Source organism: Danio rerio, chromosome 14 (genome assembly GCF_052040795.2).
Source record: "Danio rerio strain M-AB ecotype USA chromosome 14, GRCz13ab, whole genome shotgun sequence".
NCBI classification, from domain to species: Eukaryota; Metazoa; Chordata; class Actinopteri; order Cypriniformes; family Danionidae; genus Danio; species Danio rerio.
In genome coordinates this window covers 43,117,355-43,230,000 of record NC_141034.1, presented here as the reverse complement: position 1 = coordinate 43,230,000, position 112,646 = coordinate 43,117,355, and the positions used below count along the sequence as shown (strand labels likewise).

The 112,646-nt window shown below is 36.5% G+C and overlaps 8 protein-coding genes and 4 long non-coding RNA genes across 22 annotated transcripts in view; 5 read left to right on the top strand and 7 right to left on the bottom strand.

Annotated features, from left to right (window-relative positions):
• Nucleotides 1–4,528, bottom strand: part of LOC147834015 (uncharacterized) — a 262,202-nt gene extending 257,674 nt beyond the window's left edge. Inside the window, exons 1-2 of the long non-coding RNA XR_015507945.1 lie at nt 4,224–4,528; nt 3,394–3,438 (exon numbers count right to left, since the gene is read on the bottom strand). This is a non-coding gene — a long non-coding RNA (uncharacterized LOC147834015). The remainder of the gene's footprint in view (nt 1–3,393; nt 3,439–4,223) is intronic.
• Nucleotides 4,529–4,564: 36 nt separating this feature from the next.
• Nucleotides 4,565–21,674, top strand: gla (galactosidase, alpha). Its single transcript, NM_001006103.2, is given in 8 exon segments — nt 4,565–4,747; nt 4,749–4,795; nt 8,547–8,721; nt 10,687–10,864; nt 11,252–11,343; nt 14,893–15,054; nt 15,149–15,346; nt 21,243–21,674. Coding segments are annotated over 8 exon segments (1,227 nt in total). The 5' UTR covers nt 4,565–4,636; the 3' UTR covers nt 21,507–21,674.
• LOC147834014 (uncharacterized) lies at nt 6,840–10,754 on the bottom strand. The gene is made up of 2 exons (XR_015508096.1): nt 7,743–10,754; nt 6,840–7,418 (listed from the first exon to the last, which is right to left on the bottom strand). It is a non-coding gene; the product is annotated as an uncharacterized LOC147834014 (long non-coding RNA).
• Nucleotides 21,675–24,198: 2,524 nt separating the features above from the next.
• btk (Bruton tyrosine kinase) lies at nt 24,199–64,552 on the top strand. Of its 4 annotated transcripts, none has more exons than XR_015507832.1 (18): nt 24,199–24,253; nt 41,785–41,937; nt 42,620–42,724; nt 44,127–44,208; nt 44,382–44,510; nt 46,952–47,016; nt 47,103–47,290; nt 47,538–47,600; nt 48,824–48,878; nt 51,430–51,512; nt 51,966–52,093; nt 54,803–54,877; nt 56,582–56,753; nt 59,676–59,892; nt 59,979–61,088; nt 62,078–63,520; nt 63,603–63,760; nt 63,865–64,552. XR_015507832.1 is itself a non-coding variant. In XM_087281850.1 (18 exons), exons 2-18 carry the CDS (start codon nt 41,797–41,799, stop codon nt 63,940–63,942), a joined length of 1,923 nt encoding a protein of 640 aa, XP_087137976.1. In that variant the 5' UTR covers nt 24,199–24,253; nt 41,785–41,796; the 3' UTR covers nt 63,943–64,552. The 4 variants fall into 4 exon arrangements, 3 of the variants coding, with proteins under 3 accessions (XP_087137976.1, XP_087137977.1, XP_087137978.1); XM_087281850.1 differs by having other exon boundaries at nt 59,979–60,043; nt 63,402–63,520; XM_087281851.1 differs by lacking the exon at nt 24,199–24,253 and adding an exon at nt 35,185–35,593 and having other exon boundaries at nt 59,979–60,043; nt 63,402–63,520.
• Nucleotides 28,356–34,998, bottom strand: LOC147840877 (uncharacterized). The gene is made up of 5 exons (XR_015507835.1): nt 34,090–34,998; nt 33,153–33,959; nt 32,062–32,663; nt 28,830–29,555; nt 28,356–28,787 (listed from the first exon to the last, which is right to left on the bottom strand). It is a non-coding gene; the product is annotated as an uncharacterized LOC147840877 (long non-coding RNA).
• Nucleotides 62,480–66,808, bottom strand: LOC141377570 (uncharacterized). Its single transcript, XR_015507836.1, has 3 exons — nt 66,380–66,808; nt 65,572–65,706; nt 62,480–63,553 (listed from the first exon to the last, which is right to left on the bottom strand). It is a non-coding gene; the product is annotated as an uncharacterized LOC141377570 (long non-coding RNA).
• zgc:101583 lies at nt 66,454–74,212 on the top strand. Of its 4 annotated transcripts, none has more exons than XM_087280437.1 (7): nt 66,454–66,524; nt 66,857–66,909; nt 66,992–67,127; nt 67,220–67,276; nt 67,479–67,569; nt 68,062–68,222; nt 70,488–74,212. In XM_087280437.1, the coding sequence occupies exons 3-7, from the start codon at nt 66,992–66,994 to the stop codon at nt 71,117–71,119; spliced, it is 1,077 nt and encodes a 358-aa protein (XP_087136563.1). In that variant the 5' UTR covers nt 66,454–66,524; nt 66,857–66,909; the 3' UTR covers nt 71,120–74,212.
• An 865-nt stretch (nt 74,213–75,077) lies between these two features.
• On the bottom strand, nt 75,078–78,508 carry timm8a (translocase of inner mitochondrial membrane 8 homolog A (yeast)). Its single transcript, NM_001003637.3, is given in 2 exon segments — nt 75,078–75,901; nt 78,268–78,508. Coding segments are annotated over 2 exon segments (273 nt in total). The 5' UTR covers nt 78,379–78,508; the 3' UTR covers nt 75,078–75,739.
• A 16-nt stretch (nt 78,509–78,524) lies between these two features.
• Nucleotides 78,525–82,245, top strand: uqcrq (ubiquinol-cytochrome c reductase, complex III subunit VII). The gene is given in 3 exon segments (NM_001002495.3): nt 78,525–78,621; nt 81,439–81,610; nt 82,078–82,245. Coding segments are annotated over 2 exon segments (249 nt in total). The 5' UTR covers nt 78,525–78,621; nt 81,439–81,456; the 3' UTR covers nt 82,173–82,245.
• Nucleotides 82,246–84,401: 2,156 nt separating this feature from the next.
• gsr (glutathione reductase) lies at nt 84,402–104,465 on the top strand. Of its 2 annotated transcripts, XM_087280503.1 has the most exons (14): nt 84,402–84,564; nt 84,838–85,110; nt 86,628–86,654; nt 87,537–87,625; nt 88,597–88,666; nt 90,857–91,004; nt 91,139–91,193; nt 91,266–91,365; nt 91,453–91,539; nt 94,413–94,580; nt 96,360–96,471; nt 100,019–100,150; nt 103,576–103,709; nt 103,816–104,371. In XM_087280503.1, the coding sequence occupies exons 2-14, from the start codon at nt 84,880–84,882 to the stop codon at nt 103,963–103,965; spliced, it is 1,503 nt and encodes a 500-aa protein (XP_087136629.1). In that variant the 5' UTR covers nt 84,402–84,564; nt 84,838–84,879; the 3' UTR covers nt 103,966–104,371.
• Nucleotides 104,466–106,555: 2,090 nt separating this feature from the next.
• Nucleotides 106,556–107,989, bottom strand: hnrnpa0l (heterogeneous nuclear ribonucleoprotein A0, like). Its single transcript, NM_001281721.1, is given in 1 exon segment — nt 106,556–107,989. A coding segment is annotated over 1 exon segment (909 nt). The 5' UTR covers nt 107,930–107,989; the 3' UTR covers nt 106,556–107,020.
• Nucleotides 106,556–111,765, bottom strand: hnrnpa0b (heterogeneous nuclear ribonucleoprotein A0b). 4 transcript variants are annotated; one of them, XM_087280207.1, is made up of 3 exons: nt 110,641–111,752; nt 109,749–109,822; nt 109,327–109,484 (listed from the first exon to the last, which is right to left on the bottom strand). In XM_087280207.1, exon 1 carries the CDS (start codon nt 111,719–111,721, stop codon nt 110,777–110,779), a length of 945 nt encoding a protein of 314 aa, XP_087136333.1. In that variant the 5' UTR covers nt 111,722–111,752; the 3' UTR covers nt 109,327–109,484; nt 109,749–109,822; nt 110,641–110,776.
• Between the last annotated feature and the right edge of the window lie 881 nt (nt 111,766–112,646).

Here is a 112,646-nt window from a genome sequence, read left to right as displayed (position 1 = left end):
GCATCACACAGTTTCTGCAGATTTGTCGGCTGCACATTTATGATGAGTATTTGAGTTTCATCACATCACAAAGGTGCTTTATTGGACTGAGATCTGGTGACTGTGGAGGTCATTTGAGTACAGTGAACTCGTTGTGCTCACGAAACCAAACTCAGGTAGGCTGAGGCATTCACACGATGCTCAATTGGTACTAATAGGCCCAAAGTGTGCTAAGAAAACATCCCCCACATTATTACACAACCACCAGCAGCAGCCTGAATCGTTAATATAAGACAGAATGTATCCATGCTTTCATGTTGTTGACACCAAATTCTGACCCGACCATCTGAATGTCGCAGCAGAAATCGAGACTCGTCAGACCAGGCAACATTTTTCCAATCTTCTATTGTCCAATTTTGGTGAGCCTGTGTGAATTGTAGCCTCAGTTTCCTGTTCTTAGCTGAAAGAAATGGCACCCGGTAAGGCCTTCTGCTGCTGTAGCCCATCTGCCTCAAGGTTGGATGTGTTGTGCATTCAGAGATGTTCTTCTTCATACCTCGATTGTAACGAGTGGTTATTTAAGTTACTGTTGCCTTTCTATTAGCTCGAACCAGTTTGGCCCGTCTTTTCCAACTTCTGGCATCAACAAGACCAGGGGTGGCCAACCCTGTTCCTGGAGAGCCACCTTCCTGCAGATTTTAGTTGCTATCCATATCAAACACACCTGAAACAATGAATTAGGACCTGAACACCATGTGATAATTACAGGCAGGTTTGTTTGATATGGGTTCCAACTGAAATCTGCAGGAAGATGGCTCTCCAGGAACAGGGTTGGCCACCCCTAAACAAGACATTTGCGGCCACAGAACTGCGCTCACTGGATATTTTCTCTTTTTCAGACCATTTTCTCTAAACCCTAGAGATGGTTGTGTGTGAAAATCCCAAAAGATCAGCAGTTTCTGAAATAATTAGACCAGCCTGTCTGGCCCCAACAACCATGCCACATTCAAAGTCACTTAAATAACCTTTCTTCCCCATTCTGATGCTCGGTTTGAACTGCAGCAGATCGTCTTGACCATGTCTACATGCCTAAATGCATTGAGTTGCTGCCATGTGATTGGCTGATTAGAAACTTGCGTTAACCAACAGTTGGACAGGTGTACCTAATAAAGTGGCCGCTGAGTGTATCTATGAAATGAAAGATGATGCATATTTATAAATGTTCCTCATATCCAGCGCTACTTTTTTAACTTAAGTGCACAGGGTTACAATAAATATATTGTTATTGTTTGCTGGTGTGGATGTAAACATAGTTATCATTATATATCTATATTATTATCGCTCTATAGCTTTAAACAGGCCTTTAAATACTGTATGTTAAAAACCAACAGACTCACTGGGAGCCCCCCAACCTATTCCTCCTGTTTTCCCTGCCTCCTTTCCATTTTTATCGGTTTTATCATAACATGTCTATACATATGCCAGAGGTGACAACCCGTTCAATTAAATGGCAGTGGCAAAATGGAAAGTGATGGATAGGCATTTGGGCCCCAGGGAGAAATGAGTGGGCTGTCGGCCTCCACAATCTATCCTTTGAAAAACACATCTGAGGTGGAGATAGCCAGTTCCTTCCCTGCAATGAAACAAACATCAAAAAAATTGGAGAATCTATCACTGCTGCAGAGCCAGATCCTGTCACGCTGCTGAAACCAGTTTTGTTACCAGACCCACTGACTGGTCCATCCATCAAGCGAGACAAGAAAATTTGAACTCTGACATTTGGAAGCCCCTGCACCGCTGCTTTGGCTTTGATAGAAATTACTGCAAGTGAAAATTTGTTTTTATCATGCCTGCCACCCTTGGTACAACATTTAGGGTTAGCCAAAACTCTTGACATTTAGCAAAAGGTCAGAGTTTGTTTCCCGTTAATAGTCATTTTTTAAAGCACGGACAGCAAGGAAATGCAGAATTTCATGTTTCAGTAATGGAGGATTATGGATTGTGTGATAAATCCTGCAAATATGCTCTGCCAAGTGCTTTTGCAAGAATTTTTTCTTGTCCTCCGTGTTGTTTACAGTGGATCAATCCAAGTAAATCAATAGTAAGGAAATAAATTAGCAAAAATGAAGAGTGTTCAGCAAACACCCCCTTCTGCTGTTGCTGTTATACAATGATAACAGTCAATTTTGTCTTTCTGACAATCTTTTCAATGCACCCAGGAAGTGTAAGGCCTAAAATGTAAGACTGAATGAATCTGAGATGAATAGCATTCCGATCTATATTTTGTAGACTGTAGACTATGACTGAAAAGAAATAGCTGGTGCAGAACATAGGGTTCAGGCCTGTAGCCAAGGGGGGTTCGGGCGGTTCGAAAGACCCACCCCTCACTGACAAAGGTCCAGAATTTGTCCTATACATGAGCTCATTTGTCCTACTTTGACTGCTATGCCATCATAAATTCTGAAAATAACCCATCGAAAAAGGCTTTAAGACCAAGCGGAATCCTCTGTTTGCTGTCGTGACTTTAGCTAATCAGATTTGACCAACGCAAGCAATTGTTTTTCATGAGCCAAAATACAATCTGAAATACGCAAAGTTATTTTTCGCTACTGACCTTCTGTACTGTTGTTGAAAACTGCTGTTGAAGTAACATTTATTCTAAATCTTGGTCCTCTTTCATGAAACATTAAACAGCCAATAAAAGGGTGCGAGGACCAAAAAGCCCAAATGAAAATAAATTTGCAAGCTAATTAGGCTATTGTTGTTATCCATGATTATAATTTTTATGTTTTTGTTTTGTTTTTTATTCAAATGGCCAAATTCTGACTGAGGACATGTGGATGCGCTGGCTAGTTTGTTTTTTGCAAATGACAGTAGGTTACAATTTTTAATTTACAGATTTCTGAACAGATTCCTATTTTTCTAACAATATATGATGCAATAAAATTTTATTTAAAAAATTATGAATTTCTTTATTCTAAATCTTTAGGAAATATTTTTGGTACATCAAAAAGTGTGGTTATAATGACCATCTAACAAACTAATCCAGCAAAAAATAGTGCTTAAAATATCCCAAAAATGCAGTATTTAAATCTCATATTTAAATTCTAGGTCCACTTTTGGAGAAGAAAAGAACCACCCCTTTCACCAGGCTGCATACGGGCCTGGGGTTGTAACATCTTCATCTTAACCAATTACAAATGAGCCACATGGAGTTAGCATAAACATACGTGAACATCCGCAGTACAATGCACTCAGACCTATGATCTTTTATGTTTAAAATGTCATTAACAATTGTTAAACTCTCAAAAAAAAGTGTTCCAAGTACCAAGTCTACATACAATGCAAAAGAAAATGTCTTTTAAAAGAAAGTTCTCCTTTAATTTGATTTGAAACATTAAAAACATGACTGACCTTACTCGCCAATGTACCTCTACTGGAACAACATGGTAGGCCTACCTACAATAAGGGGGAAATAATTACCACAAAAACATTAACTTGATTGTTTTAGCAATATTATTAAGTACAGGTTAATACTTGACACTACTATCGTAGGCTACTTGACATTAATTTACAGTTTGTGTCTAGTAAATTTCTAAAAAAAAAACTCAATATGTAGTAAATGGGACATATGCACAGCTAGTGTTTTTCGGCAATGATGAACTTCCAGTGAAAGCTTAATGTGACTATTTTCAATTTTATAAGGTATCCTTTTACAGCATCAATGTTGTAATGTAATTCAAATATAATCATTCTAACAGACTTAAGCATCCCTTAGGTTAATAAAGCGTAAAATAAGATGAAAGACGGATTAAAAGCAGGCGCCATCATTAGCAGCAGGCTAGCGCAGAAATTCTATTGAAAATACTGGGGTAATATTATTTCCAGACTTTAAAGACATGGCACAGAAACATATAATTTAATGCAGTGCTTGTTGTTTGGTCTGATACCCACTTCATATCGTATCTTAGTCAGGTAGTGAAGATCTTGTATGGGATGACAATTTAACAAATTTTGTATGGGATGATAATTAACCGGAAGCCCTGGGGCTGGCTGACTGAAATTAAAAGTCTGTGTGCATATACCCATTAGGGTCATATAAATAAATGAAACACACAAATAAAAACAGTTTAATAAAGACAAGTGTCTGAGTGACTGATTAACACTCTGGCAAATATATTGCACATGTGTATAAATAGGTTCTCCAAAACCCATTAAAAATCCAAGAAATCAAACATACATACGTTTTTTTTCTTCCCTTTCTTCAATTGGTGAAGTTTGTTCCTCGCCTCTGTCGCCACTGCTTACTTGGTTTGGGACTTCGCATCGTTGAATTTGCTCTTCAGTGTTTGGACTTTCAGCAGTGAAAATTAAACCACACTGAACTGAACTAAACAGAACTTCAACTCTGAAACCTGGACTGACACAGTTTCAACTTACTAGAACTTCTATGTTAAGCGGCTTTGACTCAATGTACATCGTTAAAGCGCAAAGAAATAAACATGAATTGAATTAGGATGCATTTTAAGGGGAGCGCGCGTGTGACGTCACGACTTGACGTGCGCGCACGCTTGCACCTGACTGACGCTGTAAACACGGAAGTAAAACAACCTGTTACATTCATATCATATTCAGTCATTCATCTTCACAAACCGACATGCGTGCCTCAATTATAGTCGTTATCGGACTTGTATGTTTATTAGTCCCAGCCGCGGCGCTAGACAACGGCCTGGCTTTAACTCCCACCATGGGCTGGCTGCACTGGGAGATTCATGTGCAACACAGACTGTGATGCGGATCCTCAAAACTGCATTAGGTGAGCTTGTTTGCATGTTCTCCCCGTGTTCGCGTGGGTTTCCTCCGTGTGCTGCGGGTGGGTTTCCCCCACAGTCCAAAGACATGTGATATACAGTAGGTGAATTGGGTAGGCTAAATTGTCCGTAGTGTATGTGTGTGTATAACGTTAGATGTTTCCCAGTGATTGGTTGTAGCTGGAAAGGGTATCTGCTGCGTAAAACATATGCTGGATGAGTTGGCGGTTCATTCCACTGTGGCGACATCAGATTAATAAAGGGACTAAGCCGAAAAGAAAATGAATGAATATGTCTGTGTAATGTAATGTAATGTCTGTAATGTGATTTAATGTCTGCAATACGCAACCCATCAGATTTTGCTAGCTACCAATGTCAATTTTAATGTGGAGTTGTGTGATATGAAGCTAACCTACCCCAATCCCAAACCCCAACCTCAGAACCATTCAAATATAGTGTTGGTAACATAATCTGATGGGTAGGATAATGCCAGGACACCTGTTCATACGCTGCAAATGCTTATCACAGGACACCATAAAAAAGCCCATGTACATTTTGTCTAAAGTGTATGGGTCACAAAGTGTCTGTAGCCTATTACAGGTTTATACGTGAGATTGAGGTAAAGTTGGTTTACGTTCCCACCTTAATTCAGCGACAACTTGACACACTCCCTATGTTGTTAACCATGGTATTTTGAATATTCTGTTTGAAATCACCAAGATATTTTCTAAAAATCTAATTATTAAGGACAATTTCAGAATGTGTAAATGTAAAACCAACTTTACCTCAATATAAGTTAATGGAGTGAACTGAAGTGTCCTATTATAATGATATTAATTAGTAATATTAGCTTTTTGGGCATGTGTGTTAGAGAAAAATATATAAAGTATAGCTACAAATAAAACAATCACCAGGTATGTAACATTTGTTCATGGATTTTTACAGTTTTAAAATAAATTTTATGAATGTATAAGAAAAGGGCCTTCAACTAACCACCAACTCCTGGAAAATAATTCAAATCATAATTGTTACTAGTTTATCTGAACTGTCAGAGTTGGTAGATTTAATTTATGTAGCTACTTGGAAAGCTACATTATATTCATTTTAATGTCTGTGGCCATGACAGCAGTGTTAGCTGATCATAGATATTTACATTAAATGTCGCTTGCGCTATCATCTATCGAAAGGAATTCATCAATATAGCAGCCATTTTAGTACAGGATAGCACTCCTTTGAAATTAATGTGGGACCAAAGTGCAGTGGAGGACATATACATATATATATAATCTGGAGTTTTCCCAGTGGTCAGTATGCAAATATTTTTTTTAAATTGCAGATTTATGATATTTTGGAACTGTAAACATGTCAGGCTAAAATAATTCTAAAGAATCCTTGACTTCTGCTGTCTTCATTTGTTTTAAAAACACAGATTTCTCTGTGAATATTTTTTTTTCTGTTGGAAATACTGTTGTCCTAAAAAAAAAAAAAAATGTAAATATAAAAAATCCTACTTATTAGGAACGGTATTACAGAAACTTTTGGCGGTTTTTAAAACCTTGAATTTTCCAAACCGTGGTATACCTTGAAAACGCTTATAGTCCCATGCCTAGTTAGCTGATATTAAGATGAAAACTCTACTTGTTCCAAGTCAGTGTGAGTTTATTTATCATGGTGAAGATATATTCAAGAATGTCGATAACCGTTGGTCCCTATTTACTTCCAAAGTGTTTTTGTTCTCTATCAGGAAAGCACATATTGGTTGCCAAAAATATGTTCTTTTGTAATAAAAAATAATAATAATAATAATAATAATTCCTTACATTTATATAGCGCTTTTCTGGGCACTCAAAGCGCTTTACACAATAGGGTGGGGGGGGGGTCTCTTCATCCACCACCAGTGTGCAGCATCCACCTGGATGACAAGACGGCAGCCGTTTTGCGCCAGGCCGCACACCACACACCAGCTGATTGGTGGAGAGGACACAGAGTGATGAAGCCAATTATGATATGGGGAAGGTTAGGAGGCCATGATGGACAAAGGCCAGTGGGCAGATTTGGCCAGGATTTGTATTTATTAAAAGCATAAAAAAAGCATTAAAAAAAGCAACTCAAACAAGGTTGGAACAGCTTCAAGTAAATAGTACTCTCAGTTTTTTCCTATGCAGTCTATCAATTTCCTATGCAGTCTATCAATACTTGTGTGGGGTTGCTTCTCATGCAAGGTAGTAGGCTCACTCACAATTTTGCCCAAAAACACAGCCATAAATAAAGAATGGTACCAAAACACCCTCCAACAGCAACTTCTTCCAACAATCCAACAACAGTTTGGTTAAGAACAATGCATTTTCCAGCATGATGGAGCCGTGATGGAGCACCGTGTCATAAGGCAAAAGTGATATCTAAGTGGCTCGGGACCAAAACGTTGAAATTTGGGGTCCATGGCCTGGAAACTCCCCAGATCTTAATCCCATTGAGAATTTGTGGTCAATCCTCAAGAGGCAGATGAACTATCAAAAACCCACTAATTCTGACAAACTCCAAGAACTGATTATGAAAGAATGGATTGCTATCAGTCAGGATTTGGCCCAGAAGTTGATTGAGAGCATGTCCAGTCGAATTGCAGAGATCCTGAAAAAGAAGGGCCAACACTGCAAATACTGACTCTTTCCATAAATGTCATGTAATTGTTGATAAAAGCCTTTGAAACATATGAATTGCTTGTAATTATATGTCAGTACATCATAAAAACAACTGAAACAAAGATCTAAAAGCAGTTTAGCAGCAAACTTTGTGAAAACTAATATTTGTGTCATTCTCAAAACTTTTGGCCACGACTGTAGTTGATATATTGTTAATTAGGGCGTCACAGTGGCACAGTGGGTAGCATGATCGCCTTACAGCAAGAAGGTCAATGGTTCGAGCCTCGGGTGGGTGGAGTTTGCATGTTCTCACCGTGTTCGTGTGGGTTTCCTCCGGGTGCTCTGGTTTCCCCCACAAGTCCAAAGACATGAGCTATAGGTGAATTGGGAGTGTATGGGTGTTTCCCAGTGATAGGTTGCAGCTGGAAGAGCATCTGCTGCGTAAAACATGTGCTGGAAAAGCTGGCGGTTAATTCCGCTGTGGCGACACCCTGATTAATAAAGGGACTAAGCTGAAAAGAAAATGAATGAATGAATATTGTTAATTCTAGTCACCAGAATATTAATGAAGTGCCGCCTTTTTTTAAATGCTTCTCATAAAAGTTGTATAGATATGAATCAAAAAGCTTGGTATTTGATGGAGTCACATTTCCAAGAGAACCAATTTATAGCAACACAATACTGATTTTTAACAGTATTCGCAGTTAGATAAGTTCTCAGATGTGTGTATAGGTTTACATTTTTTTATTTGTATGTTATGTTCTATTGCTGTATGCTTATATTTGTTTAATTATGATCCTGCGAGACCATAACATTTCATTCTACTGTATGTCCTCAAATGCAGGGCAATAAAACTAGACTTGATTATTTCATACATAAAATGTTAACGATAGAGAAAGTGGAGAGCCGTATACCTGGAAACTGCTGTCACATGAATGTCACACTGCTACTAAAGCATGTGATGTATGATTTCCTTATTATTTAAGCTCTTGCATCCTGCTCTTGGGGGCAAATGCCATTCCTGGGTACTTAAAATCTTTTTTAGAGCAGATGCAGATTTGAACATGCAGATGTTGGGCCATGATGTCCTCCTTCTAATGTCTTTGTGTGCTGGCAGAGAGGAGCTCTTCATGCAGATGGCAGATGTGATGGTGAAGGAGGGATGGAAGGATGCTGGATATGAGTTTGTGTGCATTGATGATTGCTGGCCTTCGCAACAAAGGGACTCACAGGGGCGCCTGCAGGCAGACCCCAAAAGGTTTCCCAGTGGCATCAAAAAACTGGCAGATTATGTGAGTATGAGGCTGGAAGAGGTTGCATGGGTCTGGAGCATATGTAGAATGGGAAAGGATGATCATGTCATCATTGACTTGCCCTCATCTCACTTAAACCTAACAATATTCAGTACAAAATACAGTATTTAATGTATTATCAAAACAAAGCTGTCAAGTTACTCTCAACCTATATAATGAATAAATGTTATGTAACCTGACCTATATAATAAATTAAATGTTATAAAATAAATTATCTAACAAATATTAGAGACTACTTAAATGTCACTTGAAGTGCTTTGAAATGTGCAGTTTTCTATTTGATGTTTGATGAAATCTCAACTGAAAAATTAAGAGAGGGTGGGATATGAATTAGCTCCTCCCCTTTAAAAGAACAGCCAATAGCATTTTGCATTTATCACAGCTCTGCCAGTGAGACTGATTTCAAATGAAAAGCAAATGAAAGCTTCTTGAGGGTGGCGGGGCATGTCAGATACTAGAGAGCATTTGATTGGTCAAGATTTAAAGAGAAACTGCTGACTTGACAAAAAATCGTTGATCCATTTAGGCAGAAATGACAAATTTCAAGCTTTGGATGTTTATATTTTCTAAATATGAATTTTGTCACTTTTTTGTAGCACACAAGCTAATAAACTTAAAACTAACAGACTGATCTTAATTTCATGGACCTTTAAAAATACTTGACTTTTTTATTTTTAAGTGTGGACTTTTTAGTCAAATGTTTTTAAAAATATGTATATTCCATTCACTGCAAAAAATGCTTTTCTCACTTAATTTTATGACTTGTTACAAGTAAAAAATGTCTTAAAATTCTTAAATCAAGAAGCATTTTCTTGACAGGCAAAACATATTGCCTTGTTTTAAGAAGTAATTTTATCAAGATGTCAGAGTTTTTCTTTTTTAACAAGTAAAATAATCTGCCAACGGGGTTAGCACAATATCCTCATAAGATTATTTTGCTTACCCCTATGGCAGATTATTTTGGTTGTTTTAAGGAAAAAACTCACTTCATTTTGGTATATTATTTCTTAAAACAAGACAGTATTTTTTCTTGTCTAGAAAATGCTTCTTGATTTAAGGATTTTTAGATATTTAGATTAGAAACCAGTCAAAAATTCTAAGTGAGAAGCATTTTTTCAGTGTAAACCACTGATAACATTTCTTACAAATTTCAAATAAAACATTGTCATTTAGAGCTTTTTTGACAACTGGTCAGAATAAAAAAAAAAAATCATTGTTTTTAATTGACTGATATCCCACCAAATATCGGTTCTGTTAAATATTGTAAAACATTAATATTGTGTAATAATTTTTATAAACATGTTTATTATTAGTGTTATTTAATGCAAATAACTTGGATTAAATGCCATAAGTAGTTTACAGATTAAGATTATTTTATCAAATATCAATCAAATCAAATAACTCCAATTTTCAAGTGGTCTTCTCATTTTTTCCTTAAATATTAATTTCAGCAATTGTAGTAATAATGTAATTACTATAAATTAATATATCAGATATGTATTAAATCATTAATTTTCATTCAGCTTAGTTTTTATTTCAGAAGTCATCGTGTCACCGTGCTGCCTGTAGATATGAGTCACTTTATATAATAATAATAACATTAATAATTTTTGTGTGTTCATTGGCAGGAAACAAACATAACTACTATAGATAAAAGTCAGTTTTATCCCTTGAAGTGTCTTCATGTCCACATAAATGTAAACTGAAAGGACAATTATTAAAATTCCATTAGGTAATTACAATAAAAAAATGTTTCAAAATGATTTTTAAAAAATATTTTTACTCCACGTAAAAAGCAAAAGGCCGTAACTTTATCAATCTAAAGCTTAAAGTCAGGTACACATCCCCCCCTAGTGTTGTTTTGCTGATATCACAATCAAAGTAATTCTGACTTGAATGTTATCATTTGTAAGCTGAAGTAATATTAAAGTGTTGTCTTCTCAGGTCCATTCTAAAGGACTGAAGCTGGGAATATATGCAGATGTGGGCACAAAAACTTGCGCAGGTTACCCTGGGAGTTTGGGCTATTATGACATCGATGCAAAAACCTTTGCGGACTGGGGTGTGGATCTGTTAAAATTTGACGGGTGTTTCATGCCTGACTGGCATCAGCTGGGAGAAGGTGAGTGGATATTCAAGTCTCATCAACATTTTTAAAAAGGTACCACCAGGAAGAATCTGAAATTATTTTTCAAAAATTGAACTGAAAAATCATATTTAACTTTGAATATATTTTTGTGTGAATTTAATTTATTTCTATCCTATATATTTGTCCATGTAATATTTTACTGTAATACGAATTTGTTTTATCATGTAATATTTTATGTATATCCATTTTGCCATGAAATGGCCCTAAGTTGCTGATGTGGCAATAAATAATGAACAAATAAATATTCAAGTCTCATTTGCTTGTATCTGCATCTGCTTGGATATTCAAGTCTCATCTGTATCCTAATAGATTTTGGAGTTTTACTAAGAAATGGCTTTGTTGTGTTACACTTTTTTCCAGGTTATATAAATATGTCAAGTGCACTAAACCAGACTGGCAGAAGTATTGTTTACTCTTGTGAATGGCCGTTATATGAGTGGCAGCACCAACAGGTGAGATGCTTGAAAATGTTTTAATTAAAGATGCAGTAAGTTACTGTATTTTCACAACACTTTGTTCACCCCTAAAAAAGTTATGTAATAATTTCCTCACCCTTTACTTATCCCAAACCTCATTTTTTCTGTCAAACAAAAAATTGATTTTGAAGAAAGCTAAAAAAACTATTAACTTTTAGGGTTTCTTTTTTTATTCCATGCATGGAAGGAAACGGTTTGCAATTTTTCTCAAAATATCTTCTTTAGTGTTCAACAAAAGAAAGAAAGTCAAATCGGTTTGGAGCCACCTGAGGGAGAGTAAACAATGAGTACATTTATTTTTGGGTGAACTATCCCTTAAAACGGAAAGTTCACCCAAAAATTTAAATCATTCAATTTAATTTACCCCTAAGTTGTTCCAAACCTGAATGCATTACTTCATTCTTTCACAATGCAGATAAAATATATTTATAGGATGTTGATAAGTTTTGGTTCCCATTGACTTCCTTTTTTGTTTGTTCATACAATAGTAGTCATTGTGAACTGAAACTATTTGTGTACAAACAATCTTCAAGGTATGTTCTTTTAGGTTCAGTTTTAGGACTTATGAACTCACTCAAGGAGATATTTAGCAAAGTGTTACAAGGATTTTTAAAAAACATTTTTATCATGTATTCACGTTAAAAATGTATTTAATTTATGTATTATTTTAATTGTATATTTATTAATGATTTTTGCTATGAAAATAATCTCTGCTCACATGGTATTAAATAAAATGTATATACTGTATGTATATATATATATATATATATATATATATATATATATAAATATATATATATATATATAAATATATATATATATATATATATATATATATATATATATATATATATATATATATATGTATATATATATATATATATATATATATATATATATATATATATATATATATATATATATATATATATATATATATATATATATAGACATGAGGGTAGAAATGACATGATACTTTTGAGTATACTTATTGTACATTAAAAAAAAAGAAGATTAGGTGTAATTACATTCAAGTTTAAACTTTTAGTGAGTACACCTACACTAAACTTTTTAGACAAGAAACTAAAGGCTTTATGAGCTTCACAATGCACATTTTTAGTACAAAATAATAATTGGCCCAGGGCAGTGGTTCCCAACCTTTTTTTGCCCGAGACCCCTTTTCCCCCGGAAAATATTGCAAGGCCCCCCTCCACATTTAATGATATTATCGCTCATATCAGTTTGCAGTCGGTATGACAAAAAAAATGGTGTTTACAAACAAACTGTATGTTTATAACTATATCTAGATATGCACAAATAATAGCCTGATGTAAAGCAAAACATCAGTAGGCCATTTGTGCTGGGTATCGGGGAGTCATCTGCAAATGTCTTATTAATTTGGACAACCTCATGCATTCGTTAACAAGAACCTCGTCAGGTTATATCAGGTAACTGTCTTGGGATTTCCTGCATTTTGTGTTTCCAGTACTGCTAGTGTTGGGAGCAAATTTGTCAATTTTTTGGTCAGCCAGGGGATAAAATTAACAAAGGCAAGATGATTGTTTTCCTAATTGCTAAACTTTTTTTCTAATATGTCAGAACTTACTGAGGCCCCCTTGTGGGCCGATGTTCTGACGATCTGTGCCACCTTCTCAGAATGTGCCACCAGTAGCTTAATCTGTCACATTTCATCTGAAAAAAAACAGAGTTTGCACAACTTGTCAGCTTCAAATGTCTATCAGAATGAACTACAATATTAAATAGGGATGTAAAAACCGGAGTAGCACATTTTGTCAGCTTAAATATTTATTGAAATAAACCACTACTCTATTGAACAATGAAGACATAGATAAAAGGCATAGCAGCTTCAAATGTCTATCAGAGTAAACTACTGCCTTAATTTTTTTCTGTCAGTTTTATATTTAATTTGTTTATTAGAGTGGTAGTTCAAGGCGAGGCAGTAGCACAGTAGATAGTGCTGTCGCCTCACAGCAAGAAGGTCGTTGGTTCGAACCTCAGCTCAGTTGGCGTTTCTGTGTGGAGATTGCATGTTCTCCCTGCCTTCGTGTGGGTTTCCTCCAGGTGCTCCGGTTTCCCCCACAGTCCAAAGACACATGGTACAGGTGAATTGGGTAGGCTAAATTGTCCGTAGTCTATGAGTGTGTGTGTGAATGTGTGTGTGGATGTTTCCCAGAGATGGGTTTCGGCTGGAAGGGCATCCGCTGCGTAAAAACTTGCTGGATAAGTTGTGGCGACCACGGATTAATAAAGGGACTAAGCCAACAAGAAAATTAATTAATGAATGAGAGTGGTAGTTCATTCTGATTGACATTTGAAGCTGACAAAATGTGCTACCCCTGTTTTTACACCCTTCTTTATGGAGGTCGTTCTTTCTGATAGATATTTGAAGCTGACAAGATGTGCTATTCCTGTTTTTTCAGAGAAAATATGACAGATTAGGCTACCGGTTGCACATTCTGAGGAGGTAGCACAGATCGTCAGAACACCGGGACTCCCCTGGGAACCGCTGACCCAGGGTATATACGGAGTACAAAAATGTATCAAAAATATGGTTTGTAAAGTTATCTTTAAAGTTATTTGAGTCAAAACAAAACCTTCGCATATAGCAACTCCCATATATTTTGGAACTTGGAAAACCTTTTTATTTTTGTAATTAAAAAAAAAACCTAAATGAAAATATACAATTTTTACAATCCGATAGAAAAATACTTTTAGCAGCTATTACCCCATATAGAGTATATCCCCCATCCCCCCACCCCTTTATATGCACAACAGGAAACACAGAATTACTGTAGTTTAGACCAAGCCATTAGATAAATTACATTAAATTGGACATTCGTAGTTTCAGATGAGGGTTAAGTGTCCAAGATTGCTTAGACATCGCATATATAGACTTTCCATACCATCAGAATGTCCAGTTTAGCATGGTTGATCCGTGCTGATGACAGTTCCAGAGACAGGATTTCCAATAGTGAATGCAACCAGTGCTTAATAGAGCGATCATGAAGGGGTTTCCACCTCTGTACCAACATTTTCTTTGTAGCAGTTGAAGCAACTAACCAAAATGTACAAACTTGGGACACCTGTCAACAAACCATAGCAGCATTTAAAAGTATATTAAGAATGTCAATTTCATTGATTCATTCATTCATTCATTCTTTCTTTCATTCATTCATTCATTTTCTTTTCGGCTTAGTCCCTTTTTTAATCAGGGGTTGCCACAGCGGAATGAACTGCCAACTTATTAAGCATATGTTTTACACAGAAAATGTCCTTCCAGCTGCAACCCATCACTGGGAAACACCCAAACACTCATATTTACACACATTTGTGCTACCCACTGCACCACCATGACACCCTTAAAGGATTTATGTTATGGTTTATTTACAATATAGTTCACTATGTTAAGTTTCCTCTCCATATTAGGTTTTTCTAAATAAAATACCAGTTCTTTTGTTTCAAATGTTGGTTTACTGTGTCTTCTCTCTCTCTCTTGCATTTCAGCCTGACTATGAGGCAATTCGCAAGACCTGTAACCACTGGCGTAATTATGGAGATGTGTATGACCAGTGGACCAGTGTGAAGAGCATCCTGGACTGGACAGCAGAAAAGCAGAAGATCGTCGTCCCAGTGGCAGGACCAGGAGGATGGAATGACCCTGACATGGTATAAAGCGTCTCGTCTGATGGTGTTCCTATCAAATCACAATCACCATTTTCAGCCTTCAATCATAGCACATGTGTGGTCGTGGTTTCTCCAGCTGATCATTGGAAACTTCGGCTTGAGTCGCGATCAGCAGCAGACTCAGATGGCATTGTGGGCAATCATGGCGGCTCCGCTTCTAATGTCTAACGACCTGCGAGACATCTGTCCCAAAGCCAAAGAACTACTGCAGAACAAGCAGATCATCGCCATCAACCAGGACCCTCTGGGCAAACAGGGCTATCGGATATTGAAGGTAAAGTACATTGTATCAACCCAAATTACAACCTTTTATCAACGCTTACATTTTAAACAAGTGGCAAAAGGAATGGGATGCATTAGACAATAATAGATTACATGAAATCCAACCTGAAATCTCACACAGAATTTTAAGACATTTTAAGAATCGATTTGATTAAGTAGTTTTTACCAGATGTCGTATTGGGCATACGAGAATAACACATGGCTTTTTGCTCCAAGGTGAAAACCTTACTCAGTGTTTGTGCTGCAAAACTCCTCTTACTATAAAACACATTTTACTGGACTGTCCTGCTTTTAATGATTTCAGAAGACTTTTTTATGAAATGAACTCTTTTAAGGACATTTTTTACAAAGTGAAACCAGAAAATATTTTAGAATTTTTATCATGTATTAACACAAAAAATCTGATTTAATTTATGTTTTTTTTTGTTTGTTTGTTTTTTTTAAATTGTATATTTATTGTTGAAAGATTCCTGCCATGAAAATAGCCTTGGTTGCTGACATGGCATTAAATAAAAAATACATTACATTAGCAAATTACAATCTTAAAGGGACAGTTCACCCAAAATGGAAAATTCTGTCATTATTTGCTCACCCTGCACTTGATCAAAACTTGTTTGAGTTTCTTTCTTCTGTTGAAGAAAACAAAAGAAGATATTTTGAAAAATGTCAGAAACCTTTAACCATTGACTTCTATAGTGTTTTTTTCATACCTAGGAAATCAATGGTTACTGGTTGCTAAAATTCATCAAGTAAAAGTCATATAGGTAATTGCAAACACTTAAGTGTGAGGAAATGATAAGTAAATTTTCATCTCTTTAGCTAGGTTTGCCCTTATCCAATATCAAATAATATCAGTCAATCAAGGAATGTTATCGGCTGTTTAAAAAAATATATTTACTGTATTGCAAATATGCACATCATATATTTCTGCACAGCATCATGAGCTGCACAGCATCACAGCTGATGTGATCCACTCTCAGTTCCCCAATGTTTATTTTCGGCTCATTTCTTTTAGTAAATATCATCATAAATGTTACCTAAGCAACCTCTAGGTGGGAACGCCCACTCGCCATCCAGGGTGAAGGGCAGCTACAAAGTCATTTATGTTAATGAAGCTTTACAGACACTTTCCTTTTCATTTTAAAGGTGCAGTAGGTGATCTTCCACAATGCTAACTGGTTAGCATAACTCTCTGTACTACAATTCCTTCCCTGCTGTCCAGAGCCACGCCTCCTGAAACACGAGCGCGCGCACTTTAAAGATGACAGAAGAACCCTGTCTCATGTGTTGAGCTATGGCGACTACTGCTTGTTCTGCAGCATGCAGGAATTACATGTATTACTAAGTCATACTTGCATGCTGTTTCAGACCAAATATTCAGAGTAGCATGGTCAGGCCCGGATTGGCTAATCGGGAGGACCGGGAGAATTCCCGGTGGGCCGGTCGGTTTTTTGGCCGCGAGGGCCGGTGTCCCTAGCTCCAGAATCTGTTGCTCTCAGCAGTCACACTTTTTAAATTTATTTATTTACTTGACCAAAGCCTTTTTGTTCATTATTTTATCGCAACTCTTCTTTTTATCTATTTTAATGATAATAAAACTTAAATGTGTCTCCACTACATTCACAGCTGTTGTGGTCCAGTGGTTAGCACGTTCGGTTAAGACTCCGCGGACCCGGGTTTGATCCTCGTTAGAGTAATTTATTGTTTTCATTTTTATTGTTAAGATATATAATACTGTTAGGGTTGTTGAACATTTGAAGTTCTGAAGCAGCTGTTTTCTCAAAAAAAAAGACGTGATAGTGTAATTAGCAACTGAATTGGAAATGAGCTTATTTTAATATAGTCAGTCGTGAACCGAGGTGGGCCGGTCTGAGGCTTGAAACTCCAGGGCTGAAAAGGAGTCCCACTCCGGCCCTGAGCATGGTAAACAATATAGGGAGCGCTTCACAGGGTGTCATTGTTCAAAAATGGACCAATGTGAATATAAAACCAAGTTCACCTCAGTAAAGCAGGCTAGGCGAAATAGCGCTATTTACTGATGTTTTGATGTTAAACTAAATACAAATCTACAATGCTGTAAAAGGTCCCTTATGAAACTGACTGCAGTAGCTGAACAACACTTCTGTGCATATATGACCCATTTGTAACAACAACAACATCTACATAAGCTTTGCGTGAAGCTAAAATAGTCTTAACAGATCATTCATTTTCTTTTCGGCTTAGTCCCTTTATTAATCTGGGGGCGCCACAGCGGAATGAACCACCAACTTATCCAGCACATGTTTTATGCAGCGGATGCCCTTCCGCCCGCAACCCATTTCTGGGAAACATCCACACACACTCATTCACACTCATACCCTACGGACAATTTAGCCTACCCAATTCACCTGTACTGCATGTCTTTGGACTGTGGGGAAAACCAGAGCACCCAGAGGAAACTCATGCGGAAACGCCAACTGATCCAGCCGAGGCTCGAACCAGCGATCTTCTTCAGGGCTCGAAATTGCGACCATTTTGGTCGCATATGCGCCCGAAAATTAATCGATGCGACCTCATAATATATTTGGGCGCATTAGTGCGACCTGTTTTGATTTTTTTTTAAACGTGCTGAATCGCTCTTCCCTGCCGCTATATTGGTTCATATTAGCTGTCAATCACTCAAGGCTTTCCACTGTTAGATGACAGGGAGGGAGCTTTTATGTCCACGGGAAATGCAAACGGCTAAAGTGTGAAAACTTAAAGCACACAGGTTTGCAAAGTGCAAACCCCACCTAAAGTTGAGGCGCAGATGAGAGCGATCATGACACGTCACGTGGTGAATATTGATCCGCCAGCTGAGATCAATCGAGTACGCGCTTCTTGGAGAAGGCGCCCGAATCTCCATGCGTTGCATTCACTGGGTGTTCAGTGCAAATGTCCGCTAAAAGTCAAATGTAATACTGTATCATCGCCAAAGAAGCTCGCCTTTACCAAGTTTACACTGAAACTGCGTCTCATAACAAACAGCGGTATTGCGCCGGTGCTTAACCTGCTCATAAATTGGGTCGGCTGACTCGCCTGCTTTTCCACAAACACAGAAAAATGAAAATCAGCTCAGACGGAACATTTAAATTGACACAAACTGAAACCAAATCTTTTAAAGAGTAATAGAAGTGAGACTTTACTTACTTTCTTTTGCCTATTCTTTCTTGAGGTGTATATATATATATTTTTTTTTTTATTAAGTTACTGATGACTGTTTTGCAGCTTTCAGCCTTGAATTTAATATTTTATTATAATCTTTTGTTTGTTTTGCAGCAGAAATATTATTTATTAAACTGACATGCATATATATGCTGTTTAGCAGTACAAAATAAATATTTCTTACTGCAATGCTTCATTTTTGTTTGATGCAAACTATACATTTATTTTTCATAAAGTAACAGACTTTTTATAGCAGATAACTTGCATTCAAACACATTCAAGGCAGCATGATGATGAGAAATGTAATTCATTGTTACTATTATTGTCATTTTCATCATCATTAATATTCTAGAACTATTAGACACACATTTTGGAATTATTGCACACAAATATCAATGTAATCTCAGCATTAGTTATAGTTGTTTCTGGTTTTTGTTAGTCCTAATTGATGTTGTTTTAAAATACAATAAGTCCCTTAAAATACAATTTGCAGCGGTGCTCAGTCATTTTCGGTGGGTGCTCCTAAATTTTTTCTGGTGCTCCTAAATTTTTGAAGTTGGGAGCACCGGTGCTACCAAGTAAAAAAGTTAATTTCGAGCCCTGTTCTTGCTTTGAGGCGACTACCTACTGCACGACTGCATCACCTTAAAACAGAACATTACCTGTCTAAAAAAATCCTTCAGCCATGGTGTCATCCTTCCTCCAGTGTGCAAAAGTAACTCCAATATTAATTCAGGTTTTTAAAAAGTTTTGATTCAGCATTTGCTTTTACCTCTCGTGCTCTTTCACTCTCTATCTAATGAACGCGCAGCGCGTGTACACACAAAGGGTGAGCCTACATATAAACAAGTGCGCAGTAGCTCAAATCTGAATTTGCTTACAGACAGTTTGAGCTTCTTATCGGAATTATGGGAGATGAATGAAAATACATATTAACACATTTAGATTATTTACTTAAATCAGTACTATTAGAAATTTGGAATGTAAAGAGACTTTTAACCAGCACAACAAAAAATGTTTCTGAAGACAATCACATACTGCACCTTTCATTTTTGTGATTATTTTGGCCGTGTTAATCCAAACAGTGTAAGTTTTGGCAAAAGTATGTATTTTTATCTCTATTTTTATAGTTCATTGTCATTTCCTTTTATAAATCTGTTTAACACTACATGGGTACAACAGAAATTTTCCTTTCAAGACGTTTAGGTCCAAAATGGTGCCATTGAAACCCATTTATGCAAGAAGCCGTTCATTTTTTGTTTATAGTGTGCCATTTTGAAGATGAACCCTTAATCAGAAAATTAAATAAATAAAACGTACATTTGAAATGGAATAATAGTGCATTAAAATAAATGTTGTTTCTGACCTTTGCCTTCTCTAAGACTGTAATAACTAGGGGTGTCAAAATTAATTGTTTCTTCGGTGCACCGCGATGCAGACGCGGACAATTCGGTATCGATTCAGTAATAACCATAACCGGTTATTATGTAGTGACGTCATTTATCTCCTATGCGCTCTGTCGCGAGGGAGGTGAGCGCCGTTATTTACAACACTCAGCCAACTCAGTGCCGGCCCGTGGCATAGGCACCATAGGCAAATGCTTAGGGCGCTGTATATCCAGTGGGGCGCCAGAAATGAGCGCGCTTCAGTTGGTTTTGTTTTCGATTTTCCTGACACACTTTCAGTTATAGACGGCAATAACTCAAAAAACGCTTACCCTAAAAAGATCTAAAGTGTGTTTCCTACAGAAAGACAAAGCTGGTTATGTTTCACAGTTGTCTTTCTTTTTTTCGCTCGACATTACGTGCACTGCTCCGTTTAAGCCCTCGCAGTCTGCGTTTACTTTAGCCGGCAGAGCTCGGGCTGAGAGGAGCTCTCTGTAAGGGACCGTCGGAAAAGTGCTTATTTTTTTTTGTTTTTTTTTTTCGTTTTTCTGCTCCGCTCAGCGCGAGCTCTCCCTGTTGCAAGGGCTTAAGTTTGTTTGTTTGTGTGTGTGCGTGTGTGTGTTTGTTTGTTTGATGCTGTCTATGTTTGTGAATGTGTTTGAATGAGAGACAGTGTGTTGCTGTGTGTCTGTGTGTTTATACAGACAGCATTTTATAGCCTCCCTCCTAAAATATAACACTATATATGGAAAGCATCGTCAATGCACCGTGATGCACCAAGATATCGAATTGAACCGAACCGAACCGTGAGACCAGTATAGGTTCACACCTCTAGTAATAACCCAAAGGGTTTTTGTAATAACTCTGTAATATCTACTGATGCTTTAGTACATGGATAGATGTTAGATGTTTTTCATTATAGTAGATGTCAATTCATTCATTAAAACAGCAACAATGGCATTATATAACACCAGCACAATCTGTCATCTTAAAGAGTTATAATGTGTATATATTAATTTAATAGAAAGTTTGATATACATTTTGACCTCTGTGTAGCTTAGACAAACCTGGCACACTGTGGTTCAAAATAAGCTGAAATTAATGTAAACAGATGGATTCATCAAAAGCACATATAATCGATTAAGAACAACAAGCTTGCCTTTAAAAGTGTATCAGTTACTCCTGAAAATCACTTTCATGTCAAGTAAACCTTTATAGACAGACCTGTTGTGAACTGTTGAGTTTGTTGATCAATTCTATATGCTTTTGTTTTTGAATCTGTCTACCACTTCTGAGATTTGTTTTACAATCCCCTCACAGGCTGACAGTTTTGAGCTGTGGGAAAGGCCCTTGTCAGGCAACAGGCTGGCCGTGGCAGTGATGAACAGACAGGAGATTGGAGGTCCGCGCAGATTTACTATTTCAGTGGCAATAATGCCTAGCTGGAAGCTTTGTAACCCGAAATGCAACGTAACCCAGATCCTGCCCACTTACAAGGAAATGGGCGTCCAAAATCTCTTGTCAGAGGTGGTGGTCCAAGTCAACCCTACAGGCACAACACTACTCACCGTCAACCCACTGTGAACTAGAGCCAAGACAAAGAAATGGGACTAATACTGTTGAATTACATGACTTGAAGTCTTTCTTTTTGAATACTGCTTTTGAATCTATTTGAATTTTTTAAGTGAACTTAGAGCAATCAAAAGATTACAATTGTAGCTGTGGATCATTTTATTAAACAAAAAACACTGACAAAGCACTTTAACTCTGGGAAATGCACTGTATGCTTTGCAGATCTATATTAACCAATGTTTCGTTTACTGAAGATTCTGCTTATAGTAATGTATATATCATCACATTTCAACACATCATCACATTAATTCATGATCTGCTCTGCTTTCCACTGCCAAAATGTCTTTTTATTTTAACAGGCATGAAGGAAAGCTCAGGGATTTTACAAATCATGTGAAAGCTCAGGTCTTGTTCACACAATAATGTGATGCACCTGATATTAAATAAAAAATAAGCATTTCTGTGAGTTTCATTGGTACTTTTCAAATAAAGTGTTGTCAAAGCATCCTTTTTGGCACCATTTAAAGAAATATTCAATGAAAAGTTCTTAAAAGAGCAAATTTTAAGATACAAATAATCACTTTTTCTGCTATAAAGATATTTTAGGGCAATTCCTATCCCATTCATTCATTTTTTTTCAGCTTAGTCCCTTTATTCATCAGGGGTCGCCACAGCTGAATGAACCGCCAACTTATCTGGCATTTTTTGCAGAGTGGATGGCCTTCCAGCTGGGAAACATCCATACACACTAATTCACAAACAATCACTACGGCCGATTTAATTTATTCAGTCCACTTATAGTGCATGTCTTTGGACTGTTGGGGAAACCGGAGCACTCGAAGAACAAAAAAAAAATCTTTTTACATATGTATATATATTTATAAGTTTTCAATTCAAAGTGCTTTTACAGTGCAGATTGTGTCAAATCAGCTACACATAAAAGATCATAGTAAATTGAAACAGTGTAGTTCAGTTTTCAGTTTAAGTTCAGTTCAGTTTAGCTAATTTCATTGTGAGGTAATTCAGTCCAAACACTGAAGAGCAAATCCATTGATGCACAGCTCTACAGATCCTGAACCATGCAAGCCGGTGGCGCCAGCGGCAAGGAAAAAACTTCACCAATTGGCAAAGTAAAGAAAAAACAAACCTCGAGAGAAACCAGGCTCAGATGGGCACGACCATTTCTCTGCTGGCCAAACGTCTTGTGTAGAGCTGCAGTTAAGGCGCCGGAGGCTGGAAGCTGGACCTCAGCGAAGACTCGCCAGTCCCTGGAGCGTCACAGGAATCAGTATCATGCTCTCCACTCCTCAATGACCACCTCAGCAGCTGCTCACGATACGGCCTGGTCCAGGATATGGAAACCTTGGGATCATCTCGCCGCTGGTCTTGGATCGAAAAAGTCAGAATTAATAGCCCCCTTTGATTTATTTTCCTCTTTTTTTCTTTTTTTCAATATTTCCTAAATGATGTTTAACAGAGCAAGGACTTTTTCACAGTATGTCTGATAATATTTCTCCTTCTGGAGAAAATCTTATTTTTTTTGTTTATTCTATATTAAAAGCAGTTTTTATTTTAAACATTTTAGGGTCAATTTTGTTTATATGATTTATTCACAACACAGTTTGTAAAGTAATATTTTCTGTCTTTTAGTAGAGATATTATATAAGAGATTTGCTTTGTTTACCAATTGAATCTATGTGGATTTGAATTGTAAATATTAAACAAAAGTATATAAAGTAATAAATAAACATTTCATATATTAGGTTTTTAGTTATGATACTCCTACAATCAATCCGCATAAATCCACAGATATTTTTTTTTTTTTACAAAATTCTCCGCAAGAAATAGCAAAAAACGTCTGCAAATCTGTCTGGCCCTATTAATAGCTAATAATCGTTAATGCATCATACATAAACATAATTATGCTCATACTTTAGTTAAAAAAAAACTACATTAAATCTAATATTGACATTTTAATGGCATTGAAATGTTGTTAGCAAAATGCCCGAAAAATATTTTCTTATAATATAAAAAAACAAATAAAAGAAGAAATATAACTAATAAATAAATGCATAATTTTTTTTATATAGAGAAATGATTACATTATGAAATAGCACCACCGTGTGTTTTGAAGGCACATGCTTTTTTTTTTTCTTTTTGCAAAATGGGTCAGTAGGTTCATTCTTGACCACACATGAATAGTAATTTCCCCATATGATTAAAAAAAAACTACTTCCAGAACTTTAGCTAAATGATTGCTTTATTTACATATGTTGGCCTAAATGTTTGCTATGAGTGCAAAACTCAAGTGTCTAATAAAAACAAGCCTTCACATTTCATTAAATGATTTTTTATCAGTATTACCACAGATCACACCCAATTCATATACAATATCTATTTTATTAATATATTAAATGAATAAATAGTGCTATATGCGAGTTGCAAAACTAGTAGTTAGTTTTACCTAAAAAGTAAAGCAAGCTTTGGTTAGACAGAATCTGCCAGTATTAGGTCACTTCCATGCAGCATGTGTGAGTATCAGCATTTTGTGTGAAACTGTTAACACTTACAGCAGCCCTGCATGCGCGACGGTATGAAAATGAGCAGGAAGCAAAAGGGGAACTGAGTAACTAAAGGCCTGCGGTTGGGTGGAGTTTGGTCCACTGTCGATCACATTCACCGTCCACCTTGATATCCTGCATTCAGTCTGACTTGCTTTCATCCTGCTGCCAGATCACAGAGGAGAAAACGGAGAGCAGGTAGGATTTTCTAGACCTTTCTTTCATAGCCAAATAACTAAGAGCTCCTCTGTTAATGGGGTTGTGTAATTTGTCATGGGCTATGACTGGTTAGACGTTAATGTTGTTACCTAAGAGGATGGAAGACGACTAACCAAAGATATTTACCAGATAGGAACTTGCTTTATGTAGATTTTGAGCAACGTAATGGAGAGAGAGAGTTTCAAGTCAAAGTGGTTTAACCAGTCCATTTTTAGCTCCTATTTTTTATCTGTGCAAGTCTTAATACTGTTTAACAATGCTATATTTTGGTCAAATATTAGTAAATCAACATTTATTTATTATATTAATAAATGATCTAAAATATGTGTGCACTATTAATGCACACAATAACGAACATTTACTTGAACTCTAAGTTGAACTAAAAGCTATATGATAATAATAATATAAGTAAATAAGCTCTATATGGAAAACAATAATCCACAAGCAAATAATAATATAAGAAAACTATTGATTTTTGTCTGTAATCAGTCCAGTACCTGCTATTGTTTATAAAATCAGTATATTAAAAAATAATATTAGGCATTTACCATTATTTAACAGCTTATGCTCATAAATAATTCCTGTGCTAAGTTACAATGGAGAAATAAGAGGCTTGTTTTGAAAATTGTATTACAGGATAGCTGAATATGCATTAATATGAAACTGCTCAAGTATATTTCATAATTTATTTTGCTGAAATGTTATTGTAGTATGCAGCGACAGATCCAGACAGAGACTATATTATATTGTTGGCCTGAAGACAAGTCTGTGTGTTTGATATAATGATTACTGACGGTCAATTGAATTGAAGTAACCAAATATGGAAGGAACAGAGTAGGGCTGGTGGTTTTCATACTGGATATTCTGCAATGCTTTCAACTATTTAAGCTAGAATGTGCAAGTGTTTTAGGAAGGATGTAACCAAACATGGAATTTATGAGGGTACTTAATGTAAATGTTCCTGAATTTGTCATTAAAAACCCTTTTTTATTTATAAGTAGGGTACGCTTTATTTTGAAGGTCTATTTGAGTATTAGTAGACTGTCTGCTTAATATCTGTTGATACTGCTGCTTTAACAGACATTCAACTGACTATAAGAAACTTTGCAAGTTCATGTCAACTTACACTAACCCCAACTCTAACAGTCTACTTAATCTAATGAGAATTCATTGTAGATGCAATGTAACTTAAATTCAACAAACAGACCATCAAAATAAGTGTGACCAAATAAATTGACAGGATGTCTTAATGTTTATAGCAGGGGCTCCCAAACTTTTCAGCCCGTGACCCCCAAAATAACAATGTCAGTGACTTGCGACCCGCATTTTTCTCGAAGGTGGTTATAAATATACTAACGTTGCACAGGCAACTATAGGCATATATAAACATGAGCATACTGACAACAAAAAATGCAACAGTCTAATAACTATGTATTTTTATAGTCATTTATTAATTGAATTTAATATTAATATTGAAAAAAATTCAAAGACTGATGGATTTTTATTTGTATGTTTTCGTTGTTGTTTCTTTAGCGTAACTATTAATTATCTTTTGTGGGTTTTGAATAAAATATGGTAGTTCTAATAGTTTAATAAAATTTATTTAAGTTTTTGAAATCCCCAAGCGACCCCTCATCATTGTTCCGCGACCCCCACTTTGGGAACCAATGCACTGTAAAACCCAACAGTCAACTTCATCAAATGAAATGAGTGTAGTTAACTCAAAATTGACTGAAAGTTAATTCTACTTATTTGAAAAAAGTTTTGAACTCAGTGTTGAAGGAAACGGGTTAATGAAATACCCCATTACTTCAACTTAAATGGAGTAAGTTCACAGTACTCATATAGATACGTTTTTAACTCAAATGGTTTGTAGCAATCGGTTTCCTCAAATGGTTTGAGTTGCCTAAACTTATTGGTTTTTACAGTATCAGTTGGTTTGAGTTCTCTTCATTTATGGGGTTTTACTGTGCTCAAATTGCTTCATTTACTAAAATGGAGTAATTCAAAGTACTCATTAGGATTAGTTTTTAACCCAAATGGTTTAAGTTACCTTTTTTGGGTTTTACAGTGTGGTTTATAGTATATTCATAGTTTTGTTTTAGCATTGTAACTAGCATAAAAACATTTAAACAAATGCTGCACTCCTCCTAGTCTGGCTAAATGCATGACAAGATACAATCAGAAATATCTCACATCTATGCTTTGCATTTGCACATCACAAAATGAAAAGAGTCCATTTGGTGGACATCAGTGATGCACCCAGATGCAAATTCCAATTCCAGTGAATAACACTTAAGGTCATATTCTAATGTGATTCATTTAGCTGTCTGACTTAAGATTCCTTTGTTTGAAAACTTGTAAACAGTTCACATAATATGTGATACTTTTATGTATGCGGACACTGGCCACTTTATTAGGTGCATCTGCTTATTAAAACAAACAATGAATCCATCAAGCAGCTCAATGCACTGATGCATGTAGAGGTTGTCAAGTTGTTCTGCTGGAATTCAAACTGGGCATCAGAATGGAAAAAGAAAGGCAATTAGATTAGTTTGAATGTGCCATGATTGAGGATGCCAAATGGCCTTGTCTGAATATTTCAATAAAGTCGGATGTGCTGGGGTTTTCATGCACAAACATCTAGGCTAGCAACTCAAGGACTTACAGAGAGCAGTCCAAAAAGGGTTAATGTTCATCAAGCAGCTGTTCTGTTGCTGAAAATGCGTTGTTGATTGCAGAGGTCATAAAATGGCCAGACTGGTTTAAGCTGATAAAAAGGCAACAGCGGCTCAAATGACCTCTTGTTACGACAAGAGGAAGCATCTCTAAATACACAACACATCCAAACTTGAAGATCCACTAACACTCCTCTACAAACAACCGAGGTTATAATCAGACAATAAACGCTGCAATATTCAGATAGGGACAGAATTGGATGTAAACAACATGAAAGCATGAATCTATCCTGCTTTGTATCAATGGTTCAGGTTGGTGGTTGTGTAATGCCATTGGGGATATTTTCTTGTCAATCTTTAGACCATTTAGTACCAACTAAGCGTAGTTTAAACCCCAAAGCTTACCTTTTGCTCACCATGTTCATCTCTTTGGGCCTGTTTACACCTGGTCACTTCATGTGTTTTCTCTGATCAGATAGCTGTCAAATTTGTTAAAGGGTTCCATTTATATTTGCCACATGCTACATGGATATAAATCCAATCTTCAGATCCGCTTTATACAAATTTAGATAGATTACATGGATTATAAAGTTAGATACACTGCATTTTATTTTTTCATTTTTTTTTACAGAAACATAAGCTACATATATTATTCACTCATTAATTTTCCTTTAGCTTAGCCCCTTTATTCATCAGGGGTCACCACAGCAGAATGAACCACCAACTATTCCGGCGTTTGTTTTACACAGCAGATGCCCTTCCAGCTGTAACCCAGTACTGGGAAACACCCATACACTCTCACATTCACACACATACACTACAGACAATCTATTTCATTCAATTCACCTATAGCGCATGTCTAAGGACTGTGGGGGAAACCGGAACACCCAGAGGAAACCCACGCAAACACAGGGAGAATATGCAAACTCCACACAAAAATGCCCACTGGTCCAGCCGGGACTCGATCCAGCGAACTTCTTGCTGTGAGGCGACAGTGCTAACAACTGAGCCACCGTGTCGCCTACATATATTATTTTTCATAGACATTATTTCACATATACAGTAAGATATAGGAGGCTTTGCACAGTACTTCACTTCTGTACTTCACCATCACAGAGAGCAGGCTCCTGTCATTACCTCTGCGATTACTGTCATTATAGGCTAAATGATACTCAAAAATAGATAAATTATATCCATTTTTTGTCATACAGGTACAAGCAAGACATCAAAAACTGTATAGGGCTTATGTTCATTTGTGCTCACATTCACAGTGGCACCACAGCTATGAGATGCATTTTTAAAGCCATTTGATATGCATTTACTATTTAAATTATAACATTTAACAGTTAGTGACTGGTCAAAAATAGTATGAAAAGAAAAAATAAAATAAAAAGATAGAAAACATCCTTAACTGTGGTGTTGCTGTACGGTCATTACTCCATACCAGGGGTGTCCAAACTCGGTCCTGGAGGGCCGGTGTCCTAGAGAGTTTAGCTCCAAGTCTAATCAAACACTAATTAGCTAATTAAGGTCTTAACAAATATACTAGAAACGTCCAGGCTGGTGTGTTGAAACAAGTTGGAGCTACACTATACTCGGTAACACTTTACAATAAGGTTCATTAGTTAATGTTAATTAATGCATTTACTAACATGAACAAACAATGAACAATACATTTACTACTGTATTTATTCATGTTAGTAAACATTAGTTAATGAAAATACAGTTGTTCATTGTTAGTTCATGTTAACTCACAGTGCATCAACTAATGTTAACAAGCATGGACTTGGATGTTAATAATGCATTAGTAAATGTTCAATTATGATTAATAAATGCTGTACAAGTGTAGTTCATGATTAGTTCATGTTAGTAAATGCATTAACTAATGAACCTTATTGTAAAGTGTTACCCTATACTCAAGCCCTCCAGGATTGAGTTTGGACACCGCTGCTCTATACAATGCTTTTTTGTTTATTGTTTTTTATTTTGGTAGGAGTAAAATTTGCATATTTGGCTTCAACAACCATTGGTTGCAAAACAGGCTTATTCTGAAAATGTAACCCTATATACATTTCTGGAGATTGCAAATTATGTAGCCAGAAGTACGTATGGTTAAATTTTGTCTTTAACATGAACGCTACGGAGGGGTATAATGTCGTTCCTTTTCGTGCTTAACAGCTGACCGTATACCTCCATATGGACAGGTTTCCGGCTGTTATCAGTTTGTCCAGTAGCTCGCTATGTACAGTACGTCAGAAGACTTGAGTAGCAGAGAGGAGTCTACCACGACGACAGGGTTTGAGTCTGGCGAAGAGCAGTTCTAGGAAGTAGGTAAGACTAAACTAAAGCCAAAAAATAAAATAAAGAAGTAAATAACAAGGGGAGCATGTGGTAAAATCTGAAAACGTGTTAAAAATCAGAGCTCTTTTCTTTTCTGGATTGCTTTTTAAAGTCGGTTGCGTTTAGAGAAGTGGGTGGGCACTCAGTGCTTTTGAAAACACTATTGGTTGGGTTTAGGGAAGGAAAAGGGTGGGTCAGTTGATTAGTCAGTCAGTCAGTTATTCAGTCATTAAACAGGAGCCTCTAGTGGGTTTATGCGAGAACTGCAGTCGCGAATGGCACTCGCGAGAGAATTTTGAGATCTGAAAAAGCATACACAGCGGTCCCAGGCAGATTCGCAAAAACAAAACTGCAAAAAAAGTAGCTCCTGGGACGTATTTGGCACTCTCCAGAAATGTATATAGCAGTAGGTTTTCCCAGACCTCCTCCTAAAGTGGGTTGAGCAATCGGATTTATAAATGTCTCAAATGTGTTTCAGAGGGCATTTATACTTGCCCTTTTTATGAATGGATAATTATGAAGTGACCCGTATCAAAGTTACTAGGTGTATACAGCTCCTTTATAAAGTCATTTATTAAAATCAGTACTCATCTTGTCTACTTCCAGTTGGATAATGCGCCATTTCCCAAAGCATAAATCCTCTTACACTGGTTTCTTGAACATGAAAGTTTGTTCACTATACTTAAATGGCCTCTGGTTACCAGATCTCAATCCAACAGAGCACCACTGGTATGAGCTAGAACAGGAGAATCACATCCTAAAAGTGCAGCCAACAAATCTACTGCATAATTTGGACCAAAATCTCTCTTTCGAATCTATGACATGAAGAATGAACTCAGATCTAAAGGCAACTTGCAGTACTTACCTAATAATGTGGCTTGTGCTGTTAATTTTTAAATGAAGTTACCAAATGAATATGTAAACTGTGATGCATTGGTAAAGAACCACTGATGTGTGGATAACTTGTGGTTTAATGTGGCTTTTGCCAGTTTCCTTTCACCTAACATGAGTGATACTTACAAACTTATCGTTTAGGAACATTGCTGACACAGGATACTCTAAAATGTTCCTGTTGCTTAAAGAGAGAGTTCACCCAAAAATGCAAATACACAACTTTTATGCATTTCTTTCTTCTGTTGAACACAAAACAAGATATCCTGAAGAATGCTGAAACCAACAGACATTAGCCATGTCTCCATCCACCTATTTTTATGCACATTTTGGAAAACAGCATAAAAAATGCATATTGGAAATTACAATATGCATATACATTTTAAAAATGTGCAAAAAAAAGAAAAAGCATACACAGCGGTCCCAGGCAGATTCGCAAAAACAAAACTGCAAAAAAAGTAGCTCCTGGGACGTATTTGGCACTCTCCAGAAATGTATATAGCAGTAGGTTTTCCCAGACCTCCTCCTAAAGTGGGTTGAGCAATCGGATTTATAAATGTCTCAAATGTGTTTCAGAGGGCATTTATACTTGCCCTTTTTATGAATGGATAATTATGAAGTGACCCGTATCAAAGTTACTAGGTGTATACAGCTCCTTTATAAAGTCATTTATTAAAATCAGTACTCATCTTGTCTACTTCCAGTTGGATAATGCGCCATTTCCCAAAGCATAAATCCTCTTACACTGGTTTCTTGAACATGAAAGTTTGTTCACTATACTTAAATGGCCTCTGGTTACCAGATCTCAATCCAACAGAGCACCACTGGTATGAGCTAGAACAGGAGAATCACATCCTAAAAGTGCAGCCAACAAATCTACTGCATAATTTGGACCAAAATCTCTCTTTCGAATCTATGACATGAAGAATGAACTCAGATCTAAAGGCAACTTGCAGTACTTACCTAATAATGTGGCTTGTGCTGTTAATTTTTAAATGAAGTTACCAAATGAATATGTAAACTGTGATGCATTGGTAAAGAACCACTGATGTGTGGATAACTTGTGGTTTAATGTGGCTTTTGCCAGTTTCCTTTCACCTAACATGAGTGATACTTACAAACTTATCGTTTAGGAACATTGCTGACACAGGATACTCTAAAATGTTCCTGTTGCTTAAAGAGAGAGTTCACCCAAAAATGCAAATACACAACTTTTATGCATTTCTTTCTTCTGTTGAACACAAAACAAGATATCCTGAAGAATGCTGAAACCAACAGACATTAGCCATGTCTCCATCCACCTATTTTTATGCACATTTTGGAAAACAGCATAAAAAATGCATATTGGAAATTACAATATGCATATACATTTTAAAAATGTGCAAAAAAAAAACATGCACACAACTGAGTAGGATAAACAAATGGGCATAAACTATCTGGAAATGATTTACCAAATAAATTTCACAAAAAAAATTATGTGTTTTTAACAGATTATGTGTTAACAAAAATAAGCAGAATGAGACAGCTATAACGGACAAATCAGCTGACCAACCACATCTAAAAGATTTTTTTTTTTGGTCATTCTAAAAGCTCCTTTCACACAGTCACACCAGTAAATATTCTGAAAATTACCGGAACGACTTTACCAGTAAATGCAGAAAAGCTGTTCACACAGGCAAGGGCATTCTGTAATTTTTCCGCAAAGGACTGTTCACACATCCATTCCAAAATACCCAGCCCAGGCTCATTCTGAAAGCGTAGTCGCATTGACGTTTCTGGAGACCGCAAAATACATACATATTAAACACGCAGTTTTTGTTTTTGCGAATCCGCGAGAGGCCGGTGTGCGTGCTTTTTCGCATTTTAAATGTCTCTCGCGAGTGCCGTTCACGGCGTGCTGTTCTCGCGTCAACCCACCGGAGGCCGCTGTTGAACGACCGACTGTCAGACTGGATGAATGATTGACTGGGCGACCCTCCTCCTTTCCTAAAACCAACCAATTTTACCGATTGACCCGCCCGCCCGCTTACTTCCCTAAACCCAACCAACAATTTACCAAAGCCATCCAGTAAAAGAAAAGCCCTCATCTTATTTTTACCGCGTTTTCAGATTTTACCACATTCTCACCCTGTTATTCACTTGATCACTTTATTTTTTGGATTCTGTTTTTGTCTTACCTGATTTCGTCATGATGGTCAGCTCCTCTCTGCGTCTCAACTCCGCCGACGTACACGACGAGCTAACTGGACAAACTGGTTGCGGCAGGAAAGCCCTCCACACGAAGGTAAGCACTCAGCCGGTAAGTGCCGAAAGTAGCGGCGTCGTACCGCGCCGTAGCGTTTGCTTAAAAATATCATCGCAGCCAAATGTACCTCCGGCTACATAATTCGCAGTCTTCAGAAACGTCCGCGGGACTACGTTTTCAGAATGAGCCTGGGTTGAAAATACCTGATTCTGACATCATTAACCAGAAATGGCCTCTAAACGGCTGCGCTTGTATTTGTAAACATTTGACTACATTACTAACTCTGTGGATGGATAAGTATTGTAAACAACTTTAATGAAAACATATAGAGGAACATGTCGAGATGTACATGTGTACATGTGTGTGTGCTGGCGCTCACCGGCTGCTTCACGTGCACATCTGTGGCGTAAAGCAACTAAAGCAGAGCTTGAAGGTAAACAAACAGCGGGTTATCATAAGCATTTTATGGATAATTTTTGACATCGTTGCCGTTAAGAAGGAACATAAAAACATTATCTGACTAACAGCAGCTAAATATCACTGGAAAAATATTCAAAGGCTTTTATTTTCATAAACAGCACGGATGTGAATGCGTCTGAATGTTCTGATTGGCTGGAGTACACGTCTCAGGTCAGCCTGTTCTAAGCGTGAACGTGCTCTTTCCGGCTATTTTCCTTCTGCATTCGCACAGTGCAGAATTCCGGCAAATTACTGGTAATGTCACAACTTCTCTTTTTGGAAAATTGCTGACAAAAAATGTACCAGTATTTTCAAAAAGTGTTCACACATACAGACCTTTCCGAAATATCAGTTGCGTCGCTTCACTCTCATTCATGAATTCTCTCGCCGTGCACCATGGAATAGCATAGCATCCATCCAATTGGCATACTTTTTCCAATTCTAAAAAATTGGACATACTACCCAGTTTGCATCCTGTTTGTAACGTACTTTATATTATGGAAGTACGTGATTTCGGCCACAGCTATTTTCTTTTTTAAATATTCTTCACAATTTTTTCTTGTATTTAACAAAATAAAGGTTTGTAGCAGGTAGAGGTTACACTTTACAATAACAGTTCATGACTAATGACGTACTAATATGTAAACTAAATGTTACTTCATTATGAACTAATGATGAGTTAAGGCATGCGCTAATCAAGAACGTTAACTTCAACATGAGTTCATGTGTGAACAATGGCCACCTTAAAGATACATTAACACATAAAGATACATTAACACGTCATTTAGCTAAAACTGAAGTGTTTACATAACAAACATAAGCTAAGAAGTATTTTATATAATATAACCATTATCCACACACTGTAAAAAAAAATGCTGGGTTCCACACAATTTGTGTTGTCCCAATACAAATCTATAAAGGTAGCTGAATTATTTTTTTACAAATTTACGTGGACTGAACACAAAATAATTAAGTTGACCCCCCCAAAAAATTAAGAATTGGGTTGTTTCAACTCATTTCGGTAACATTTTAGTTCAGGTCAAAATTCATCCTATTAACTACTGGCTTATTACTAGGGCCAGACGGAATCTGCGGACGTTTTTTGCTATTTCTGCTGAGAATTTTGGTAAAAATCTGCTGATTTCTGCGGAATTATTTTGGGAGTTTCCAGCAGAGTATCATAATTAAAATCAACTTATTACCTGCCTATAAATAAAATATGAACTGTTTATTAGTAGTTATAAAGTATGATCTCATTCTGCAATCCTAATCCTAACCTAAACCCACCTTCAACCTTACCAGCTGTTAATGAACAGCTAATCAGTAGTTTATTAAGCTAGTACTGTTAGTTAGTGGTATGCTAATACACTGAATTGTGACCTAAAGTGTTTCCCTTATTTTAAATAAGTAGTTTGAACAAGCAGCAAAACTCTTGTTTTGAGTGCATGAACTCTCGTGACTCATGTTGTTAAAGTCAGCTCATGATTAGCGCATGCCCTTAACTCATCATTAATTCATAATGAAGTAACTTTTAATTTACATATTCAACACAGGCTCATTGTAAATACATACCCCCGTATACATTTCTGGAGAGCACAAATTATGTTTTTGAAAACACTATCGGTTGGGTTTAGGCAAGGAGTGGGTGAGGGGATTGGTTGGCCAGTCAGTCAGTTGACAGCAGCCTCTGGTGGATTTACAGGAGAAGAGCAAACACGAATGGCACGGAAAAAGTGTACACAGCGGTCACTAGTGGATTCACAAAAACTGCAAAAAACATACCTCCTGGGATGTACTTGGCGCTCTCCAGAAATGTATTCAGGGGTACATATCAATAATGAGCCTGGGTTGTACATATTAGTACAAGTATCCAAGCGGAGCCCGAGTAGATGATGACAGCATTTAAATTATATCCGTTTAACACTACTTTCAACAAAAAGAGAGTCAAATGAGCGAGTATTTAAACATCTACCCTGGAGGAGCATTGCAAAAACATGCATTTTTTTATAACATTGTACCTCTATTTGCTCTGCCACTACAGAGAGTTCTTGAGAACTACAGGTGAAATCAACAAAATAGTTACTGGGAACTTTTGTGCAACATCTGCTTAGAAAAAGACAAAAAAAAAAAAAAACACTGATGTGAAACAGAGACAAGCTTAACAGTAATTATCTGACTCAAACTGCTTACTGATGCTGATACAAACTGTGTTTCCCCTTCCTCTGTATCACAGAGCAACATTGATGCAACTTCCTTGTGTCAAGTCTCATAAGTCATTGCCCTTTATAAAAGCTGCTGTTCACATAGTAAACAAGGTCGCTAAACATGAGCACTCCGACCCTGACATGCCAAAACCATTGTTTAAACCCACAGCATATCATCCAACTCTAAAGTGTGTTTAATACTAGTATGCTGTCTTTTTTGAAGCCAACTGTTAACGTCTAGCGTCAGATAAAATATAAAGTGGCGGATGTGTACATGTGTGCCAAACAGACTACAAAACATTTTGATGACAAATTTGAAGGTGTTAAAAAGCGGTGTTGGTGGCAATAAAGAAACCAGGAAATGCTCACATGGTGTTTAAAATAGGCAGTTCAGTTTCTCTACCACAGACGACTCAGCATTAAAGTACTTTGTGAGAGGAGCTTACTGCGGAGGCACTGCGAGTAATGAGGAACAGCACTTTAAAAGGACACTGAGACACAGGTAACTCTGACTGAAAGGCACTTGTGTATATTTTAATCAGAATATATGAAATAAATTGTTTAATTCCAGCTGTCACTATTGAGTTTGTGACTTTTTATTGTTTCTGGAAACTCTAAAGGGGTTGTCGTTGGTTTAGGACTATATAATCCATATGTTTTGATTAAAATATTTCAATGTCACATGACTAGATAAGATTAAATCCTTTAAAAGGAAAATATTTTGCTAAGAATGTTTGTCTTGTATACATTTCAAAGCAAAAGTATGATTATTTTACATACCCCATTGGCAGATAATTTAGCTTGTTTTGAGGAAAATTCTTAATTTTTACATTTCTTCTGAAGGTGAAAACAAATAAATATTTTTACTTGATCTAAGAATTTGAGATATTTTGACTAGAAACAAGACGAAGTAAGAAAAAGCTGTTTTTGCATTGTGATTTATTCAATTCTATCTCAATACTTTTAGACTTCACAGAAAACTGTCAAATAGAGCTATTCAAACCATCTTGTGAAACTGTATTCATAATGCAATATTTATTGCACAACCTTGCAACCCAAGAATGGTTATTCACTGAAGCTAAGCAGGGCTGAGCCTGGTCAGTACCTGCTCGGGAGACCACATGGAAAAACTAGGTTGCTGTTGGAAGTGATGTTAGTGATGCCAGCAGGGGGCGCTCAACCTGCAGTCCAACCTGTGTGAGTCCTAATGCTCCAGTATAGTGAAGGGTACACTATATTGTCAGTGAGCGCCGTGTTTCGGATGACACGTTAAACTGAGGCCTGACTCTCTGTGGTCATTCAAAAATCCCATGGCACTTATCGTAAAGAGTAGGGGGGTAACCCCGGTGTCCTGTTCAAATTCCCTCCATCGGCCATTACCCATCATGGTTTTTCAATCATCTCTATTCACCGAATTGGCTGTATCACTGTCTATCCACTTCACCAATAGCTGGTGTGTGGTAAGCGCACTGATGCCATTGTCCAAGTGGATGCTGCACACTGGCGGTAGTGTTAAGAGACCCCCTCATGCTTGTGAGCACTTTGGGTGTATGGCCACACACGATAAATGCGCTATGTAAATACACATTACATTACATTATTACGGAAATTATTGTGCAGCCTAAGTAAGCATTTGTTTTGTACTTTCTACATATTGTTTGTTTCTACATATTTTTTTACATACATTTTATATCTATTTATTTTATATAATTTATTTATATATAAAATATATATTATAATATACAAATATTTTCTCCTTTTTTTCAAGATCTGACAACAATTTTTCCAAAAAAAAATGTAAATAAAGTTATTGTTTTTTAGAGCTATTTTAAAAAAAAAGAATGAAGAAAAAACAAAAGTCAGAATGAACGAATGAATGAAAGAACGAATGAAAGAAAAATGAAAGAACGAATGAAAGAAAACAGAAAGAAAGAACAAAAGAAATAAAGAACAAAAGTAATGAAGTAAGTGAATGAAAACGAATGAAAGAACGTAAAAACAAATTAACAAACAAAAAACTAACAAAAGAATGGACGAAAGAAAGACAAAATGAGAGAACGAAAGACAGAAAGAAAGAAACAAGTGAAAACTAATGAAAAAAGGAACAAAAGAAAGAAGGTAATAAACAAAAGAAAAAAATTAAAAAAGCAAAAAAAGAAAGAAGAAAGAATGAACAAACAAGGGAACGAATGAGCGAACATAAGAAAAAATAAAGAACGAGCGAAAGAAATTAAAAACAAATGAACGAACAAAAAACAAACAACAGAAAAGACGAAAGAAAGTAAGAACGAATGAATGAACAAAAGAAAGAAAGAACGAACAAACAAACAAAAGAAAGAATGAACGAACGAACAAATGAAAAAAGAAATGAAGAAAGAATAAGCGAAAGAAATAAAGAATGAACAAAAGAAAAAAGAAGAAACAAACAAATGAAATAAATAATGAACGAAAGAAAGAAAAAGGAAGAAAGAAAGAACAAATGAACAAAAGAAATAAAGAACGAACAAACAAAAGAAAGTAAAAACAATAAACAAATAAAAAACAAAAGAAAGAGAATTTCCACCAAATTCAATTCAAATATCAATTCTCTTCAATATCTGCAGATCGAATAGGGGTCTTGTGTTGTCTTAAAACGAAATTTTATGTGTCTGAAAGCATGCTTTTTTGCTATTTTATGAAAAAAATAATAGTTTTTTATTGTATTTGCATTTTGAATATGGAAAGAAAGTCATTTACAGAACGTAAAATATCTGTACTGAGACTATCATTTCTGAGACCTCTAGCTGTCGCATTAAACTAAAGCACAGGCGTTTAGGAGGGAAGGATGTGAACGTTGACTTCTGGTTTGTAGATAGTGATGAGAACGTGGCGAGATGCTGATACGCAGTGAAAAGTTCTCACAAAAGTGTGATTGTGGGTTCACAGCTTAGAGCAGAGCAGGAAGAAGTGTTCAAAGGAAACGGATGATCTACAGGAGGAAACATTGGCAACAAAGGATCTCATTGACTCTGACAGGAGGGATCATGCAAACCATTTCCAATCTGCCTGCGTCCAACTTTAAACCAGCCCAATTGCTTGTGCAGGCCTGTGGGAGAATTGCATAATACTGTAATCACATACTAATTTTTCAGAATTTCACTCTTAAAAGAAGAGAGGTTAGACTATGTGAAGGGTGTCTGTTCCTTAGTTTACATTAGCGAAATTTTCACAGAAAGGTCTATTTACTATTATCAGTATAGTGTGAAGTACAACTAGCACAGAAGTCAAACCACACAGCCTTTTTTTAGTTGACGTGTCAAATGCACGTTTAATTTACTCTTATGACCAGGTTACTTGCTCAGACTTCATAAGTTAATGTTAGTTAATATACTAACTACTATTCACTAAGTTCATTTACTAACATGAACTAATAATAATAAAGGCTTGCGTTTTCTCGTGAGATCAGGCTGGTTTTATTCCGAGATTCTTTGTTCTGACGTGTCGTGTATACATGGCACCTCAATTCGGTGGGCGGGGAAAACTGCACTCCTCCGTCACATTGCGGTGGGCCTCAGAATCACTGGGATTTGGATCCTATTTTAATGTCAGTAAATAAAAATAAAAAAAGCCTTATTTGCTTTATATCCCTCCAATATGCCTGTGGACACACTATACCCACACACAGCTCTGTCCAAACAGCTTACAAAAGATGATGTTGGTCATAGGTGCCCTTTAATGTACTATAAACTAATAACGAGAAAACATTTCCTAATGAGTTATTAAAATCCAAATTCATGCTTGTTATCATTGGTTATGGTTAATGCATTGTAAGTTAACATGAACTAACAATGAAAATTAACTCAACTAACACAGATAATCCAACACAATCTCACGGCAATTCGTAACTTTTTCATTTAGTGGCTAATTCGTATGAATTTGTACAATCTAATTCGTACAATTTAGTACGATTTGCTTATCCCCCAATGCTGGTTGGGTTTAGGGGTGGGGTCAGGTGCCACACCTCCTTTTTAAAATCGTACCATTTCGTACGACTGAACTCGTACGAATTTGTACGAATTAGCCACTAAACAAGCAAAAAGTAAAATACTTACGCTTTCTCGTGAGATAAGGCTGGATAATCAAATGCTGTGAACGTTCATTGTTCATGCTGGTAAATGCATTAGCTAATACAACTTTATTGTAAAGTGTTTCTGGTTACAAGTGTTTCCTGTTTATTTATGGTGGTGAATTGCATTATGGAACCTTGATCTCTGGTCTGTCCACTTTTGATTTTAAAAAATTCAAGTCTGCAGTTAAACAAAGGGACTTTTATTATGGAGAAATAAGTCTGTAAAGTAACAGAAAATGTACTGGCAGCTTATTACAAGGTTTTTGTAGCATAATATACAACCAACCCCAACCCAGATAATATATCATTTTAAACTACTAAAAATGTTAATAAAAGTCCCTTTTTCAAAATTTTCAAAGTTAAAAGTTGTTGGAAGAAGATCAAGGGACCCTAATGCAATTTAAACGTATACATAAATAGGGGGAAATACAAAATATGAATCACAAAATACAGAAAACTGCTCATTTATGGATATTTTAGTGTAGTTAAGCCTCTGAACTAATCCCTAAAATATATATCTCACACTGCTCACTATTTACCCAGAGTTAACAATTAATCATGGCTATTTACAAACTGCCGTTCTCACTTTACATTCCTACATTCCTGAATTTAAAGGCATAGTTCACCCCAAAATGAAAATTCTGTCATTATTTACACACCTTTGACTTCACTTGAGTTTCGTCTGTTGAACACAAAACAAGTTTTTCCCAATGGCTTTTGGGGGAAAACAGCCATTAATGTCTAGTATTTTCTGTTTCTTTAAATGCTAATGGCTGCCTTAGAACCGTTTAGAACTACTTGGGTGAGAGTAAATGATGAGGACATTTGGATATTTGGGTGAATTATGCCTTTAAATATTTGTAGTGCTAGAGTATGACTGGATTTATGTAGGTTGCAAAAAAACTTTGCCATAATTATTTTTTCTGCAACATTTTTTGTAATACAAATACAATTTTGCCAGATTTGCACATTTTAGATTTACTAAATATGTTTTATTTTAGAATAATTACGGTGGTTTTGTGGAGGTGTGCTATTTCATAAAATATTATAAACAAATTACAAGCAAAGATATAAGCAAAAGAACAAATATGCTAATGAAAACTTTGTTTTTTTTTTTTTTTGGGGGGGGGTCTTAAATAAATTTAATAATCAAATAAAAATCTAACATTACATAATCTGCACTGTATAAATTAAATACAATTCATTTTTGTTTCAGCTTTATGTGCAGGAATACTTTGATCCTGCTTGAAGTGTTTCATTCCATTTGCATTACTGTAAAATTGTCAATTTGAGTACTTGAACATCGACAGGTTTTCTTTAAGGCCAAAGTTTCTGAGTTTAGGTCATGTCAAAAAATCATGTCCAATACAATAAATGAAATAAAACTGAATTATTATTTTTGACATTTACAATAAATCTATGCTGAGCCTACAAATATGATATTTTTGTGCAGTTATGATAGAATAAATGACAATTCAGTCCTAAATCACTTAAAAATCCCTTCTGCACATTGATTATTAACTGCTTTGTAGGTTAATGGTTTTAAAGAGCCCATATTTTGCTTTAATAAAGGTCATATTTTGGTTTTGGGGGTCTCCAACAACAGGTTGATATGCATGCAAGTTCAAAAAAACCCTTTCATTGTCTTAAAATATGCATTTCTTTTACCTGATTATCCCAACTACTCCCATATGATTCGTTCGTGCTTATCAACATTGTTGAAGTAGTCAGACAGTATGTCTGAGCCCAATGCAGGAGTGCATGAAAACAATGCAGCTAAACAGCAGCATATTGCTCATCATTGCTCATATTTTAACCACACTTACTTGAACTTGTGAAATGGAGGAAGAAACTGATCCATGACCTGTGTACTCATAAAGTTTCTGTCAAACTCTGACAAAGTCCCATACATCAATAGTCTTTTCTAATCCTTCCTTTAACAAATGACAGACGAATGCCCCATTGCAGGGTAGATTACTGCTTTAATCACCAGAACGTTCATTTATTAATGTTCACTCATCTTAATTCACTCAATCCCACACACACCCATACTCCGTTAGTGTTTGAAAAGAAAGGCACGTTCACGTTTTACCAGTTTCGGCACTTCATATTTAGTATTGTTTCGTGTCAACGTCAATAGGAACAAGCAAAAGATCCAAATGAACAACAAATCGTTTAAAAGGACAAATTTTTAATCAAAAAACTTTTATTTTTAAACATGGGGCATTTTTTAAGCTTTAACCCTCAGCTGGATTTTTTCATTGACTTAAGGCTTTGTTACACACAGCATGGAAGAGGTCATTTTCACAAACCCATAATAGGGGCTCTTTAAAAAAAACATCTTGGTCCAACAGATATGACTTGAACACACCCGACTTGACATCATAACTACAACTCACCAACTTGTAAATACAAACTTCCAAGAGGGTGTAAACTCTATGATAAAAATGTGTTAAACCTATTTCTAAACTATTCCCCTTCTAAACATGAAGAGGAAATACACATTTAATAACAAAACCACTCACTATTCAACAAGCATGTTTAAAAGCAAACATAACAGTAAGTTGCTGTTGCTGTATTTCCAGATTTAAATAGACATGGCAGACAGAGTTCTGGAGGAGGTTTTCATAAAGCGGTCCCAGCAGAAGAAGAAGACCTCGCCTTTAAACTTTAAAGAACGGCTGTTTGTACTCACACATGATAAGATCTCCTACTATGACTATGATGCTGAAAAAGCGGTATGTATGTATTTGACATTACATGTTTACAAAAGATTTTTTGATTATTAAGTAGTTTTCCATTCATATTCCTTCAGCTTAGTCTTTTGTTTATCAGAGGCTGTCACAGTGAAATGAACTGCCAACTATTCTAGCATATGTTTTACGCAGCAGATGCCCTTCCAGCCGCAACTTAGTACTGGGAAACCATCATATAGACTCACATTCATGCACACACTCATACCCTATGGGCAATTTATTTTATTCAATTCACCTATACCGCATGTCTTTGGACTTAAGGGGTAAACCAGAGCACCCGGAGGAAACCCACACCAACATGGGGAGAACATGCAAACTCCACACAGAAATGCCAACTTTCCCAGCGGAGGCTCGAACCAGCGACCTTCTTACAGTGAGGTGGCGGTGCTAAACACTGAGCCATCGTACTGCTCTCAAGCAGCATATTTTTAAAACAAATCATCATCTACCCTGTCTTTAAGCTCTGGTTCTATCAAACTGTCATTCAGATCAGCTATTGAATTTACCATTCAGAATAAAGGGTTTTCATTTTTTCACAAGTCTGTTTGATTACTTGCGATGTTTGTCAGATGCTACGATTTAAAGATGTCACTATTTTAAACCACTGCTTTCAATATTCTGTGGCACAATATTTGACAACACAATCCTCCTATTGTCTGTTTAGAAAAGGAAAAGCCTGAAAGGTTATGTGGACATTGAAAAGATCAGATGTGTGGAGGTTGTTTTACCAGAAGACAGTGCACCTCCTGACCGGCACTACCCATTTCAGGTGGGTGTCCGCCAAAAATAAAAGAAGCTCAACACCACACACACACACACACACACACAGTTCTCCTCAGCCTTGCAATATTTTTATGGTGCATTATATGTGCATTTAGTGCAATCACATCACTTCCACTTTCCACATAAATATTAGTCATCATGTCCTAAAAGTTTTTAAATGAGGAATCTGATCTAGGTTTCTAGTAATAGATCCTTCAGGTTAGTATTAATAGTATACTTCATTGGGCTATAACGAAGAAATCGTACACACAGTTTCAGCTAGCAGATGTGAAACCTTTTTTCTTCAAAATCCCAAATCAGAGGAACTACGTGAATTAACAGGTGATGAGTCTGAGATGCAAAAGCAGAGTATGTTCAGCACAAAAAAGCACCAAAAAGTATGATTTCCATCATCTGATGGCAATAAGAAAGGGGAGACAGGAAACTCATGTGTCATTCTTGTGGTTTTGAACTTCTCAAATAGCAACACTTTGACCTACACATATTTTTATACCTTCATATTATATTAAGCAATAAAAGCATTTAAAAGAAACTATAAATATCAAGGTTGTTAAGAAAGAGGAAACATTTGGTTGTAACATTTGGTAGACTATGTTGAAATGCAACAGTTGATTAGTCGATAGCGAAGATGCACAATGTAGGGCCAAAGTTGGCTCATCATAACCTTTCATTTGGCTCACCATCTCATCTGACGTAAACTTATTGGTGAGCTACAAAATAGCTAACTAAAATTAAATGTTTCAATAAATGTAAATAAATTTGGTCTATAAAATGTAAAAACTGTCCCTTAACAGATAAAGGACTATGCAGAAGACACTGGCAAGCAAATCAAGGCAAAAACCAGTGTAATGCTGTTATAAATGAGATTGTTTTTGTTTTTACTGTAATAAGTTTGTCATAAAATGTAATAAATTATACTGTAAGTTAATATAAAGCAATGTTTACAAGTCATTTTTCAATATTAATAAGTAAATTAGGAAATTACCCATGGCAACTATATTTACCTTCAGCCCACTAGCCTCAATCAAGTTTGGTTTTTGGCCCTTCATAAGTAAAAGTGGTAACACTTTAGTTTAGGTCACAAGTAATGCTATTAACTACTGGCTTGTTACCTGCCTATCATTAAGTTATGAACTGTCATTAGTAGTTATAAAGTATGATCTTTTTCTGCATCTCAAATCCTACCCAAAATCTAAACCCAACTTCTACCTTACTAACTAATAATAAACGGCTAATTAGTCATTTATTAAGCTAGGAATGTTAGTTACTGGTTTGTTAATACTGTGATATGTGACCTTAATTAAAGTGTTGCCGAAAAAGTATGGGCACCCCTTATCTATAGTCATATATAACTTTGTATAGTCATGCATGTTTTATCTCTTTGACAGATTGTCTATGATGAAGGCCCTCTTTATGTATTTGCGAAGTCAGATCAAATCCGAAAGCACTGGATACATGAACTTAAAAATGGTTAGTATGCTTTTGTTTTTTATCACAGAGTACATTCAAATCGGCCAGCCACCTTTATGTGGGCTATATTATGAAAGATAAGGTGAAAGTGATGATGAACACGGCATTCAAGTCCTATGCAAAACTTGGTGTTGATTCAATGTAAATGACTTCCAATGTGCCTCGTCTTGAAGTGGTGCGGTTCAACAAGGACCTGATGCAGAAGTACCACCCTTGTTTTTGGGAAGACGGCGTGTGGAAGTGTTGCCTTCAGGAGGTCAAGCAGGCTATGGGATGCAGGGTGCTGGAGACCAAAAATGGAGGTCTGTAAAAATAAAGCGCACAGATATATGAGGATTTTTTATTTATTTATTTTTTAAATTGGTTTCACACCTTTATCTGCTAGTGAAAGGAATACATATTTGTAAAGGCAAAATAATAATGCTAATGCTACTAACACTTTGCTAATGTTCAACACATTTAGCACTACTCAATCTACAGTGCAAAACTGAGCAGTTTAGACAGGCTGAAAATCACAGTATGGTGCGTTCAAATAGAATGAGTCCGCAGTGTTGGGCAAGCTACTTGAAAAATGTAGTGAGCTAAGCTATTAGCTACTCTACGTAAAATGTAGCTTGACTACACTAAAAGCTATCTTCTGGGAAATGTAGCAAGCTAAGCTAAAAGCTACTTGGCAAAAGTAACTTAGCCACATCTAAGCTATTTCTGCAATTTTTATTTTTTTAATCAAAGAATCTAAAATCCAAGTCAATCATATCTGAGTGATCAAGTAAACTGTCAGTCAAACATATTTCTGTTTGTTTTGACTATCCTTGATCAAAGATTCACATTAGTCACATCTTGGGTCTGCTGAGGGGTTTAGACGCTTCCTTTGCAAATAATACATAGAACATCAAGTTTTCATTTGTTATTGTTTATTGCAGAGGTAGATGAACAAAAAAACTGATATGAAATATACAAAATCAAACAATTTTGGCCATCAAACACTGAAGGTCTAAAGACCATGTGCTCCCAGCAGGCCCTTCTCCAGTAGGCCACACCCAGGCCTTTTAAGCTTCCTCTGGCCTGCAGGGGGTGCAAATTTCCAACATAAAAGAAATCAAGATTAACAACACAAACCCTAAAATAAAATAAACAAATGGCTCCTACACTGTTTGAGGCAGAATTGTTCAGTTCAGTTATTTAGCTACTACAAATAATATGATGTACTGTGTTCAGAAACAAATTTTAGTATATAACAGCAAAAGCATTCTGGTGACACAGTGGTGCAGTAGGTAGTGCTGTTGCCTCACAGCAAGAAGGTTGCTGGTTTAAGCCTCGGCTGATTCAGTTGGCGTTTCTGTGTGGAGTTTGCATGTTCTCTCCGCGTCCGCGTGGGTTTCCTTCGGGTGCTCCGGTTTACCCCACGGTCCAAAAACATGTGGTACAGGTGAATTGGGTAGGCTAAATTGTTCGTAGTGTATGAGTGTGTATGGTTGTTTCCCAGAGATGGGTTGCAGCTGGAAGGGCATCCGCTGTGTAAAAACATATCCTGGAAAAGTTGGGGGTCTGTGATGACCCCAGATTAATAAAGGGACTAAGCCAAAAAGAAAATGAATGAATGAACAGCAAAAACAAAAATCACATGTAAAATACTATAGTTGTTTATTGTAAAGGGAAATATTTATTTAAATTCTGGCCCAGATTTGGCATTAATCTGGCAAAGCAGGGATTCATCCGGCACTGGCATACAGCATGTGGGCCAAACATGGCCCTGGTTTATCTGAGGTGGCAGCTTCTTTAAGGCTGCACACAATATTTGGGCCCGATGTAAAATGTAGTATTTGGTCCAGATGTTAATAATTGATGTAAGTCTTGACCCACATTTAAAAAAACATTTTTATTATTTTCAAATTTGAAAAAACTAATTCTACCAATAAGGTCGCTTTGAGAAAAAGCATGCCTAAAGCGTAATGATTTATTAATGCGATCAATGATTAATTTCATTCCAGTCGTAAACACCAACATATCTGGCCCAGTTCAGGCTCAGTTATTGGTTATTAACTTGGTCCAGATATGGTCCATGTTTGGCTCTTGTCTGGAAGCCAGACTTGGTCCAGTCATTTACCATAATTTACTTAGGCACGTGGCCCAAGCAAAAGCTGATTGTGTTGAGATGGGCCAGAGATATTTTATAGTGGGAAGCATTATATTGTATATATAAATATTTACAACTCCTCATTAATGAATAACACAACATAATGTAGTATCATTAGTAACTTTCATGAGCTAAAAGTAATTACCATAGTATACTTTAGCATTTACTACAAGAAACCTAATTTGAGTACTTCACTATTGTGTGGTTCAAAAACATTATAGTATTTGCTATAACTTACTAAAGTAATTTTTGAGCACAGCATCACATTAACGTTATTGCATCTTAACATGCACTTGCCTCAGAAATATCTTCTCTCCCTTAGTCAACTTTCCATCAAGAAAGTTTCTTTTATTAGCCTAATTGGTTGGTGATATCACCGACCAGAGCAAGAGGTGGCAGTAAGTGGATACAAACCCATTTAAATTGTTATAAATGTGTTGAAATTATTTCATCATTTGGCAATGAGATCCATTTAGACATGTATTCCCTAATTAAATGTTCAATATCAATTTCCATTAAATGCAACAAGGCAGCAATGAGTATAATGTAATAGTGAATAGTTTAATGAATTAAAGAGCATTAGTACATGTTTTATCATTCCACCAGGGGTTTTCAAAAGAGGATCTAAGAACCGCGATTCCAGGAAGCCTCTTCCACCAACACCTGAGGAGGTCAGTTACTAATCCATCTAGCCAGAGACAATACACACCATCATATTTACCTTTGGGAACTGATCTGTGTTACTTTCCTGATTTAGGAAAAGCCAGCCAGGCCTTTGCCCCCCGAGCCGCCCATGCCTCCAGCCTTCAGCATAGGCATGACCGTTATAGCTGAATACGAATACGCACCAATGACTACCAATGACTTAGAGCTGAGAAAGGATGAGGAGTACACACTTTTGGAAATCTCTGATCCCAATTGGTTTAAAGCTAAAGATAAATACGGGTAAGAGACTGCATAGTTATGAAAAATATTACTAGTTTGGCAAAATCTATGAGTTGTAGACATCAATGATTGTGTAATAATGCTAATGAAAGGCTGTATTTGATAAAAATATGGACTCTTGTCAAATTATTTGCATATCTGGGGAAACTTTTACAGGCTATTGATGTAAGGTAGTCTGGTGGAACTTGCTGTGCAATCAGGGCTGGGTTTTTGTTGATATGAAAAGTGTTATTGATCTCCTTTACAGAAAGGAAGGCTACATACCGAGTAACTACATCGTTCAGGCTTTGAATGGATTGGAGAAATATGAGTAAGTATACAGTCGAAGTCAGTCAGATTTTTTTCAACACATTTCTACTCATAACAATTTTAATAACTCATTTCTAATAACTGAACTTTTGTCTTTGCCATGATGATAGTACATAATATTTTACTAGATATATTTCGAGGTAGTATTTAGCTTAAAGTACAGTTTAAAGGCTTGGTTAGTTAGGTTAAATAGACAAGTTAGAATAATTGAGCAAGTCATTCTATAACAGTGGTTTGTTCTCTAGTCCAGGGGTTCCCAAACTTTTCAGCCCGTGACTCCAAAAATAGCGATGCCAGTGACTCATGACCCCCTATATTCTCTGAGGTGGTTATAAGTATATAAACCTTGCACACAACGGTGCACACAATAGGCCCAAGTCTATTTTTCGTTTAGTTTTGGAGAACACCATTTGGAGATCATCCTCCATGTTCAGCTGTGGTCTGTATTTATTTTTATTGTTCATGAGTGCCGTAAAGGAGTCAGAAAGTTTAACATGGTGCCATAAAATTAATCCGCTGCATCAGATGCTACTGCTGTGTCTTTAATGTAACGTTATAACCCCTGGAGTCGCAAAGAAAAATTGAAATGCTCAAAATTGATGGCTTTTTATTTTCATGTTGTTTTTTAAAATGTAACCATTACCGACATTTTTTTCTTTTGTAGGTTATGGTAAAAACATGGTAACCCAACCACCCCCACCCCCCATTGTGGCAACCACTGCTGTAGACAATCAAAAAATAACAATAATGCTTAAAAGAGCTAATAATATTGACCTCAAATTGTTTTTTTCCAAATTAAAATTTGCTTTTTTTCCAGCCGAAATAAAACAAATAAGACTTTCTCCAGAAGAAAAAATATTATAGGAATTACTGTGAAAATTTCCTTGCTCGGTTGAACATCATTTGGGAAATATTCATTCATTCATTTTCTTTTCGACTTAGTCCCTTTATTAATCTGGGGTCACCACAGCAGAATGAATCGCCAAATTATCCAGCATATGTTTTAAGCATAGACTGTTTTTAGCAGCGGATGCCCTTCTAGCTTCAACCCATTTCTGGGAAACATCCATACACACTCATTCACACTCATACACTACGGCCAATTTAGCCTAAAGAAAACAAAAATTGATAGGAGGGCTAATAATTATGACTTCAACTGTCCATTCAGCAACATTTTGAACCTTTCAAACTTTTTTAATCATGAATTTTCTCTCAATCTCACAGTTGGTACTGCAAGAACATCAACCGCAGTCAGGCAGAAAATTTACTAAAAACAGAAGTAAGTATGGAGCCGTGGTGGCACAATGACATGATTGGTTTATTAATGTGTCTGTAACTTTTACATTGTAATGATTATTTAAATGTGGGACAACCAGGAGAGTAATTTCGTCTGGAGACTTCAAAATCCCCCCTGTATTAGGCTTAGACAATCATATAGTTTGTTTTAATATTATTATTAACATATGAAGAGTTTAGATGCAAAAACCTATAAGTGCCGTCTGAAATGTCCATCAAAAGTGAGTATTTTTTGTCAGCCTCCTTTGTTTATGTTGAGATATTTCACTTTAAAGACCATAAAAAGGAATTACTGTTTGCCATAAAAGTGATACTACTAAACCCACACACAGGAGCCTGATCAAAACGCCCACTCTAAAAGAAAATTTCAGACGGCATTTAGAGGTTTTTGCATCTGAACCCTTCATATTATTATATTTTACAGAATATACCTGATTATGTTAGTCTAATGGTTTGTGCTGCACAGAAAATGATCATAAAGGGGGTTTATGCATGAAAGACATTTAATAATGATCAATATTTTCATATCATTTGCCTACATATTAAGTTTGCTGCTGAGATATGCTTTGCATATCTTCTATATTATATTAGTAATTGATATTACAAAATAGTTCATAATTTATTTACATGTAATTTTAAATTAAATTTGTTTAATCTGCCTAATTGTTTCCTGGGTTTTTTATCACCATGTTCCATAAATGTTTGTTAATACAGAAAATGACATTTGATTTAAAAACATATCCCCCATTTTGTGTGTCCCCCATCCTCTTCCATCCTCTTCCAAAAACCAAAATAGGGTATATGCACAGCTAGATTAGATACTCTTCCGGTGAACAGTTAATGTGACCTTTTTCAATTCATATGGTCCCTATTACAGAATCGATGTTGTAATCCAAATAAAATACACTCACCAGCCACTTTATTAGGGACACCTGTCCAACTGCTTGTTATCGCACATTTTGAATCAGCCAATCACATGGCAGCAACTCAATGCATTTAGGCATGTAGACATGGTCAAGACGATCTGCTGTAGTTCAAACCGAGCATCAGAATGGGGAAGACAGGGGATTTAAGTAACTTTGAACATGGCATAGTTGTTTGTGCCAGATGGGCTGGTCTGAGTATTTCAGAACCTGCTGATCTACTGGTATTTTCACATACAACCATCTCTAGGGTTTACAGAGAATGGTCTGAAAAAGAAGAAAATATCCAGTGAGCGCAGTTCTGTGGGCACAAATGTCTTGTTGATGCCAGAGATCAGAGGAGAATGGCCAGACTGGTTCGAGCTGATAGAAAGGTAACAACAAAGGTAACAACAGTAACTCAAATAACCACTTGTTACAACCGAGGTATACAGAAGAGCATCTCTAAATGCACAACACATCCAACCTTGACGCGGATGGGCTACAGCAGCAGCCACTCCGATCAGCTAAGAACAGGAAACTGAGGCTACAATTCACACAGGTTCACCAAAACTGGACAATAGAAGATTTGAGAAATGTCACCTGCTCTGATGAGTCTCGATTTCTGTTGCCACATTCGGATGGTCAGAATTTGGCCTCAACAACATGAAAGCATGGGTCCATCCTGCCTTGTATCAGTGGTTCAGGCTGCTGGTGGTGGTGTAATGGTCTGGGGTAGATTTTCTTGGCACACTTTGGGTTTATTAGTACCAATTGAGCATGGTGTGTGAGTATTGTTGCTGACCATGCCTATCCCTTTATGAGCATGAGTGTCTCCATCTTCTGATGGCTACTTCCAGCAGGATAACACATCATGTCATAAAGCACCAATCATCTCAGACTGGGTTCTTGAACATGACAATGAGTTCACTGTACTCAAATGGCCTCCACAGTCACCAGAGCTCAATCCAATAGGGCACCTTTGGGATATGGTGGAAAGAGAGATTTGCATCATGGATGTGCAGCTGACAAATATTTCAATATTGACCAACATCTCTGAGGAATATTTTCAGTACCTTGTTGAATCTATGCCACGAAGGATTAAGGCAGTTCTGAAGGCAAAAAAGGGGTCCAACCCAGTACTAGAAAGGTGTACCTAATAAAGTGGCCGTTGAGTGTATAATTAGTTAAATAGACTTCAGCATTCAAGCTTAAAACGAGATGAAAAGCTGTTTACACGCACATGCCCATCAGGATCAGATCAGCATTAGCAGGCGAGCGCAGAAACTCCGTTAAAATATACTGAGGTAAAATACATTTTCATATTTTAAAGACATGGCGTGGGAAAATGTCATTTAATGCAGTGCTTCCTGTTCAATCTAAGACCGACTTTATATCGTATACCAATCAGGCAATGAAGATCGTTGATTTTTAAAGAAAACAGACCTTAAACTCGCAAATTTTGTAACCACACACAGTTCTTCGGAAACGTCTGACCCACCCAAGTTACTGAAAAATTTTAAGTCCTTTTGCATACTTCTGCATTTACCCTATTAAACCATTGTGTGAAATCAACTTGAATTCACCATATATGTTTGTTTACTATGCAACATTTTTTTTAAATCAACATAGAACAAAGATGGCGGTTTCTTGGTGAGAGACTCTGGCAAATTCACTGGAAAATACACTGTTTCTGTGTTCACCAAGGCTGGAGGGTGAGTTTGATCAAGTTACACATTTGTTTCACTGTTAACTTATCGAAATGAAAGTGGAAAACTGACCCAGCCGGAACAAAGATATCAATCCCTCCATGCAAAGTAGGAAAAGTCACGCTGTGTAAATTGTCACGAGATTGTTGTTGTCGCTCTCTCAATTGCCCTTTGTAAGATCAACGGTGACCTGAGTTGATCATGTGGGTATGAATTTACAATAAGACCATACATTTATAATGCACAAACAGTATTTATTCATCTTTGTTAAGTCAGTTAATGGGAGATAAAGTTGATCACTGTTAGCTCACGGTGCATTAATGTGGATTATAATAATGCATAAGTAAGAGTTTAACTATGATTAATATGCTGTACAGGTGTTGTTCATTAATAGTTCATGTTAGTAAATATATTTAATAAGTTTACTGTAAAGTGTGAACTTCATTTCTGGTCTTGCAGGGAGACTTCTGGCAGCTGCAGACACTACAACATACTGCTCACTGCAGACGGCCAGTTCTATCTAGCGGAGAAGCACAACTTTACCAATATCCCAGAGCTTATTAATTACCATCAGCACAATGCCGCAGGTAAATATCACCTCAGTCTTGGGTAGCCACACTCAGAGGGGCCATTTTTCAATAGGCAAGGCAGGTAAGGCCTTGACAATGACAGTCCCTAAAGCCCCGTTCAGACTGCATGATTTTTATTGTTAGCTACAGTCACTGTGTCAGATTTTGACTAGATAAAATCTTGACGTTTGGTGGGTACCAAATATGCAAATGACTTCGCAATCAATCACCGTGTGACCACTGCGACACGCATGCTGTTATCAAGAAGCTGCATGAATAACAAATCATAGCACATTCGAATGCTAAATGCTAATGATTTTTCCCTTGTGTGTGTTTTCTGAAGAAAACAGTAGATAAGTAGTTCATTCTGTGCCAGTAAACAGCAAAACAGTTTCCCATCATCGATTGTTAACAATGCAGGGTTTTTTCAGTTTTAAGAAAAATACAATAAACTATAGTGACAAATAACTTAATTATTTGTGTTTTCCTTGTGCTGCATTCAACTGTTCTGCTTTATTATTATTATTATTATTATTATTATTTAGCTTTTTGGAATTCTACTTCTATAAAAAGTAAAAGTTCATAAAAAGTTTTTAATGTCGTATTTTTAAAATACACTGGACATCTTTGAAATATTTGAAAAAATAATTACATCTCATATTATTTTGTTAGTGTCATATTGTTTATTCTGATGCATGCTGGTTGGTTGTATTTTTGCCTAGAATAACCTATGGCCATACTTTTAGACTCACAGTTAAAGGTCTTGACACTTTCAGCCCAGAAACTCTTTAGACATTATTTTAACGATCTAGGCGCAAAGTCTAAAGCGCATGGCACAAAAGCAATAAGGGCATGTCTGAATCCCTTTTGCTATTTTAAGGATGGAAAAATACACTTTGCGCCTTGGCACATGGTCAAACAGGGTTGTGCTTATTCTCTTAATGAGTTATGGATGTGTTTTGAGCATAACGTGCATTAAACCAATCAGAGTCAGTTGCGTCGCACCATAGTGCATTTGCTATTTACATGGTGGATTTTGTAAGTGGAAAAACTGAACACTTCACAAGCGAGAAAACATTTAAAAAGCAACCCGGGCTCATTGTGGAAACGTAGTCCCGCGGGCGTTTCTGGAGACCGCGGAATACGTTCCGGCGGGTACGTACGGCTGCAGTTTTTGTTTTTACGAATCCGCGAGAGGCCGCTGTCGTGCGCTTTTTCACATCTCAGACGCCTCTCGCGAGTGCGGTTCGCGCCCGCGCTGTTCTCGCGTGAACCCGCCAGAGGCCGCTGTCTGACTGACCGGATGATTGACTGTGCGACCGGCCAATCGGCTGACCCGCCCTCCTCCTTCCCTGAACCCAACCAATTTTACCGATCGACCCACCCACCCGCTCGCTTCCCTAAACCCGAGCAACAGTTTACGAAAAGCCGTCCAAAAAATAAAAGCCCTGATTTTTTTTTTCTACCACGTTTTCGGATTTCACCGCGTTCTCACCCTGTTACGAAACTCGTTCACTTAATTTTTGGGATTCTGTTTTTGTCTTACCTGATTGCTGGAACCGCTCTTCCCCGGACTCGAAACCGATCGCCGTGGTCGACTCCTCTCTGCATCTCGAGCCTGCCGACGTACACGGTGAGCTGAGTGGACAAACGGGTTGCAGCAGGGAAGCCCTCCACAAGGAGGTAAGCGGTCGGCCAGCGCAATAGGGAACAGCGTCACACCGCCCCGCAGCATTCGCTTGAAAAAAATAAACGCGGCCTTACGTTTACTTTACTCCTTTACTTTCGTGGATAAGGAAACGGTTGAATCTCATTCCACTGAAGACATCCATTAGCCTACATATTTAATTTCGTTTGTTAATCGCACAGATTTGTTTCAAAACTATTTTGAAGTTCAGTTTTAATTTCCAGCAAACTAATAAATATACAATAATCACGAAGTTTGGTAAAAAAAGTGAGGTTTTCTTTAAAACAAGCAAAATAATCTGCCAATGGGGTGAGCTAAATAATTTAGTTTTTCCTTTTGACATAAGATAATTTTTCTTACCCTATCGGCAGATTGATTTGCTTGTTTTAAAGAAAACCTTACTTCGTTTTGGTATATTATTCCTTAAAACAAGACAATAGGTTTTGCTTGTCTAGAAATGCTTTTTGATTTAAGAATTTTTAGATATTTGGACTGGAAACAAGACAAAAAAATTTTTGCATAAGATTTTTTGCAGTGTAGTGCAAATGGATTTAATATATAAACAACGTGGTGCAAAACATAATAATTACTGTTCTTGTCATGTCTTGCGCCTTATTCCGCCTGGTGAATGATAGGGCCCTTTCACTAGCATGTAAATCACCCAATAACAGTTTGTTTTGTTCAACACCATGAAAATGGAATGTTAATGTTCCCACACTAACAGACAGACATGCAAAACTCTTGGAAATATTTTAAAGGATCTATGATGTAAATGACACATGCTTTCGAGAACCCAGCATTTGCTGATTAAGATAAGCTTTAACTGCTTTTCTATGACTAGAAATGATGGTTTTAAGCAAATTATTGAAGAACACAATATACTCTCATGAAAATCCTGAATGCGTCCAAGTGCGTGATGACATTTTTGTGTTCCATAGACATCAAATGTTCAGTCATTTCAAACTCTTCCTTGTAAAAACACACACAGGGTAAAAAATACTAGTGCATAAGACATTTAATCAAAGCAAATCTGTTTACAGGTCTCGTGAGCAGACTAAAGTACATTGTGTCTAATCGGGCTCAGAATGCTCCCTGCACTGCTGGTCTGGGTTATGGTGAGTATACATTTGCTAGAGGAATCAACTACCATCGCAAAAGTAATCCCAGGAGGCACATCATATGCATACCTGTCAACATTGGGATGTGAAAATAAGGGATATGCCATTATTATATTAATAATAATAATTAATATTATTATTAATTATGTGTATATCTGTTTAAACACATACCCAAAACCCAGACTTTTGCTCCACTTCAAATCGCGAGTACAGAACTCTTTTAGGAAACAGCATCTATTTATCTCTTTGGAACGGGTCAGCTGACAGTCATGTCAATTTGACTGTTTTGAGGGTTGCAAATGAGGAGACGGCACCCGTAATAAATAGGAAAGGTAATCCCGTCGTTTTTATTTTTATTTCAAAGTGTTTTCATGCCTAAACAAAGCGAAAGCACAGAACAGACTCATATTTAAGAGCAAGGGGAGGCCCCTGGTGGTTCGGTGGTATGGGTTGAGTATACGGAGCTCGGCTCTTTAATGTTTATTGCCACCCTTCAGAGAAAAACTAAAAATACGGGAAAATACCTATATGGGATGACAGTAGGATAGAACTGTAAAATACAGGAGAATCCCAGGAAAAACAGGAGGGTTGACAGGTATGCATATGACGTTGATCTTTAATTCTATTTCGGTTGCGATGTCACGTGACAAAAATGTAATGTCAGTTTGCAGTATTTGTCTAATTCCTACTATCTGCTGACATCTAACACTGATGTAATCTGGCATTGATATTTGGATGATTTTAGGCTGTGGCCATAACTAACTAAAATCCAATTTAATTTTAAGGTCATGAAATGACATCCATACAACGTCAAAGTCGGTAGTCGTTGGTAGACGTTTATCTTTGGTTGGTTTTATGTTGTGTCATGAACTAACTAAAATTCAACGCCAATTTAATGTCATAATGTGACGTCCATACAATGTCAAAAGCTAACATCATTAGTTTTTGATCTTTGGTTGATTTTATGTTGTGCTGTGAACAAACTAAAATTCATCTTGACCTCAATATGACATTGGGTTCTGGCATCAACCCAATTTTCATATACAACCAAAATTTAGCCGATTCAAATGTTATCACTTGATTGAATAGGCATTATCAGTGGTTATCAGCTGATAGATATGGGTCAGAAGGGGCCTTCTGTGCCTGCTGGCAGGCTCAGAAGGCTGTTATCATCCATCCACATTGATTAATGAGCTATAGATTACATACGGCTGTGGCCGGAAGTTAAAGAGAATTATTTATATTATCTATTAAATTTCCTATTAATTGTATTTTATTAATATCTACTCCAACCCTAAACCCAACCGCCACAGTAATGTAAAAGCAGATCTAGATTTGGAGTTTTCTCTATTATATAGCTGATTAACCATGTAGATGGATGATAACAGCCTTCTGAGTCTACCAGTAGGCGCAGAATGCTCCTACTGGCCCATATCTATCAGCTGATAACCACTGATAATGGCCATTCAGTCGGGTGATAACATTCAAAGCGGGTGCAAAATTCAAAGATAGTCTGATGTTGGAGTCCAACGTCAATTTTACGTCTGTGTGACATCTGGTGGCTGCTGGGATTTGTTCATTCTCCAAGAAGTGCATGTATCGTATATGTATAGCAAATGCATTACTTGACTGTTTATATTTCTAACTGAATCATGTTAGATTAAAACAGTATGCTAACGGTTTCTCCTGCCGTTGTTTCAGGATCTTGGGAGATCGATCCACGCCAGCTTACATTTATCAGAGAACTTGGAAATGGTCAGTTCGGTGTGGTAAAGTATGGGAAATGGCAAGGCCGTCACGACGTGGCCATTAAAATGGTCAAAGAGGGCTCGATGTCTGAGGACGACTTCATTGAAGAGGCCAAGGTCATGATGTAAGCATAACCGTTGGAGTCTGGATTGTTTCACACAATTGCTATTGAACGAGGTGGCATGGTGGCTCAGTGGTTAGCACTGTCACCTCACAGCATGAAGATTGCTGGTTCAAATCCTAGCTGGACCAGTTTCTGTGTGGAGCCTGCATGTTCTCCCCGTGTTAGCGTGAGTTTCCTCTGAGTGCTCCAGTTTCCCCCACAGTCCAAAGACATGCGATTAAGGTGAATTGAATAAACTAAATTGGCCGTAGTGAGTGTGTAAATGTGAATCTGTGTTTCCCAGTGCTGGGTTGCAGCTGGAAAGGCATCCGCTGTGCAAAACAAAAGCTAGATAAGTTGGCGGTTCATTCCGCTATACATTAATAAGTCTTGTTTTTAGCGTTGATAATTGTAAGAAACGTTAGTTCAGCACCAAATAATCAAATAAGAATGTTTAAAATAAAATTAAAATTTATAGTTATATTATATTGTAATATTACCATTTTACTGGATAAAAAATACAGCTTTCTTGAACATTTGACACTTAACTCAAACCTTTAAATGGTAACATAATTGTGATTATAATTAGGGACATAATTAAACAGCACGACTGTTTTTTTTGTGTTGAAACTTATAAGAAACATTATTTAAATAGCAATAAAGCTTATCAGATTATGTAAAATAGGAAACAGTTACATTAAATTGTAATAAGATTTTATTAAATTTAAGTTTTAATGTAAATTTTATAAAAAATACAACTTTAGCAATTGACTTTTTTTTTTAAACTTTTACATTGGAACATATCTGGGATTATAAGAAGTCCATTTACTGGATGATTCAGTACATATTTAATAATTTTGGTACAAACCACAACTAATCTTGACAAACTATATATCATATTTTTTTATCATATATTATTTATTGGTGTGACGGTTAAAGGGATAGTTTACCCAAAAATGACAATTTAATTGATATTTACTCGCCCTCAAGTGGTTTCAATCCTTTATTCATTTAAAGGGGTGGTCCACTACGATATTATATTTTAAACTTCAGTTGATGTGTAATGTAGCTGTGTGAACATAAACAGCATCTCTGAATGTAAAATATTCAAAGTTTAATGCAAAGGGAGACCTTGATTTGTACAGAGTTAGCTTAGCAACGCCTACAATTAACGAATTTTGGGGACTACAAAAAATACTTCCGCCCCCTGTGAGATCACAAAAGTTCGTTATTGCGCATCCCACACTGCGCAGGTAAAGGCCGTGGCCAGAGGCGCTGTAACGTTACTGCAGAGAGAGAAATGCCATCCTGCTGTTTCCACAGAGCTGTTCTGTTTCTGTTGTTGGGCTTCCAAATGACACGACCCAAACACAGAAGTGCTTACAGTTCAATATTAATTATGTTCCAGAGAACTATAAAATACATAGCAAGCATGATTTGACAAAACACAGCTTCCAGAATCTCTCCCAGTTCAGTGCTGGATTCAGTTAAAATCTCCTCAAAGATGGAGCAAGGAGACGCTGTGAACTCTGAGTCATGACCTGTAAGTGTTTTTATTTGTTAAAATTGATCATGACATGTACAGTGTCTAACTTTAACGGTGTGTTGTAGCAAAGATGTAAACAACGGGAAATTATGGTAACCGCTAACGACTTAGCTAACGTTACAAATCCATATTTATCAAACGGCTGTAAACGCACACACACACATACACATACACGCACTCTTGGCCAGCACCTGCGTCTCTCTGTGTGAGACGGCAGAATTTCTCTCTATAGGCAGCTATGCTATGCGTTTTACAACTCGGACAATAAAGTCGCAAAAGATATGTGAACGATTCATGTTACTTACACGGGCATATTCCGCATATGCATGAAAGACGTCCTGTAACGCATTGATTTAAAAAAAATACAGCAATGATTTCCCAACTGGAGTGTAACATCAAAAACAAATCAATCCAGGCTCACAAAGGTCTCATCTCACATCTTGTGCTTTATTCTGTCACCACAGAAAATAACTTAATCCGAGCATGAGAGAAAAAGAACAATAAAAATCTCTCCAGCGCACATGCGCTTCTCGTGTTACAAATACTTCATCGTATACACGCATAAACACACTAAAAGGCACAGAAACAGTTAAAGGAGCCGCATCCCATTTTCACTCGTTACAGACACGTGTTGACTGACTGACTGACTGACTGACTGTTTACACAAAACGCGCGTGCTTGTCAGGGCGTGACGTGAAGCCAATCGGCGTATCACAGCATATTATGATGATGACCAATCAGAGTCACTTGAGGGTGGGCCTTTTAGAGGAACTAGGAAATATGACAGTCGTTTTCATGTTAGCTGAGTAGCTGTGTATAATCAAAGTGAGATTTATGAAAAAATAACACGATTTCCTTCAAGTTAAACATGAGCACACATTGCTTTGCATCTTATTAACACAACCAAGCCTTAAAAATAACATTCTGGACCACCCCTTTAATCATTTTCCAAAATCTCTATTCTAGAGGACGTCACTGCGATATGAACCACCAACTATTCCAGCATATCTTTTACACAGCAGATGCCCTTCCAGCTACAATCCAGTTCCGTGAAACACCCATACACTATTCAAACATACACTACGGCCAATTTAGTTTATTCAATGTACCTGCAGCTCATGTCTTTGGACTGTGGGGGAAACTGGAGCAACCAGAGGAAACCCATACGAACACGAGGAGAACATGCAAACTCCCCACAGAAATGCCAACTGGTCCAGCCGAGATTTGAACCAGCAACCTTCTTGCTGTGAGATGACAGTGCTAACCACTGATCTACAGTGCTGCCCCAGAGTTTAATTTGTTGGCAAAAATGACTGCATCTTATAAACATTATTATATCTTATTTTCATTCATGTTTTTATCAGTAATATATAATTTCTTTTGCTGTAAACCTCTAGGAAACTCTGTCACGGAAACCTGGTACAGCTCTATGGTGTGTGCACGAAACAAAGACCCATCTACATAGTCACAGAATATCTCGCAAATGGATGTCTGCTGAATTACTTGCAAGAGCGTCTCTCAAACCCCACGAGTATTGTGCTTCTTGAGATGTGCAAAGATGTCAGCGAGGGCATGAAATACTTAGAGGCCAATCAGTTCATCCATAGAGACCTGGTTTGTATAATATTCACTGCCAATCGGAAGAGACGTTTTACCATCAACATTTCTAAAATCCTTTGTTTTTGTTTTTGTCCTGCCAGGCTGCAAGGAACTGTTTAGTGGACTCAAATGGAACAATTAAAGTGACTGATTTTGGATTGTCAAGGTAATTGGATGAAAAGTATTTAAAGAGACCATGTGATCATATGATATAATTTGTCATGTTCCCTTTACTTAATGTGTAATGAATCTGCGCGTGTATGAATGTGTGTGTGCGTGTGTGTGTGTGTGTGTGTGTGTGTGTGTGTGTGTGTGTGTGTGTGTGTGTGTGTGTGTGTGTGTGTGTGAAAACACTTATAAAAATAAGGGTTCTATATTATTGCCATTGATGGCTCCATGAGGAACCTTTAAAAATGATGGAACCTTTTCATTCCATCTATGGTTCTTTAGTTTGGTCTTTGTGAAATCAAAATGTAGACTGTTTATTTTGCTAGCTCACATATTTTAAGGTGTATTAATAATCCATGTTGATTTTCCAGGTTGAATTTTTTCTTTTTTTGTTTTGGTAATCAATCAAATCAAATCAAAAACTGGATCTTCTTTGTGTTGACCTCAACTTGACTTACACAGCAACTGCATAGTAATATTCTTAACCCCGCCCCTCTTACTGTTAGTTTTCTTTGAGAGAATAATGTGAAAAAGAAAGCTCCGCCCCCTACTCAATATTCTGTTTCAGTTGAAAGTATAACAAACTGAAATAAAAGTCTCCAGTTTGAATTAATTTTAAGATTGTAGTATCCCAAAAACTATTACTTACCACTTATCACTTATTTTCTCTAATGCCAAGTTCAGACTGCATGGTTTTCAAAGTAGTCGTGTCACGGATGTTTTCACACTGCATGACTGTCTGGGACAGCGTTTTTGTTGGTGGTGTGTTTACACTGCAAGATGGATCGGCGACAAAGGGTTTCAAACTGCATGACTTTACAATAGGAAGAATCGCCGACAACTTTGTCTAAACTACGTTTCACAAACAAACACAGACGAGTAGTGACATGGAAACACGAGGTCACGTAATAGCCTATATATTTTATTATTAACTACATAATGAGAAAGAAGACTTTAGTGGGGTAGAAAATCTACTTATTTTACTCACATGACTTTAAAGGGAACTAACATTAGCAATTTCTCTCAAACTTTTTTTTTTCGACGTGGTTTAGGTTGCCCGGTTGCTCAGACCAAATTTCCACTCGTTTTTCCTCCATTTCTTGTGTCCAAATAGACTGAAAAGCACTTTTAACTTCTCCCCCATCCTCCCGATGGCCTGCAGGTATCCACCAATGACTGTAAAAGGTATCCACAGTTGTGGACGCTGTTCTCTCATTGGCTGTAGGTAATCAGTCATACATACATTTTCTTTTCGGCTTAGCCCCTTTATTAATCTGGGGTCACCACAGCGGAATGAACACTATATTGCCAACATATCCAGCATGTTTTACACAGCAGATGCTCTTCCAGCTGCAACCCATCATTGGGAAACAACCATACACACTCATTCACACACATACACTACAGACAATTTAGCTTATTCAATTCACCTATACTGCATTTCTTTGGACCTGTGTGGAGGAAACCCAACTGAGGCTCGATCCAGCGACCTTCTTGCTGTGAGACGACAGCACTACCTACTGCACCACCGCGTTGCCCAGCTGTAGGTAATCGGCGATGTTATTTTAGATCAGAACCCATTTCACACGGCATGATTTGAATCGCAGACAGCTCCAGATATTTAGCATTTAGGGTGTCAGCGACTCATCTGCAATTCTCTCAGATCACGTCTTTGATGGTTAACACTGTGTGATTGTTACTCATATGAACGAGCACCGATTCGCCTGTAATTTCAGGCATTTGTCAGCAATTTCTCAAAGCCTGTCGCAGAGTCAAAATCGGGGCTAAAATCATGCAGTCTGAAGCATAACAGAGAGCATGATCCAGACCTGATTAAAACTATATATTAGCTTAATGTAAAGGGATACCCAAATAAAAAAAAAAAGTGTGATGGCGTCTGTTTCAAGAGATTTACAAAGAAGGTTTTGTCAGAATCTCTTTTTGTTTAGTTTTTTTAATTTTCTCTAAAAGCCTTGGAAAAGGAAACTAGCAGTCTAGGTAAGGAGTGCTGCATTTCTGACAAATGGTTTAGGTGTTTGGTCAATCAGAGTTGACCATACTGGGCTTTTCAGGAGGCTCGTTGTAAAAACCAGAACCCAATCAGACAGAGTTTTAGACTGGGAATAAATTTGTTGCAATAAAGTACAACATGTGACAAAAAAATAAATTAAACTAAAACATGAAAGCATATTGACGCTTGTGAAAATTATGACCTTATAAAATATCAACATATTTCCTTTTTAAGCTAAATTATTTACATATATATATACAGTTGAACAGACCTTTTAATTTATTAGCCCACCTGTAAATTGTCTCTGTATCTTAATAATATTAATATTAATAGGGGGTGTTGTGGAAAAAAGATTCTGGTCTGCAAAAATATTAATCTTTAAGTCAAACTTTTCAAAAAATGACAAAGTCTGAGATCTTCGAAGTCTTTAGACGAAGCAGTTTATTGTTACAGCATCAGTAACAACAGAGACAGGTCGTTCGAGTGTCTGCATACAGTTTAAATACATCTCTGTGTCTTAATACTCCACCCTAATTTACACATTACACACCTCCATCAGCTTCTCTGCTAATGGGATCTTAACTCTCTTAGGTGCCCGCCACCAATAAAGTCTCAGGGTCTTTTAGGGGTCTTACCCATGTCCAGTTAAGGTCTTTCCTTCCTGCTTCAAAAGCGATGACTCAGCCAAAAAACAATGCTCAACAATACATCTTGTTCACTGAACTGTCAACTGTAAGTTCAGCTGAAGTTCATAAGTGCTCATAATTCTTTAGATGTCAGTACAAGTGTGTGGGCACACTTGCAGGTGTGCTTTATCATGAGTTACAGAACAGAACACAGGTGTCCTTATGGCCTTGCTTCCATAAATCAACCATCATTGTGACATTAATGCTGCTCTTCTAATTTATCTTCTCATCTCTGACTGCATTTACACAGAATTACTTTTTTATTTACCAAAGCACACATACCTGATAATAATGCCACAGGTATGGGTAATACTATAATAGATAATAATACTGAAATCACTCAAATAAGCATATAAATGAGAGTAATACATTCATCAGAAATTCATCAAGACACAATGAAATCCCCAACAGGGGTTAATAATATTAACCTTAAAAGTGATTAAAAAAAATTTAAAAACTGCTTTTTATTCTAGCCAAAAAAAAAAACAAATAAGACTTTCTACAGAAGAAAAAAATATTATAGGAAATGCTGTGAAAAAGTCCTTGCTCTGTTAAACATCATTTGGAAAATATTTTAAAAAAGAAAAAACTAAATCACAGGAGGGCTTATAACTTTGACTTCAGCTGATTATTACTACTAACTGTTGCTGTCCTTGCAGATATGTTCTGGATGATGAATACACCAGCTCTGTCGGATCAAAGTTTCCAGTGCGCTGGTCACCTCCTGAAGTCCTCCTTTACTGCAAGTTCAGCAGCAAGTCAGACATCTGGGCATTTGGTGTGTCACAGCTACATTTTCAGCATAGATTACCTTCAGTCAATAAAACAGTGCTAATTATTGTTTATTATCTCTCTGACAGGCGTTTTGATGTGGGAGATTTACACTCAGGGCAGAATGCCGTACGATCGGTGGAACAACACAGAGATTGTGGAGAAGATTTCTGCAGGTCACCGGCTTTATCGTCCACAAATGGCCAATGAAAATGTCTTTGCCATTATGAACAGCTGTTGGCATGAGGTATATATAGCTGTGTGTGTATACTGCACATTTTTTGAATCTAATATCTTATCTGATAATTCAAATGTGATATGACAAACTAAAGAGTTTGCCCTTTTTTGCAGAGACCCGATGAGAGGCCCACGTTCCAGGAACTTGTTGAGGTCATCAAGGATTTGCTTTTCAGTATGCAAGAGATATAGCTACTGTGCATCTGTAGACATGTAGGATACAGTCCACCTAATGCAATCAAGAATCGTTATGAAAGCTGTCTTGAATAACCTTCTCAGTTCATTTCTTTTACCTGAGAAACCCAGTAATGTGAACGATGAGTTACATACTTTTTCATATATTAGTGTAAGTTTGAAACATTGCAAAAACAGGAGATTGAAATGTGATTTCTCATTAGATATTTCACCCCCCCCCCCTCCTCTTCCTGCATTTTCCTCAAAGCTCTGCTGTATTTATAAAATTTCTTTCAGTTTCATCTAAAAATAAAATGTACTTTTTAATATCACAATTATAATAACAAGCAACATTAACAGTAAAAACTATGCATGCGTATGCATAATGCCTGTGTGTTGATTTTTGTTGATTTGGCTGTGTATTGATATACTAAATATATAAGTTTAACTTAGTACAATGTAAAACAAAGTGTGATCTAGAATAAATCTAGTGTAAATATATCTGTGTATATTTTATTAAAAACACATTCTCTCCTGTGAATGAAATCTGAGGGGTATTTAATTAAAGACTACACTTCATCTTCTTCATTTAGCTGTGTACTGAATAAAATAAGAGCAGTTTCCAGTATTTGACTGGCTTTTTATCACATTTCTATCACTTTATTCCATTAAAATTGCATTATGACAGCAAACACATGTTTGAGATTGTTTTACACGGCAGCATAATTTGATAAACATTATCCTACATTACATAAAAACTAACTAACTGTAAAATGGCCTCAAAAATAATCCATTCTATCCATGTTACACACGTTTATTTTATATCAACTGACTTGTATAATGGGCGAGGTATTGGCGCAGTAGGTAGTGCTGTCGCCTCACAGCAAGAAGGTCGCTGGTTTGAACCTTTGGCTCAGTTGGCGTTTCTGTGTGGAGTTTGCATGTTCTCCCTTCCTTCGCGTGGGTTTCCTCCGGGTGTTCCGGTTTCCCCCACAGTCCAAAGACATGCAGTACAGGTGAATTGGGTAGGCTAAATTGTCCGTAGTGTATAAATGTTTGTGTGGATGTTTCCCAGAGATGGGTTGCGGCTGGATGGGCATCCGCTGCGTAAAAACTTGCTGGATAAGTTGGCGGTTCATTCCGCTGTGGCGACCCCGGATTAATAAAGGGACCAAGCTGACAAGAAAAGGAATGAATGAATGACTTGTACCATATTGATTTTACATTCATTCATTCATTTTCTTTTTGGCTTAGTGCCTTTATTAATCATGCCACAGCGGAATGAACCTCCAACTTATCCTGCATGCGTTTTACGTAGCAGATACCCTTCCAGCCAAAACCCAACACTGGAAAACACTCAAACACTTTTGCATTCACACCCACACATACACTATAGCCAATTTAGCTTATTCAATTCACATATAACGCATTTCTTTGGACTGTGGGGGAAACCAGAGCATGCGGAGGAAACCCACACCAACACGGGGAGAACATGCAAACTCCACACAGAAATGCCAACAGGTCCAGCCAGGGCTCGAACGAGTGACCAACCTGCTGTGAGTTGACAGTGCTAACCACTGAGCCACCTTGCCACCCTGTTTAACAGCATTTGTGTGAAACAATACAGACTCCAATGTTTATACTTACATCATGACCTTGGCCTCTTCAATAAAGTCATCATGTCATGACCGCCTTGCCATTTCCCATACTTTACCACACCAAACTGTCCATTTTCAAGTTCTCTGATAAATGTAAGCTGGCGTGGATCGATCTCCCAAGATCCTAAAATGACAACAGGAGGAGAAGAGCAACCATTACCGCACAAATTTTCATTAAAAAATATAAAAGTCAAGTAAATGCTTTTTGTAAACATATACATGTAGTTCTTGGGGATTTAACCAATCCCAGCAGCCACCGGACATCACACAGACATAAAATTGACGTTAGACTCCAAAATCAGACTAACTTTGGATTTTGGTTGTAGCCTATATGAAAACATCAGCTTGAGATCAAACTTCAACGTCAAGATACACAACACAAAATCAATCAAAGGTCAATGGCTAATGATGTTCATGCCACCTCTAGCAAGATGCCGCCCATGCAATTGCCCATGCCCAAATCTGCCACTGTATGTGTTTGACTGCTTACTCCTTCACATATAGTTTAGCTTGCGTTTAAACTCAAGAAAGCAGCAGAGGGGTTTCACAAAAGATAAAGTAAACAACTGTACAATGTAAAAACGTCTATCCATGTTGCACAATTGCATTTTATATCAATTATTGTTTAAAATGTTAATAGCAATTTTAAAAGGTATAAAGTCATTTAAACATTTGATATTAATTTTTATTGTGCAGACTTAGACTGCTTACTGCCTCTACATATAGTTTAGGTTGTGTTTAAACTCAAGAAAGTAGCACAGGGGTTTAACGAACAAACTAGAAAATTCCCCACCCACCCAAAAACGCGTTGAAAATGCACAGAGGATTTGACAGCTCAGAGGTTAAACAGCAATATCTGGCAACATGCTTCACATTCACTTCTTCCAGGAAGTTTATTCACACAAGACTTAAAACGCCACCGATGGACGAAACGAAGGCAAGGTTGGTTGATTTAAGACTACAGTAACATGTATTTCTTTTAAAGGTTTTAATAGTACAGCTTTGAATGTGATTATAAATAAGCGACGTAACGTAAAACAACAACGTCAGTTAAGTAAATCCCATTAAGCTTATTTCGCAAAAAAATCTACCTTAAAAAGCGTTCTCGCTTATAAATATTAGTGATTAAAGCATTCAATGCAGTTATAAAAGTTTAATGGAGATGGACAAAATTGGTTTGAAGAACTAACGACGAGAAAAGCAGCAGTGAGTCACATGATTTGCTTTCTTTTTATCCTGTCAGTGTTTTAAATCGTGATATGTTCCCTACATAGACATCACTGAGACGCGTTCTATCGTTTCATATGATGGTCGAAATGCTACCTAGGTAGGCAGCTCGCTAGGTTTTTAGACAGATTTCATCGATATAACTTTAATATCTTACGGGATTTTATTCTAACTGCATTTAGATGGATGTTGCAAACCGCTCGGACTTTTACATTGGTCTGGCGCTTGCTGTAAGCTCCACTATCTTCATCGGTGGCAGTTTTATATTGAAAAAGAAGGGGCTCCTACGTCTGGCAACAAAGGGCTCCACTAGAGCAGGTGGGTATAATGCATGTTTCCCTTACATATACAATACTTGTATATATGAAATGCATTGATTTTTGTTTTGTTTTTGTCTGTTTCACTTTAAGGTCAAGGAGGATATGCATACCTGAAAGAATGGTTGTGGTGGGCAGGACTAATATCAAGTATGATATAATTGCTCTATGTTTTTATTTACCATTAGTGAAGATGAATTATAATGTTTAAACAGAATATGTTTTGAATCAGACGTTGCATGTGTCCGTGATTGGGGATTTCAAAAATGTGATATTGGTATCTATGCATTAATATATTATTATGGACACCACAGAAACTTTTTGTTTGTGTGTGTGCGCATTTCATTTTCAGTGGGAATTGGCGAGGCTGCAAATTTTGCAGCATATGCATTTGCACCTGCTACATTAGTAACACCACTGGGAGCACTGAGTGTATTGGTCAGGTAAATATCTTGATTTATAATATTTCCAAATATTTAATGCTTTCTGTTTTGATCAATTTTACAGTTTAATTTTACAGTAATTTATTTCTGCGTTAGAAAAGATTAATCTTTTGTGTCGCACAATTCTTCAAAAATCATTGCAATTGATCACAATAGTTGGTTTTTGGAAGTTAAAACCTCCTTCATATCCTCCAGAGGGAAACTATTTAAATTAACTGTTCATTCTTTAAAGAAATACCAACCATGAATTAAAAAAATCTATGCTACCAGCTATGTAAAATACTATTTGTTTTGTTTTGTTTTTTCAGGATTTTTCACTAAATAGAAAGCAAATACTCTATTTGTTATTAATCGCAATATTTTTCCAAACTCTGTCTATCAGTAAAATGCATGCTTGCAGGTTAAATGCAATAACAATCATTTTTATAATTCTTGGACAATCTCAAACAACATTTCATTTATTATTATTTTATTTAATAATTTTTTTGTCAGTGCGGTGCTCTCATCATATTTCCTGAGTGAACGACTGAATATCCATGGCAAGATTGGCTGTTTGCTGTGCATCTTCGGCTCTACGGTTATGGTGCTCCATGCTCCACAAGAGGAAGAAGTTGCTTCTTTATCTGCAATGGCAGAGAAACTCAAAGATCCAGGTAATGTCCAGTTGAATGTAACCCTTTACAGTGCAGCATGTATAAGTACACCCCTCACAAATCTATCTTTTAAATTCATATTTTTAATAGTAGCTATACAATATTATATTTGTGCAAATACATTAGATTAGTCAGTACTGAAGCCAAATCTGGAGCTTATCTAACAAATAGCTTGCAATAACGGTCCAAAAACTAGTACACCCACATTTATATGTTAGAAAGACATCAAGAGAAGCAAAAAAATAGGTTGTAATTTTTTTTTGTGCAATATTTTGCTTGAATTTTTTTCTTTCAACCTTTAAATTTCTAAATATGTATGGTGACTAAAATACTGTTTAAATAAAAATATCTGTTTTATAAATTAGTTTTGTTTAAATGCACCGACATGGGGCGACGCAGTAGCGCAGTAGGTAGTGCTGTCGCCTCACAGCAAGAAGGTCACTGGGTTGCTGGTTCGAACCTCTGCTCAGTTGGCGTTTCTGTGTGGAGTTTGCAATTGGGAAGGCTAAATTGTCCTTAGTGTGTGTGTGTGTGTGTTGATGTTTCCCAGAGATGGGTTGCGGCTGGAAGGGCATCCGCTGCATAAAAACGTGCTGGATAAGTTTTCGGTTCATTCCGCTGTGGCGACCCCGGATTAATAAAGGGACTAAGCCAGCAAGAAAATGAATGAATCAATAAATGCACCAAAATACGCTACATTGCATATTAGGGATGCAACGATTATACATTTTGGTTGTACTATTATATATTAAGAAATAATCACGGTTTCACGGTTATCACTGTCTCTCCACTCCCCTAATAGCTGGTGTGTGGTAAGTGCAATGGCGCTGTTGTCCTGTGGCTGCCATCACATCATCCAAGTGGATGTTGCACATTGGTGGTGGTGTGGAGAGAACAGATACATTTATTCGCACTTGGTCACCATATCTGGACAATATAAACCTTGCTTTATGTGACAATTTGAAACTGGGAATGACATAATGTACGTATAGACATTCATTCATATGTATTCTGTTTTCATCAAACTTTTAACTCTTCCTGCCATATTGTAATATTTGTAACATAATAGCTTATGGCTTTGTCCATATGTATGTTTTAGTAAATGCAGTTATGTTTTGTGTCAGGCATTTTATGTTGTGTTTGTATTTTTGTTTTGTGTATGTCTTAAAAGAAAAAGAAAAAAAAACATGTTAAAAAAAAAACACAGTAACAAAAGATGACTTCCCTCACATTAGATTGTATGTTTTCTTGCACAACTAGATGTTGAACTCATGAAAAATAATTGTGTGCATTGGCCAAAACTGATTAGCTGAGGTCACACCGAAGCGACAGCCAACAGAGGATTCCTCTTGGTCTTAAAATCTTTTTTGATGAGTTATTTTCACAATTTATGATTGCAAAGCAATCAAAATAGGACAAATGAGCTCATGTATGGGACGAATTCTGGACTTTTGTCTGTAGCTATGTTTCCATCCACCTATTTTATGCGCATTTTGTAAATGCGCTTAAAAAAACAGTTGATGGAAACGCCATGATGCGCATAAATTCTGAAAATGCGCATAAAAAACTTATGCGCCCAACTGGGTAGGATAAACTTTTTATTCGATAAGAAAAGATGCGCATAAACTGCGATGGAAACACTTTTACAGCACAAACTCAAGCATGCGCATTAAAAAAGGTCATGTGATTTTGTTGAAAGAGATCATGTGATGCTTAAAATGTGTGTGAATGGATAAAATGTCAGGCTGAGCACATTATAAAACATCTGAAATGTTGTTTTGGTCATTATAATACGTAACCATTTCAGTATTAATGTTATTATATTATTAATGACCTCCAGAATCACGAGCGCCTGTGCTCCGCGTCTGACACCTTCAAACGCCACTGCGCGCTCAATGTTTGTCAGGATTGTCTTCTGAGGCGCATTCATTTAGAAAAGATTGATGCAGCTTCTCCTATTACAGCAAATGCAGTTTTTACTGTTGATATTTGGCACGAGTTAATCAGGAAGTGACGATTTTGTTCGCTTTGACTCGTTGGATGGAAACGATGCTTCATTCGCACAACTTTTATGCGATAATCGAGTTTTGCGCATAAAGTTTATTCGCATTTTTGGATGGAAACATAGCTACTGAGGGGTGGGTCTTTCGAACCATCCGAAGGGCCCTGGCTACGGGCCTGAGTTATCATATCGGCCAAATTACCACTACAGTATGCTTCTGTTTCTAATTCTAGTCATTTCTTTTTTTCTCTCATGACCCTCAGGATTTATTGCGTTTGCTGTCTGCATCGTCGTGAGCAGCCTGGTCCTGATTATCTTCGTCGCTCCTCGCTATGGTCAGAAGAATGTTCTGGTCTACATCCTCATCTGCTCTGTCATTGGTTCATTATCAGTGTCTTGCGTGAAAGGCCTCGGCATCGGCATCAAAGAGCTGTTTGGTGGCACGGCAGTACTCAAAGATCCACTCTTCTGGGCTTTGCTCATATGCCTCGTGGTCTGCATCAGCATCCAGATCAGCTATCTAAATAAAGCCTTGGACATCTTTAACACCTCGATAGTCACACCTATTTATTACGTCTTCTTCACCACATCTGTCATGGCCTGTTCAGCCATTTTGTTTAAAGAGTGGCTTCGGATGTCCACCGATGGGGCTGCTGGGACTGTCAGTGGCTTTCTTACCATCATCATTGGTATTTTTCTTCTGCACGCGTTTAAAGATATTAACTTTAGCTTAGATTCTCTTCCTTTGTATCTGCATCATGGACTTCGAGGCCAGGCGTATGTCGCTTTGCCCACCGATGAGAGAATTGATGAAAGCAGTCTGACTAAAGAAAGAAGTGCAACGTTTTTTCCTGAGAGTTCAGATAAGAGGAGCAATGGCACCTTTATTGCCTAGTTAATAATGCTTGATGCTAGTGACTGCACTGTGCAGCTTATTTTGCAAACCATTCACACTGTGAGGGTGCTTTAATTAGGCTTTTATTATGTATTTTGGGGTACTTTTACATGATAAAAATTGACTTAAAATATTAAAAGTTTTAATAATCCATTAGATTAACATATTAGTTAAGGGTTCCACTTCTATTATTTATAAATTAATAATAAAACAGACATCTTCCGCCATAAATAACATTAAGAAAGCCTGGGAGGAGGACTCTCAGATGATATGTGGAATGGCATTCTCAGTCAGGTTCACTCATTATCCATTTGTGCTCGACATTCTCTTCCTCAGTTTAAAATAGTACATAGAGCTCGTATATCTAAAGTTAAATTAGCTCAAATGTTTTCTGGTCTACTTTAATGCAGTGGTTCCCAACCTTCTTTTGCCGGAGACCCACTTTTCCCCTGTAAAATGTTATAAGGCCCCCCTCAACATTTAATGATATTATCGCTCATATAAGTTTGCAGTAAGGATGACAAAAGAATGTTGCTTTCAAACAAATGTTATGCTCATTACTATATCTGGATTTGTTTATGCACAATTTATAGCCTAATGTAAACAAAGGCTTTTTAATTGAAAAATATAAGCCTTTGGCCTTTAAATTGGCCACATATATTAGTTGCAAATTTTTTAAAAGTTTCTTGTCAGTAGCTGTGACGTCCCTTATCTTATTTTGGGTGTGCCAATTCTTTTGCCTTGCGCTCAAAAAATGCTCTGAGCTTGTCACAGTGCTAGGGATGGATCAGTCGTCTGCAAATATCTTATTAATTTGGACGGTCTCATGCATTCGTTAGCAAAAACTCTGATGCAGATAATACACTGTGGCTGGGTCAGGAACTCTTTGCTTAGAGAAAATGGAATTAATCCAGTTCAGCTAACTATCTTGGTATTTCCTGCATTTCATGTTTCCAATATTGCTCGTGCTGCGATCCGAAATGCTTAGAGCTTCCTCGCCTGGGTCCAGTATGCTTGGGTTATTACTAATAGCTGCTGAAGGGGAATCAGTGAGATCTTTTTTGTGGAAAACAAATTTGTCCATTTTTTGGTCAGCCAGGGGATAAAATGAACCAAAACAACATGATCATACACACATGATCGTGCACACATTTTGGATTTTCCCTAAGTTTGAAAACTTTTGGAGATCAATATTCAGTACCTCTTCTGATGTGCGTCAATATAGATTAGAGCAAGAACCACTGACTTGTGGCAATATTTGGAATCGTCCCAGAAGACTCATGTTTACCTGCTTAAAAGAGTAAGATTCTTTCCTCCTCTGGAAAGAGACCCCTTCCGCCCACCGTTATTTAATGGATCAGAGACATTATGTCTTGTCTTTACCTTGAAAAAATTAGATGCTCTTTAAGAAGATCAGGTAAATAATTCTATAAGATATGGCAGCCTTTTATTAATTATGTTGACTATATTAATTAATGCCCGACAAATATAAATGTATATATTTTTTCTGTTTTGTTTTGTTTTTTACATTTACATTTAGTCATTTAGCAGATGCTTTTATCCAAAGTGACTTACAAATGAGGACAAGGAAGCAATTTACACAACTATAAGAGCAACAATGAGTAAGTGCTACAGGCAAGTTTCAGGTGTGTAAAGAAAGTGTAAGAAGCACAATATTAGTAAGTTTTTTTTTTGTTTTTGTTTTTAGTTAGTGGAGGAGTCAGAGAGGGAATTGCATTTTAGTAAGGAAAGTGGAGACTAAATAGGTATTATTATCATTATAAACATTGCTGTGGGGGCGACTCAGTGGTGCAATTTAAGTCATTTATTATTTCTGAGTTTGCATGTTCAATTCAATTCACCTTTATTTGTACAGCGCTTTTACAATGTAGATTGTGTCAAGCAGCTTCACATAAAAGATCATGGTAAAAAGAACAGTGTAGTTCAGTTTTCAGAGTTTAAGTTCAATTCAGCATGTTCTCCCAGTGTTCGTGTTTCCTCCGGATTCGGTATAGATGAATTGGGTAAGCTAAATTGTCCGTGGTGTATGTATGTGAATGATTGTGTATGGAGGTTTCCCAGTACTGGGTTGCAGCTGGAAGGGCATCGGCTGCGTAAAAACATATGCTTGATAAGTTGGCGGTTCATTCCACTGTGGCAAACCCTCAATACTAAAGCGACTTAGCAGAAAAAAAAATGAATGAATGAACATTGCTATGCTTCTCCAGATACTTGTAAATTTGGACTGATGTAATTGACGGCTATGTTTTGTTCTATTCTTGGTCAGGGTTATAGAGTTTGTGAGTGGATAAATTTGAAAATTCATAAAAATATTCTAACAAAAAAATTAAAGTTTTTAGTTTGACGTAAAAGTTGACAATGTTGTCAAAATCACCAAAATGAACACTTTACAATTTGTAGAAACACCATGTATATCTGCACACATACTGTACAGTCCTGTAATCTGATATGTTTTGTTTTGTTTTGGTCTATTGACCTTATTTTTCATGAACGTTTTCTGCTGTTTATTATTCCTAGTCATTCTCCTATAGGCAACTGAATCGGTTCAAAAATGAGCTCACGTCCACATTGCAGAATAAGGTCTATAGAATGAACATGTTACACAAATCCATGTCATCATTTTCACAAATTTGCATTTTTAAAGTTTACATGATGATGATGATGATGTGTTTTATTACCATTAGAAAAGTTTTAGCCCACCAAAATGCTGTGATCATGTAAATAAATAGCTTTAATGTATAAAGTTGTCAATCTTTGCTAGTCGTGTAAATGTACCCCTGGTATACAAGGTACCTGCTTTACATATATTCCACCTCTAATATTTATACTTTTATCTTGATGTTTTAGATTTACAAACTGTTGATATTTTCAGAGAAAGTATGAAGTGACAAGTCATGGCCGCATAGTGTTTGAAAGTTCTGCTGTTCAAAATCTTATTACAGTTTATCATTATTTATTGTTTGACCACACTGCCTTTGTTTATAATATGCATAGAATTTAATTCATAGGAAGTTTTTTGTGTTTATCATTTGATGCCTCCTCTGTTCAATAAAAGCATGATGGTTTAATGTACTTCTGTACTGCTTCAATTATTCATAAATTTGCAGCTGATGTGTAACCCACCTGTCCTACTGCACCTGCCCGCTTTGAGCTTGGATCAAACCAGCAATTCTTTGTATGGGAGTCGGTTCTTCAAACAAGGAGGCTAAAGACCATGGCCTCTATCGCTAGAGCACCTTTAGAGGTCAGCGGAGTGAGGTTTACCTGCATATCACTTCGCTAACTGACCTCCGTTACACTTACCCCTCTAAACCTCCTATCTTGGGAGAACCCCTGTGTGCAACCCACCGGTCCTACTGCACCCAACACGATCTAAGCTGTGATCGAACCAGTGATTCTTTGCATGGACATCAGTTTCTCTAACAAAGAGGCTAAAGACCATGGCCTCTTGTGTGTTGCCAGAGAACTTTTAGAGGTTGTCAGAATGAGGTTTACCTGCATATCACTTCGTTAGCTGACCTCTGTTACACTCACTCCCCTAAACCTCACTCCCATCCCGAAGGAGCCCCCACATGTAACCCACCGATCCTACCGCACCCAGCCCGGTTTGTGCTAGGATTGAACCGGCAATTCTTTGCATGGGAGTCGGTTGCTCTAACAAGGAGGCTTGTTGATCATGGCCTCTAGTATCTGTCACTGGAGCACCTTTAAAGGTCAGATGAGTGAGGTTTACCTGCATAGCACTTCACTAACTGGACACATATACATATTTTGTATACCAACACTGCATTCAGATGATTTAAAATGCAATAAAAAAATAATAACATTATGAAAAAACATTACCATGCTATTGTTTTAATATATTTTAAAACACAATCCTTTGATATTAAAGCTGAGTTTTCAGCCTCAAGTGTTTTCAGAAATCATAAATGCCTAATTTGATGCTCAAGCAACATTTATTATTATTATCAGTGCTGAACACAATTGTCATGCCTACTTTCTAAAGAAAAAAAACTCTGAATGCTCAGAACACTCATGTTTATACTTGGAAAAGGTGAGCAACAACTCAAACTCTGCGGTGGCTTTCGATTATATATATCTGCAGCCCCTGCTATGCCTGTTTTTAAAAATAACGCTCTGAAACCTCTTAGAGGTTTTATTAGCATTGAAGGAGCTTATATTAATAACTGCAAGGGCTTTTTTGTCTTTATTTTAAGTCCACATTTCAACACACTGAATAAGCCACCTATCTTGATCATGACATTAAGCACACTGTAGACTTTGTATATAGCTTGAAGACAATGAAAACAAAGCCTCCTCTTCAATTCCTTTCTTTCAGATGATGTTTATTTGACTTGACACCAAAGTCTTACACTGCCAAATGTCAATACGGTGGTGAAAAACAGGTCTTGCTGTGGAACTGTATGTGCATCCATTTCATATTAGAATATATATATTGCCTTCAAAATAATAACAAAGAGAGCAGACTGAGGCACTTTGTCTTTGAGTATTGAACTGAATCCTGTCGCCTCTCAGTTCTTACACTGGCATGTCAAAGCCTTGATAAATGGCTGATGTAAGTTCCGCATTGGCTGAAGGCTAGTCTGTCATGGTCTCCGAAAAGGCTCCTCTACTCCTCTGAGTTTGCTCTAGTCTGTTGAGGATGAACTGGCTTGTGTCGATGAATCGCTCCACACAGTTTACAAAACACACCTCTGTCCTGGAGTCCAGCTTGGGACCAGGTTTATCCATGCACTTCTCCTGCAAACACAAACACACAGTGAGATCCAAGGAAACTCTTGTATGTAATTTCATCAAACCACACAAATAAGTTTTGTATTGGAGTAGACAACTTACAACTATGATGATGAAGAATTGCACTAATTCATTATTAATATAATAACAATGTGTAATATATACTTATGTTAACATTTTATTTCCAATATATATTTGTTTATTTTTGGATACATGTAAAATGCAATAAAATATTTGTTTCACTAAAGTACATTTTTTTAAAATACCATCTATTTGTCTATCTTTGACATGGACATATATATGTACTATGAAAATAATATAAATATACAGACAAATATTGTAAATCTGTACACTACAAATAGTCAATAAATTGTAAACCTTTTAGTCAACAATGTTTTTATTTTATGTCTTTATTGTTTGGAGCAGTATATCTAGGAAGATGAAATTGTATTAATCACTTCATCTGATGATATATTAAATGACTTAAGGAACGCAATTCAACCCCAAAATACTAGTTAACTGTAATTTTTAATCTTACTTTCCTGCGATTCTACAAGCCATTACATTTCACCTACTTGTCGGTAAGATTGTTTTAATAATATGAAACAAAACTTCTATTTAAGTCTGTTGTTAGCATGTAATTTTGAGCTGTCATCACTAATATTGAATAAATAAAAATAAAGAAATTCTACACTGTTAACTATATCCAGTATTGCAGGCACAAAACAATCGCTCTAAACAGTGAAATAATTTAACACTAAATCATATAGTTCTGAGGATTCAGGCGACATTGAAGATGAAATAAAAATTAAACTTTAGCTGTCATATTAATATAGAAAAAAAAATAATAATATATATATATATATATATATATATATATATATATATATATATATATATATATATATATATATATGTCTAATCAGGCAATCACATGGCAGCAACTCAATGCATTTATGCACGTAGACATGGATCTGCTGCTGTTCAAACCAAGCATCAGAATGAGGAAGAAAGGTGATTTAAGTGACTTTGAATGTGGCATGGTTGTTGGTGTCAGACGGGCTGGTCTGAGTATTTCAGAAACTGCTGATCTACTGGGATTTTTAGGCTCAACCTAGAGATGGATGTAGAGATGGGTTTATAGACAAAGGTCCGAAAAAGGAAAATATCCAGTGAGCGCAGTTCTGTGGGCGCAAATCTCTTGTTGATGCCAGAGGTCAGAGGAGAATGGCCAGACTGGTTCCAGCTGATAAAAAGGCAACAGTAACTCAAATAACCACTCGTTACAACCAAAGTATGCAGAAGAGCATCTCTGAAAACACAACACGTCCAACCTTGAAGTGGATGGGCTACAGCAGCAGAAGACCACACCGGGTGCCACTCCTGTCAGCTAAAAACAGGAAACTGAGGCTACAATTTGCTCAGGCTCACCAAAATTGGACAATAGACGGTCGAAAAAACGTTGCCTGGTCTTATGAGTCTCGATTTCTGCTGTAACATTCAGATGGTAGAGTCAGAATTTGGCGTCAACAACATGAAAGCATGGATCCATCCTGCCTTGTATCAACAGTTCAGGCTGGTGTTGGTGTTGGCGTAATGTGATGGGGGATATTTTCTTGGCACATTTTGGGCCCATTAGTACCAATTGTGCATTGAGCATTCTTGCTGACCATGTCCATGCCTTTATGAACAGTGTACCCATCTTCTGATGGCTACTTCCAGCAGGATAACGCACCATGTCATAAAGCATGAATCATCTCAGACTGGTTTCTTAAACATGACTCTGAGTTCACTGTACTCAAATGGCCTCCACAGTCACCAGTTCTCAATCTAATAGAGCACCTTTGGGATAGGGTGGAACGGGAGATGTGCATCATGGATGTGCAGCAACTGCATGATGCTATAATGTCAATATGGAGTAATACTGAATATTTCGGTTACCTTGTTGAATCTAGGAGTAGAGCAGTTCTGAAGGCAAAAGGATGTTCCACCTGCTTCTAGTAAGGTGTACCTAATAAAGTGGCCGGTGAGTGTAAAAAGCGCTTATGTTGTTTTAAGGTCACACTTTCGTGTGGTTTCAGAACAAATATTCAAAGTACCATAGTTAACAATATAAGGAGCGTATCACAAGTTGTCACTGAAAGAATATGCGAATATAAAACCAACTTTATCCGATTCAAAATACAACATCGTTTCCAGTCAATTGAATAGTGGCGATGTTATTTTGAAGTCATTCTTCCCTGCTATTTTAGGCCTAATATTAAAAGTAGCGTGGTAAACAATATAGGAACCATATTATAAGTTGTCGCGGTTAAAAATTGAACGTATATCTGCATAATGAGATGAAATGTACGTATAAGAGACTCCCTCACCCAGCAGACTTCTGTCATCTGGTGAACCAGCTGCTGAAACCGCTGCTTCTGAGACTCGATCTCGATGAACTGCTGCAGCTGAGGATCTGTCGCGACTCCTTGAGTATCCATTGGATAGAAGAACAGCAGAAAAAGCGCAGCACAAAATATCTTAATGCTAATGTCTGACTACTGTATACACCGTTCCAGCGCTATCCTGACCTTCACGTGTCTTGACATACAGGAAACAGTAGAGCCGAGCGCCAATGAGAAGGCGAGAAATCGAGCGGAAGCGGATAGGACTTGCTGTTGCAGGCGGAAGTTGTACTTTTGCTGTCAGAGAGCTGTACAAGAGTCACAGGAGCTGAGACGCTGGTGTGTAGAAAAATCTTTATTTATCTTTTATTTTGACTTTAGTGAGTTAAATACGACGATAATGTTTATATTTAGCAATGTAATGTACGTCTGTAAGATTTAATTGTATATGTAAACAAAAACAGTGGGATAGAGATGAATGTCAAGCAAGGTCTTCGAGTAAGGTGTTAGCCTAGCCGCTGTATGCTTGTAAATGTGGCTAAAGCGTTTGAGTTTTGTTTACATTCGCTGTCTATTAATGGTAAGAAAATGTAACTGCTCCTCAAATAATCATATATGGTTTGCTAGATAATGTACTAGTTATGTTTGATTCGTTTATTGGCTTTATGTATAATTTAATACACATCCAAACCCATCATACACAGATAAATAAGTTTATAAAGGGATTTGAATGTGAGTCAAAGTATCATGTCTCAAGCTCTTTTCACTTGGTGTACTATACTTAAAGCCAGTGGTTCTCAAACATGATAGTATAAAATAATCAAAATAAGCTGAAGCACTTAAATTACAGTCTTGATAAATGAGGGGGAAAGTGAGGGATTGTTAAATATGAGATTTCTAGACTTCAGTAATTAGTAAAAGCAATTTTTTTTCTATTTGTTTATATTCATTAGTTAAAAAATGGAGTGAAATATTACTAATAGTGAAGTCTAAAATGTTCATTATTTGTTATAACCTTTATTATTAACTTTTTAAAATTTAAACCGGTGTTTAAATACCTTTGTAAAGCAACATAAAAGTAAAAAGTAATATAACCCATTCAATAATTAGTAAAAGCTGTTATTTATTTATTTATTTATATTCATTAGTTGGAGTGAAATATTACTAATAGTGAAGTATAAATAATCATTATCTGTAATATTCTTTATTATTAACTGTAATTCATGCTAGTATACATCACTTTGTAAAGCAACATTACACAGTGTTAGGTAAAAGTATTAAAACACATTTAGACTTCAGTAATTAGTAAAAGCTATTATGTTCTTTATATTCATTAGTTAAAAATGGAGTGAAATATATTTGTAATAACCTTTATATATAATTTTAATTTAAACAGGCATATATTACTTTGTAAAGAAACATTAAACACCCTGTTGTGTAAAAGTAAAAAGTAAAATATAATAAATGTTTGTTACTTTTACTTTTAAGTGGCTTAAGATAGTATTACTTTAATCCCAGCACTAGGCATCATAAATGTGACTATTAAGCATGAGAAAATTGTAAATATAGTTTTCACAGTTTCTTAAATTTAGATTTATAACATGCACTGTTCACCAAAAAATAAAAAGCAGTTAGCAACTGGGAATAATTCATTGTTCATAATACTGGTGAAATTAAATAAAAATAAAGAGACAAGTGGGTGTGGAGTTTCTATAATGAACATAATTATCCCTAATAATCAAGAATCCTGATGTGCAAGCAAAATCCAGTGGTGTAGAGAATTGAAGGATGACACTTTTTTTCTCTTTATTCAAATTCTAGTAAGACTTTCTTTTGATGGTCCCTATTGCACATTTTGTTGACTAAAAGTTGCATTGCAGCTACATGCAAATTAATTCTTATTTGAGTATTAGACTGTCTGCTGATACTGCTCCTTCCACAGACATTTAACTGACTATAAGAAAGTACATGTCAACTTACACTAACCCCAACCTAGCAGTCTACTTATATTTTAATGAGAATTAGTTGGCATGTAGATTAGGGGTGACAAAATTAATTGTTTCTTTGGTGCACTGCAATGCAGACGCGGACAATTCTGTATTGGATAGATAGTATCAGTAATATCTGTAACATTTGTATCAGTAATAGATCAATCATGACCGGTTATTACGTCCTGATATCATTTACCTTATATGCGCTATGTCGTTATGCCTTACTATGGCAAGGGAGGCAAACGCGAGTAATTAAAACACTACTTAAAGGCACAGAAACTGTGCACGATTCACTGCTTGTGTGTTTGCTGGACAGGCTTTTACTGACACTGAACACCAGAAGCCCCTATTTCACTGCGATTGAGAAAATGAAAGTAAACTCCATTTCTCTCAACTGTGTATGGAAAGTATCGTCAATGCACTGAGATATCGAAATGAACCAAATCAATGGCTGATAATCGTAACTGATCCGTGAAACCAGTGTAGATTCACACCTCTAATGTAGATGCATTGTAACTTAAATTCAACAATATATGTTAAAAGGACCATCAAAATAAAGTGATACCTAATTTCCCTCTCCATGCACCTTTTTAAGAATCGATTTGATCAAGTAGTTTTTACCAGATGTCGTATTTGGCATACGAGAATAACACATGGTTTTTTGCTCCAAGGTGAAAACCCTACTCAGTGTTTGTGCTGCAAAACTCCTCTTACTATAAAACACATTTTACTGGACTGTCCTGCTTTTACTGATTCCAGAAGGACTTTTTATGAAATGAACTCTTTTAAGGACATTTTTAGACAAAGTGAAACCAGAAAAGATTTTAGAATTTTTATCATGTATTAACACAAAAAATCTGATTTAATTTATGTTTTATTTTGTTTGTTGATTTTTAAATTGTATATGTATTGTTGAAAGATTCCTGCCATGAAGATAGCCTTGGTTGCAGACATGGCATTAAATAAAAAATACATTACATTACCATGCACCTTTTTTTTTGCGTTCTTCTCGCACATCCTGAAGAGTTAGACGTGAGGAAAGGAAATGAGGATGGACAAATATGAAATGAAAAGCACCCTTGACCATAGAAACATATCCTTACTCTAACAAACTAATTGTTTTAAACCCTACTGACTCAAACCTTGTATGTTTATTTTCTTTTAGATCAGCTGTCTTGCCACCATGGGTCTTCACTTTGGGAATCTGGCTAAGGTGAGGCATGTGATCACCTACAGTATTTCCCCATTTGAACAGAAGGCTTTTGCCAACTACTTTTCCAAGGGAGTCCCCAATTTGTGGAGGCGATTTAGGTCATCTGTATTCAAAATTGCACCACGTAAGTCATTTTAATCCAAAATTTATGTCATGCACATCCTTTTAAAATGTCTGTGTCCTGGAGGGCTGGTGTCCTGCAGAGTTTAGCTCTAACTTGCTTCAACACACCTGCCTTGACGTTTCTAGTATGCCAGTTAGAGCTTGATTAGCTTGTTCAGGTGTGTTTGAATAGCGTTGGAGCTAAACTCTCCAGGACCGAGTTTGGGCACCCCTGATCCATGCTATTGTAGGTGTAGATCATGGGTCTCCAACTCGATTCCCGGAGGGCCGCAGTTCTGCGTAGTTAAGCTCCAACCACCTTCAACTCACACCTGCTTTGTATCTAGTAGTCTTGAACACCTTCGTTGGATCAGCTATGTTTGATTAGGGTTGGAGCAAAACTGCGGCCCTCCAGGAATCGAGTTTGAGACCTATGGTGTAGATTAAAGGCTGTATAAACTTCTCTACTAACCTGCGTGTGTATTTCAGCCCTGGCTCTGACGTACCTGACCTACACATGGGGCAATCATGTTCATGAAGAGTGCAAAAAGAAGAATCCCGCTGACTTCGAGAATGACGAGTAAAGTCACTCCCTTGAAGACGTCTCTTATGTAATTTGTTTCTGTACAATTCTTAAATAAAATATTCATGTGGAAATTGGCTTGATGTCATTTTTTTGGATTGCCCTGAAATGATGCATCAGTGACATTTCTCCCATTATTTTGTAGTGGTCATCTTTAGGGCTACACAATATTGTACAAATTTGATATTGCAAGTTTATTTTATCTGCAATAAATATTACAATATGAATACAGTTTCACAAAATAGTTTGAATTGCACTATTTGACAGTCTAACAGTATTGAGGTACAGAAAGTGAATAAATTACAATGCAAAAAAAGTGTTTCTTACTTCCTTTCTCTCATTTCTTGTCCAAATATCTCAAAAAATTCTTAGATCGAGTAAAAATATTGTTTTGTTTTAAAAGCCTGATGAAATAATGCAAAATTTAGATTTTCCTTAAAACAAACTAAGCTATCTGCTAGTGGAGTAAGTTAATCTTGTTTTCACGTTGAAATGTAGATATTGAAATGTAGATAAATGTAGAAACAAAGACAAAAATCCTACATAAATTTTATTTATAACTACTGTATAAATACAGTGATTAGTTACAATTCTGTAGCTCCTGGTCAACTATAATCCAGACTCAACATTACTTATCTTTGTGATTGTGACTTTTGTGCATGCGCACATCATGATATCAATGCTGAAATGATGTATTGTGCAGCCCTAGTCATCGTTAATATCTGGATGACTGTTGTCTGCTACCAAGTAAACTTTTCTGTGTTTCTTTTGGCATATTAATAATTTTTTGTAGATAAATGTAATTTGGGTGAACACTAGAAGGCTCACTTGTTTTCTGACCATATTTTTCTATTATTATAAATTCATAAAGCATAACTTATTATTGTAAACTGTCAGCTTCAGTACAATTTGGTATCATTTTCAAAACAGAATTTAGATATTGATATTTTATCCACCTTTGCTGTACAAATGAAATCTTTTTTTAAACCAAGGCTTCATTTATTTAATTATAAAATACTGTAAAGCAATGTTATGAAATATTATACCAACTTTATTTATAAGTTGCATCTTATTGCATATATTTTTATGCTGCTATACCTCTAGTGACAGGCTGTCCTATGATTGTTCAGAAATCATTCTGATATCAGGGTTTATGCAGTCTGTTCAAACATTAAATTTTTTAATCAAAACATAAAGTCTTTGTTGATAAAGTCATGGAATTAAGTATTGAACACATTGTAGAATATGAATATCTTTCTCAGTATTTTTGTTTTTCACAGCAAAAATATGCCTAATTTTTTCAGAGCTCACTGGATCATTAACTTCATTTTGATCAATTTCATTTTGTGAATGCAAATCTTGTTTTATGGATCTATGCACATTTGCACTGGAAAACAATACCAAAATACTGATGAAGAACATGACCTTTTACAATGTGGTTATGAGTATGGCCAGACGGAATCTGCAGACATTTTTGCTATTTCTGCTGAGAATTTGGTAAAACTCTGAGGATTTCTGCGGAATAATCTTGGGAGAATTATAACTGAAACCTTAATATGTGAAATAAAAAATATGATATTTTAAATTTGTATTTAATGTTTAAAATGTAAATCCAATTAGATTCACTTTATTTGGTAAACAAAGCAAATCTCTCAAATAATATCTCTACTAAAAGACAGAAAATAATACTGTACAAACTGCATTGTACATAAATCAGATGAAAGTTTTCATATTAGTCAATAATATTACTGCGAATAATCTAAAAACTGAATAAATATATAGATGTACACACATTTACTCAAGTAAACAAACTAAATTAATGATGGACTAAAAATCTGCGGAATTCCGCATGCGCAGGTCCCTTGTTGGCCTAATTATGAGGTATATTTTAAAACGTATTTCAATATTTTTAAAGTGTTTTTAGTGCAATTTATTGTTTACTCCCTATAAATATACATTTGTACATATTAATCATCCTTTTTTAAACTTGCTAACCTTTTTCAACCCTGAATATGGCCATTTTAGTCATCAAAATTCACTATTAAGTTATAAAAGTGTCCTTTTTGTGCAGACTTTGTTTTCTCGTCATAACGTGATTATTAGTTCATAAGAATAGCATTAAAAACATTAAAATGCATTTACTGTTACGTTTTTAGAAGTTATAGGTCCGCCGCTGCTGAGCACGCGCATGCGCAGTTCAACTCAGCTTAGCTCCACACGGTTCCGAAACATTCCGTTATAAACAAAACCGAAGGTGGGCACCATAGCTACCCATAAAGAGCTCATATCGTAACACCTCTAAATAATGATACTCCATTTACTTCAATGATGTAAATAATATACAGCAAACTACATTTGGCTACAAGTTTAAGCTTAACACCTGCACTCCACCGGTAAGTTAGCGTTTAGTGGCCGCTTTTCGTCCAATTTTATGAGTGTTATAATACGACATTATTCAAGAGGTACATAAAGCATGTTGTGTGTCACATTTGAAAGTGAGTTCAAAGCAAGTTCAACCCCTGGGATATTAGTGAACGCGATTGTCAGTGAAGGACAGTAATAAGCATGGCTAACTATAACTATTGTCCAAACTTGCTTCTGGGATTTACACACCATTGTGTCGATTCACAATGACTAAGCACTGGCTTTCACGTCCCTCCCATCAGTTCAACTAGTGACTGCGTTGGCCGGGGTGTTGCTTCCTGCTCATGGAGATATTAAGCCCATTGGCTCGACTTCGGTCGTCTTTTCTCGGTCTCGGACGCTCACTGTCATCTTCCCGCAAACTCCTCGGTCGCAGCATGGCTTCTGGATCAGTCTCGCGCTTTGATTTTCTGGTGGTCGGCGGAGGATCCGGTGGGCTGGCCGGTGCGAGGAGGGCGGCTGAACTCGGTGCCACCACTGCCGTGATCGAAAGTCACAAACTCGGAGGTACCTGCGTGAGTAAAGACCCATCTTGCTTTTTGCAATACTTCACTTTTACCTCGGAGCCTTATCATTGTTTACTGTAAGTTAATTGCATTAGTCACATGCACACTTGCGCTGGGAAGCGTCCAGATTCAGCCGTATTTTTGTTTTGTGGGATGTTATTGTTGTCCAGCACACATGCACTTTGTTTGGGTGTACAGTTGAAGTCAAAGTTATTAGCCCTGCTGTCAATTTTTCTTTCAAATATTTCCCAAATATTTTTACAACAAAGCAATAATTTTTTCACAGTAAATCCTATAATATTCTTTCTTCTAGAGAAAGTCTTGTTTTATTTGGGCTAGAATAAAAGCAGTTTAATTATTTATTTACTTATTTTAACGTTAATGCTTTTACTTTTTAGTAGGATATTTATATATTATTTTTTAAACAGTATTTTAAGGGGAAAAGAAAGAAGAGATAAGAAAAACAAAAAAATAAAAAAAATAAAAATAAAAAACAGCAGTGTGGTCTAATTCAAAACAATATTACAATATCGCAGCGTATACAGTTAAGGATAAATAGTAGACTCATAATCAATGCCAAGACGGGTCAAAGGAATTTCCCACAGAACTGACTTGGATTTTACTTTTATGTATGTCCAGTCTTTTCCATAATTATGGTGTCTTTAATTAGGATTATTCAGTCCTTGACAAGAGGGGGATCTGTCCCGACCCATATACTGATAATTAATTTCCTCCCCAGCATCAGTAGAGGTTTGAAGACATCTGAATGTTCCAGAAAAAGGGGTTGCAGAACACCTAGTAAGCACATTAATAGGGAGGCTGTAAACTTCTGTTTACGTATTATGTACAGTTATTTCACAAATGTCATTCCAAAAATCCACAATCAAAGGACTTTCCCAAAGACAATGAAATAACGTGCCGATACTATCATTGCATTTTGGACGTTGAGGTAAAACGTTGTTATTTATTTTACTATATTTATTTGGGGATATTTAGGCTCTATGTACAATATTAAATTGCATTTAGTTAAATCTGTTGCAGATTGAAATATTCAAGGGTAGTCTGACAATATCATCCCAAACATTTTCATCAATGTGGCATTTTAAGTTCTCACTTCATGTCTTGCAGTTGAATTTTTTTATTAAACCATTTTAAGGTCAATATTATTAAGCAATGTATTTTATTGTCTACAGAACAAACCACTGTTATACAATAATTTACCTAATTAATTACCCTAACTTGCCTAAATAACCTAGTTAAGCCTTTAAATGTCACTTTAAGCTAAATACCGCCAGTGTCTTGAAAAATATCTAGTAACATTAATCACTGTCATCTTGGAAAAGGTCAAATAAATCAGTTATTAGAAATGAGTGATTAAAACTGGTAAGTTTAGAAATGTGTTGAAATCTGTTCAACAGGGAATGGGGAAAATACACACTTGGGTTAATCATTTAAAAGGGCTAATAATTCTGATATCACCTCTTTAATACTGATTTGGTCAATTATTAAACTGTTTTTCTCCTCAGGTCAATGTTGGATGTGTTCCTAAAAAGGTAATGTTTTGGATAAATTATTATTCATTAAATATTTGTTTATAGATCAATAGAGCTGTGCGATTGGGGAAAATATCTAATTGCAATTTTTTATCTATTTACATTTATTTATTTATTTTTGACATATTGCGATTTGAGTTACATTTTAATTCAAGCTTCAAGCTGCTTTTAATTTCATTTAAGCTTCAGCTCAATAATCTGTAAGCCGTAGCAACAATTCTTCAACAGCTCTTAAAACCTGTTTTTGTTTGGTGTCTGTAACTTTGAAACCAAAATATTCCCATATTACAAATGCTGTTATTCTTTGATTTAAATTTGTCTTTTAATGCTTCTGAAGCTGCAGGCGACATAAACCCTCTTGTCAGCGCCTTGCTTTTTGTTTTCTGTTTTATTTTTATTGTGGGCGTAGTTTAGTTGCACGATTCTGATTAGGCAGAAGGAAAGTGTGCTCACTCAAGTGTGCTAATTATAAAGCCCTGGTCAGATCACACGATTATCAGATCCCACAAGTCGTAAACGACGAATGGACTTCATGACACAAGATTCAATCGTTTCTTCTTGTGTAATGTGGCATAGTTTACGACAATCGATACCATGTCTGCAATGCCTCATGACTCCACTGCAGAAAGTCTAGCATGTTTAATTTTCTGAAGTGTAGCAGACTGGTTTTGAAGCACTTCACCTCAGATGTTATTCGTTATTTTTGTTTACATATATACGTGTATATATTTTATAATGCAGCCTCTTGCGATTAATTAATTGCAACGTTTCAAATTGCGATTCGAGTTCGATGAATCGCACAGCCCATACATCAATCAATTATTTATTATTGATTAAGTGTAATCAGAAATAAAATATTTAATACATTGTGCATGCTTCCAGGTTATGTGGAACACATCCACTCATGCAGAGTATCTCCATGATCATGAAGACTATGGATTTGAGGGAGCAAAAGCACATTTCAGCTGGCAGTAAGTAAGATCATGTTTTTATTGGGGTTTTAAATCTTCAGAGTTTTTTAATGAGCGTGTGCAGTGTAGGACTGTGGCTTTAATTGTGTTTTTTAGAATAATAATTACATCTATTTTACTAGTTTCTGTTTTTTAAATAGATAAAGTGTAGAAGTACTTGAATAAAACAAGTACAGATAACCTAATTTAGTATTACCTTTGTGGTTTGTGCAAAACAAAACATTTTTATTTATATATATATATACACACTATAAAATATATATGTTAATTAACAGTTTCCATATTTAGTTTTTTTCCCTTTATTTATTATTGTGAATTGCATTATGGGATGTTGATCTCTGCTCTGCTGACTTTTGATGTAAATGATTAAATAAATATGGAAAACTGATCATTTACAGATTTTTTTTTACAGTGCAGAAGATTTTATTATTATTTGTTTAGCTAATGTTGACTGATACTTGTTAAGAAATATAATTTAATCATCAAAACCAGATTTCCTAATATCAGTTACCCACATTTAGTGAGACTTGGTGTTATTCTCGATCACTTTAATAACACATTTGTAATTATTCTTTTGGTAAAAATTACTCACTCAAAACAACCCATTCCATTCTTAGTAATTTGTTTACAGTAATTTTAAATAGGTACTAGTGAAAACCTTAATTTGTTAAGACTGTAAGTGTATGTGATGACAGCTTGGCTCAGAGGATGTTGCTTCTGCAAAATGTGGCAATTCTTAAAAAAAAAAAAAACTTTTTACTGTTGTGACACTCGTGGGTGGTTAAGTTCCTACTCGCTCTGATAAATGAAAGCTTTCAGTGTTTGTTTTGCTTCTCTTTTTTTGCGGTATGCAATATCGTTATGTTGACACAAAGGCATGAGGTGGAGTAGTTCAGCTGTCAGGATTTTCAGTGCTGTAACAAGATAAATGAATAGAATAAAGGTCATTCTTTGGTTGTGTGTTTTTTCAGAATCATAAAACACAAAAGGGATGCTTACGTGAGTCGCCTGAATCAGATTTACAGGAGCAACCTTGAAAAGGTAAGCTGCATTAAGTTCTTTTTTTAACAGCAAACTAAATGTGAAGTTGAAGTAATTTATGGATGGTTAAAAAAACATTTAGCAAGTTTGCACTCATTTTCTAATGTTTTATTCTATATATTAGAGATGCCCAAAGTTGGTCTATGGTAACCTTTGATTTGGCCCGTCATCCCATGTGAAAAGAGAGGGAGAATGATGGAGGTGGTTGGTGCGAATGATTTTGACAGGGATCGTCATTTCCAGTTTAACGTAACATTTTGTTTCACTGCTGAGCTACAGGAAAAAAGCAGACTGAAATTAAATTGTTCAATTAATTAAGTTTATAATGTAAGTACTGTCAGATAGAGGACAATGCATAAGATATCTGTGAGCAAATCAAGATAAAGTCAAAAGCAGCTCGACTATTGAACTCCATTGTGTTATAAATGGGATTGTTGGTGTTTATTTCTGTAATATGTTTATTATTAAATGTTTCACGTGATACTGCATTAGTTAATGTGATTTAAAGCAAAGTTTTCTAGTTATTTTTAAATATTACACTATAAATTAGGAAATTACACATGGCAAACTTATTATATACGGTTTGTTATATTTAGCTCACAGCCCTCGATCAAGTTTGCTTTTTGGCCCTTTATAGGAAAAAGTTTGGGAACCCCTGCTTAATATACTTCAAAATATATACTACTAATACCTGGATAAAGCACAAATAAGATAGTTTACTTAAAACTGATGTTTCTAGATGGTGAAGTGCATATTACATAGTGTATAGTTTGTCACTACTACACATATTATATAATATAATAGCAAAAATCTCAGATACTGTGTGAAAAATTATCAGTATAATCTATACTATAATCTATAATAATACTATACTCTGAACAACATTAGTGGTAAGCTCTTTTAGTTTCTTTGTTGTAAATCTATTTGTATACACTCAGTGCACATATGTATCACAAATTTCTCTTTTATAAAATTTTATTTTCTATAGGATGCTTTACAACATTATATTTGTGCATAAAAATTAGTCAGAACTGAAGCTAAATCTGGAGCTAATATGCCAAAAAAAAAGCTTACGATGATGACAGTCCAATTTATTTGTCAGGGGAAAATATTAAATATAAATTTTAAAAAGAGAATAATATATATATATATATATATATATATATATATATATATATATATATATATATATATATATTTTTTTTTTTTTTTTTGTAGTTTGTAGTTTTTGTACAATATTTTGCATAAATTTAAATGTATTTTTTTTATTTCTAAAGATATCTGGTGACTAAAATATTATTTTAATGTGTATATAAATGTTTCTGTTTTGTTCAAATGCACCAAAATATATTGCCTATATTCAATAAGAAATAGATATATACATTCATTTTCCAAGCGAGGTGTACTCATTTGTTTATGAAGCACTGTAAAAACATTTTCTAAATGCATAAAAGCAAAAATTATTCAAGAACGCCAACAAGTTTCTAACATTGCTATAGGGATCTCATATGGAAAAATCAGCGTAGTCTAATGTCGTATAAAAAGTCTTGTTACTAAGCCACAGCCATATCACCCTGCAGCCCAAGACCGGTTACTCACTGAAGCCAAGCAGGGCTGAGCCTGGTCAGTAGTGGGTGGGAGGCCACATTGCTGCTGGAAGTGGTGTTAGTGAGGCCAGCGAGTTAGTGAGTCTAAGTAAGTCCTAATGCCCCAGTATAGTGAAGGGGACTCTATACTTTCAGTGAGTGCCATCTTTTGGATGAGACATTAATCCGAGGTCCTGACTTTCTGCAGTCATTTAACATTCCATGGCACTTCCCATAAAGAGTAGAGGTGTAACCCCGGTGTCCTGGCCAAATTCCCTCCATCCACCCTTACAAATTATGGCCTCCCAATCATCCCCACCCACCAAATTGGCTTTTTAATAGCTGGTGTGTGGTGAGCGCACTGGCGCCATTGTCCTGTGGCTGCCATCACATCATCCAAGTAGATGCTGCACACTAGTGGTGGTGTTGAGAGACCCCCTCATGATTGTGAAGCGCTTTGGGTCTATGGCCATAAACAATAAATGTGCCATATAAGTACACAATACTTACTAATGATGTCTAAAATGCACAATGTTAATGTATTGGTATGAATGATCTACAAAATTGGGTTTGATGACTAAAAGTTGTTTGTGTTTGCACACAGGGCAAAATTGAGTTTATTCATGGCTATGCAAGGTTCACAGATGACCCTGAACCCACAGTTGAAGTCAATGGGAAGAAATACACAGCAACCCATATCTTAATCTCCACTGGCGGCCATCCATCCACAGTCAGTGAGGATGATGTGCCAGGTGAGCTTAAATTTCCTCATTATGGACAATGTTCTTCATTTGATTGCATTTTTATCATGTGCACTTGCCAATAACTTTTTGGATTTTTGTACAGCATCTGCTAAAACATTTTGTTAATTCAATCACCTTTTCAGGATCCAGTTTAGGCATCACCAGTGATGGGTTCTTTGAACTTGAGTCTTGCCCTAAGTAAGTCTTTATTCGTGTATATTACTATGCTCTTAGAATTTCATGAAGTAACCAGCCATTTTATCCACCTAGACGTAGTGTTATAGTTGGAGCAGGCTATATTGCTGTGGAAATGGCTGGTATTCTTTCCACTCTTGGGTCTAAAACGTCCATCATCATACGACAAGGAGGGGTAAGAGACCTGTTCATTGGCACCTGCTTAAATGCTACTGCCATGTATATCCCAAAGGAAGCAATAACTCTTTTCTTTCTTTCCAAGGTGCTGAGGAACTTCGATGCCTTGATAAGCTCCAATTGCACCAAAGAATTGCAAAATAATGGTATTGATTTACGGAAAAATACTCAGGTAATTAGTACAGAGTAAGCTTACATGTTGTTGTCTCAGTTTTTAGCCTGATGTGTAAGTTTGTTTGGCAGACTTCAGTTCTAATTGGGTATATCTTAGCACATCCAAATATGTAAGACTTTATTCTGATGGTCCTCTTTAGTCTGTCCATTAAACTTTGCCATTAAATTCCCAAAACACTTCATTAGCATATTAGTAGGCTATATGCTTCTTAATTATTTTCAATGTCTCCCAAGTACTTCAACTTATTCTGCTAACCCTAAACATTATACACAATTACTCCAATGATAGTTAGACCTTTTAGACCTGGTCTTAGCATTTCATTTATATTTCAGTGATCCAATAACAATTGGTAATCTGCGTTTTAACATTTTGGAGTGAATCGAGATCCTTCTTTATTATTTATTAAGTTTTTTTTAGGTGTGGTTAGTTCAACACACAAGGATTATCAAAAGAACAAACCCATATTATATGACTTAAAGAGACAGTTTACCCCATTTTGTCATCATTTACTCTCCACTAGTTCAAAACCTATTAGACTTTCTTTTTTCTGCTTACTACTAAAAGTGGTGATTTGAAGAATGTTGTAAACCAGACTCTCTTTAAGAGTGAGAAAGCAGGTAATTCAAAAGAATGTGGATGACAAGAATGCTTTTGGTGTAATGCAGCAAAGTATTAATAATCAGTTTTAGTATCCTTTGTCCTAAAACATCCCATAATAATCAAATGTTGGCTCAAAAAGAGGATGTGGTCTTTTGTGTCGGTCTGAATGCATTCAACCACAGTAGTGTTTATTATATTAATTCAATTTAATGTGTTTTCGTCTGTAATTTTTGTCTGGAGAGTGCGATGAGATCTATAAAAAATATATCTTTATCCATTTTGAGGGTATCTTTGAGCAACTTCCATATTGAGGCTGGAGTGAGATTCTAATGTTTGACCTTCTCACTCTTCTTTCCATGTCTAGTCATTTCTCTTGTAGGCTCTCCACATTTTTCTCCAGTTTGCGTACAGAGTTTTGTAGTTCCATAACATCATCCGAGCAGTTAGATAACCCTTGGTCTTTGTCTGACATTGTTGTTTTAATTGCCTCAAAATTTGAGCGAAGAGCCGAAGCGTTGCTTGCAATCTTGATTTTAACAGCTTGTAATTCTGCTTTGACCCTGTCAAATTTGTGTGCCAATACATTTTACAGTTCTGCTTGAAAGAGCGCAGTTATTTTTGGCTTTGATAGATGATTTTAGCTCAGATTTAATACCAATAATGTCAGTGTGTTTGGGTAGGAGTATTAGCATGCACTTGGCTAGCAGCAGTTTTCCCAGTGTACTTATATTCATATATATAAATATATATATATATATATATATATATATATATATATATATATATATATATATATATATATATATATATATATATATATAAAGAAATATAGCCATCTTTCATAGTGAATTTAAGTTTTAGATAGGTGTTTCATTTCATATTTTGACTAAGATGCCTTCATTTAACTAATTGTACAAAGTATTGTACACAACTCACATGGGCTGTGTGATTTGGGGAAAATATCTAATTGTGATTTTGTTTTTTTGTTTTTGACAGATATTGCATTTTTGATTTGATTTGCGTTTTAATTTTGCAGTCTAGTTAATAATTCAATAATCTGTATTTAGCTTCTTACTGCTAAAATGCTGTGAGTTAGTTTAAAAAAGGAACTTAAAAGATATTAACTTGTATTAGCAAACAACTCTGAAGTTGTACTTTGCTGTTGCTTACTAATAGATTGAATGTCACTGACAGTACTTTTAGTTGACATTTTAGCAAGGGCGTAGGTTTGCACTTGACTTGTGGGAATGGGTGAATCAAACAACCCCCACCCCAAGAATGAATAGTGTGTGTGTGTGTGTGTGTGTGTGTGTGTGTGTGTGTGTGTGTGTGTGTGTGTGTGTGTGTGTGTGTGTGTGTGTGTGTGTGTGTGTGTGTAAAAAAATATATTTTAATATTTGTTTAATTTAAATTTTCATTTATTTTATAGAACTGTAATATAAAGCTTACAGTTTAAATGCACATATGTAAATAAACGCTTAAAATAGTAAAATAGTATGATATGCAATTTAACAGATTGGTTTAAAATATATTTTGGTACATCAAAAAGTGTGGTTATGATAACCATCCGACAACCTAATCCAGTAAAAATGTGTTCTTCAAATGTCAATAAAATATGTAATATTAAATAGAACATCAGGCAAATAACTGCAAAAATAACCCATTCAAAAAGCCGGCTACAGGCCTGATCATGCAAAAAGAATGTTTATTAACTGATTTATTAACTGTTCATGTCTCATATATGAGTGTTAATAAAACATGGAGATGCTTTCCTGTTTGTTATTGTGGTTGTTCCGCATAGTTCGGTTGCGCAATTCTGATTGGGCAGAACGAAAGTGTGCTCACTCAATTGGCTAGTAAGTCTGTCACACACAGACTGTCACACAAAGACGGCAGTCATGCATTTGTTCTGAGCGGGGAAGTTAAATAATATATATGTCATATCGCAGCCTCCTCCAATTAGCTAATTGCAACATTTTAAATTGCGATTACAATTAATCACACAGCCCTACAACTCACCCAACTTGCACCCTACTCCATAGCTTGCTCATAAGCGCCCCAATTAAATGTGTTTTCATCTATACCTGGAAGTGATCTAAAGTGGCCAGCTCAAAATGGTAAAACCTGTGCTTGGCAGCATCCACGTGTGATCTTCATACCACATGTAAATTGTACTATTTGGCATGTTTGAAAACAAAGACTGGGCACAATGTCTAAAGGAGAGCATCAAAATTAAGAGTAACCTCCAAATGTGTTAATATTGTTCACAGGTGAAGTCAGTGAAGAAGAATGGCAAAGGCCTCTCTATAACACTGGTTACAAAAGACCCGGATGACAAGGATTCACAAGAGAAGTTTGACACCATTAATGATGTAGACTGCCTGCTGTGGGCCATTGGCAGAGAACCCAACACCGCCGGCCTCAACCTCAGTCAAATAGTAAGTTTTAATTTACATTTATTTAATGCTATTTTTATTTCTATTAGTAGTTTAAGTTTATTAGCAACTTAGTGGCTAGCACTGCTTTTGGCCTCTCAAGATGTAATTTTGCATTCAATGCTTGACCGAGTGCCTCAAAATTATGAAAGAATTAGGCTTTTTTAAGCTATAAAATATATCTTTAAAATGGTTGTGGATGTAACTTTTACTCCTGAATATTATGCAAGCCTAACCACCAGGGCTTGACATTGACTTTTGATCACCAGCCATTGTGGCTAGTAGATTTCCGACATTACTAGCCCCTCGCCATTTTCAATAGCCACAATTTTGTTGTTGAGAAAATATATTTTATGTGCATCAATTTTGACATGCTAAAATGACTTGATTTAGATTTTGTGTTATGTCCACATGCCTCCTCATTTATTTAACTTTTTGGTGTGTTGTGTATGAGCAAATGGGCCATGGTTTCATAGGGTTGTATTACAACTAGTTTTTATTTCACATCACTTTTCAGAGCTCAAATTAAGGATTCAACAAATTTATCTCTGACCACAACAAACATAAATAAATTATTATTTTGTATCCACAATTTTAAAATTTGTCAAAACAAGCAAAATATAGCTGTATACTATTCATTTAACAAAACATTTCTTAAAAAAAAACAATTGACATTTAAAAAATAACTGCTGTAGTGCATCTAAAACTATGCACAGTAATCTATCATGACAAAAGGTTCTATATCACCAGTTAACTACTCATTATTGGGGAGTTAATCTCATATTAAAGCAATGTTATTGTAAAAAAATGATAAACCAAATTACCAAAAATACCGGTAAGCAAAAGAAAGCAGGTGAAAAACATTCCATGTGTGATAATAAAAGGATGATCACACACAAGGTTAATGCTAGGCCAATTAATAATCTGTTCAAAGAATGGTTAAAGCGAAAATATTCAGTGCTGCTTACTAAAAGACGAATCTGGAGCTCTTAAAAGCAGCAAAACTATGAGTGCAAGAGCATCACTTTTTGTCTTGTTTATTTGAAAGAGAACCGATCACACCAGTTGCGTTTCTAGGCACAGTTGTTTCACGCAAGGAAACTGGAGCGTGCATGCGTATTAAACAATCATGCGCATCACATCACCTGAGGGTGCGAGTGATCATCCTCTCATTCGGTATTAAGCTGCTTTATTTTGCTCCCGCAAACATAATAGGTTTTGTCAGTCTTGCTGGTTCTAGATTCTAAGATCACATTTGCATGCATATTGGGCCAACTTTATTGCAAACATTGCTTTTAAGAAAACTACAATTTTTAAAATTATTTTTAACCAGCCAAAGAGGCTAGTGGCGGTGGCTGTCTTACCCACCACAGGGGAAATCTACCCCCACATTTGGCGGGTTGGCGAGTGTCAATGTTAAGACCTAATCTAATCACAGATGAGAAGTTAATATTGATTGAGCTACATTTTGCATAGTGTTATCCATTTTTCTGTATCAAAAAACTTTCCCATCAATGCCAAAGCAGCATATTTATATATCCAAGTGCAACTCTCTCTGTTTTTATAATGCTGGGTTGGGTATACGCTTGTATCAAGCTTTACATTTCTGCTTTTAATCTCTCTGTAATGCATTGTCATTGTGTACACAGCGTTTCTGCTGAAACACGCAAGAGATTGTGTTCATAAGTGAACCTAGAGCATTCCTTTAAACTGCAAGTTTATCTTTGCACTGTTATCACTTGGTGACAGAGTATGAATAATCGAGGGTGTATTGTTATTCAGGGTGTGAAACTTGATGAACGGGGTCATATCGTGGTGGATGAGTTCCAGAACACCTCTCGTCCAGGCGTCTATGCAGTCGGGGATGTTTGCGGACGAGCCCTTCTGACACCTGGTACGGCTTCAGGTTCACATCTATTCAAATCTTCCTGATGCTCTGTTTGAACTCATAAACACAGCTCGATCTTAGACACTTTCTCTGTTTCAGCTTAGTATAGAAATTAATTAAAGGGATAGATCACCCAAAAATGCACATTACCTCATCATTTAATCTCCCTTGTGTGAATTTTACACCCTTATCAGTTTTCTGTAAAACACAAATGAAGATACTTTAATGAAAGGCATCCATCGATTTCTGTTGATAAAACAAACACATACCAGCGTTTTCAATACCGTCTTTTTTGTTCAATGGAAGAAAGAAACTCAAATAGGTTTGGAACAAGTGAAGGGTCAGTGAAGACAGGTGTAATTTTAGGGTGAACTACCCCTTTACGTTTGAGATTTTCATTGAGCTTAAAAGATCATGATGCGTGATGTTTGATTCCTTCTTCCTGTTATTCTGCTGGTTTATGTAAATAAAACCATTCACATTTAGAACAAACAACAGTCACTGCCAATGAGGAAGTTGTGCATTGTTTGAGTTTTACACTTTTGGTGTACTCTAGTGACCTCTGCTGGTCAGAGAAAGGGATAAGTAAAGGGATAATCCACCCATTTACTCGGCCTTCACTTGTTTCAAACCTTTTTTCTTCTTCACAAAAGACTTTATTTTGTAAATGTTAAAAACCTGTAATGAATCAAGATCCGCCAACCTACTTAAACAGAATGGACACAGAGATTGAAACAGATAAATATTTGAGAAAATGACTGCAGATTTGCAGTTGAAATCAGACTTTTTCCAACAGATCTAGTCATTAATTGAAACATACATACTTGATCTTTAAAAGGCTGTCAGGGGCTTTGTCTTTGTTGTAGTTATTGTCTTTGTATTAGAGTTTGTTTGTTTATTTATTTACCCCCCCCCCCTTTTTTTATTTAATTATTTACTTTATTTTTAAAGCTGTTACTATTATTTATCTATTATAATTTCTATAAATTATTATTTTCTATCTATTTGTTTCTTTTTTGTGATTGTAAACATAAGTAAATGTTGTTTGTGCATTATGTTTTAAAAAAAAACAATAATAAAAACACAGTAAAAAAAACTGTAACTATAGAGTGGATGAACTATGACATCAATTTGTATGCAAAAACCCGGAAGCGAGTTTTTAGCACTTCCAGTTCCCTCATCCCAAAGTCAATAGGTTTTTTGAATGGGATTTTGGTTAAATCGCTTAAATAAGGTTTGTGGCTAACACAAACTCAAGATACTTTCACGTTTTATTCTACAAAATAAAACACATCAGTTATATCTCACTCTAGATTTTTTTATTCGGTTATGCTTCTTTAAAAATACGTTTGCTATCATGTTGGTAAATGGGACTACTGGCGGTGTGTGAGACATTATACATCATCGAGCTGATCTGGTCTGGAATGCAGCTCGGGTAAAGTCTAGATGGGATATGCAGTTGGCCGGAGGTTTGATATGCACATTAATATAGCAGCATTTTTATGACACTGTATAACAATAATTCATATTTTTACAGTACTGTGACAGTTGAGTTTGGGGTTGGGGTGGGAGTAGACGGTTAAAAAAATAACAATTTATTTGGTAATTTAATAGATAACATAAATAATGCGTGTTACAACTGCTGTTTTTACATTACTGTGACAGTTGGGTTTAGGGTTGAGATCGGGTTAGACGTAATAAAATACAATAAATGGTAAATTTAATAAATAATAGAAATAATTAATTATTAACTTTGCCCTTGGCTTGTTAACTTCCGGCCGCAACCGTATCCGATCTAGCAACATCCCGCAGCTCGCTTGGGTTGGGCATTTGGACTTGTCTTTTATTTAAATATTTTCATAAATAGTATTTTTCTAATTAGGAATTAATATTGTGTGTAGATAATGCCTTTACTTGTAGAGACCATCAAGACAGATACATTTGTTGATCATTTGTTTTAATTAAACAACATAGTCTCTGGCGACGCAGTGGAGCAGTAGGTAGTGCTGTCGCCTCACAGCAAGAAGGTCGCTGGGTCACTGGTTCGAGCCTTGGCTCAGTTGCCGTTTCTGTGTGGAGTTTGCATGTTCTCCCTGCATTTGCGTGGGTTTCCTCCGGGTGCTCTGGTTTCCCCCACAGTCCAAAGACATGTTGTACAGGTGAATTGGGTAGGCTAAATTGTTCGTAGTGTATGAGTGTGTGTGTGGATGTTTCCCAGAATTGGGTTGCGGCTGGAAGGGCATCTGCTGCATAAAAATATGCTGTATAAGTTGGCATTCCGCTGTGGCGACCCCGGGTTAATAAAGGGACTAAGCTGACAAGAAAATGAATGAATGAACAGTCTATTTCCTGCTTTTAGTAATGCAAATGTGTGAATAAATGTGAAAAAATACATACATATTAACTATTTAATATTTAATATTGTCATTGTTATTTTAACGTGATCAATTGGTTTTTCATTGTTTTTTTTTTTCTTCATCTGAACATATTTAACTCATAACTGCAATATGTAGTCCTCCTTAATATTAATAGCATATGTGACGGTATGGGCTGCTTTTCGCTGTATTTTGTGACAAAAAAAAAGAATATTGAATGTTCTGTGTCCATGATGGAACTTGCAGACATATATGAACGAGAGCGATACACTTATTTAAACATGTCCTATGAAAATACTTTGTAGGCACATTTATACATAGACTTTTAACACTATTATAAAAACTGTAAAACAAAACAAAAATGTATTTCCCAAGCAAAAAAAAAACTACCCAAAAAGCACATAGGTCTATACAGATGTATTTTTGCGTATTTATTTGTTTATAATACACTCAAACATTTTTTTAAATTACTTGTTCAAACTACTTATTTAAAATAAGCTGAAACAACATAATTTTTGAGATTTCATTGGGACAACTTTAATTTTTTATGTTCAATCCACATAAATTTTGTCATGGACCATATTTCTAAAAATAAGCTTGAAAAGTTGTCTGTAGCTGGATGGTGCAGACGTCCGTGGCGAGGCCGATGGCACTGTAGTCCGTTTATTGCCCAATGTTAGCTTTTCAATTCTTGCATTTGCATTTAAGATCCTAAAGTGAAAAAAGTTAGATTTCTGTGTGAGGATTATTTTGTTGGACAAAACATGCAAGTATAATGAATTGTGTTTGAACACAGAGCTTATTATTTGCAATCTTCGAAAAGCCTGTGGGAAAATCCTATAGGGATTTTATCGAGGGAACCGGTTTTATGCTAGCAGCCGATTGGCCTACAAGGTGACGTCATAGTTCCTCCACTCAATTGACTTCCATAGTAGGAAAAATATGGATGTCAATAGTGACAGGTTTCTGCCATTTGCAGAGTAAAGTCTTTTGTGTTCATCAGAAAAAATAAACTCATAGAGGTTTGAATCCACCAGTGTAAATGAGTGAGTCAATAGTGTGTGCATTTTTATTTTTGGTTGAACTATCCCTTTCATTTTTCAGCATCTGTTTATTGTGAATGTGTATTTAGTTTTTGATGAGCTGTTGTTGTGTCCTGTTTTTGTTTGTGTGTACAGTTGCTATTGCTGCTGGCAGAAAGCTTGCTCACCGACTGTTTGAGGGCAAAGCAGACTCCAAAGTCGATTATAATAACATCCCTACAGTAGTGTTCAGCCACCCGCCTATTGGCACCGTGGGACTAACTGAAGGTGAGCTCATGCTTGCTTCGAGTTTTCATCACACTCGGTATGCAGCTTTATCTATCTGTCTATTCATCCAACTGTAGTTTCTTCTTTTTTTATATTTGTCAATCACTCCATCTATTTGTCTGTCATCTACTCATCCATTCATCTATCTGTCTATTCTTTGTCTGTCTTACCGTTGGACCATCCATCTGTCATTTTATCAGCCTATCAGTCTATCTATCTATCTGTCTATCTATCTATCTATCTATCTATCTATCTATCTATCTATCTATCTATCTATCTATCTATCTATCTATCTATCTATCTATCTATCTATCTATCTATCTATCTGTCTATTCTTTGTCTGTCTTACCATTGGACCATCCATCTGTCATTTTATCTATCTATCTATCTATCTATCTATCTATCTATCTATCTATCTATCTATCTATCTATCTATCTATCTATCTATCTATCTATCTATCTATCTATCTATCTATCCATCCATCCATCTATACATCCGTCTATCTATCTCTCCTATCTATCCATCTATCTATCTGTCTGTCTGTCTGTCTGTCTCTCTATCTATCTATCTATCTCTCCTATCTATCTATCTATCTATCTATCTATCTATCTATCTATCTATCTATCTATCTATCCTATCTATCTGTCTGTCCGTCCGTCTCTCTTATCCATCCATCCATCCATCCATCCATCCATCCATCCTCATTTATGCATCCCTTCAACTGTACTTTCATCTGTTTGTCTCTTTCATATGTGTTTGTCCATCTATTTATTTTTTTCTGGCAGTCATCCATCTGTCTGTTTTTTTCCATCCATCATATCTATATGTCCATTTATCCATCCATACATCCATCCAACTGTACTTCAATCTCTTTCTTGATATTTGTCCATCACTCCATCTATTTGCCTGTCGTCTTCCTATCCATTGATCTATCTGTCTATTCTTCTCTGTCTGTCTTACCATTGGACCATCCATCGGTTTATCTGTCAATCCATCTATCAATCTATCTATTTTTACTGGCAGTCATCCATCTGTCTGTTTTTCATCAATCTATCCTCCTATATGTCCATTTAACCATCCATCCAACTGTACTTAAATTCCTTTCTTGATATTTGTCCATTACTCCATCTGTTTGCCTATAGTCTACCTATCCATTCATCTATCTGTCTATTCTTCTCTGGTTCCTTCCAATGGATCATCCATCTGTCAGTTTATGTGTCTATCCTTCTGTCAGTCCATCTATTTATTTCTTCTGGTACTCATCCATCCATGTCTCCTATCTATTCATCTATTTGTTTTCCCATTTATATATTTCTCTTTGTATCCATTTTTCTGTGTGTGTATTGGCACATGGAGTTGCAGACAGTAAATTCTACACAGAAATATCTTGACATGATTTTGATTATAAATCGATCATTAATTTGTTGTTGTCCTGTTTAAGTGTTGAATATTTTCTTTAGTAGACTGTTAAATTGCTAATCTAACATTCCCAGCCCCCCACACATACATCAGACAGTAATATTAATTGTTCATCAAACTGAAGTCTACTCCTGTTTGTTACTGAGTTTAAATGTTTGGAGTAGAGATGCTAAATAAAACAACCCGTCGGTCTCCATTCAGGCCTCGTTTACACTAATACGTTTTAGTTTTAAAATGGTGTTTTAGAATGAAAATGATCTGCGTACACAGTGGCATTTCACCTGGTATTTCTGGAAAGATCTCTGTCCACACTACACCACTGAAAACACACATCACGTGACCACACACTTTGCCATGCACTGCAGCATATGCGCTCGTCTGAGCTCCAGGCAGTCAGCGGGTGCTTTGAGCACAGCCACCCGGGTGAGAGCATCAAGTATCTTTCACTGATTTTCATCTCACTATAGTTGTCAAACGTGATATTTAGTTCATCTTGTCTCTATCTAATGTTCTTTTGAATCTGTTACTTGTTCTCAGGTAACACGTTTTGGCTGAGCGCAAAGATAAGTTAATATATTAATATATGGAGCAACCTACACTGATTCTGCATATTGACTGATTGCTTGCCTTTATTTCTTATATTGTTTAAACTTATTGTACGTTACTTTTACAATGGCCATTAGGGTTGGGCCAATAGACGATGCCGTCGTCCATCGCCGATGGCCAATAGACAACACGATGCTGAGCCGGCATCGCCGATCCTCCGCCCCGCCCGTCGCAAACCGCCTCGCGAAAAATACACACCTAACAGGCCCTCTTTACACTAATACGTCTTAGTGTTACAATGGCATTTAAGAACGAATATGATCCACATCCACAACATGTTTTACCGAGCATTTCTGAACAGCTCTGAAAACGCACATCAAGTGACCACACACACAGACACTGCCACAGCCAAACACAGTCATGCGCTCCTCTGAGCTTCAGAGAGCAGTGCACGTCGGACAGTTTATCAAGAAGGTACCACTGGATCGCGTCTCACTATAGTTGTTAAACGTGATATTAATTAATCTTGTCTCTATCTAACAACTCTTCTGTCTTTTGAATCTATCAGGTAACGTGTCACAGCATCTGTGCACTGCTTCAGTCTTTCACTTTCACACTTGTACTTAGTAATTTTTGTGTAAACAGTAATTGACAGGTGGTGATTTGTGTGCAACTTATCTTTATTTATGATTAGTTTATGAATAAAACAAAGACCATGCGGGTCAGGTAGTTGAAACAGTAGGCTACAAAGAATTAATTCACCTCCACCTATGACGACGATGTCATCGTCCATCGCGTCCATCGTCCATTTCGTATGATGCAAAATTGGTCGGCATCGTCCAACCCTAATGGTCATTATTGATTATTAAATCTGATATTCAGCAAAGAGAAAGGGTGTGTTTATTATTTTTCACACATTTTTACCACACATGTGTCTAGTATAGAAAACTGTATCGAATATCAATATTTAAAGTAGATCAAAGTTAGAAATCCCAATATGATGACAACTCTACATGCCTTCATTAATTATTGTTTATTTTCAGGGTTCTGTAATATTACAGAATTTCTAAAGGTCTATTTCAGACACTGAAAGGCAGAGAATTTTATTTTATTATTTACTTTGTCATTTATTTTGTCCAATTAATGGAATACCAGGAGTTTTGTGTAATTTAAAATTTAACTTTCCATTATTGAAGAGATGAATTTTCTGAAACTTGTTTTTTCACACATTTTTCAGTGCTCAATACAACAACTGTCAGTTTTTTTGTTCATTATAGGTCATGGAAAGCTTTTCAGTCAGTGACGTTTGTTTTCGATTGGGAACCCAGTGTTTAATTTCAGATTAATTTAACACTAAAAACTACTGTAATAGATTTAGTTCCAGCAATAGCAACTCTTAATGTAAGTGGTACTTGATATACTAACATCCTGAATGTATTTTTTTATTTACTTTTTGTAGATGAAGCAGTTAAGACGTATGGAAAAGACAAGGTGAAAGTTTACACCACTTCTTTCACCCCCATGTATTACGCCATTACCACTCGAAAGAGTCAGTGCATCATGAAGTTGGTGTGCGCTGGTGAAAATGAAAAGGTGAGAGCATAATCTGATCATAAAAGAGCCTCAAAACTGAGAACATCCATATTTGGTTGTATTCATTGTTAGTCACACCCCGTCTGGGCCTCTTTTCTTCTATTAGGTGGTCGGTCTCCACATGCAGGGTTTTGGCTGTGATGAGATGCTTCAGGGTTTTGCCGTAGCCGTTAACATGGGGGCGACTAAAGCAGACTTTGACAGAACCATTGCCATCCACCCAACGTCCTCAGAGGAGCTAGTAACACTGCGCTAATCATTGCCTTTTCATTACATCTCCACTGCAATCCAAAGAGTGTAAATGTAAACAAATGTAATTCCCTGGACTATTGTTCCATCTACAGAACTAACAGTGTAACACCACAAGCATATGTTTGATATTGGTTGTGTAGAAGTTGCACACAGTACAACCATTTATCAGGCTGCGTCTCTCGTACAGTACCTCAGATTTTTCACAGGTATTATTGTCTGCTTGGAACGGAGTCAGGTAAAGGCTTGATTATGTTATAGGGTAAAATTAAATCTGTTTAAAGTCAAACACTGTTGCTTTTCTCTTATATTTTCAGAATATTATATTCAGAGTTGATTTCAATAGTAGCGGGTAGTGAGCAGAGCTTAATATGTGTAACAAATTGTGAATCAGAATACATTTATTAAATAGATTTGTGTCTCTGTGTGGTTAATGGATCATTTTTTGATTTATGTATTGGCGAGGTCAAAATGCTTTTAATAAATGTCAATTTTCAGGAAAACTTACATTCACTTACTTATATTTCAGTTTTCTAAAGCTTTGCTTTATTATGATGAAGTACATTTACAATTTCCATTATATGATAACAAATTTAGAGTAATATTTATTCAAGGGCTAGTTCACATGAAGTTTCTTTCTTCTGTTGAACACAAATGAAGATATACTAAAGAATGTTGGGGGAAAACAGCCATTGACTTCCATAGTATTTTAGTCTTGCTTTCTGGATGTCAATGGCTGCCATATCTTGTTTTGTGTTCAGCAGAAGAAGGAAATGCTTCAAAGATTACAACTACTTGAGTAAATGAGGACAATTTTAGGTTAATTGTCCTTTTTAATTGACATTTTCTCAGCAGTCAGCCATCCTTTAATGTAGGATGATGGGTACTCCAATGCTTAATGTACTAATGTAGCTGGTAATATAAACGTTTAAAAATGTAAATGTCATAATCAAAATCAATGAATTACACGACTTTGGTTCTGTAATTTGTAGTTGAAAGCAATCATTGTGTACAATAAGTTTATCAGTTTTTCTGTGTCAAAACATTTGTTCACCTGAAATAATGTGCATTTAAATGTCTATTAATCTGGCTACAGCATTTGTGTTATTCTCTGGTAAGTCTTGTTTTGTTGGTGTAAAGGTTGGGGCCTGGTATCAATTTAATAATGTGTTCAATAGTTAAAAATGTTGAAAACGGTTTAACAGAAGGCATTCATGTAGACTAATGCATGTTGTGGTGTTTGATTTAACAAAGAGTGTTGCAAGTTTGCAGTCATTGAAATAGACTTAACACTTGCATTCTACAAATATAAGGAAGCATGTGAGATATAAAAAGAGGTTTGAGTAACTCCAAGAAAACTATTGGTCTACACTCATGAATTCAAGATTGCTCTTTAAAAGCAATATAGCTCAAGTTGTTCACAATACAATTGATTTGTTTAATTTTTGGTGCTCTTTTCTGGATTTCAATGGCTGCTATATCTTCTTCAGCAGAAGAAATGCGTAAAAGATTAGAACTACTGAAGTAATTGAGGAGATTTTTAGATTTATTGTGCTTTTAATTGACCTTTTCTCAGCAGTCAACCAACCTTTTATATAAGATGATGGGTACTCAAATACTTTAAAATATACTAATGTAGTTTATATTATATAATTACACTAGTTTGGATTTGTAATTTTTAGATGAAAGCAATCATAGTGTGAAATAGGTTTTGTCTTGCTGTGGGCATTGTGTGTCAAAACATTCATTTACCCTAAATATGATACATTCAGATGTTAATGTTAATCTGGCTCCAGCATTTATATTATTCTCAGATTAATCTTTTTGTGCAGGGTTTCTGCAGGTTTCATCAAGTCAAACTTAAGACTTTATTAGACCATTCAAATGAAATTTTAGACTTAGACTGGGATAAACACGGATCATTTATAATAGCCCAATTTGCTTCAGAAAAGGTCATTCTTAAAGACAAACTTTGTCTAAACAAGTACACTCTAGTTGTATGCATTTTTTCCCAACATATTTATGACAAGTTTAATTTAGTACAGTAAAGTAAATTTATTGTGAGGAAAAATTTCATTAAAAAAAACATATTTGTTGACTTTTAGTACAACTTCTAGTCAACCTAGTGTGTTAGTTATAAAACCTTAAGTTTTATGCCTATTTAAACATTATGTCTGCTGTACATGTTTAGTACTTTCCCTGATTTTGTGAAGTTGGGAGTGTTAGTGATAGGATGGATGTTAGCCAGATTGGGTAGCTCTACTTGGAGTGAAACACCTGTTAAGAATTAAGACCTACATGTTTTTTTGTGAATTTAAGAATTTAGGACCTAAAAAGACACCCGGTTATTTAAAATTTGGGGTCTGTTATCAAATTAATAAGGCGTTTAATAGTTTACAATATTGAAAACAGCTCAACTCAAACCATTCAAATGCATGTTATGGTGTTTTAACAAGGCATGTTGCAAGTTTACAGCAATTAAAATACTCAACATCTTTATTTGTATTAGATTTAAGCAATAAAATTGATTTAGGTTTAATTTAAAAAAGGCAAGAAAAGCTCTTCCAGTGGAACAAAAACAGAGGAATCAAACAGGCTTTATGAAAAAGATTGGTTTTTAATGGTCAAAAGGCGTATGGCAACTTTCAGATCAAATGAAAAACTTTAAAACAGTTGTACAATAGGAACGGTGTGACAGCATTAAAACAAAAATTATATTACACTCAAAAAACAAAGAATATTAGGAGGTCACGATGAAAACGAGCTGCTTAAATTTCATTATTACCCCTGAGTTTCGTCTCCAAACAATGGACAGGCAATAAACCTAGAAACAGATCACACAAAAGCCTACACTGGTGTTTTACAGGCTTGACTTGGGTAACACATGACCACCTAAAACCGAAACAAAGAAAAGAAACGCAACGCGTGTCTGCTGGTACTGGTAATGGCACAGAACGATGCTCTTATTTAAACCAATACCGAATATTTTGAAAGTCCAGAGTCCAAATAGTTTGCTTAAAAAAATAAAAGTAAAAACGCAGCTTAGAGTCACATTAGTGCTTCTAATAGCCTCCATATCCTCCTCTTCCGTAGCCGCCACTGCCGCCGCCTCCTCCCCCACGTGGGTACGGCCCACTGCTCTGCCTACCGGAAGAATAATTCCCGTAGCCCGTTTTCATAGCGCCGTAGCCCGAAGCCTGCTGTCCATAACCCTCGCCGAAATCACTGTAGCCATTCCCGTTGCCGTATCCACCGCCCATCTGGTCACTATAACCGCCTCCGTAGCCGTTTTGACTGTCGTAGCCGGAATTGTTGCCGAAGCCGTTGTTCTGGTAGCCGTAGTCGTTATAGTAACCCCCTCTTCCGCCGCCACCAAAGCCGCTTCCCCGGCCCATTCCTCGGCCTCCTCTGCCGCCGCGACCGCCACCGGTGGACTGCATCTCCTGCTTAGTGAGCGCTTTCTTCACCTCCACCTTGTGTCCGCAGATGGAGTGGAACTTCATCACGACGGCTTTGTCGGCAGAATCGTTGTCGTCGAAGTAAACAAAGCCGAAGCCTCGCTTCTTCCCGGTGTCTTTGTCGGTTATGACCTGCGCCTTCTCGATGGGCCCAAACTGTGAGAAATAATCTTGAAGGTGTTCGTCCTCGATGTCGTCTTTCAGTCCACCAACGAATATTTTCTTGACCTTAGCGAGCATCTCCGGTTTACCGGCGTCTTCCCGGGCCACCGCTCGCTTCAGATCCACGTTGTTGCCGTCTACGATATGAGGCCTAGCAGACATGGCGGCGTCCGCTTCCTCGGTGCTCGAGTATGTTACAAAGCCGAAGCACCTGGAGCGCTGTAGCGGCTGGTTCATCACCACCACGCAGTCGGTTAGCTGTCCATATTGCTCGAAATGTGCCCGCAAGCCTTCATCGGTTGTTTGGACGTTCAAGCCGCCGACGAAGAGTTTACAGAGTTGGTTAGTCATTTTCTCACAATGGACGTACTGGTGGATCACGCTCGACGGAAGAAAGAAAGCAACGCGTTTAAAAGAGGCACGAGGCGTTTCCTTTTGTGTGCGTCAGCGATTACGTCAACGAATCTGATTGGCTAAAAAGGCTAATCGATACCGTCATAATAATTAACATATTGCACTGTGGGATGGATCTAAAATGGAGGGCTTTTTCGGCTTTACTACCCAAATGGTTCAGCGTTACACCTTTACTGTTGTAAATGAAAGTTTCAGTTTATCTATAATGAATTCAGGATTCGAATGAACATAGACCAATAATAAAGGTTGAGGTTTTTTTTTTTTTTAAATACGTTTGATTTACAGGACATTTATATCGTTAAATAGTATATTTCCCCTCAGTCTGCAGTACCTCTGTAAGTGTAGATTCTGCTTCGATAAAACAAAGTCCTAACCAATAATTAAGTTTTATATAAACGTGAAGCACATTAAATTCAAGTAACGTTACTGTCTTATAAAAAATACTAAAAGGTTACTATTTGGATGTTCTATTTTCACGGCGTGTAATGAATGTTTATACAAAAATGAGACCACATACCTGGTGTGCTTAAAAGAAATTGTTCATATTAAAGTTTATTTTTAATTAGTAAAAATTTTTGCTGACAAATATCACCTCCAACATAAAACATTGTTTAGCTCATTTTTAGGAACAGCCGACAACAGTGTACGAGACAAAATTACTGATTTTACATAAATCCTGCAAATAGTCACCCATTAAAATATTTAGTAAATTCTCAATCGGAAATATGTCCAAACCTAGATCTGATTAGTAAAATAAGCATCGCTAAGAGTTAGACTACTTCAAAGACAATTTTCTGTGTTTATTTAATCATTTTATAGGAGGTAGATAAATTAGACTTTTGTCTCCTGCAACACTATTGTGGTGCAAATACATGAGTATCAGTGTGCGTTTCAGTAAATATTTAGCATAGTAAAAGTATAAATGATGAGAAACTCAGTATGTATGTTGATTTTGATTAAATTATATATAAAGTGTGGAGATCAGCCACCACTTTTTATTATTGCTTATAATTTAAAAAGGTTGGATTTTCAGAAGCTTTATAAGTAATGTTTAAAGATGCCTTTTGCAGTCCACATCTTCTGATCTTGTTTGTATTAGTAGCAATGCACAAATACTCAATACTTGTATGGCTTTATTTAACTTTAAGAGCTGTTTGCATATTTTATACAACCCAGATTTAAATTAGAGATGCTTCAAATGATCCTATTGGACCTCATCCCCGAACAAACACAAATCCATCCATTAATCCTCAATCTCCTACAAACCTACATAATCTCCACAGATTTACTCACAGGGGAAAGTCATTCCAGTACATATCAAAATACACCACACATGATTTTATAAACCTTTTTTATTAAAAACACATTTTTTGTAAAAATATACACATTTTCACAGAAAACAGTTGATTTCTGCTTCATCAGTCTATTGTGGATCATGTAGAAAACTCCATGGCCACAGTTGATGTGGGCATAGTCCTGCATTCAAGGTCACCTGGGGGAAAAGACATGAAGAAAAGAAACATGTTAGTCATGCAAGATAAATACAAGGATTTAATATCAAGTTAAGAAAAAAATCCTTTAAGTCAAGATCCTAATAAGCCGCGGTGTTACACAAACCCAAATTCCATCGCACCAGTTCATGTCCACTTGACTTATAGATGGTGACTAATAATGATAATTAAAAAATATTTAGGAATAAATATAATAAAATGGTAATACTTGACCAACACGTAGTGAAGACAGGTTGATTACATACCTAGATCGCAGGATGATATCCTAATGAGATATTTCAGTCCTATCACAATCGAACCCAGGTACTGAACAGGTTCCCTGTACAAACAAACTGCTACAGCTATTTTGAAGTAGTGGAATAACTGAAAGAACACCTAAATATGGGAATCAAGAGTAAATATAAAAGCCATAAACACTAGAATAATAATTAGTATATCACTGAATGTGATGCAGACTTAATTTAATGTCATAATAATCATATGCATATGCTTTGACTATTAGAGGTGTAGTGGAAACCCATTAATTAAAGTCTATAGGATAATAAAAAGATAATTAAGCTGTGAAACTTTTATTTAAAAAGTAACATACAATTGCATATCAATGTTTAACAATACTGGATTGATCTGAAGACATAATATACAATACACAAGAGAATGTTGGAAGTATGATGCTTACACAACGTTGAACTGAACTCAGATGAGTGCGTTTCTCTTCTAGTTTACTAAATAAAACAAAAATCACGTAAGCCTAATCTATCCCCATCATGATAAACTAGTTAGGAAAAAAAATCTCGTGGTGGGTTTTACAAAGACGAACACAAACTCAAAACTGCATGCGTTAATCCCCCCCATGACACTGCTAGGCAACAGTTTATATAGAAAACAAGTCTATTGAGTATGCATTTAGACAACAAATCGCCAGTGTTGAACAAAATTTAAAAACGAATCGGCTGCGAACAAATCGTTTCTTTAAAAAGAAAGAAAGAAAATCGGGGCCATCTTGCTGCATGCCCTAAAATTGGGAAATAAATGACATATAGAGATATATAGAATAATAATAATAATAATAATAGAACATGTCCTACAACTAAAGCTGGTCGAGCAAGTCAGGTTTCTGGGAAGAGATCTTCTTCCTACCTGTTAAGAATTGAGGTCTTTTAGGTATGCTTTCACAGTGTCCGCCATCTCTTGCATGGCCGGGTGAATGAGCCCAATGTGGAAACCGAGAGAACCTGGGGGAGGGGAGCAGCTGCAGAGTCTTTCCCAACCTGCTTTAGTAGCCTCCATAACCACCCCTGCCGTAACCAGGCCCACCGCCACCACCACGGGGGTAGGGGGCTCCGCTCCTGCCGCCGTATGTGTTTCCACCTTTCATGGGACCGTAGCCGGACGACTGCTGGCCGTATCCGCTGCCAAAGTCACTGTAACCGTTTCCACCGCCATAGCCCCCCATCTGCTCACCGTAGCCTCCTCCGTATCCACCTCCGTAACCGCCACCGTAGCCTCCACTTCCATAACTACCGCCGTAGCCGCCATCGTTTCCGCCGTATCCTCCGCCATAGCCGCCCCCGTAGCCGCCGTAGCCTCCTCCTCTACCGCCGCCGAAGCCATTTTGATTGCGGCCCATGCCTCTTCCTCCGCCTCTCCCTCTGCCGCCGCGGGCTCCACCGGCAGCCTGGATCTCTTGTTTCGTGAGCGCTTTCTTCACCTCCACCTTGTGTCCGTTGATCATGTGGAACTTGAGCACGACGGCTTTGTCTGCAGAGTCGTTGTCTTCGAAGTGGACAAAGCCGAAACCACGCTTCTTGCCGGTGTCTTTGTCGGTGATGACTTCGGATTTCTCGATCATGCCGAACTGCGAGAAAAATTCGGTGAGGTCTTTTTCTTCGATGTCATCTTTTAGGCCACCGACGAATATTTTCTTGACTTTGGCGAGAGCTTCGGGCCTTCCGGCGTCTTCTCGAGCCACGGCTCTCTTCACCTCCACGTTTTTACCGTCTACAACATGTGGCCTGGCGGCCATTGCTGCATCAGCCTCCTCCGAGGTGGAGTACGTAACGAAGCCGAAACAACGGGATCGTTGAAGCTGATCGTTCTGGACCACCACGCAGTCCGTCAGGTTCCCAAACTGCTCAAAATAAGAGCGGAGACCATCATTAGTCGTTTGGACGTTTAGACCGCCAACGAAGAGTTTGCACAGCTTCTCCATTTCAGACATTTGTTTGCCGTTGGTGACCGCCGTAAGACTCGACTGCTGCTAAGAAAGAGCCTTTTTTAAAATGACTGTCGTCATGACGCAATGTTCTCTCTCGCCGTAAGACACACCCCATTCACAGGAAAAAAGGCGGGATTTGAGGAATGGTGCTAAAATTCCACTGATAGAAATTTCTAGTTTACAAATGACTACACTAAAACAAGTCATGCATTGAAGTAAACATGACAATTTGACGTAGAAACACTGAAATAAAATATTTGCTTATGAAACATAATGCAATATTTACCGTTTATTTATTAAAATAATAATAGTGTTCCAAGTTCCAAGGCCATTTTCTAACACTTTTTATAAAAATGGTAAGCCGAATATACTAAATATAAATAATGTTCCAGCTTGTATAATTCCGGATGTATAATTATTTAAAAATACATAATGTTTAGTACATATTTAATTACAATAATACATGCAATGCAATTTTAAAAACTTGAAAATGAAATTTTGCTTGACCTTGTGTAGTTTATGTCTGTAAGATTAATTAATTTATTTATTTGAGAAAATGCATGTCTTAAACACTATTTCTCTACAACTGCTTTTCTCTGTTCAACTGCAAACTCAACAAATCTATAGATCCACATTCAGAAACACTCTGAGATTGTGAAGTGAGGCAATAACTAATGAAATGCAATAGGCCTTTTTCACACTTCCTGGTTCCGGTAAGCGAAGCAGTGTACCACAACATCCGGTTTCAATGCGACGGAGCAAGAAAGAATGGCAGGGTCATCTCATCGCTGTGATTGCTGCGTTCCCAGCTGCTCCAACTCAAAAACGACACTCTTACTTTAATGACCACGATCTCCTGAAAGACGAAGGACAGGGAAAAGCATGGATGACAATATTAAAGGGGGTTGAATGCCGTTTCAAGTTATGT

Excerpts from the sequence above, each read along its gene's own strand:
- btk (XM_087281850.1), top strand. The coding sequence starts at position 41,797 with ATGGCAGACAGAGTTCTGGAGGAGGTTTTCATAAAGCGGTCCCAGCAG. Across the intron at positions 44,209-44,381 it reads GATACATGAACTTAAAAATG|TGGTGCGGTTCAACAAGGAC; the intron begins GTTAGTATGCTT and ends CTCGTCTTGAAG. Across the intron at positions 47,017-47,102 it reads TTCCACCAACACCTGAGGAG|GAAAAGCCAGCCAGGCCTTT; the intron begins GTCAGTTACTAA and ends TTCCTGATTTAG.
- zgc:101583 (XM_087280437.1), top strand. The coding sequence starts at position 66,992 with ATGGATGTTGCAAACCGCTCGGACTTTTACATTGGTCTGGCGCTTGCT. Across the intron at positions 67,128-67,219 it reads AAAGGGCTCCACTAGAGCAG|GTCAAGGAGGATATGCATAC; the intron begins GTGGGTATAATG and ends TTTCACTTTAAG. Across the intron at positions 68,223-70,487 it reads AGAGAAACTCAAAGATCCAG|GATTTATTGCGTTTGCTGTC; the intron begins GTAATGTCCAGT and ends CATGACCCTCAG.
- gsr (XM_087280503.1), top strand. The coding sequence starts at position 84,880 with ATGGAGATATTAAGCCCATTGGCTCGACTTCGGTCGTCTTTTCTCGGT. Across the intron at positions 85,111-86,627 it reads ACAAACTCGGAGGTACCTGC|GTCAATGTTGGATGTGTTCC; the intron begins GTGAGTAAAGAC and ends TTTTCTCCTCAG. Across the intron at positions 96,472-100,018 it reads ACGAGCCCTTCTGACACCTG|TTGCTATTGCTGCTGGCAGA; the intron begins GTACGGCTTCAG and ends TTGTGTGTACAG.
- hnrnpa0b (XM_087280204.1), bottom strand. The coding sequence starts at position 111,721 with ATGTCTGAAATGGAGAAGCTGTGCAAACTCTTCGTTGGCGGTCTAAAC.